Source organism: Apodemus sylvaticus, chromosome 17 (assembly GCF_947179515.1).
Source record: "Apodemus sylvaticus chromosome 17, mApoSyl1.1, whole genome shotgun sequence".
Taxonomy (NCBI): Eukaryota; Metazoa; Chordata; class Mammalia; order Rodentia; family Muridae; genus Apodemus; species Apodemus sylvaticus.
In genome coordinates, this window is record NC_067488.1 from 10917745 (window position 1) to 11061923 (window position 144179).

A 144179-nucleotide genomic window follows, 5' to 3' on the forward strand; every position below is an offset into this window, starting at 1 on the left:
TAGATTCTATTTTGTTAATAGAATGTTTGGTGGAAAATATAAATAGCCAATGGAAGAAATAATAGGCAATAATTTATGTAGTACTTGGTAATCTGCTATAGTGACCACACTTCATAAATGTATCACACAACTCTTAACTCAAGGTCTGTACTAGGATGTCCTGGTTTCTTCATGACATTGATTCCATGAAGTTCTGCAAATACCAAAACCTAAAGATGCTCTCAGAGAAACTGGTGTTATATATTCCCAAAAGTATGTGTACAAACGTCCTCATACACTAAAAATTATAGAAAATACCCAATATGTATAAGTGTTATGTTTAAATGTTTCTAAATACATTAAGTATGGGAAGGTCAAAAGCCATATATGGATGGGTGTAATGTTTTGTCAATATTTGTGATGCATAGTAGAGACCAACAGAACCTGTGGGTATGGAGAATTGTAGTACAGCCTCTAAAACATAACCCTATGTGTAGATAAGGACCCACAGAGATTAAGCAATTTGTCTCAGGTTTCTTAATCTAGATTGGAATGTGTAGAGCCTAGTTATGAAAATCCCACTTTCAACTATTCTGCAATAATATTTTACATAAATCAATATCATAAACATGGATATCAATATAATCTCCCATGGTTTTGATCACTCATTAATAGGCAGTAGTGTTGGTAAAGAATGCAATGCACTGTCCCTTAAGAGTAGTGTTAAAGCAAAAGAAAAACAGTCTGAAAAAACAATTTTTGAGTTTTTAATGCACAAAACAGCCCAGAAACATAACAAGCATTGACTTATTAACAATGAAGTATGATATTAAGGAGACCCCTACCCTTTTAGTAACTAGGAATAGAGTGTAAATAGACATGGAGAGAGGTGAACACTTTAGGATTAAGTTCAAGCACTAAAGTTGAATACAACATTCAGATATGGCTTATCTTGCATCAATACTTTTATAATGAAGCTTAAGTCATCTATACATATCTGCAAGATGTTTCTGAATCAACAGAAGTGCTAAAGAGGTAGTTTTGCCAATACAAGGCAAAGGAAAGACTTTGCCTTGCTTTGGATGTTTCCTCAAAACAATACGACTTATTTTGTTCTAACTTTCTCCTGGATCAGACAGGGAAATAATGCATTTATAACCTGCCAATTCATAAATCTAAGGACCAATTGACCCTAGGGGACAGAGATGTTTTTGAAACCATGTCCATGTGAGTCAACTAGAAAGTTTCCATCATGTTTCTGTTCTAATGTAGTTGATTCCGACTCAACAGAGAAATCAAAGATGTGGCTGTCACTTGGGGAAAGCCATCCTATTTTCTCCTTCATTTTCTTGGTGGTTTCATGAGACCTGTTTCCCCAGTGACCCCAAGAATATTTCCAGGTGATCTATTATTCAAAGTCCTGGGTTATTTTGAGTTTGAAAAAAAAACGTAATTGGAAATTGTATAATAAATACAAGTAACTGCAAACAAATCTTGTTGTCAACTGTATTTCATAAGTCATCAATTTTTGGACTCAAAAGGAGCTTGGCTTCTGATGGCCAGATGCTGCATGCTGCTTTCTCTCTCTGTGTATAGTGACATGAACTGAGGAATTTCTATCAGCATTCAAACTCTGACATCAGTCATTTGACTCTATATACAAACTAGCTTATCCTATACTTACAATTAGAAACAAGCCCACCCCACCCCCACCAAAAATAATAGTGACAAAAGAAAGCAAGAGGCAACAAAACACTTGTCAATTTTCAAAACTAGAACAGCCATGTACCAGACCATGGTTAAGAACCACTAGAAACAAAGTGATATCTTATCAGGTATAGCTTGTTATACACAGAAAGCATAAATATACAGTAAGGAGCTTTGAATGTAGCTCAGCAGAATCTGTACATGTCAGCACTAAGATGAAATGTAGCAGGAATTTCCACAGCATACCCCTAGCTAGAAGGCAGTCTCATTGTAGGACTGGTTGAAGGTCACCGAGGCTGAGAACACCATGCTTAGGTGACACTAAACATTTTTCCATGCTCATTTGTCTTTGACAATGAACACTGTGAGAAATAAAAGTCACAAGTGAACAGTGCTTGCTTGGCATGCCATCCATGAAAGTAGGCACAGGTGCATTCTGCAGTGGTGATCTTCAGCCTCCTGCAAGTCCACTGTGCCAGGGACAGGTTCCTATGACACACTGTGCTCATCACAAGAGTGCAGATGCGTCAGCTCCCACTGATTCAGCTCAACCAGCACCTGTCATCACAGGTGCCAGATTCTAATCAAAGCATAAATAACCCAGAGTCCATGCTAGGGTATCTCCCTTTGCCACATTACTGAAAATGGATAACTGTTTGAGGATCAGGAATGCTGTCCACCAGTGTGGATTGGAGAGTAGCTTTGTGCACTTTTGCAAAACAAAACAAAACAAAACCCAGAAAAACCTCAAAATGCCCCAGCTATTTCTTGTATTTTATTGGTTCACTCTGTCTGTAGCGAGGAAGACACTGTGCTGCTCTTGGGCCCTCTCAATCAGCTTCCGTCTCTTCTTCTTGTTTCTCTTCTCTTTTGCCTTTGGTGTTCTCTTTCCTAGGATAGATAAAAAAGAAGAAGGAAAATAGTGGATGTCAGAAAAGTCTCTTTTCTAAAAGAAAATAAATAAATAAAACAAAAAAAATACAAACCACTAAATATTTTGTACAAAGCCCATCTGGAAAACATCACCTATGGAAAAGGCAGCCTCAAAGGGAAAATTATTCACATTAATTTTGATGAAATAATAATAATTTTCTAAATTGGATATGTTGTCTAGAACAGAGACAGATCTTCCTGTTACAAGGAACTGGCATATTTAAAACCTTCCCAGAAGGCAGATCAGTTTTTCAAATATCATCCTGGCACAAAAACTTCATTTGTACTCTTACTTTTAACAATGCTACCTTTTACGAGCCATCTTTGCATCTTTATGCTTCTCCACATATCTGTTGGTGAAAAGAAAAGCAGCGTCTCTCTATAGTAAATATACCAGAGGTTTCAAACCTCCTTCTTCAGGGGGATGGGTCTTGCTTTTAACACCATTCCTATCAGGTTTTTTACAGATTAGTGAATGAAGCAATTAATGGTGTGCACTGATTATTTTTAAATTTTTCTATAAAAAACAAAACTCATGAGGGATCATGCATCATGTGCTTCATTAGTTCTTATGTAATTACCTGGGCTAGTCATTCTTATTAACACTGAGAAGAAGGCTTGGTTGTTCTAACAAATGGGTGATATATGTTTTCCTATCAGAAAATCATGCCAAGTTCTTCTATTCCGTCCTTTTCTTTAGCCACTAAAAATCTTGGACCACAAATAAATACTTGGGGTTTCTCTCCATCATAGATTATTTCATACAATTTCCCCTCTGCCTCTTCCATCTTTTACTTCTTCCATCTCCTGTATTTCACTTCAGAAGAGGTTAACATTTCTTCACACACACACACACACACACACACACACACACACACACGAGATTGTTCAGTGGTTAAAAGAACTTCACACCCTTGAAGAAGACCTCCATTTAGTTCCAATGGTGGTTCAAAACCATCTGAACATAACTCAAGTTCCAAGGGATCTGAGTTATGTATATACAAGATTATGGAAAGAGGGAACAAGAAACAGGAGGCACTTGGGTTTGGTTATTTTATATTACAAACATACAGACACAAGACAAGTTTAAAAGAAATGGAGTATCATAAATGTCCCGTTTTACAGAAAGTCAGCACAATACACCCTTAGCACAGAAAACCACTCTAGAAAATATTCTGGTTATCAACTACTCTTTTCTACCTTCTGTGCTCCCAGTTTTATGCAACATACATGTTCTACCCCCATAGGATTTAGCCATCAGTTACCAAAGCAATCAGCATGGAAGGGTCAAAAACACGAAGCTGACTATCCAACTGATACACTTCAATCTTCCTATACATATGAAATTCAGTGCCCTATCTCTTTGCAATACAACCTTGAAATGGAGAAGGTAACACACACACACACACACACACACACACACACACACACACGAGATTGTTCAGTGGTTAAGAGAACTTTCCACCCTTGAAGACGACCTCCATTTAGTTCCAATGGTGGTTCAAAACCATCTGAACATAACCCAAGTTCCAAGGGATCTGAGTCTTTTCTGACACCATGTAACCATATAATATGTATACAAACAAGAAAGCACTCATGCTCATAAAATAAATCTTTAAAAATTAAAGTAAGCAGGAGATGAATGTATATCTCTCAGAAAACCAAAGCAAAGACTTCTGTTTCCTATGTTAAAGAAAGTGTTTCCTATTTGTTCCCTTTCTGATTAGATGGCCACTGTTAGTGTTGAGGAAAGGAAATAGTCTTAAGCCTCAATGCCCCAGCAAAGTGACAGGAATATAGTCAACATTCAACGAATAGTGCCCGAGTAAAAACAAATATCACATAGAAGATGATAAACTTACTTTAATAGACTCTACATTAAAATAATGAGAATATGATCATACCCCCATATTAAATTATAAAGGTCCTTGAAGCTAACTTCTGGTTCTCATTAAATTTTGGCATTAATGTTATAATGGCATTCTGCCATCTTTAAATACAGTTAATCCTGCCCAATGAAACCCTAGTCCAAGCCATCATTAATCCAAACAGCTGTGAAGTTATAACTTTGTAGTCCATTATCTCTAATGATGACACGCTTGATGAGCACAAAGAAGTACTTAACAGAAAACAGCATGTTTAAAGAGAAGTGTCAGTTACAAAGTTTTACAAAGATTTCTCAGTTCTACACATTCCCTAACTAAACAAATACTCTAAGTTTGCAACCATCATTGTTGACTATAGGTTTAAAATCATTTGGTTTACAAGGACAACTCAAGAGGGGGGCACATGAATCTCCCTGGGAAGGGGAAACAGAGTAGAGTTTAACTGTGGACAGTGGTGAGGGTGGGGGATGGGATCAAGAGAGATCAGGTTGGGGAGGACAGGACAGTGTACTGAGAGAAACAACTGGAACTGGGGGCGCATTTCAGGTATTCCTAGTATAATGGAAACTCCCTAGAATCTATGAGGACGACCCTAGCTAAAATCCCTAGCAATGGAGGACATAAAGCCTGCACTGGCTATCCTGTAATCAGGCAAGGCTTTAAGTGTGGAGGGACTGGGATACCTACTCAGAAACAAAAATTTCAAACTATAATTTGTTCTACATAAAAGGTATTCTGGCGTAAAGGTGGCACAGAAATCGTTAGAGTCGCCAACAGATGAGTTGTCTAGCCTGAGACCCGTACCATGAGAGGAAGTCTATCCATGACACTGCTTGGAAAGAGCACAAACCAGAGATCTACAATAGAACCAAACACTACTAATTAGATAGATAGATGATGGATAGATAATTAGGTAGGTAGATACATAGATACGTACATAGATACATGATAGATATCTAGATATAGATAGATAGATAGATACATAGATATAATAAAAAGTCAGTAAAACAATTCCTAATAATATTTTGTTATACTCATAGATAGGAGTCTAACAAAACCGTCATCAGCGAGGCATCATCCAACAATTGAAGGAAACAAATGCAGAGGCCCACAGCCAAACATTAGGCATAGCTCAGAAATCCTGCAGAAGTGTGAAAGGAAGACAGATTCAGGTAATCAGAGCCCATTAGGGGCTCACACAGACAGAATCAGCAACCAGGGAGTCTACATGGGCCTGACCGAGTCTCTTTGCATATATGCTATAGTTGTGTAGCTTGATCTTCACTCTTAACAGTGGGAATGGTGGTTGTCTCTGACTCTTTTACCTGCTTTTGGGACTCTTTTTATCCTACTGTGTTGTCTCACCCAGCCTTAAGTTGATATGTCATACTTGTTTGGTATCCATGGGAGACCTCCCTTTTCTGAAGAGAAACAGAGGAGGTGTGGGTGATGGGGGGGGGGGGAGACTGGGAATAAGGAACATTGGTCAGAATGTACAGAATATACTGAATACATAAAATAAATATTAGGTTTTTCATTCCTTTATCTAAATCTTGGCATTTCTCTTGAAAGAAAGTACATTGAAATTAAGTGAATGGAAAATAAAGCTAAAACTTCTTGGTTAAACAAACCTATTCTACTAGATTGAAAATGTCAAAAAGAGTTCCTGGCACTCACCATTTCAAAATCTTCATGTGGGAAGGGTCACTAATATAAAATAAGCTATATGGGGCTGGAGAGTCAAGTGGTTAAGAGAACTTGCTGCTCATTCAGAGGACCTGGGTTTAATTCCCATGGTGGTTGATTTCCAAGATATCTGAGCTTGTGTTATGAATGCTTGTGAGCCCCTATGGGAAATGTATATTATTTTCACTAAGCTCTGATCTGTGCATAGTGACTCATACTTTTAAGGTAGCTAGATTTCTGTCAGTTATCTAATAACTATTCCAATGAAATTATCCATATCAGAGGGTCTTTGTCTTTGTAATGACAATATTTACTTGAAATACTTGGTATTGTGGGCTTATTCAGTGATGTTTCTTAAAATTATGAAATATTCTTTCAAACTGAATGGTTATTTATTTATTTATTTATTTATTTATTTATTTATTTGGTGACAAGTTCTAACAATCAATGATTTGGGGACCCAATGATGACCATAATGGTTTTCCTGTGAAAACTGTTTAATGTAAACTCTTGCCATTGTTTGGTTGATTGGTTGGTTGGTTTTGTTTTGGACCAGTACCATTTCTGATATTAAATATATTGCAAATACCAAAGAATTAAGATAGTAAGCCAAAATCTGACTGCAAACAGGAGTAAATTAAGTGAGAATATTTTGTGGTCCACACTAGATTGTTCTGACTTAATGCTCAACTTAAAATAATAAAACAACATTAAAAAAATAAATTATATAAATTCTACACACATTTTCTTCCAAATTTCAGACATTAGAAAATTAGGTTAATACTGAAAAATATATTTGACCTTGTCCTTGTCTACTTAATAATCTTTATTGCACATAAATATTCTAGCTTTTGTTCCCACTTAATTTCTTTAAGTATATCTAGATATGTTCATATATCTATGTGGGGGTTGGAGGATATTAAAATTGGAAAATGATGTCTGGGCTTTGTATTATTGCACATTCTCAACATATTATGCACATTTAAAGGCATGCATATGTGTTACTCTAAGAGAAAGCGAACAGATTTAGCTTTCTTACTCCTTTATTTCCAAAGGAAAGATTCAAAATCTTTACAAGGTAAGAAAAGGTTTGGGTTTATAAGTTTGGCACCCCCTGCAATATGCAACTCTACTAGCAAATTTTACACATTATTATTCCTCGTGCTTTGAGAACACATGATCTACTACTATAGCATGAATCTCCTCAGAGGACAACAGCACAACCTACAGAACAGATCTATCAAGAACCATTCTGTGCATGCAAGATGATGACCTGTCTATGCTACTGTCTTTAAGGAAATCAATGTGATTCAAAAGAAAAGATGCTCCCTTGATAAAGAGTCTGAACACTGTGATTAACATATGTGGCAAGACATTGTGAGTCATCTTCTACATCTATGGTCACTGTTAACCAAAAGTTTATGACATATTGCATGACAAAATTGTGTGTCTAAGATGAAAGGAAGATAAAATTATGAAAATAAACAAAACTAGAAAGGTATTAACAGGCTACATTGTAAAGCAACATAATCTTGTTGACTTATAAACATATGGAAATGGTACAAAAGGATATCTTATTCATTCTTCTACAGTGAAAGGTGGGGAAATGCTTGTGGAAATATTCCTAAGACTCAGCTGTAGATTGTTGCTATTACATTCACAATAAGGTATGTTATTGTGAAGCAAAATAGCAGGCAGACTCACAGATTACATGAAAATCTGAAAACAATGAATCTGCTGATTTCACTCTTCAATTCTTTCACAAACTCTCAAATCCTACAGTTTTCTTTTTTCATTTGACTTCAGAGAATATCTTTGCATCATAGTAGTAACGGTTTGTATACTTCTATCAGTATGGCATATTGGCTATCTAGGGTCTCCACACTGCCTACTGTTTGTCCTAAGAAAGACTTTCTAAGAGTAAAGGTAATAGAAGCAAACTGAAGCCAAAAAAAAAAAGTAGCTGTGATTATGAAATATAAAAGCTTATTTTGCCACATATATCCCTATACATACAGATGGGAATGAGAGAGAGCCACATATGGCAAGTATATGACTGTAGAATTAAGTATAATTACTGTTGCAGGCACAACTGTAACAAGAATAATCACCTATGTCCAAGATGTAAATTTTACAGTTTGTGCCACAGCAGAATTCTGTGAAGTCATAAAATCATTCAAGCAGCTAACACTGAAGGATGTGAGGTCACTTTAACAACTGTCCTATTGAATTCTGACCTATCTCACAAGGCAATCAGAAAGATTGATTCAACATTCAAAGTCTGGCTTGCAGACAATGAGTGGTAAATTGGTGATTTCTTTTTCTCATATGGGCACACTGAGTTTACAAAACACTGATTAGGAAAAGAAATTTATTTTTATAAAGAGTGTAGAGTGATTCTGTGAAAAAAATGCCAGTTCCTTTTAAAAATATTTAAGAGTTCACACAAAAATATACAAAAGACCTAAATACAACTCATTAAAAATTTAAAAATGGCTAGTAAATATATGTAACAATTAAAATGCCAATAAAATCAAGTGTTGATGAAGGACTCCTATGAGTAAAAATACCTAAATGTATTAAGAATATGAAGCAGCAGGCACCAGATGCAACCAAAAAACCGTAACACTGGTACACTCATTCTATGAATCCATGTGGTAAGATTTGTATCTTTTAACTGAGGCCTTGGAATCTACCCTAGAAAAATAATATAAACATGGGCAAAACTTTCTTCATAGAGATGTTTCCTATGATAGTTACAGAAGAGTTCATTCCCTAAGTGTCCTAGTATAATTTTTCAAGACCTCTTATTTTTACGATTACTGAAGCAATAAAATATCCTTGCAGCAGAATTGATGCTCTTTAGACCGTAAGGCTCTAGCAATTAAATCCATTTCTAAGATTACTACTATTACATGTCCCTAATATTTATCATTAATGGGTCTAAGAAAATTTCTTTAACATAAAATTGCTCTTATTATGATCATAAGACAATTCATTCATAGAGTGATCCCACATATTTGAATATAAAGTATATACGCTTAGGATTAACTAGCCTAAACCTTTTAGACATTGAAAATATTTTTTTATTCAAAGGGTGCTAGTTTTATAATTGTTTTGTCTAGAAAGATATGTTATGTGGGCAACTAAACTGAGCAAGCTTGGACCTACCAGAGTCTGTATTAAGAGTTTATCATAACCATTTTAAATGGCAAATGAAGATTGCCTTTGTTGTAATCATATAATGTTCTAATATATTTTTGTATTATATTGTATATTGTATATTGTAATATAATTTTGTAAAAGGACTAAATCAAATTAATGAACACATCTATTACCTCACATACTTATCCAGAGAGGGAACATTTAAAGTCTTTCTGGAACATTCCATCATACATATTCTTATTTATATGTGCTTGGGAATCATAGGTAGAGGGAAGGCCCAAGTAAAATGAATGCTAACACTCATTGTTTTATTTCAAGATTATCAATATATTAAAAATTAATAAGCCATCTATTAAGAGGTTATTTGCCATCTCAATTTCAAAGTATAGACCAAGCTGGGCGGTGGTGGCGCACGCCTGTAATCCCAGCACTCTGGGAAGCAGAGGCAGGCGGATTTCTGAGTTCGAGGCCAGTCTGGTTTATAGAGTGAGTTCCAGGACAGCCAGGGCTATACAGAGAAACCCTGTCTCAAAAAAACAAAAACAAAAACAAAACAAAAAACAAAAATGTATAGACCAAAAATTTCCAAGTAATCACTTAGTCACTTCAAAATTTACAAAAGAACAATGCTTTTTAAATTTGTGCAAAATACAGTAGAAAAAGAAAAGTATCTTCAATAAATAGTGCTGATCTACCTAGAAGTCTGTGTGTAAGAGAATGAAAATAGATCCATATTTATAACTCCGCACAAAGATCAAGTCCAAGAGGATCAATGACCTCAACATAAATCCAGATATATTGAATCTAATAGAAGAGAGAGTGGAAAAGTTCCTCAAACTCATTGGCATGCGAGAAAGAAATAATCATAGGAGGCAGAGGGAGAGAGACCTAGGTGGACAAGTGGGGAGGGGAAAAGGATCAAGTATTGGGGCAGGGCAGGAAAAAAGCCTAGAGGGCCAAGAGAAGAAGATAAGCCGCATTGGAGTAGGTGTAGGAGGACCTTCTAGAAAGTAACAGAGACCCAGGACATCAGATACTCTAAGGACTCAATTGGGGTGAGCTTAGCCAAAATGTACAATATTGGGGAGAGGGAACTGAAAGAGTCTATCTCCAGTAGATAGACAGGGCCTCAAGCAGAGGAACAGTGTTACTAATCCATAGTCAAAATTTCTGAACCAGAACTGTTCCTGTCTAAAAGAACTACAGGAACAAAAATAGAGAAGAGACTGGAGGAAAGGTGGTCCAATGACGCACCCAAATGGAAATCTACCTCATAGGGGTACAGGTGGGGGAACCAAGGTCTTACAATATTACTGATGCCATGATGTGCTTACAGATGGCAGCCTGACATTGCTGTCTTCTGCGAGGTCCTACCAGCAGCTGACTGAAACAGAAGAAGAAACTTACACCAAACCATTTAAATGAAGTTGAGGACCTCTGTAGTTGAAGAAGCTGAAAGGGAGAGCAGCCTCATAGCAGTCTCTACTTACCCAGACCCCAGGGAGATCCCAGAGACTGAGCCACTAACCAGGAGCATACAGGGACAAGTCTGAGGCCCCTGACACCAATATAGCAGAGGTCTGCCTAGTGAGGCCACAGTGGGAGAAGAGGCAATTAATCCTTGAGAGACTTGAGGCCCCAGGGAAGGGGGAGGCATAATGGGGTAGAAGCACCCTCTTGGAAGCAAGGGAGAAAGAATGGGATAAGGAACTGAAGGGGGGATAAAAAAGGGGGGGCAATGACTGCTATATAAATAAATAAAATAATAAAAATAACTTGTACATGTAACAACAAACAGTAGGCATCAACTTGAGAGAAAGTGAAGGGTATCACAGGACTGGATACAGGAAGGTTGAAGGAAGGAAAAAAGAGGAGAAAGTAATGCAATTATATCTTAATTATGAAGCACCAAGGCGGCAAGATTAAAAAGAAAAATATCCACAGCATCATATGGTTAAACACTAAGTATACAAAAAGTATACAGACAATTCCAGGAGGAGGAACCCCCCCACACACACACACATTATCACATATAAAGAAAAACCTATCAGAATAATACCTGGTTTCTCAATGGAAACTTTGGAGTCCAGAAGAGCCTAAAGCAATTCATTTCAAGTCCTAAAAGGCCATATGACCAATCTAAACCAATACACAGCAAAACTATCTGCCATAGTTGGGGAAAGAAAAACTTTCCATGATATTATCATCCTGAAGAAGAAGGAGGAGGAGGAGGAGGAAGAAGAAGAAGAAATAATAATAATAATAATAATAATAATAATAATAATAATAATAATAATAAAAGGTGGAGGAGAAGAAAATAACAGTAATAATCTTGGAACAAGAAAACACAACAAAAGCTCTGTGTCATATTGTAAACAGTCCAAGACAAATGTATAGTTCTAAATATCTTATAGTTCTAAGTATCTACATTGAAAATAAGGAAAAGCACAAATAAATGACTTAATGAAACATTTTAAAATTTGGAAAATTAAGAACAAACCAAATCCAAACCTAACAGAAAGCAAGAGATAATAAAAATCAGAGTAGAAACCAATTAAATAGAAACAAAGAAAAAAACAAAGACTCAACAGTCTTAAAGCTAGTTCTTTGAAAAGATGATCACTATTGATGAACACTTGGTCCAATTAACTAAAGGAAAGTGAGTACTCAAATTAAGAAAATCATAAATGAACAGCAGAACATCACAACAAACCCAAAGACATTCAGAATATTATAAGAGAATTCTGTAAAAACATGTACTTCATTAAGTTGGAAAAGACATGGATAAATTTATAGATGCAGTCAAACTGCCAAAATTAAATCAAGAGGAGAACATCCTAAACAGACCTATAACAAATGAGGAGACTGAAATAGTGATACAAATCTTTCCTATGAATTAAGTCCAAGGCCAGATGGATTCACGGCAGAATTCGACTAGACATTCAGAGAATACACAGCCCATCCTTCTTAAATTATTCAAAAACAGAAACAGGAGGAGCACTTCCAAACACCTTATATGAAGCCAGTCTCACTCCAATGTGAAAGTCAGGTAAAGACACAACCAAAAAGAAAACTACAAGCCAATTTCACTGATGGACATAGATTTAAAAAACGCTCATAAAATAATTATAGCAAAATGAAGGTATACACCAAAAAAAGGTTACCCAACCACAACTAAGTTGGATTTACTCTTGAAATTCAGAGGTGGCTCCAGATACTCAAATCAATAAATGTAATAAACTACCTACATGGATTTAAATACAAAAGACATGAAATCATAAGCCATAGTTGAAAAAAGGCCTTTGAGAACATCAAACTTGCATTCATGATAAAAGTCCCAGAGAGTGTAGAATTAGAGGAAACAAACCACAAGTCAATAAAGGCTGTATCTGAGAATCCACAACTAGCAGAACCCTCAGTGAGGAAAGAGAAGTACCATTAATAACAGCAAAACGATAAGCCATCCTACAGGAGTCAGGAATTGAGACAGCCCACCATCCCCAGTCCTTTTCAACATCTTCATTGAGGTACTAACTGGAGCAATAAGACAAGAGAAGAAAATTAAAGGAAACCCAATAGGAAAAGAAGAAGTTAAACAATTCCTCTTTGTAGATGACAAAATAGTATATACTGGAGATCCCAGAAATTGTAGTAAAAAAACTTCTAGACACTATCAACAAACTAAAAAATATAACAGGATATGGAGTCAAATCACGCAAGTCAATAGTACGAATCAACAGCAAGCATAGAGATAAAGAGAACATGGCTATACTTCTATACACCATAGCCTCAAGTGTGTGTGTGTGTGTGTGTGTGTGTGTGTGTGTATACACACATACATACATACATACATACACATACACCTAACCAAGGAAGTGAAGCAACTTTACAGTGAAAACATCAAACCTTTGGAGAAAGAGATAGTGGAAGACATTAGAAGATGAAAAAGATACTCTGTGCTATTGGATTGGTCAAATTAGTATTGTGAAACTGACCATTTCATTAAAAGCTTTTGCCAGATGGAAAAAAATACCAATAAAACCCCCTCATCTCATTCTTCCCAGAAATAGAAACAACTATCCTAAATTTAAACAGACGCACATAACACCCTGGATAGCTAAAATAGTCTGAGTAGAAAGGTAAGGCTAGCAGGATCGCTATCCCAGAAATCAAGATACAACACAGAGCCATAATCATGAAAACCAAGAGGGTACAGGAACAAAATGGACATGTAGACTTGTAGATTGATGGAATAAAACCAAACGTCCAAATATGAAGACACATAACTTTAGCCATTTAATGTTTGATAAGAATGCCAAAACCACATTCTGAAGAAAAGACATCTTCAACAAATGGTGCTGGGAAAACCAAATGTACACAGGCAGATAAATACCCTTTACCTCCACCAAAACTAATCTCAAATGGGTCGAAAACTGAAATGTGAAACCCAAAACATTGGAACAGATCAGTGTAGGAAAAATAGAACTCTGAACAGAACTCTAGTTGCACAGAGTTAAAGCCAACAAAGTGACTTCATAAAACTAAAACGTTCTGCACGACTAAGAAAACAATCAGGCAGGTGAGAAGGACGACCACACAATGGAAAAGGATCTGTCAGCCATGCAGCTGGCAGAAGCCTAGTATCCAGAACTCAAGAAAAGTCAAATCAAAGAAAAACCAACAAAAATCACCCTAACCCATTAAAAAAAAACAAAAAATGTCTGGAAGCCGAGCAATCTCTAAGGAAGAAAGAAAAACACAATGGTGACTAAGAAGCAGCTCAAAAATGTTCATAGTCCTCAGTAATTAGGGAAATGCATCACAAAATAATAATAACACTTCAGTGGGCATGGCAAAGATAACAAAACAGCCAACAATATGTGTAGAAGAGATGTAGGGGGAAGGAAAACCTTATCCAGCTGGTCAGATTGCAAACTGGCCTATCCACTCTGGAAATTAGTGTGCAGAATTCTCAAACTACTAAAAGTAAATCTATCATGTGGCCCAGGTATACCTTCCTGAGGTGCCCAAAGGGCTCAAAATCCTACTCCACAGATACCTGCTCAGTCAGATCATCGCTGCTCATTCACAACAGCTAGGAAAAGGAAACATCCTAAATATCCTACAGCCAACGAATGGATAAAGAAAATGTAGCGCATATACACTATGAAATATTTTCAACTAGAAAGAAAATGATGTCATGAAGTTTGCAGGTTAATGAATGGAACTAGAAAAGATAGTCTTGACTGAGGTAATGCAGACTCAGAAAGACAAATGTTTTCTGCTCTCTCTCAGCTCAGGCTCCTAGCTCCAAATATCCAGACGTGAATACATATACCAGAGTAACTGCAGAAAACAGGAAAACAAAAGCAATCATTTCCAGAGTAGGGGAGAAACAAAGAAAACAGCTGGGTGTGGGTGATCGGATCTGGGAAATAAGAAAAATGGAGGGGAGGTGTCTTCAGTTAGGGAGAACAAAAGAGAAGACTACAGAAGGGGATGAAAAGTAAGGGTCTGAAAGTCCGTAAAGAATCACAGTGTTGGGTTACCTCACTTAGGATGATGTTCTCCAGCTCCAACCATTTGTCTAAGACTTTCATGAATTCATTGTTCCTAATGGGTGAATAGTACTCCATTGTGTATATATACCACACTTTTTTGTATCCATTCTTCCATTCAGGGATACCTGGGTTCTTTCCAGCTTCTGGCTATTATAAATAGGGCTGCTATGAACATAGTGGAGCATGTATCCTTATTACAGAATCCTCTGGGCCTAGAAAATTGGAATACCCAAAACATAATCCACACCTCAAATGAGGTACAAGAAGAACGGAGGAGTGGCCCCTGGTTCTGGAAAGACTCAGTGTAGCAGTATAGGGCAAAACCAGTACAGGGAAGTGGGAAGGAGTGGATGGGGGAAAAGGGGGAGGGAAGAGGGCTTATGGGACTTTAGGGGAGTCGGGGGGCCCAGAAAAGGGGAAATCACCTGAAATGTAAATAAAAAATATATTAAATAAAAAAAGAAAGTTAAAAAAAAAGAATCACAGTATTGACAATCTACCCAAAATGCCAATAACACATGTATATTGGTGCATAAATTTACACACAATTTAAATAAAAGAAATTTCCATCTGGACTGACAATACTCCCTCCAAGAGTCAACAACTATCCAAATTCCAACATCAGGCACAAGAGACCCTCTTTCTAGTTGTTGTTCAGAGTTGTCGAAGAGACTCAAAACATTCCAAACTGCTGTCTTTGCTGTTGGTCACCCCATGAGAGGGGGAAGGTAATTCCCTACTGCTGGAGACACCACGAACTTCAGAGACATGGCGCAAGGGCTACTGAGTTGGCACTGATCTGAAAGCCTCCTCCCCGAGGACCAGCTTTTATGGTAGCAGAAAGCGCCACTCTAGCTTCCAAAGGAGAAGCAGGCAGCAGTCCTACCTATCCATGACTCCTATAAACCCCAACAATGACCTATGTGGCATACCCCAAGGGTTCGTATAGTAGTGGTAGAAAGAGTCTAACCCAGAGAAAAGAACATCAACTGGTTATATAATACCAAAGGGTCAACCCTGAGAAAAATACATATGAGTAGCATCATATGGACTGATCTGGGAAATAAGAAAAATGGAGGGGGAGGTGTCTTCAGTTAGGGAGAACAAAAGAGAAGACTACAGAAGGGGATGAAAAGTAAGGGTCTGAAAGTCCGTAAAGAATCACAGTGTTGGGTTACCTCACTTAGGATGATGTTCTCCACAAATAAGTTATATTTGTGTGTGTCTGTGTGTGTGTGTGTGTGTAAGAGAACAAGGAGAAGAATATGGGTGGGTGTAGAGGAAGAAAAAGGAAGGATAAGTAATATAACTATATTCTAATCTCAAAATAAAATTAATAAAAGGAAATGGATATAAAATTACTAAAATTCACTATATATGTATATGAAGCTGTCAAAGTAAAAATAGGAAAAATTCAGTTTTAAATCGATAAAAATATTAATTAAAAACTCTGTACACAGACCTCATATAACTTTTCAGTAGTTGTTCTTGCACTGTAACTGGTAGAGCAGGACAGTGACCCCCCCCCCCCAAACCCGGCAGAATAGATGACATGGAGTTCTCTAAGCATACGAACATGAAAGATTATTCAGAATATCAGAATCCAGAAATCTTACTCCCTATGAATGCCAAGCCATTGGTCCTGAAGGAGATGCTGCTGAGTGTGTGTCACTGTCTGTCTATCTGTCTGTCTGTCCTCTTAGCACGCATGGCTGTGTTCAAGTCTGTGGTTTGCGCTGCCAGGTTTTACCGGAATAAAGGTAATAGAAAATGGCATCTTTGGTCCTTTTCTTATGTATGTGGTCCATTACCCATTTGGCTTGCATTAAAGATCCTGTTTCATATTCAAAATGGTATCAAAAGAAAGCATTAAAATCCAAGAATTACTTGTACCTACATGAACTCGTATACTACCACTAAAGTTTTCTGTGTATGGTATTTCGAATGTCCCTGGTTTTACAGCCATAAAAAGTCACCCTTTGGCTGCGTGATATGAGTTGTATAGGACCATTTAGATAGTTCCAAGCCTTTATCAATGTACCTGATGCAATGAGGTTAAGAGCTAAGTGCTAGGGATGAAGCCTAGCTTGGTTCCCTACCACCTGTGTCACCCCTGCACAGCTTAAGTCCATAGACACAGCTCACACAGAGGGAAGGAAACGTTCACAGATGCCCTCCTCTTCACTTAATCATAGGAACGAATACGCAGGGAGAAATGGATAAAAATTCTTTCCATAAAAACTTTATGTTCATTGTAAAGGAAAAAAATTTCTGAGTGGGGGAAACCTAAAATAAATCTAGCTTTGTATTATGTTGGGGTGGGGGGAGGGAGGGTCAATACAATAATATTATTCCACCACAAGGGGGCAGTAATTCACTTTTACTGTAAGACTACTGGTGAAGTGTTTGGTTTTTTTGTTTTAATTGTTCAGGGAAACTTTACAGTTCTCATTTCTTAAATTAATTTAAACCTCACTTTAAGGCTTTATTTTTTTTCCAGAGATAAGTTCTGTAGAGGATTAAATAGTAACAAGGCCCGAATGCAGCTCAAGGAAAAATATAATTGCTGCCCTGTCAAAAAGATGTCTGTGGATGAGAGAAAAGAACATCTTGCTTTCCCATCTAGTTTACAACACTTAAAACTAACCACGGTCTTCAGCAGCGTCTCCTTCACACAGTGTACACGGGCTTAAGGTAGAGAATGAAAACTGAGCATTTACAATGGCTCCTGACAGAAGGCTCTAAGCAGGTTGGCCATGGTTAGTTAGCTTCGGTGCTGTAAGTCAAGAGGGCCACGAGTGACATTTCAGACATACTGCTCAAGTTCAGCTTTGTGAGAGACGTTGGATGCCAGACAAGTGCGGCACCAAATGTCTAGAATGACCTATCCACCTTCCTCTGCCTAATTAGGAGCAGGGCAGGCTGCAAGCAAGGGCTTTGATTTCACTGGTTCTTACACAGACTTAGAGCCTTAAGAAGTCATTATAGGCAGATTGTAGTTGTTGAGCCATTTTTCAATGAGAACAAAAAGCATTTTTAGACGACTAATATTCCCCTTAGCGAGTTCTCTGACAAATGTCCCTGCAGCACAAGCATGAAAACACTTTATTGTTACTTCTTTTGTGGGGTTTCTGTAATTCACTCTGAATCATAGCTTCTTCTTTACCTTTTGTAGATATTCAGTCCACAAAGTTTTCTCAGTACTGTTCGAGACTATAGACTGTATGATTACCACACATTTTAAGTGCTTTCTAGGTATTCTTATTTACTTGAACATGCAGGACAGTTAAGTACTCAAATCATGTTGCCAAAAAAACATTGTGTAGCAACACAGTATCAATTTACTCAAAGTAAACAGAACTGTCAGAACATGGTTAGACTCACTTGGCAATTTTATATCAAGTCCGAAAATGGCATCAGGATTGTCTTTTTTTCTTTTTTTTATTTTACCAGTCTACTTTGGTGTTAAAGGAAACCACACAAAGCAAAAAGTTTACAAGTGACACTAACACTTTAAATATAAAACAAATTATTTACAATAAAAATGCCACTGAATCTGAAATTTCCAAGGAGAGATTCCAAGTTGAAAATCCTATAAAGTCAATAAAAGATATAACCTGTCATGAGCGATTATACAGCAGCAAACTTTTCTGGATCTTAGCATGCTGTCTTAGGGGCCTGTGTTGGAATACACACTAAGGTCATGGAACTGAAGCAATTCTGTGACAAGAAAATAAATAACCTAATTTAAAACTGGGCAAAGGACTGGCAGAGAGACACTTCTCAAAGGAAGAACAGCATACCCCGGGAAGTCATAGAAAGGCAGCAGCTCTCTGGGGCTGGCAGAAATGTTAGTGGCTGCAACTATTAGCATGGGGTTTCTTCTAAACACACAGAATTACCACATTGCCCAGCAGTCCCAGTGTTGGCTATCTTTCCAAAGGAACTGAAATAGGTTATGTTAAGAGTGTCTGATGCCATCCTCATGCATTTCTACGTGGTCCATGACAGCTAAGATGTGGGAGCAACCTGAGGGCCTATCAATAGAATTATAAATAAAATAAATATGATACACAGTAGAAAACTCCATGTCCTTCAATAGAATAGCCTGTTATTAGTCACAGTATATGCAGAACTGTTTAAAAGTACAGTAAGCAAAGCAAGCCATTACAGAAAGTTAAAAAATACTGTGTGGTTTTACTTATATAAAACCTATGAAAATTGCTGTCATGGAAATAGAATATAAACATAGAAGGGAAAGGGAAGAGTAGAGAAAGAGAAGATGTTGATAAAAAAGGATTTGCTTTACAAATGATTAACTGCATTGCAGGTGATCATAATCAAAGATAATTATATATTTCAACATTCCAAAAGGCAAAATTTTCTTCCAGTGCTGAGGATCAGACCTTGTTCATGCCAGACAAACTTTTATCAGTATGCTGCACATAGTTCAATTAAAATAGTTTTATGTATGATTGCAGCAAGAAAAATGTGAGATTGTAAATATGCTAATTATCCAGATATAATCTTATATTATATATCTAATACATATAATATATAATAATGTATAATACATATAAATCATACATAGATCAAAGCCCAACACATTAAGATAGATTTTTTAAGAAAGTCCACACTTGAACAGTAAAAATAGGTGTTCATATGAATGCAGAGATTAGCACTGAGCATTTATTATGCTTAGACCCAGCATCATACTTGGCTTTCTTCTTTCAGGAATAATCAAGACATTGTGCCCCCAAGGGATTGTTGAACAAGTCAATTTAAACAGACTAGAGAATATACCATGTATATTTCAAGACTTGAGATGGCGAACAGTGAACAAAGAATTGGTCCCATTTAACTGAAAGTGGATTCTTCTCTCAGACAATAGTTCCCCCACACTCCATTCCTTCCTCTCTTCCCCACCTCCCCTCACCTGTAGTCCCACTCCACCTCCATTTCCCTTCAGAGAGAGCAGGCCTCCAAGAGACAACAATCAAACATGATGCGAGAAACAACAATACAAGGAAAAAGTAAAAAGTCCACATATCAAGGCTGGACAAGGCAACCCAATAGGAGGGAAAGAGTCCCAGGAGTGGGCAAAAGAGCCAGAGACACACCTGCTCCCACTGCTTGGGGGTCCCACAAAAACATTAAGTTAATAGTCATAACATACATACAGAGGACTTTTAGATCAGTCATGCTAGAATGATAGCTTATTCAAAAGTGGGGAAACAGTTTTCCCATATCATACATAACACAAAATTCAATTCCTAATTACAATATAACTTTAAATGTAAATGTCAAAAAAAAAAAAAACCTAAAACCCCTTCCTATAAAATCAGGATCAGGGAATTTGCTGTGAGGTTATATCTCCTAGTACTAGCACAAGTACACCTACAAGATCTAACCAACATGACTGCCTGAATGTAAGATGTACAAAGATAACACCAAGAGACATGCCAAGGTAGATGCAGAAAAGTCCATGTGATTTCAATAAAAGAACTCTAGACAACTGAGGAAAGCTGAGAGGTGGGGAGGTGGTCTTCCATAGGAAGAAAGCACACAAATTGGTTGTGCAGTGCAAACAGTGAACTCTGAAATGTACATACAAGTAACATGATATGGACTCTGTTGCTGTATCTCGGGATATATATGCATATTTATATATGCATGCAATAACAACAAAAGAAGAAGCTGTGAATTATAAGGAGACTGGAGAGAGATACTTGTGAGGGTTTGGAAGAAGAAACGAAGAAAGAAGTGATTATATTATAACTCCAAAAAGAAAAACCTAAAAGAAATATGGAAATCATATTTACATTAGATATATTTAGCAGAAGGTATAAATGAAGAAATATCCTTGAATCTCCACAAAATAGCAATGTATGTACATGTGTGTATATATATATATGTATGCATGTATGTATGTATGTATGTATGTATGTATATCCACCCCTCCAACAAGCACACACAAGAAAACTTTAATGGAGGAGAAAAACAAGACACAAACTATAAGTGTACATTTGAAACACACACTTAGTGAGGCTTTTAAACCAGAATGCTAATAATAAAAATATGAGGATAGTCAACCAATGTCTCAACAGCTAAACCACACAAAACCTGGCCCAGACATACCTGCTCAGGAGCTAGGCATGAAGCAAAGCAGCCTTGTGCATTCAACTGGCATGGCGGGTGAAATGCACACCAAACTCCCAAGGGACATATACAAAATGATGATAAAGCTGAATTCTAGCTGCTGTGTCTGAGAGGATTGCAACCCAGCACTGCACAACCAGAATGGAACCAAAGTGCTTGAAAAGACTGTTGAGGTGAAGAGCAACATCATTTTAGATTCATATTCTAAGTTTCTGTTGGTAAGCATATGTGAGCTTTTTATCATGCCTAATATTTTGCAAATATCAGAACATCAAGAACTCAGGTGTAAGAAAACATCAGTAATCTCCAGGTAGCTGCATGCCAGATTCCTAAATGCTTACATGCTACTGCACTGTCTTTTGATTGACTGGCACTGATTGATGACTGATTGACTGATGACTGACTATTTTGCTCCGTGGGGAGGTTTATGTAACTCATCTCAACCCTTAGCACACAGGCATGTTGGTTCCATTTTCTCATATGTGAGTTCTTCACCCAGAAAACCCAAGATATTTCTTGACTTGCATGTTTTTTATTATTACCCATTCTTTCTCCCACCATAATCTTCTAGAGTTTGTCTTTGACCTCTAAAATTTCATGTTCCCTAATTTTTCCTTCTTATCATTACACCCAAGTGGTCATTTCATACCTGACAAGCCCATATTTAAAAATAAATTGCTGGGTTTAGGTTCCTTTCAATTCCTTTCCTCACTTGACCTTCTTTTATCTTTGAACACACTACACTGTCCCTTAATCTCAGCCCAGTTACTTCAGTTACTTTTACTTTCTCACCTGGTTTATGAATGTCTTCCCTGCAGTCTATTGGGGACAGTTTCTTACATCTTTCAATTTTTTTTTCCCCAAGGTGAGTGTCAGAAGTCTGAGCTTTCCTAAATTCCGAGCTGATTTTACTCTTATTCTCAAATAATATTATATAATTTTACAATATAATTTGTAAATAATAAATGATATTATGTTTATATTGTTATTAAATATTATATTCTTAAATCTAATATTAAATATAATAAATGATATTATATAAGTTAATTCCTTTCCCCCCTTACCACCAAAAGTTAGCTCATATTTAGGGAATGAATTGAAGAGATTGTCTTGACTCATTAATCAAATGAGGATTAAATCCCACTTCCCAACAGGAAATTAGCAGTTCCTTAACCCTATAACCAACCTAATTCTTCATGCAAGTGGTTTTTTGTGTGTGACTAAGAAGCAAGCCTCCTACTTGTCGCCATCTTCAGTACACCAGACAAAAATAAGCTCATCTCTAACTGCCAGCTCTCCTCCCTGGGCTCTTTCTACTTCTGATTACAGAAAGCAAAGGAACAATACTGTCCAGAATGCAACGTGCTTCCTAGATTTTATGTCTTTTCTGGAAAACAGTAAATGTTTCCAATAGTTTACATTGTATGTCAAGGCAGTCATGACCCAAGGCCTCTTACCTTTGCCCCAACTTAACCTAAATATAATATTAAGTAAATAAAAACAAAATTTAGGTTTTTTATAGTAGAAATATGCCACCTTCTTTCCTTGCAGACAATGTATCAACTGTAATTTTGCTAGTGCCCCTCCAGAGCCACCCAGTGATCTTCCACTCTTTCACGACAGTAACACCAAACTCCCACAAAATCCTAGATCTGAGTATTGAAAAAAAAAAACATATACAGACAGACACACAAACACACACATACACACTCATACCCACAAAGGGACATGTGCCCACATACACGTAGACACAGGCACGCACATGTGCTACTCGCCCTCTTGGACACACCCACACCCACACACTCTATTTAGTTGTATCTTAATTTTTTTTCATATCTTCTCTTCCTCCTAAGCCCCATACTTAAAGTCTTATTCTTTAATTTCTGAGATGATAAAATAGTTACATTTCTCGCCTCTCTTTGCTCCCTCTAAGCCTCCCCCATATACAGCCCTCCTTGTTCTCCTTCCAAATTCATGCCCCTCCTTTCTTTACCAAAATATCTAAAACTGCTTCAGAAAACAGCCTCCCTCATCCTGAAATTCTGAAATGTTCTTCAGCGTCAAAGTTACAAATCCATATTTGGTACAAGTCAAGGCCCCTATTCTAAGCTCCTTGGGCCATCAAGGGTAGTAGTGGAGTGTTGTGTCACTGTCCCCACAGAACTGACAGAGTGGAGAATACAAGGCCAACCTGGAATACACACAGTGACACTGTCTCAAAAACAACACTAATCATTATAGCTATCCTGTAAGAAGACTCATTATCGCTATCCTATAAGAAGACTATTGCAGTAATTAAATAAATTAGCAGAGAGGGCATATAGCTAAAGAACTGACTGACTAACCAATCAGGGCTTCACTGGGTGAGGACAGGGCCCAGGTCAGAGGCTGCCTGGAGCTCTCACTCAGGCACTATCAGTAGCTGGAAGACAGAATACTTTTTCCATCTCAGCCCTTCCAGTTGCGGGAGCATCCTCCTATGATCTGCCAGTAGGTTTTCACTTACAGTGTTATCCATCCCATCACTCTAAGTGATTTAGGAAGAAATGTAGAGGGGTGTTGGCCAGGGCAAATCCATTCAAATACCATTTTAATCAGAAGCCAGAGATCATTAATACTAACCTCATTCAAATATTCATTACAAAGAAAACACAGAGCTAAACTTTATATAACTGAAAACAACTTACAAGTCCAACACCATTTTTTGTTTTTTACATGAACACAAGATGAAATTCTAACACTCCTACCTGAACAACAGGACAAGGACCTTAAGGCTCATCTCCTCCATCTATCTGCATTAAAATGCATTTACATCCATTTATCCCAGAAAGACCATTTTAAAGACCCAAGAGAATACTTAAGTATTCTTAATAACTTTAAGTACCAAGGAGCTGTTGACTCTTTGAACTCCAAACCTCTTTTTGTGGTTACTCAAGTACGATTTCTGAAAGTGAGAAAAAATAATTGGCCACCAGGTTCCATACCATCTGCCAGCTCTTTAAACCTTAATAGGTCACCCTTTACCCACACTGAAAGCATATAGTTAACAGATATACTACTTAGCTGACAAAGTTTGCAAAATTAATCAGCTTATATAAACACATACCGTACTCATTCATCTTTTGAAATGCCATGTTTATTTTAGAGACTCGGAATATATTCTTGCCAAAGTCTCCCAAAGTAGACTGCAAATCTTTCTGCAATGCCGTTCTTCTAGCTTAACCATCGGGTTTGTTTACTAAATGTACTTAGAGGAAATGAAAGTAACACAACCAGGCTCAATACCATTCTGATTCTTCTTCACGTGTGAAACATTTAGAAGTAGTGAAGTCTCAGAGTGGATGCTTTCTCGCATCCTCTTAGTTCGGAAGGGCAGTGCGGCACGGAGGTTGGGGAGCAAGTCTTCATTTACTTTGACCTCCCACTCTACGTTGACCCAAACCCTCACAGCGGGTATCTGCTTTAAGCCATGGCTATTTCTCTGTAGCACATGAATACGTGAGAACCTGTTAGGTAAAGGTTAATAGTAACCTGTTAGGTAAAGTGGCTGTTTGGATTAAGGGGAAAGCTGAGCTCTTCTCAGGGCGCGATATGAGCACTCCAAACACCTTAGTAGTGAAGGTGCCTGTCATTGCTTACGAAAGCAATAGATACCGTCAAAGAGCTCAAAGGAGCACAAACAGATCTTTACTTAAACCAACCACACTTCGTAATCTGAAGCAGAGAGAGACAACAGGAAAAGTTGTACCATGTGGCCTGAAACCATGACATTCAATATCATGTTCTGACTCAGTCACACCACAGATATTTGGTTGTTACACTGATATCAGAAAGGGCTTCTTCCTAAGGCTGTTGACAGGTTTCTACTGGTAGGAATAAGATTTACTGTATCTCCTATGTATCCTCTAACTTACACAGATTTGCCAAAGTAACTTTTCATTGTTTTGAGAGGTTAAGTAATGCTACAGAAGTTACTTGTGTCCAACAAAGTGAAGATCACACAGCCAAAGGAAAACAAATGTGTAGAGAAGATAAATTCACTTCATAATGGATGTTTACCAAAAAGAAATTACATCCACAATTCTCTCAGTTGGGGACCAATGGCAAGTTACATGCCCCCTGTTTAGCAGCTGAAAGCCAGCCAGATCCTGCGGCTTGGCTCCCTCACAAGCCTTAAATACACGCACTCCCAGAACTGCACCCAAGAAGACAAATAATATGTACACTGCTCTCAGCTGAGCAGCAAGGGAGGATGGAGTTCTACAACTACAAGCTTGAGGAGATTACACAGATAAATAACTTCAATGTCTGCTGAAGTACACGTATTCAATGAAGTCTTCAGAATCACTGAAGGACCTTTTAACTCACAACACCAGTCCCTCTTCTCAGACTGTGTTTTCAAACTATCTTTGTAGCAAGAATTTAGAGAAATTACGGCAGATATTAGTTTCAAAAGCTGCTTTTCCCTTTTATTTTTTTTCCACCTCTCCCCAACTAAATGCCACATGATGAAAGGGATGGAAAGCAATTACTTATATTTCTAATTCTCAGTTATTAAAGTTAGATGGTATAATGTCTAAAAAATGTTGCTAGGTAGAATTATTTAAGCCCAAGCCAGCTGTGGTAGTCATAGAAAGACTGCAGTCACCCATCCACAGGATTCCAGGTAATTCTGGTTGCTTCAGTGGTTTGAAAACCACTTTGCATGTCATTAAGATTGATTGTACCTATTATTTTTGGTATGGGCTGACATCAACAAGGGTTAATCTAGTTAACATTAATGTATGTGCACATACACATGTACAAGTATTATAAAAAGCATTATACTTATATTAGTGACCCACTAAGAACTCATTCCAATCTGCAAGAGAAGAATTCTTTTACAAATGGAGAGACTAAGATATGGTTGAAATTATTATTTAACTCTAGAGGTCGCCAGTCTACTCAGCAAATATCTGGAATATAGAGTCTAAAGCTTGGCAATATGCAGTATTCCCTGTTGTTGCAAATGCCTAGACAGTGAGAAGAAATGTAGCAGTGGGGTTTACAAGAGAAATGGATGTAAAAGAAGAGGAATCAAGCATCCCAGTCTCTAATGTTCAAACTATACTCTAATTCAAGGAGATAAAAAGGCTGCTTTAGGTACAAAGTAACTCCATTGTTAAAGGTCTCCTCTCCAACTAACCTAATGCATGTCCTTCACTGTACAAGAATTCTACCAGAGATTTCTCATGGTATGACATATTCTGAACCATAAATTTGGAAAACAAAATACCAACTGTGCTAAAATTATACAGTCTTGGTTTTGTAATGATTTTAAAGTATGTTACTTCATCTCTAAACAAGTCATCTAACTCATGATGGATACTCACTAAAGTCTTATTAAATAGATCACAACTATGATCTAACACTGAAGAAATAGGATTATTTTTCCAAAGCATCCCTGCACTCCCCAATACATATCCAGACCAGACCCAGGCACTGCGGTTGGCCTCGTCACCAGACACTTGGCTTGACCATTATGTGTCACTTCTCATCTCTTGACTGTATGATAAGGTTCAAACCCTTACTTAAACTAGTTGACATGCTAAAACTACCAAGCATGATTTTATAATCCAATTTGTTTCTCATCATTTAGGCAGATGCTTTAACCAAACTGCTAATTTGTTTCAGAGCATACGTACAATCCAACATTTCTCTACCCAGGCTGGAAAAATACTAGCATTTTGCCAGCATTAAAAAAAAAAAAATTACTCCCGTAGCATCTTGCGATGAAAAAAGAAAAAAACTACAAAATTTAAGATTTAAACTACTTAATTTACTAATCTTGCAATAAAAATTATATCAGCGATAAACAAGAGTTACTTTGTTTGAGCTAGATCTCTTTTGAATTAATGCTGTTTCCTACATTCTAAAAAGAGGATTGCTATAAAGTGTGTCTTTATTATTTACATATACTCCAAATCACAGATTTTTTCAGTCCTTCTGGCTCCAAGATAGCCTATGTCTAGCAATGCCCTTGGTAATTTGAGATCTGCAGTATACATTTAACACAGCCTCTTTTATTTTCCTTTACATGCCTTCAGAGCATGAATGTTATCACTCCACATGACTTTCTGTTTGAATGCTCGGTGCTCATAAAATAAACTGAATCATACATCTCTATCATGTCACTGAAACAAATATACTATAAAAATAAGAGGAGAAAAATAAAATATAGTCAGGTTTAAAAAAGTCCCAGAGATCTGGATAGGAACCAACAATAAACATGATACAAGCAACTCAAACACGCTTCAGGGAATTCACACCACTGCACACAGATAGCTACATTCCACAGAGAAGGAAAAAGCCTAGGGGATACTATGAAGGAAAAGGCATTTGCCCAGTTTTTGTTTTATCAGGACAGCAGGGAAAGCTCCACCCAGCCAGATATTATGTCTGAAGTACAACTTGAACATTCCTAAGTACTAAAGAGAGATAGTTACATATGCAAACATAAGCTATTTCTTTTATGTATATATGGGAGGAAGATAGTGTTTAAAAGAAATGGAATTTGGACTGGGAAAAGAAAAGAAAACCACGTAATGCCTTAGCAACAACATTTAGTCACCACATTGGTGTACCTCAGTAGCAAAATAATAAAAAAATTGGCTAAACATTAAAACAAAGTGACCACACAACACAAATTATAACATATGCTTTGAAAAATGCCTGCTATTTCTGAAGCAGCAAGAACAGGACCTACATAGTCTGCACTAGGCCCTCTGTGTGTATTCTAGTTATTAGCTTAGTATTTTTATGGGACTTCCTACTGTGAGAATGAGTGGGTCTCTGACTCTTGTGCCTACTCTTGGGATTCTTTTCCTACTGTTCTGTTGTCATGTCCAACTTCATATGCTAGTTTTAGTTTCTGCTTATTTCACTTTGTTATGTTTCATTGTTATCTCTTAAAATAACAATTGCTTTCTTGTGTGAGGCAGAAAAAGTGTTCATTATATATATATATATATTGCATGAAAAAAATCTATTTTTAATAAGAAGGAAAATGAAAATAAAAAGTTCAACTTCATTAGCCAGCAGTGGCTAATGTGCAAGGACTCAAGTGCACAGGAGAGTAGGTAGAGAATTTACTGAGTTTTAATGCCAGCATTGCAAAAGACAGAACAAAAGGGACAGTTATTTCTTACAAGAAATTACAAGTGGGTTCAGTATATGAAGATATACCAAGGGAGGGAAAAAAGGGGAAGAATTGACTTAGTTATCTATTATAAGGAGAAAACAGTGCGAAAATTCTGGAAAGACTCAGTGAAGCAGTATTCGGCAAAACCAGAACGGGGAAGTGGGAAGGGGTGGGTGGGAGGACAGGGGAAGAGAAGGGGGCTTGCGGGACTTTCGGGGAGTTGGGGGGCTAGAAAAGGGGAAATCATTTGAAATGTAAATAAAAAATTATATCGAATAAAAAAAACAAAAAACAAAAAACAAACAAACAAATATATAGATATCAATTTGTTTCTCTAATTTTGTAAAAAAACATACCACTTTCCTAAAGGTTTTCTATTTATTATAATTCACTTTGACAACTTTTTATTTGTAACTTTATACAAATTGTCCATAATTTTCACTTAATAGAGGCTTATTTTTTCAAGTAATAAAGTTCTTTCATGTGCAAAAAAAATAGCAAGCATATATATATTTTATATATATATATATATATAGAGAGAGAGAGAGAGAGAGCACACTTAGTACTCAGTTTGTTTTTCTTTAGTTCACATTGACAGCTTAAAGTGCATCATCTACTTCTCCTGAAAGCCAAGACTGCTTCCTATCACAGCAACAGAAAGGAAGACCTATGATATGTTTCATATGAGAAAGGCCCAATGAAGTCTTCACTTGTCCATTATACAGCTCTTTTACCAGATGGTAAATTTCCATCAACAATGTAACTCTTAAGAGAAAACACAAAAATTTGTGTTTCTAGTATTACAAATAGTTCCTATACACATAAATATGAAAATCATAATACTCAAATTATCAAATGAAAATGTCCAAGAAGATCATGATGTGTCACATAAAATATACATAGACTTAAATTATCCATTACTTTTATTTTTTATAACCCTAAAGATATTGGTCCTAAATGTATTATCCACTTAAAATATATATACACATAAGTGTAAAATAATATATGCCCACACACTTATGTAAAAGATGTTTTAAGAAATGCCACATTAACAATCTTTAAAACATGACAAAATCCATGAACTCATTTTTGAGAGAACATATGTGCCAAGTTTAACCTCTGAGAAATATTTCAAAATTCATTTTCATAAAGAAGCTGACATGTTCTTAATTCTACTTGCCTTAGCTGGCGCCACTCAAGAATTAGTAGAAAGTTTAGGAGACAAGAACTGAAGCTAAAACTATCATTGTACAATACAACAAGTTATAAATCCAACATTGCTGTGCAACTTTGGACTCATTTCAATCCATCTGAAAATTAAAGACTTTGTCTTTGGGCTTGACCATTTATTTATAATACTTGAACTATGAAAATTTCAAAACACTGCCCATGTAGAAGTCTTAGCATTGCATCTTAAAATGTAAAATTTCTGTTTTTTCCTCTCTTTTCTAAACCTTTTAAGGAATGTGGTTTGTATTATCAATATTCTTTTAAGTTGTAGTTTTCATTATTTTGTTGTTTAGATAAGAGAGGAGGGGAGAGGAGAGGAGATGAAGTTAGATTTGCCAGTACTTGGGAAAGGGTAAAGAATATGATTAAAAAATATTGTATAAAACAATTAAGAACAGTGACTGATGAAATAAAAATGGCCTTATTGTATTGTTAAATTTCTTAATTTATATTTTCCATCTTGGCCTTTAATTGAGAAATCTTAACAAAAGGAAACTACTTACCCAAAATACAGAAAAATAGTGTGTAATCAAATGTATCATTAAGACATGGTTAAAACATAAAATCATGGTTCTTACATGCAAAGTGTTTTCTCATCTCTATAGGAGAATTTGGTTGTATATATTATCTTTAGTATATATTTTACCCTGTGTTCAGACTTATGTATAGAAAATGTTTGGAAAGATGTTTAAAAATTATGTACTACCATTAATCTTTAGGCTCATAATTTTAAAACTTATTCCAGAAAACATGTTGATAATGCCAATGCTGTCTATCATAAATAAGGATCAAAACTGATATAATCTAAATATTTAGCTCAGATATTTTCAGTGTCATGTAATCCTGCCAAGTCCAGGATTTGTAAAAGACACTAATCCTCCTGGAAAAATTGTCCAAATTTCAGGAAAACATTTCCAGTCTCCAGACACAATGACTGGAGGATGCCGATCTAGCGCGTAGGGATAGGAAGCCAATCAAGAAGGAAGAAGGAAAAGGCACGCAGTGCAGTAGGAGGATGGCCACCAGACCCACAGATCATGATCGACCGAATGCCAGATCAATACCTTTCAAGGAATGTAAGACTGAGGTTTGCCTGGCTAGCAGACGAGCCTGGAATCAGGACAACACCACAACGTTCTAAAATTTCTGGTGTCCTTGTGAGCCACTTACAGCTGAAGGAACTGCTGTAAGCACACACTACTACTAAGCAGCCATATATAAGCCCTGTGGAGGTACACACTCGTTCTCACGGAACCTCTACGTAGGGCCATCAAACAGATTCTATTATTTGCTCTCGCTTCACAGAAAAGAAGACTTTTCAGCAATGTGTCTAGAGCAAGAATTAAGCAGCATGTGTTCTAAGGAGACCAAATCAGGATGTGTTCTCTTTCCCACTTGTTCTCTTTCCCACTTGTTCTTCTGCTTCTCGTTATTTATGTGAAGAAATACAGGGAACGAATGCAGTGAGCCAACAAAGAAACCCTGAGAAATGGTGTGGGGTTTGCACTGGCAGGAGATGCTATAGTATCAAGGAAGAGAACTTCAGACCAATTTCCCTTATGAATATCAATGCAAAAATACTCGATAAAATTCTCGCAAACCTTATCAATGAACTTAATTCTTATGAGAATACCTAAGCACCCCTGAGTATCAAAATAGTTACTTCTACATTTTTTGGCCCTGATAAAATGACTTTCAGCCTGATTTTTTTTTTTTTTTTTTGGTATTGGTTTTTTCAAGACAGGGTTTCTCTGTACAGCCCTGGCTGTCCTGGAGCTCAATCTGTAGACCAGGCTGGCCTCGAACTCAGAAATCCACAGAGAGCTGGGATTACAGGTGTGTGCCACCACTGCCCGGCTCAGCCTAATTTTACTAACTAGGTGCTCCACTGAATAGATAGATTCCAAAGGACCCTGTTATACTACTCCTGGGCATATACCCAGAGGATTCTCTGGCATGTAATAAGGACACATGCTCCACTATGTTCATAGCAGCCTTATTTATAATAGCCAGAAGCTGGAAAGAACCCAGATGTCCCTCAATGGAGGAATGGTTACAAAAAATGTGGTCTATTTACACAATGGAATACTACTCAGCAATTAAAAACAATGAATTCATGAAATTCTTAGGCAAATGGTTGGAACTGGAAAATATCATCCTAAGTGAAGTAACCTGGTCACAAAAGAATACACATGGAGTGCAGTCACTGATAGCTCTGAATACCCAGGACACAATCAACATATCAAATGACTCACAAGAAGGAAGGAAGGAAAGGGCCCTGGTCCTGGAAAAGCTTGATGCAGCATTGTAGGGGAGTAACAGGACAGAGAAGTGGGAGGGGGTTAATTGGAGAACAGGCAGAGGGATGAGGGCTTATGGGACTGATCGGGAGGAGGGAACCGGGAAAGGGAAAATCATATGGAATGTAAACAAAGAATATAGAAAATAATAATAAAAAAATCCTGATTTTGTATGTAAAGGCACTCTTTAAGTGAAACTGAAAAATAGTAGTATTTAACCAAGCAATATATAATAGATTAAATAATAGAATCTTACCACATTAACAACTTGTGTGTGTGTGTGTGTATAACAAAAATAAAGAAAAAGAACTCATAATATTGGGAGATATTAGGGGCACAGAAAGGGCTGGAGATGGGGGAAATTATATAAATACAATAGATATATGAAATTTCACTGTGAAAATCATAAAAATAAGGTTTTTGAAATTGTGGTAAATTTGTGATATTAAAAGTATTTTTTGAAGGATTTAAACAAAAGTAAATGATCAAAGAGTATTATATACATTACATGAAGTAGTACAATGATACCTACTGTGGTATATATTTAATGAATACTAATAAAAACAAAAGTAACAAAAGTCATCCAAAATAAATGTTAAAGAAATTGCCAAATTTATGATTTCCTAAATTTTTATATATTCAAATGCATTCATTTCACTTAAAGCCTTCTTGACTTATCTGCATTAAAAGATAGAGAAGAATTAGTTTCTGTCTCTAAATGTTCTTACTACCTACGTTTTTCCTAGACCAATGCTTCTAACCGTCATAAAAATGCATTTTCTTAAACTTCTCATTTATGCCTCCTGAAAAATTACTGAGTATATTGAAATAAAAGGTTTTCTTTTCAAAATATACACTTTCTCAGCCCACAACAATATTATCACAAAAGGTCATTTATTAAAGCTGTACTATCCCACCCACTTAGTGAAAATAAATAAATAGACTGAAACAGACGATACCTTGCCAGCCTCTCAACCAACTTAAGAATTGTGTGTTTCACCTGAGGTGGCTATTGGAATGTGGAAAGTATCTGGAAGCTAAATACAAAACACAGGTTCAGTCAAAACAAGTGTTTCCCCTCATCACCCTCAAGCATATAGCCTCTAAGGAGACAGGTGACAGATGTGCCCAGGGACCAAAATAAAATAAAGATCTGGCCAGCTAAGAGAAGAAGAAGTTTAAACACAACGAAACCTCATGTTAGCGCGTGTTGGGGTTAAATTTACTCTGCATGCTGAAGGAGGCAAGAATGTGCAGGAACTGAGGCAGAATATCCTAGAATTGAAATGGAAATCTTCTGTAAGGAAATCTTCTGTTCCATTTTATCAATAGGACAAAATGGCAACCAACAAATTGGGAAAAGATCTTTACCAATCTTGCATCCAATAGAAGGCTAATATCCAATACGTACAAAGAACTCAAGAAGTTACACTCCACAGAACCAAATAACCCTATTAAAAATGGGGTACAGAGCTAAACAAAGACTTCTTAACCAAGGAATATCAAATGGCGGAGAAGCACCTAAAGAAATGTTCAATATCCTTAGTCATCAGAGAAATGCAAATCAAAACAGCCCTGAGATTCCACCTTGCACCAATCGGAATCGCTAAAAACTCAGGTGACAGAAGATGCTGGCAAGGATGTAGAGAAAGAACACTCCTCCATTGTTGGTGGGATTGCAAGCTGGTACAATCACTCTGGAAATCAGTCTGGCAGTTCATCAGAAGAACTTGAGGACCCAGAACTCCTGGACATATACCCAGAAGATGCTCTAACATATAACAAGGACACATGCTTCACTATGTTCATAGCAGCCTTATTTATAATAGCCAAAAGCTGGAAAGAACCCAGATGTCCTTCGACAGAGGAATGGATACAGAAAACATTTATTTACACAATGGAGTATTACTCAGCTATTAAAAACAATGACTTCGTGAAATTCTTAGGCAAATGGATGGAACTAGAAAATATGCTAAGTGAAGTAACCCAGTCAAAAGGAACACACGTGGTATGTACTCACTGATAAGTGGATATTAGTCCAAAAGCTTAGAACACCCAAGATACAATTCACAGACCACATGAAGCTCAAGGGGGAAGGAAGACCAAAGTATGGATGCTTCAGTGCTTCTTAGAAGGGGAAACAAAATACTCAAGGGAGGAAATATGGAGACAAAATGTGGAGCAGAGAATGAATGAAAGGCCATCCAGAGACTGTTCCACCCAGGGATCCAGCCCATATACAGTCCCCAAACCTGACTATTATGGATGCCAACAAGTGCTTGCCAACAGGAGCCTGATAGAGATTTCTCCTGAGAGGCTCTGCCAGAGCCTGAAAAATACAGAGGTAGAGTTTGCAGCCAACCATTGAACTGAGCACCGGGTCCCCAATGGAGGAGTTAGAGAAACAACTGAAGGAGCTCAAGGGGTTTGTAACCCCATAGGAAGAACAACAATATCAACCAACCAGACCTCCCAGAGCTCCCAGGGACTAAACCACCAACCAAAGAGTACACACAGAGGGACCCATGGCTCCAGCCACAAATGTAGCAAAGGATGACTTTGTCAGGCATCAATGGGATGAGAGGCCCTTGGTCCTGTGAAGGCTGGATGCCCCAGTGTAGGGGAATGTCAGGATGGGCAGGAAGGAGTGGGTGGGTGGGCTAGGACCCTTATAGAAGCAGAGGGAAAGGGGGATGGGATAGCAGATTTCCGGAGGGGAAACCAGGAAAGCAGATAACATTTGAAATGTAAATAAATAAAATATCCAATAAAAAGTAAAAGATGAGATTATGGGGAAAATTCTAGAAATCTTCTAGACTTCTGAGACTACAGAGAGCAACGTGGTGGCACAACCACAGTATAGCCCAGGATGGTGAAGCAGCTACAGTACAGCCTATGGCAGAAAAGCAACTGCTGAACTGAGATCTTTCTAGTGTGTTGCAGTGTGTCTAATGAATGCCAACAGCTCAAACAAAGTCTTAAGTCAGCAGAAAAGACATTTTGAAAACTTCTCCAAGAACTGAGTTGGATATCAAACAGTCATAGAATATCTATAATGAGAGGAAAGGAATTGTGGAGAAAGAAAACATCTCTGTGAGCAACAACAAGGGTAATAATTCTTGCTTGTGATGAACTCAGGTCAAGCCCTAAACAAGCATTCTTTCCTTCCAGTTACCGAGTCACATGGCCACTGGCAGGAACTGTTATCACTTCATTTTCTGCAGAATGTTTCGGAAACTTGAAACCACCCCTGCATTCCCTGTGTGAATACTCCATAGTTAAACAACCGTGAAGTGTTTGCTTCGCAAACTGAGTGCCTCTGATGGCCTCTGTGGTGCGATCCATCACGCACTGTTTAGCAGAAAGCAAAAGGAAGAGAAGGATGGAAAGGTTACTAAACAAAAGGTGACGGGAGGTGTTACTGTGTGACACAGGACATCATTTGCGTTAACAGTAAGGCCACCTCTTGTGCTTTAGACTCTTGGTCCTGCAGTTTAGTCACGAAAACAGTAGAGCATCCAAAAGATAATAGGCTGTATTGTTGAGAGTGGTGACATTTAAAACTGTGACCAGATTGGGTCTTTTCTGCATTACTGGCCCTCACAAAGCATCCTGTCAATCTGTCCAAGGCAAACAATACTAAGGAGTTATCTGAAAATATATGGCCCATATTCTAACCTCATTTTAACAAAACCAATTTCTAGAACCAAAGTGAAGTATGTGCTACTGCTATAATAAATCTTTAATATTTGGAGTTATTTAAAATTAATGTCTATTTTAGGTAAGCTTTATAATTGCTTAATATCAACTTATTTTTACCCAGTTAAGGATGTCACTAATAATGCAGATCTCAACACAGGTCCCATCAGTCAACACAGCAGAACCTGTCTTCCTGAAAGGTACAGAAGATTAGCCAAACTTAGAACCTTCTGGCTTTGCCATTGCTACAGTATCTTCGATCTTACATACCAACAATTTAAAGAGAAGTGTGCCTTTTGCCACTAAACCAACAAAAGAACTTTGTTTCAATCAGGGTGGTTCTCACATTGCTTAGCCTCTTCTTGCACTGAAAGCTAATTTTCATAGGTAATCATAGCTCCTTAGCACACAAAAGATAGATTTTTGCCTAGAAGGAATTTGAAATGCAAACTACTCAGCTTTCTAACTTGGACAAAGTTAAGTATGTGTATTTTATAACAGACACTAGCCAGAAATGCAAATTATTTCCACAAAGTCCTAATCCTGTTCTCAATCCCTTGAGACATGACCCTTTACCCTTCATCCCCCCCCCCCCAATATGGTTCTACACTTTTATTGTATATTTTGAAAACAAAAAGTAGTAGGAAAGCTACTTTCAAATCCACTTTCAGAGTCCTTAGAGATGACACAGACATGCGGATAGGAGTAGTTTTCTAATTTAAAAGGCCTGAGGGTTTCTTTCTTTCAGGAAATAGAGAGCTCCCAGGATTCTTTGCTCACAGCTCCTTGGTCTAAGGATACTTAGTATCTGCTGTAACCAGCTTCTTTCTGAAACTGCAATTGACAAGCCAGACACATTCAGAGGTCAAGGAAATCTAGGAAATCCGAAGCACCCTTCCCTACATGACTCTGAGAACACACTTGTCACAAAAAGCTAGCTGCAACATTTGGTCAAGTGATGAATATGGAAAAATCAAACATACTGGCCTGCTTTAGCCGTCGATATGAGCTTGAGCTCTCCTGGTAACATTTAGAAAGGGCTAATGGATCTCTTTTATAGATTCCAGAAGCCATTGGTGTCAGCTTTTTTCTAAGATGTCTGTGTCCCCTGCCACTGGTATTTGGTCCTCGCTTCCATTTCACATAGTAGCTTTGGTTGCTTTTCAAATCTCAAGTCCTCTTATCAGCCAAACTTGTGGTTTGTACACTGTTTATTACGAAAAAAATCAAGTATCTTACTAGAAAAAGTACATACTTTACTTATTTCCTTCTAAGCTGTGATCAAGAGACACTTATACCACAGCAATTTTCTCCAGATTCTAGGCTAACCATTTGAGATTCAATTGAGAATCTGATGTAGACTACAGTCAGAAACCAAACTCAAGACTCAGCATCAAGATGTTAGCTGTCACTCCATTATCTTCCTGCTTTAAAAAATGTCAAATTTCCATTTATTTCATAATTTCATAGAATATTATATTTTAAAGTCAAAAAGTAGAGGTCTTCTTTTGCTCGTCATCTGAGAGTTATCTTTGACGGAAGACTCACTCTAAATCTACTGCAGGAAAGATAGCAATGTATGACTCTTAATATGATCTTTGAGTCTTGATCCAGGTTACAATTATACTGACAATTCTCTTATAAACATCTATAAAAACTTTAACAAATAGACTTTGAAATCACTTATATGAAGACAGTGTATATGCACCATCCCTTGTATGATAATTGTAGATCCTGTCTCAATTTTGTGAGCTAGGAAGCTTCCTATATTGACTTTAATATCTGTCAACAGATACTCCATTAACCACAAATAAAATCCACTACAAAGTATGAGAAGTGTGAAATGAAATTCTCATCTCTCTGCTGAATACCCGTTTTCTTGGCTATCAGCATTATTCAGATCATAATTAACACCTATAGAAAGTCAGCATTTTTCCCAGTGCCTTTCTGTTCATATAGAAATCTGCTGAGTTTGATGGTTAACAGAACTCACTAATGGTGCAATTTTGAAGTAATACTAGACTGAACAGTCTATAAACACTGCAGTTAAACTAGCAAATTATTTATAGTGATTAATAAATCACACTAAAGCTACTGAGAAACCTACCAAAGAAATGTCTGCAAAGAGGAAGGTAATTGAGCAAGGCTGTAAAGAGGCACAAGGTTTTGACAAAAGGCAACATATATATCACTTTCTCCCAGAAAACTCACAGAACTGTCTTCAATTAACTAATGACAATTATCTGGCTTTCATTAAATTGCCATCACCTGCAAGGGGATGTTATATACCAGGCTGTTGGAGGAGGATGTCAAATTCTGCAATAACTTCATGGAATAAATTCAAATAAGAAAGCCACAATCACTAGATTTCTCTGTGTGTCCAGGGAAGAGCCTGGTCTTAAGACCCCCAAAGTTGGATGAGCTGAGGACCGTTGTTCCAAACCTATAATCTCTCTTCCAGATTCCAACTTCAAGTTAAAACTCTTTCAGTTCAAATTAGATTTAGGAGCCTTAGGGATAGTAGAAACTGGCCAGCTGACCAGGTCAATGTCTTTTTTCAGACTGTGTGAACATTTTGAAAACACTATTTGCAGGGCTATAATCTAACACCCAAAGCTCTTTAATCATAACATTCTAGTGATCTCGGAGATAACAATCGTGCTGGCACACAAGTTCTGATTAACTTAATTTCCTCATAGTGTAAGTATCAAAAACAAAGGCTGAATTTTAAAATGTTTTAACTCTTTTGTAATACTGCTTTCTGAAGCAACACACAGATTTTTAAATTTATTTTTTTATCATAGTGTTATATAAAATTGTCTTATTTAAAATAATATTTTTGTCCTTCTTAGGGAAAAAAAAACAGGACTCCAAAATTATGTTTTGGCCAAAAAGAACTATGCAACTTCCTTTTTCTGGACAGAGGTGTTTTGGGCTAATCATTTGTTTTGGTTTTGTTATTGTTAGAAAGAACAGATGCTAAACATCTTTTAAACGTTTGAATGCATATACAAGGTATTTCTGAAACAAGAGTGTAAAATGATCTAAAAGTGTTCCTTTTTTATTTTAGCAACCTTTGTTTCTGTCTGGACTTCTATCTCCAGTAGCAGACGAATGCACTAATTTCCTGAATATGGAAAATACCAACATTGAAACTGAATAAAATTGAGTTTAAGATAATTACACTTGATTCCATCAAAGCAACTTGGCACACATCAAAATTCAATTCCAGTTAGCTGGTGAGATTTCATCAGACTGTTTAAGACACAAGAGAATAAACAAAGGGGAGAGATGCTGAAAACCGGTGTGATGACCATCAACCAAAATGCAGAGCACACCACCAAAAGTTTCCCTACAAACAACGTCCAAGCAACAAGGCCATTAAGTCTCTCTCACATGCTCATGTGTGTGCAAATGTGATACACTCCAAATTTTCAAATGCCCTGTATGGATTTTTCACATTACACTGACCGTGGAGCTCTTTGTTAGTAAACACTGCAGCTGCATAAGATGAGACCCACTTGAGCACTGTGTGATGAAAAATAAACCTTTTTAAAATGCCAATGCTTGGGAGGTCACTGTCCTTGTTTGACCTCCTTTAAGCAAATCCTTGATAAATGTCAGTGATTATAGAAGGAACGGTCCAAATTAGGCTACTACCATTGTTCAAGCTTTCAAGCTAGACATGTACACATGTCATCCACCTGGTGGAAAGACTTCGCGTAGCGGTTTTTTTTGAATATACAGCTCTTATGTTTCTGATAAAGTAAAGGCAAAATGGCAACACAGAACACACCGCTTCAAACGGTGCTACAGAAGCTGGCCAAATAGCTCTTAATTCAAAGCACATTTGATGACTGTATTAAGTCAATCTGTGCACATGAAGTTGACAATTATACCAAATGGAGGAAGTGCTGAAACGCAGCAGAAACTTGACATTTGAGATAGAAATTACGTTAAATTACTCAAGATAGCAATACCTCTCTCAACATGTAAAATCCATGTATAGATGCAAGACAGATGCATGCAGCTTCCTTCTCCAGGGTTTGACATGAGATGAAAAGAAGAGAAGGGAGGGGGATGGGAGCCTTTTTGAGATACATCTTACCTAAGTCGGTATTAAATTGCTTTTACCATGTCATTGTATCAGACATTCAAGAATGATATATAAGTACTTGGTATTTGGGAAAATAGACCCTTCAGACTAACCAGTCTGCTGTCAATTTCCTCAGTCCTCAGTGATAACACTATATATTACTAATTTGAGTTTCTACTTTTGGTTACTATCATTCTAATCACTAAAGTAAGAGTGTACCAATACTGAACAGAAAAGACATTAAGACCTGTGAGAAACATCTCTTAGGAAGAAGGCCTGAAAAACAATAAAAAGAATATTTTTTAAAGGCAACACAAAATAACATGAAGCTTTATGTGAGGCCTACTGTGTGCTTTTGTGTCCTCTACAATCATTTTAATTTCTTTTCCTAGTGCTGTAATAATACATGCTGACCAAAAATTAAAAATCAAGGAAGAAGTGGTTTATTGTGGTCACAGTTCTAGGATATAATTCGAAATATCAAAAGCGTAAACCAGCACATCCCTTCACGTGAAAAGGCAGGAGGCAGGAGGAGGCGGAGAAGGGTTAATGCATGACCTTGCTTGGTGCTCCTTCTCTGCTTTCACAGTTTAGGACCATGACAGGGAACAGCGCCACCCACAGGGAGCAGGTCTTTCAACCTCCACACAGACATGCACTTCCCGATGTGTACTTCTAGAGGCCTGCATGCCAGGATATTCCAGGTTCTGAAACACCACTAACCATCCTAATTCGGTTTAGTTATAAAACTGGCATAGTCCAATAAAAGACTATAAATATAAAGAATGCTTTTTTAAAATTATTTGTATAATTTTGCAAAGTCTTCCACAAATAGGAACATAGTTCAAGCTAAACTGCATACCACTACTCTGAGACGAAGCACTCTGAGAGTTAAAGGCTTATGTCTTTTTTATTATCATTAATCATTCCATTTGTTTACATCTCAAATGATGTCCCACTTCCTGGTTACCCCCTCCACCAACCCCCCATCCAACATCCACCCTCCTCCTCTCCTTTGACCGTATGAAGGTGCTCCCCTACCCACCCACACTCTCCCACCTCACTGCTCCAGCATCCCCCTACTCTGGGCCATCAAAACTCTGAGACCAAGGGCCACCCCTCCTGCTGCTGTCAGGCAAGGCCATCCTCTGCTACATATGTATCTGAAGGCATGGATCCCTCTAGGCACACTCCTGGGTTAGTGGTCTAGACTTGGGAGAACTGGGTAGTCAGGCCAGGCTATGTTGTTCTTCCTATATATTTCTATAGAAGATATATATATATATATATATATATATATATATATATATATATATATACACACATACATACATATATATGTATATATATACATACATACATATATATGTATATATATACATACACATACATATATACATGTATATTTTTCAGTATATATATATATATGTACTGTATATTTTTCAGTATATATATATATATACTGAAAAATATATATATATATACTGAATATATATATATACTGTATATATATATATATATACTATTTCAGTATATATATATATACTGAAAAATATGAGTTGCACAAGGATATCCCAGAGATTAGTGTGCACTGAATGATAAGAGACTATGTAGTCTAAAGAATGCTAGGTTTGGTGTCAAAGTAAAAATCAGGCTTTGACTTGAAGTAGCAGTAATTCACCTAGCCTCTGGGCTCCTTAGTTTTATAATGAAAAGGTCACATTTAACACATCTGAAAGCTTTGATAGGCGGCTAAGCTCGTCACCCTCTGCTTTTCCTCTGAAACAAAGCCCATGTATCCAGAACTTCCAGCGTGTGATAGAGAGAAAGGAAAGGATGAAATACCTGGGTCCTCCTGCCTGCTTGTCCTTCCCCAAAGCATGGAGAAGAATCCAATATAAAATGGACTGGAGGACTGACTCCCCAGAGCTAATGCACCATTATCTGTAGGCACAGAAGTGATAACATAATTACAGAATCAGTAATCAACTCTACCTACATTTCTAACTTTATGTTCATTACACTGCATTCATGGTGGCGCATGCTTTTAAGTTATTTTATACACATCACAACCATGCTTTAATGTCTTGTTTAGTGGATGTCCTATATACGCAGTCTTGAGCTCATCAATGGATCATACATTAGTGGCAGATACTTCATCTTCCATGTGATCATTGTCTAGCCAACTTCAAATTTCTCAGGCAATATTCTAACTGTGAGACCCAATTTGATAACTAACTCCTGCTGGTGATTTGACTCTCGCCTCCCTTCCTCCCTTCTCCTATCTCTACTCCTTTCAATCAAACCATTGGCTTTTTGCTCTATGCAACATGCATTGGTTTAGACAATTATCCCCATGTGTGTCCTCTAAGTTGTACACATGTCTTATTTTTCATACTATCTTCCCTTCTCAGCTCTGTTCATTTTTGCTGACACAGACATCTCATAACTGCAGGTCTGTACTCCACTGTGTAGTCTTAGCAACCATTGGCCTCTACTATTCACCTTGCAACTGCCATCCCTAGTGGGTAAAGTTGATTAAAAAAAAAAATCTGTAAATATGTACGACTGCTGTGTTCATTTCTAAAGGTAATGAGGTCAGGCTAATTCAGGTAAGGCTTGCGCAGGACAATACCATAGTAAGGATGCCCACTGGCTGCCTCCCCTAATGTTAAAACTTAGTGTCTCATTCACCACCCATCCCTACTAGTGAAGTGTAACCAAGACAGCTTTAAACACACTGACATACCAGATAGATGGCATGGAAATATAGACGCCTATATTTCCCAGTGATATAAAAAGACTTCAAGAACAAATAATAGAAAAAATGAGTGACCAATGGAGAATCAAGACTAGATAGGCAGTGGGTTGGGCAATGTAATTTATCTCTGTAGTAAAGCGCTATCCAAGCACATAGAAGATCCTGAATTTGATCTCTAGCATCATAATAAAAACATAAATTGGGAAAAGATCTTCACCAATCCTACATCAGATAGAGGGCTAATATCCAATATATATAAAGAACTCAAGAAGTTAGACTCCAGAAAACCAAACAACCCTATTAAAAAAATGGGGTACAGAGTTAAACAAAGAATTCTCACCTGAAGAACTTCGGATGGCGGAGAAGCATCTTAAAAAATGCTCAACTTCATTAGTCATTAGGGAAATGCAAATCAAAACAACCCTAAGATTTCATCTTACACCAGTCAGAATGGCTAAGATTAAAAATTCAGGAGACAGCAGGTGTTGGAGAGGGTGTGGAGAAAGAGGAACACTCCTCCACTGCTGGTGGGGTTGCAAATTGGTACAACCACTCTGGAAAGCAGTCTGGCGGTTCCTCCGAAAACTGGGCACCTCACTTCCAGAAGATCCTGCTATACCACTCCTGGGCATATACCCAGAAGACTCCCCACCATGTAATAAGGATACATGTTCTACTATGTTCATAGCAGCCCTATTTATAATTGCCAGATGCTGGAAAGAACCCAGGTATCCCTCAACAGAAGAGTGGATGCAAAAAATGTGGTATATCTACACAATGGAGTACTATTCAGCCATTAGAAACAATGAATTCATGAAATTCTTAGGCAAATGGATGGAGCTAGAGAATATCATACTAAGTGAGGTAACCCAGACTCAAAAGGTGAATCATGGTATGCACTCACTAATAAGTGGATATTAACCTAGAAAACTGGAATACCCAAAACATAATCCACACATCAAATGAGGTACAAGAAGAAAGGAGGAGTGGCCCCTGGTTCTGGAAAGACTCAGTGAAACAGTATTCGGCAAAACCAGAACGGGGAAGTGGGAAGGGGTGGGTGGGAGGACAGGGGAAGAGAAGGGGGCTTGCGGGACTTTCGGGGAGTGGGGGGGCTAGAAAAGGGAAATCATTTGAAACGTAAAAAAAAAAAAAAAAAAACACTGACTGCTCCTCCAGAGATCCTGAGTTCAATTCCCAGTAACCACATGGTGGCTCATAACCATCTGTAATGGCATCCGATGCCCTCTTCTGGGCAGTGTACTCACATACATAAAATAAATAAATAAATCTTATTTTTTTAAAAGATTAAAAAAAAAAAAAAAACATTATCCTTTACCGCATACAAAACAAGAAAATGGTATTATATATTCCTCATGACAATCTTAAATCACAGGCACTTGTAATTATCCCCATTACATAGATATTGACACTGAAGATGCTTTTCAAATTTGCTTGCATTTAGTGTTGACCAAATATTTTAGTCCTGGTCTGTCTGGGTATAAGGACTATATTAAGGGCTCCCAGTACTGGAATACTGTGAGACTTGTAAAAAGGATGCCCAACCCAATGGAAAGGAGATGTATGTTAGATATGAGCTATGGTAACTGGGTATACTGCAGCATATCTAGGGAGAAATGCCTACCAATGAGTGAACTGAGAGACTGGAGCACAGAAAGAAGCTAGTCCATATTAGATAAAGCTGTGAGATGGGCCAAAGGTGAGACTGTGAGCACCAAGGGTAGACTAGGTCACAGGAGGTAGTATTGGCAAATAACAGATGTGACACAAACCTTATCTGCTTCCATTCCTATTCCCCTTCTACTCAGTCATGCTGTGACATGTTAGCCTCATTCTACAGGTGCCTCAACGTTAGAAAATTAAGAAACTCAATGTTATTCAATCAAATTTGAAACTCTGTTAATTTCCTGTACTGTGCTTTTCAAGATACTCATTATGTCTGCCATCACTGAAGGTGCAGAATTGAAGCAAGGTAATGAGTTATCAAAGATGATCAAGTGTGTACTGGAAGATTGGAGGATGACAGCTGAAGAGGCCTGAGCAGACTGGGTTGTTGTAGGATAAGAACAACTAAAGAACAATTAAGCTGTACATTTACCCCTGCTCCATGTCACCAATGCAGCAAATTAGCTACTACATACTTTTCTCCTGAACCCAACACTTTACTCAGAATTCCTTTAAAACCCACGAACCAGGCACTAACATGTCAGATAAGATCATTTTAGACTATGCAGCTGAAATCGGGCCTTGTGGGAACATTTTCATCCTTGACTTGAATAATATTTATGTGCTTAAAGAAAATATACTGGAAAGGAAAATACATTAGGATGATAATATGACTGAGTAAAAAGAGAATGGAGAATAATCCTTTCAAGGATCTGGGTAGATGGCAAGTGAAAGGAGTAGGAAACAGATATAGTTCACTTGGGGTAAAAGCAAAATGTGCCTAGATTAAAAAAAGAAAAAGGAAAAAGCAGAGGAGGAAATGTTGCACAAATACTAACCAGGGAATGGCCTGGCTTAGTAAGTTGGCAGACAGGGATAGAGGGGTCACAGCAGACTGGAAGCCAAGACAAAATCCTACACTCATTAGAAAAGCAAGCAAACAGAAAACTGCATAAACATCAGGACTTCTGAGTATTTGCTGGTAATTCTACCATTAAAATCAGCCTCTGCTTAATGCCGGGCCCCAAAACCAGAACGGACAGTTTATCCTCACACCAACTGACACCTTCCCTAACGCAACATTCAGACGCTTAGATTTTTAGTTGGCTATCTGCAAGCATGCCTGCATTTTCAAATGTCTCCTGGCCTTTCCACACTGTACAGGGCAAAGTCCAAAGTCCTCCTTGCCACAGACATACTTCCCAGGCAGCAACTTAAAGGGCCTGCCATCCACTGTAGGTTTTGGCTTTCTCACACTGAGATTTCACCATCTCCATTTAAAAAAAAAATTAAAAAAAAAAAAAAAAGCCCAACACAGCATTATGAAAGAGAATCTCCAAAGACGCTGTTGAGTTCATTTTGTGTTGGATATCTATCTACTCCTGGGCATGAGGCCTACACTTAGTAAGAGGAGTTTGAATACCAAGTGAGACTCCTTGGACAAAACTAGTTCTACATTTGCAATTTGTTATCAACTGGAGCTACCTTCTGGCTTAAGGTGGGGGGTGGTGTCCTCTTCTCAGCTACAGAACGCCATGTGGTACAGACCTGGGCACACCCTGTTCTGTGACTTCATGCATATATCCATCTTGCTGTATTTAGGGGACCTTGTTTCCTTGGTGTCCCCATACCCTTCTGGGTCTTACAATCTTTCCACCTGCTCTACCACAGTTCTCTGAGAACTGATAGGAGAAATTTGACAGAGACATACCAATTAAGAATGGTGTGTTCTAAGATCTGTTATTCTCTGCTCATTGTCTAGTTGTGGGTCTCTGCATTTGTTCTCATCTGCTGCAGGAGAAAGCTTCTCTGCTTAATGCTCTGGTTACTGTTTTTTCTCCACTCAGTGACAGCAAGGTCATATCACTGAAGACAACTCAATGAACATAGACAAGTTAAACTGGTAACTAACGCCTTCACCCTTACTCACTCATAGCATTGTGACCTCACAGCATTGTGCCACTAACAACATCAGCATGACTAGCAGGCATGGTAGATAGAAGGATTTGTAAATGTGTTACTGTTTATATCTCTTCTTTGGTAGCAGACAGAGTACCTTCTAGTACTATGAGCACTAATTAGTCCCTACTGAAGACTCTAGGTAGTTACCAGTTTTACTTCTCCACTTTCATTGAGTTGTGTAGATGTTATCTTCAGTGACATGACCTTGCCATCAGTTTGTGGAGAGCAACTTGTTGGCAGTAACTTGAGTTATGTGGTGGTTCCCATGGAGACTTTCTGGTCACAGTTCAATGATATGAAAACCATTCCTGACTCTGGAAGCTTTACTTTTTGACAAGATATATCTATTTGAAAATCTATCTCCCCTGATATTTGACAGTCTTCATTTAGATGCGTATATGTATTATTTTAAGAAGTTTCTACTAGGTTTCTATGATCCCTCCGAGGGTCTTTTATTTGTCCATCCCTATATTCTATCCCTCACCCCTTCTGCCCTCCGCTTCCACATTTGGTCCTAATGATCCAACCTCCAACCCTTTTCCTTTATGTATATAGTATGAATTTTGATTGTGAGTTTTTCTAGGATTCCTATGTGTGCATGTGTGACTTTGTGTCTATCTGTGCTTCTCATACTTTTTCTTTGACCCTTTATCTTCTGTTCATTTGCTTTGTCCCATTTCAATTTGTTGGTTTTGTTCTATTTTATTTTTTATTATTTCTTAATGGCCTGTTTGTTTTTTACTGTGAGGGGAATAGATCCAAATGGGAAGAGAGTAAGGAGAAACTAGAAGAAGTTGGAAGAAGAAAAGCCATAATCAGGACATATTATATGAAAACAATATATTTTCAATTTAAAAAAATGAATAAAACAAGACTTCAAGACCTAGAGAGATGGTTTGATAGTTTAGAGCACAAGAACCAGGAGAAGAACTAGGTTCAACTCCCAGCACCAACATGGCAGCTCCAAGCCATCTAAAACATCAGTTCCAAGGGATCTGACCCCCTCTCTGGCCTCCTTGGGTAGAAATCATGCACATGGTGCACATCATATATGCATGCAGGCAAACACTCACAAAGTTAAAAAAAAAAAAAAAAACTTAATACAAGGCTTCTAGCCATCCCTGCTTTCCAGAGATCTTCCTTGGCTCTGATATCTAATAATCTCCCCTCCAACTAAATATAAGATCCTATTTTTTTTCACTTTTTTTTAATTTATTGATATATTTATTTACATTTCAAATGATTTCCCCTTTCCTGGACCCCTACTCCCCAAAAGTTCCATCAGTCCCCTTCCCTCCCCCTGTTTTCCCACCCAACCCTTCCCACTTCCCTGTTCTGATTTTCCTCTATACTGCTTCACTGAGTCTTTCCAGAACAAGGGGCCACTCCTCCGTTCTTCTTGTACCTCATTTGATGTGTGGATTATGTTTTGGGTATTCCAGTTTTCTAGGTTAATATCCACTTATTAGTGAGTGCATACCATGATTCATCTTTTGAGTCTGGGTTACCTCACTTAGTATGATGTTCTCCAGCTCCATCCATTTGCCTAAGAATTTCATGAATTCATTGTTTCTAATGGCTGAATAGTACTCCATTCACCCTCATTCGTAAAAGAAACTTTACTAAAGCTCAAAGCACACATTGCACCTAACACAATAATTGTGGGGGACTTCAACACTCCACTATCCTCAATGGACCGATCAGGAAAACAGAAACTAAACAGGGACACAGTAAAACTAATTGAAGCTTTGGACCAATTGGATTTGACTGATATTGATAGAACATTTCACCCTAAAGCAAAGGAATATACCTTTTTCTCAGCACCTCATGGTACCTTCTCCAAAATCGACCATATAATTGGTCAGAAGACAGACCTCAACAAATACAAGAAGATCGAACTAATCCCATGCCTCCTATCAGATCACTATGGTGTAAGAGTGGTTTTCAATAGCAACAAAAACAACAGAAAGCCCACATACACATGGAGGCTGAACAATACTCTACTCAATGACACCTTGGCCAAAGAAGAAATAAAGAAAGAAATCAGAGACTTTTTAGAATTTAATGAAAATGAAGGCACAACATACCCAAATCTTTGGGACACAATGAAAGCAGTGCTAAGAGGAAAACTCATAGCCCTGAGTGCCTCCAAAAAGAAAATGGAGAGAGCATATACTAGCAGCTTAATGACACACCTGAAAGCGCTGGAACAAAAAGAAGCTATTTCACCCAGGAGGAGTAGAAAACAGAAAATCATCAAACTCAGGGCTGAAATCAATCAAGTGGAAACAAAGAGAACCATACAAAGAATCAACGAGTCCAGGAGCTGGTTCTTTGAGAAAATCAACAAGATAGATAAACCCTTAGCCAGACTGACCAAAGGGCACAGAGAAAGTATCCAAATTAACAAAATTAGAAATACAAAGGGAGATATTACAACAGAAACTGAGGAAATCCAAAAAATCATCAGATCCTACTACAAAAGCCTATACTCAACACAACTTGAGAATCTGGAGGAAATGGACAATTTCCTTGACAGATACCAAATACCAAAATTAAATCAGGACCAAATAGATCATCTAAACAGTCCCATAACCCCTAAAGATCCTATTATAAGAGGTAGTTGACGTTTATGATATGGTTCTTTTGCTATCGGGTAATATCCATTTTCTTCTTCACTGACTTGATTATCATTCTTGTTTAAATAATTCCCTTCTCTCCATCTATTCATTTCTTCAGAACATGGGAAAACTATACAGACAGAGCAATCATAAAATCATGGATTACATAGAACAGCAGATCTTACAAAGCATCATCGATGGAAAGGTGCTCTACAACATATTTAGTAAAGTGAGTTCAACTCAGGAAGCATTTACTCAAGCTCCATGTGGTTTACTAATAACTAATAATTTTGATACAGATTAAAATCATCCAAGAACAGCTTTGGAAAAGAGACAAAAACCACATAGGGCTTCTTAAAATATTAGTGTAAGGAAGTCTCTTGAAAGATCCTCCTTACCATCTAATAAGTATACCATATTTACTGACAAGTTTCATCCCTAGGACAATAGAGCTGTGTCATATGTAGATATTCCAGATGACAAACTTTTACCTGCCCTGCAAAACCATTATTTACTGAAAGAATATTCTGGAATGATCCAAGTCAAGTAAAAATGATAATTCACAGAATTCTAGCTCCACCTGCCCCATGACTCTGTGGAGTCACATCATGGTCATACACCCCCTACTTTCCATGAAGGGATATGTGAAGCTGCCTTCTGGGAACTCAGATGTGACATACACAGTGTCTTGAGCCCACTTCCCACCACAGGGTCCCACTGCTCTGGATGTGTGACTCCCGTTTGACAAATGTATTTTATCTGACAGTAACCTCCTCAGAGTCTCTCAAGAAGTATCAACTTCCTCAACTTTATTTTATAATGTAAATCCTTCTCCTCCAACATCAATTAAATGCACATACTTCAACGTCTTCAGATTTCTCTTTGTCCTCATATTTTTACATTTGGGGATTTTTGTTTTACCATGCAGTGATGTACCTTTTTACACTATCACTAAATATGATGGGAATTTGGCAAAAAAGATATAAGAACATTGTGTTAATTATTAAATGTCTCTCGACCAGACAATTTTATATATCTTATTCCTAGTCTCCAAAGTCCTTAAATAAAGTACTAGAACTAAGACAAATTATGTCTGTGTGTCACAGAGATGCTGATTTGTACAGCAAAAACTTTCCATAGTTACATGTTAAGAGTGAAAATGTTTGTCAAACCTGTTATATAAAATAATTGTATCATCTTAACTACTTCTTTATGATGACAATATGAGTCATACTACAATTTTAGTAAAAACTGCCATTCTTTCCAACAAAATGTTCTTTTGTTGCCTCTGGCTCTGGAGAAAAATCACAAGTACAGCTGGAGTTCAGCCCAGTAGCTGCAGAGTTGACCCAGGAAACCCAAGTGAGTGCACCAACTTGCTCCTATTCTTTATCAACACCATGGAAAGGTCACAGGTATCAGTGGTGGAAAAATGATTTCTAAGAAGTATTAGGGGATTTTTTAGGCAAGTCTATCTTGTCTTCCGGGGGTAAGGTGATGTCTCTTATAAAGGGGAACAGTACATATCCAGCACCATTTGTGTCCTATTAAAGTTGTTTTTATTTTTGGAGAGTCATAAAAAAAAAGATTTTACATCGTTCACATTAAGATCAAACTAGCTTGCTTCTGAGTAAAATTCATAAAAGAACGGCTCCCTGGAATTTTCCTCTTTACTTGTTACACATTGGACTTCAGGCCTTCGGTGGCACATGTAGTTGAGAAATTCTTTTTATAAGTGCCCATAAAAGAAGCTGGAACATGGTGCCCCAGACTATGATTAACTAGGTCTGGTAGAGGTTCCAGATGGGAAGCGCTGAGTATGGCCCAAAGGTGTAGCTTCTTCCCCTTGCTCACTCATTGACTGTCCTCTCTGAGCAAGCAAGAATGCTATCTGGACTGTCTCTCAACAAAGCTGAGAAAGCAAATTCTAATTTCACTTGTTTGAATTCGATAAGAGCCCTGGACTTTTATTTCTCAAGCCCATACCCATGCTCATGTAGAGTTTTGCCTGGTTTTACTATCATTAAACTTTGTGTTTTCCATCCATCCTACAGGAAGATGCTTTGATACTCCACAATTCCACAGAACTTACACGTAGCTATGCAAGTGTCAATAAACCTAAAAAGAACATGATTTCTTAAAAACAGCAACAACAGGTGCATCATCACTTAAAACAATGGAACAAACCAGTCATCCCAACATTTGGGAAGTTGAACTCCAATGACGCTGGGCTTTCTAAGACACTCGTTTCAAGCGTTGTATATACAACACACACACCACTACCACTGACACCACCACTGACAACAACAGCAATGAAAATTCTACTACCACCACCAGCAGGGTACCAATGCTTATCCTCTGCTCATATTCTAAGAACCAGAAAAAAGAAAAAATGTAAAGCAGGGCATGATAGAAAGGCTCAGAAAAGGGCACTCCTTAAGATATCATTCAGCCCCCTAAAACAGGAGTTTTAGACACTCTACAGCCAGAATATTTTTGTGAACACATAAATCAGTTTTGTATAATAATAATGATAATAATTAACATTTACAAAGTGACAGCTATGGGTAACCAGGTTTACAATCACTTCAAATACTATATATGTATACATATTACCTAGAAGCAGTATGATTTGTGATTTGCTTAATTCAAAATCACTACAAACACAAACCAATGATTGCTCAAAGAAATTCAACAAAGTATTTAGCCGAACACAGGGAAATGCTAAAAAAAAATCTGCTTAGATACTTGAGATGAAAAAATGCATCAACAACACCTTTGACAATGTGTAAGTCTCAGAAGGAAGGTGTTTTGGTCTAATCTTTTCTTCTGAAGGCTGGAATGTACAAAACTGACCACATGAATTGCAACTGAAATGTAAACAAAATGTAGAGAAATAAAGAACACATGTCTAAAGCATATTTTCTTGACCCTATTCTACTGAAAATGTGCTTATTTCCTGTTCTTGGTTTATCCATCACAATCTACAAGCATCTTTAGTTCTATAATCTAATGCTTACTCTACATGGGACTGTCAATTTCTACACACACACACACACACACACACACACACACACACACAAAATAGAGATTAGTGAGGTCTTATTACTATCCCCTTTAAAAAGTAATTTATAGAACTTAAGATTCTAAGTTGCTAAATAATAGTTCCATTTGCTTCCTACTGACATAAGAACTACTTCTGAAAATAAAGCTAGTAGGCAAGAATCAGGTAATGTCCATAAGCAGGATTAGTTATTTTCAAATTGAAATAGTATATACAGTAGCAGGCTTCATATTTACCTTGTTGGCATATTGCTAAGAAAATGAGTGTGGCTGAAAGAATTACACTATGACGAACTAACAGTGAGCGGAAGTGATCACAACACCAAATACAGAAAGGCACTGAGCATCTGCCAGAGAATTACCTAAGATGCCGATTACTGAAATGCCTAAGAGAGAAACAAGGAAGGCCATGATGGGTTTCAGATCTGTCATATGTGGAATTGATGCTAAATGTGGCACACACCCACACATGCCAAGCAGCCTCATCCAGAAAGCTGACCCTGAAGCACTAAAAATGAAAGCACTGTCTTAAAGCCACACACCCCGGGGAAGTGAGGAGCAGAAGCATTAAAATTACAGGAGGGCAGGGTTTTCATAGAGTGTGACTCAAAGCACAGCTAGTGGAACCATGCTTTGGCACATAAGAAAGATGACCTCTGAATTTCACCTCACTTGTTTTTCTCCATAGCAAGATGTCGGGAAGGAAAGGAGGTAACATGAAGTTATGTTTCAACGTGCAAGTAAAGACATCAAATGATATTTCTGAATGGAGGGGTAGAGAGAGCTGAAAGCCGGGTTCCTCGTGATGCAAGACAGTCATGGCTTTTCCTTTAACCTTCTCTATGGGAACAAGGAAAGGCTGCAAGAAACTGAGCCTCCCTATGCATCAAGACGTTGGTCAAACTCTTTATGCTGCCACGAGGAGCAACTGTCTAAGGGTCAGTCAGAGCCTCCCAGGCACTCACTGGGACATCCTCCTTCCCCAAAATATTGTGGGAGAAACAAAAAATATTAAGAGAGTCATTGAGACAACTACAACACATGTATCCCTGATCTTCACAGGACCACCTTCCCTCAGATCCCTGATCAAACACCAGTCTCACCGCTCCCTAAATATCAAACACACACGAGTCAGCACATCTCAAGGGAAGCCCTCCTTGTCCTGCTTTTGTTTTCTATACAACTCATGCCTACATAGGAAATTATACAGGCCCATCCATTTACTTCATTGCTACACAGTTAGGATTTCTAAGAAAAACTCAAGAATTCTTTAAGCAATAGAACAATAAACACAAATAAACAATAAACCATCAAATCTCTAACAAAACTTGCTGTCAGAGCCAGAGAGCTACTTTGCTCGAGGAGCTGAGGAGCTGAAGAACCTTAACTTGCTCTCTGGAACAAGCAAGGGTAGGAGGAGAGAATTAACTCTACAGAGATCCCCACCCACCCCTAAGGCCTCTGTCTTTGCCTCTGTCTTTGTCTTCCATCAGCACCCTTTAACATCTTGTGGTTGTTTCCCCATTTATCATTCAAATATATAACAGCCCGCTTATCTTTGTCTCTTAAAATGCTGCCTAATATACAACTTAGACTCGAAATTCCTCCCATTCCGAGTCTTGGGCTATCACTAAACTTTGCTGTTCCCACCAGGATGGAATCTAACACTGGGGAGGTGGGAAGGGGTGGCTGTAACTGCAGCAAGAACAGCTTTGACTCCAGGGGTCCACTCTTCTTCCCACTTGTTTCCCAAACACACTGTCAGTTCATTGTCTTGTCTTTTTCTCCTCCCATGGTTTCTTATGCGCCCCACCCCCACCCCTGTCTTTTCTTTGTTCCTCCCTCAAGCGCCTCCTCTTTGGTAGCTAAGCCAGCAGTTAACACCTACATTTAAAACAACTCTCCTTTAGTCTTTGAGGGTTGAACACACAGAAGTCATTTGTTTTGGAGCAGAAGAATGAGAACCACCGGTTGCAGAGGGCTCAGCACATGCTCAGGGCAACGACCACCAGAAACAAGGTCGTCTTCACAGTCACTCCGTGTTCTTCTCCTCGTCTTCTATAGAGAAACCAAAGACCTCACCTGCTCCTTTCAGCAATTAGTCCTGCAATTGCTGGAGTTTAGAAGAAGTCTAAGTCTTAGAGATCTCCCCAATCAGTATTTTCAGTTTATAAATAAAGAAATAAGAGCCAAGAAGGGTTAAGTGACTCGTCAGGGGGGTCACAAAAGTTATGAGTTGACAGGATGTAGACACCCAGACCAGAAACCAAACCTCTGAGGACTGATAGGAAAGTCCAAGAAATCTTGCATGTTTCATCCATAGTCGAAGAAAAGGCAACTGATCAAAACCAAAAAGTTCACAAATAAAGAGGGCACGTTAGCACAAATAAATCTTAAGTTTCTATATTGTTTTCTCCTTTTGCCCCTCACAAGACAGATCAGCCTGTGATGGGTAAGGAACTAGATCACTACAACGAGATGTTTTCTTGTTATTTTTCACTTTTCTCGTTGTTCATTTTCTCCTATTCAATAGCTTGCAGTGTAACATCTTAGACACGCAGCAGCGATTCCACGATGCTGACCTCTAACTCCGGCCTTTCCATAATCGAAAGCAGCTGATTTTAATGCGCCTGTGCTCCAGTGTGAAGGAGGCGCAGGCTGCGTTTGAGTGCAATCAGGTTAAGATTGGCTCCAACAGGAGAAAAATCCATACATATGTTGAAAAGATCTGAAAAATGCCTGTATTTCCAACCTGATTACGACTTACATTTTTGCATGGTTTGTCAAAGCAGATCACCGAAATCAAATCAAGATGGAAAGGAGGATAACGTGGTTTTCTTCTCCATTCTTCCTGTAATCAGCGTGACCAGCTGAAGAAAGGGACTTTTCCCCAACTCTCACCTGAGGCAAGGTGACACTCTCCACTGGAGGCTATGCCAATTCTTAGCAACCACTGTTCACGCTCCACCATTAATTTCTTAGTTCTTATATCCTACATTTATAATTAGAAGTCATTTTATTACAGAGCCCCTAATTTCTACTAATTTAGTTTATTTGCCTTTAAATCAAACAATAAAACAAGTTCCAGCATAACTTCGAAACCCTGTTATAAAGACATGAGTGTTTGCCATTTGACATTTAGACAAAAAAAAAAAAAAAAAAAAAATCATGTTAGTAACCGAAAATTAGATAGCTACAGAGATTAGAGCAGTGCTTAATGGGAAAAATATGGTTAAAACCTAAATAAAGTTTAAGCTAGAATCTATCTCTGATTCATTTGTCTGAAGAAAAGCTAGCAAATCAGGCTTTAGCAATTTTTCGTGGCCTAATTTATCAGTAGAGTCGATCATATTCCATTAAGATGGTAATGTTGGTGGCACAAATAATTCAAATGGAATAAACATTATGGTTAAAGACTTATCGTTCTCTAGAAAATTCTTAATCATGACTAAGGACAGACAAATAAAAGGCTGCAAAGGGTAGAGGGGTATCGGGGTTCTTATTACACATAAGCATGTTTGTTACCAGAATATTTTTAGTTTAATTTTTGCTATTAGCGTGAACCACAATTGCAGGACCATGTTGCTTGAAAAGGAGTGGGGGGAGGGGATAGTTATATAAACAATATACAACAAAGAAAGTCTTTCTTTTCAATACCTGAATACATCAGGTTTGCTTTTAGGCAAAAGGTTGCAGGTTAAATGCTCTCAGCTATCCAAGACATGGCTTATTAGTTTTGTAAGAAAATATTTTCTTATATTTTGACTGAAAAATACCCACTTTAAGCGAACAAAACCATCCTTGTTAGTGAAAAGCAGACCCAAAAAAACTTTGTTTCAAAGGCCCAGTAAGGAAAAGCAAGACTAATTCAAGAGGAAAAGCTGGCTCCTCCACAGGAGCTTCTGAATCTGGATCTAATCGTCCTCTGAGGCCGCTGGAGTCTCCAGTCTTCAGTCTCGGCTTTCTCCATGGGTCACAGACACTCTCTCTGAGGCAGCAGCTTCGGATACAAACCCGCTTGAAGCAGCTTTGTGGACTCTCTGGGCTTGAGTTAAAAGGTTGTGAAGTTACACACCAACAGTGGGTGACAGGGGAAGAGGGCAAACGCACGCCTGGGTCATTTTAAAGGTACTTTTCCAAAAACAACTTTCCTTTTTGCCTTTTATTTATTATTTTTTGGTTTGTTTTTTTTTTAATTTGTGCACTTAAAAAACAAACAAACAAACCTTGGTTGCCATTTGTGGCAATATGGCTTTGGCCAGTGATATGGTAAGTGTCAACAAGTGAGTGTCAACTGCTCTACGAAGCACACTAACATTGTGGAAATTCCATATAAATACACAATAATATGCTTGCTGTACTATTATGAAGAGCAAAGTTCATAGACCCAGAATCTATGTAGAAGTCAGGTATGTCAGTAGCTCCAGCCGTGGGGAAGGTGCACAGAGACAGAGGACCCCAGGGCCTTGCTGGCCAAACTTTCTAGCCAAATTAGTGAGTTCCAGGTCAGTCTGGAGCCATGTCTTATAAAGGTTGAAAACAAAAAAGGTTGTCATCTGGACTCCACACGTGCACACATGTACACATACACAAACATGTCACAAACATACATGACTTCACAACCCACACACACAGAAACTCTAGAATTGTATTTTGAGCTCCTGGTTCTGTGCTGACCAACAGCTTGCTGGGTACTCCTCTCCTAATTTCCAAATGAGCCTAATCTGGCTATTATAGAATAATGACTGCAAATCAGTATAATTATTACAAAGAGTTAAGCACATACCTACCAGTAGCTGTTTTCTACAAATTATTATCAAAACAAAGAGAAAGGGCTAACTGTGGTAACAGTAAGGCAGGGTTTTTTCATCCTGGTGTTTGGGTAAGTTTATTTTAAGTTGTCGTCTTCAACTAGTAACGATGCAGATAATTTTACAGATTCTATAAACCTTCCTAATCTAAACTCTACTCAGCTGAAGGTCGGCCCCTTCTTCTGAGCAACATCTGCAAAGGCCAAGTTTCACAAGAACCCTTTATTATGGCACATTGGAAAAACACCACACACACACACACACAGAGACACACACACACACACAATGTACACTTTTAGAAATCGCATTTTCGAAAGCATATTGATACTCCCTCAAGCTATTTAAAAACTATTATAACAGCAAATGAAATGGTCACTGTATATAAATCACAACTTAAGCATTTGTTTCTTTAAAAAAAAAAAAGTAGAATTTTAACTCATCTCCAACGTTAGCATCAGGTCTCCATCGTGGACCAGTGGGACTGATTGGGAGAAGGTGGGAGGAAGGAAGCTTTCAGCACACCAGCATGGCTGTTCAGACCCACCTCCTGGACAGTGCCTCACGGCCATCTTGCATCTCCTGGACTCCGCAATGGTTGGACATGGTATTGTGTCTTTCGCTGGCTTTTTAACAATCTGCCGCGTTCTGGTTTCCAGACCCCATTTAAATCCACAGGTGCGGTTGTTTCTGCTACACGTCCCCCATTCGCTCCAATGACCGACTTCGCAACCTTCTGAGGAAGATTTAAGAGATACAAACACAGACAGCAGTTGGGTATCCACTTTTCGTTAGACTTCATCACCTCCACCACAAATATCAAATAGCAGGTTATGCAACCTGCACAACCTACTCTCATCTTTCTGGAGCTACAGTTGTTTAAGTCACAGAGTGCTGACAGCTAAGACAAACAAATTCCTCATAAGTAATTAAAGGCCTCTTGCTTTCCATCTGTCTTGTTTTAAAAAAAAAAATGCTGCTGGTCAGGGCTAGATGCAAAACTGTATCATCTCTAGAAGATGATCTCTAAACAGACAAAACCTAAACCAGAACAGGCTCTTTGAATGCTATGACAGAAGACAGAAGCTGACAGGCTAATTTCCTGTTCCCTACTCCAAATCCATAACTGTGTTTGTTTTAAGTACTAGGAGGCAGGCGAGAAGCTCTGTGTGTGTGTGTGTGTGTGTGTGCGCGCGCGCGCGCATTTCTGATTCTGCGTATTCTATATATTCACTAACAAGTATGCTTTCCACTGAAAAGCTACTCCTGTGAGTGCATGAGGACCCCAGCCTGGAGTCTACAACTTAACATACAACATTTTCAAACTCAGTAGGCACCAGGGCCCTATTCGAAGCCGTTTAACATTGTTAGATAGGCCAGTGCACATGATTCTGTCATGGAACATTATGTATGTTTCCATTCACAATCTGTAACCAGTGTGACTCTTATCAAAAGCTAAAACAACACCCAGAAGATATGTTTTAGTGGCTCTCTCATTTTTAATTGAGTGATAATCTGTAAGTACTAACACACGCATAAATACAATTATAACATGTTTCTTTCCAAATCACACCCTTCAGTAAATTTTCCTCCACAAGAGTTTGCAAAATGTTTCAGCAATATTTCTACAGGGAAAATTGTCAACTTCCATTTTAAAATCCCCCTTTTAAGAAATGGGAAGTATAGTTGATGAATGCTGCATATCAAAACAAATATATAAATCATCTAGTAAAATTTGAGGGAGATGGACATGAAATTATATTTTAGAATAAATCAATGTATTTGTCAAATTTACCTGTTTATCAGTGGCACGTGTACAGTATTTTATAAACATTAATCAAAGCAGTGGCCTCTATGCAAATAAAAGCCGACTTTGTACTTGGTACAAAAGCCTTTGCTAAAGCAAGACTTTATATGAATTCATATGAAACTTCTAAGATGTGATTATTTTTTCACACTATGTATATTAAAGTGTGCATTCTATAGATCTAAAACTCAGTTAACAGCAAATCCATTTTAATAAATTTTGTAAAATGTAGTCAGTCATTAAGAAAATAGATTTTGGCACAAAAGTATTCTTTCAACTTATTTTTTTCTTTTACACAAATGGCTTAGCAAGAAGGACCATGGTTCATTTACTTGCATGGCTAAGGCAATAACAACATGGCTGGCATGATACTACTGGGATGTTTTATTATTCTACTAAATAAAATGTTCTTCTCTAACAGTACTAAGAACTTAAGATAATAAGAAATGGATATATTACAGATGATAAACTTTACCAGCCCTTAAGTAGCCTAACTTGGCAAATTCATAACTAGCAAATTTTAAAACAAAGCTATCCATCATCATGCTGCCTAAAATATTCAGAATCAACAAACAAAAACCCTTTCAGCGCTAATGAACAACAGAACCCATTGACTTTTAGGTTGATTATATCCAACATGAGTATTCGCAGAGAGAGGCATGAAAATCTGCAATGAAATTTTGAATTTTGAAAGTTGAATTAAGAACTACTCACCAACACATTCCATGGTCTCATCTAATGGTGCAAAACCATCTGGACATTCATCAAGGCAGCGGCCTCTATGCAAATAAAAGCCTACTTTGCACTTGGTACAAAAGTCTTTGCTAAAGCAAGAATCACAGTTTTCTATTCTGCATCCTACAAACAATGTTAAAGAGAAAAAAATAGTTAAAGAATGTTATATACTTTTCAACTCACAGTTACACAAATGCATTGGGTACCTTAAGCAAAATACTAATGTTCAGATAAATAAATGCTTTTATTTATTTATGTCATAGCATTCTAATTCATCCCTAACAGCCATATTAATAAGCTATCAGGGTGCCAGCAAAGAGCTTGAGACAGCTGGAAACTCCAGAAATGTTTGTTAGTTCAAATGGGATTAAAGCAGGTGATTATAAAGAATATCCTCTGACTACAAATTACATCATTTTTAAGACATCATCTGCTCTGCCTTTCAAAGTCTCACAGTAGGAAACAGAATGGGAACTCTTGTCAGTATCTTCTGTTTTCAAATAGGAATGAAAGATTTCAATTTTCAAAGTATATTTAAATGCTTGGTATGTTACCTAAAGCACAAGCCAATGCTGTCTTCCTTTTTGTTCAGATAATGATGCGACATAGGCAAGGAAAAGATACATTTTGACAAATGGCATTAGGTTATTTTTGTGGAACCCTCACTGTGCAAAGGCCTTTATATACACTTCCTCTTACTCTTTCCCACTGAGTGGAACCTACAATTCTTAAATTAGGATCCTGGGCACTAAGAGACAGTAAATCACACAGAGAGTCATGGCTGCTTTGTTTCTGACTATACTTTCCCTAAACCCAGTCTCCTTTCTTGAATGACTACTAGTAACAGCTTGTGAAACAGAGACTACAGACCCAGCAGAACATGTTTGGAACACTAGGTTTGTCTCACGAGCTTTCTGGACTACTGCTTGCCTCTCCAGACCTTGGACATCCCCTCAGAGAGACCATCAGACCTTTCAAGATTATGGTAAAGATTTGCAAAAATGTATATTCCCCACCAACAAATAATACGAACATAGAAGTAAAGGAAAATTAGAACCATGTATTTTCAACCAAAGGACAGAATGCACCAACAAGGTGTTTAAAGAAAGCAATTAGTAGATTTGAATTCTAGATGAGATTGTCTGAATACTGAGCACAACATAGGTGTCAGGCACAGGTAGCATTGTGTATGCTTTCTGGAGAGAACAGGAGAGGGGTGGAAGGCTGGTTAACTGAAAGGCCAGGATTTCAACAGTCTGTAGTCAGTTGTTACTTGTAACAGATTTAACTGGTGGGGATCATCAGTATCCAAAGAATATGCAAATTCTTTTCCAAGAATGCTACCCCAGTACTATATTCATTGCATCAAAATTCTGCAAAGACTTAAATCAGACATTTCCTACATACCAAGAGATAATCAGAGTAGAAAATTTAACTGAAATAAATCACAATGTCCTTAAATTTTCAACCATGAAGAAAATAATTTCAGAAATTAGTAAGTAAGTAAGGCTAAAGTGCTGAATAAAATAGATTACATAGTGGTAATTGCGAAGCCAAAAAGACAAAATGCCTTTCCATTTTGATTCTATACATATCTGTACATTAAATGGTTACAAAGTACCTAACTAAACAAATGTGGAACCAGAACACCAAGTCTCTATGGGTCCACCATTAAATTGTGGCATTGCCTCTTTGCTGGGGGAAGAAAATAGTGAGTGTAGAAGTATAGCTTGTTACCCTATAAAAGATTTATTTGTAGCCTGAAATGCTGTAACTTTAATAAACAGAGGCCTACGGATGGTCAGAGCTCTCTCAGTCATGGTCAAATTACATGACCAGTATGTCCACAAATTGTTAGGTTTCTTGCTACAGTTTTTGAAAAGGCAAGAAGCCTTTACTGTTACAGAATTATTATCTAAGACATGATAAGCATTTCAAAATACAAAGTAGAACAGGGTGATGGGGCATATATAATTTTAAATATATACATTGTTTTAAAAGCAAGGGTTCCACATTTCATTCATCAGCCATTATCTATAAGGACTGATTTTGCTTTTAAATATGGTCTGCACCATTACACTTTTTGGCCAAAACATTATAGCAACAAGCATTGGCAATTACTTTTACAAGGTCTTTTACTGGTCTTTATTGCTACAGAAAGCTCCCCTTTCCAGTCCTTGCTTCTGATACCACTTCACAATGCAGAATTTCTCAAATGCCTGTCATTCTCAGTATGGTCCCTTGGGACTATTTCAGGCATAACTCCTGCTGTAGAAAGCTTAATTATGCACTCTCAGAATTTGATACATCTGATATATTGATAGTAGAATACCATAACCATTAAAAAGCACACTGGGAATTACAACCAAATGACTAAGAATAAGTGGGAATGGCCTATTGTGAACTGGAATAAAAAGGCAAGCTACAAGTTATATGTAACATGAGACAACAAAGATGTATGTACAAGGGTGTGCATGAATATGTGTATTCAAAGTACACAGGGAAGTTAATATGAGGGAAGGGCAGTAGAACTGTGAAGTCTCAAAAAGTGTTATATGTCCCTAAATTAAATGAAGCCTTTATAAGTGGAACTTACATATATAATGAAAATAACGAAAACAATTATTTAAATATACAGTCTAAAAAACTATCTGGATCTACAAAAAAGCTTCTATATTAACACTATGAAATAGCCCTTTTGCTATCAATAACAAAAAAAAAAAAACAAATCACATTTTAGATCACATGTCTTAGCCATTTTGAGATTTGGGAACACAAAGCTAGAGCTTTAATTTTACCAAACCTGCTTTAACCTTCAAACTCTATGCTCGTTTCTTCTTTCCTTGCCAGGTCCTGTCTTCTAATGTTCTATGAGCAACATTTACCCTTCTGCTATACAAAAGAACACCCTAAAATACTGTCTATGCAATAAAGTGTTCTTTAAATGCTATGACTGATATTGAATGCACATATCTATTTTGGCTTGCCCTCCAGAATTCTCTGGATTCACAGTTTACATCACACACTTAACATGTAGCTCTAAACCAACAGCCTTTTAAACTAGCAGTGTGCAATCCACTTTCCCCAGAAATTCCACCCTGATGTCCTTCACCACGTAAAAATATTTTTCAGCAGCCCCAGGTCTCCCCTCCCAACCTGGCCATGTCTCCAAGACATAATGCTTCTGAGTGGGAGAATAATCCCTTTGGGGGCCTCACAGACCTACATTCAGCCAAGAACCATTTCCCCCAAACCAAATAAATTTGTTACCCTCCTTTAAAAACTAAGTTTCATTAATTCTTTCTTTCCACACAAAAGTCATTCTAAATAAATTTTAAAACATTACTAAAACCTTTTAGGAACATACAGAAATTTTCTTTCTCCCCTAAAGGCATGCCAGGCTCACCATATCAGAAGGGTCAATGTTTCTTGTAGGTGTTTCAGGAAACCGCTTTGTAACATGTAAATGTAATGGGTTAAACACCATTTAAAGGCCAATGGGAAATACAGTAGTTGGTTTAACCTTTAAAAAATTTATACTATGTAATAGGTATATCAAAATTTACTAAGCATAGGCTTTTGCTGTAAAAGTATGTGTTTTAAGTCCTTGTTCAGAAATGTAAGAATCTCTGTTAGCCAACTTACATGTTTCTTCAGTACAGCGCTTCCTCAAAAATGCAATCCACTGGGTGAGGACTGCCAATATTGGTTTAAGTAAAATTACTGTCCAAGTGAAACTATGGCCAAATGGAGGCTGGCAGGGTTGTCACTTGGCCACAAGTGCTTATCCTAGCCAAGAAAGTGAAAAGCACACTGGGCACCCCCTCGCCTGTGCTCCCAACACCACACCATACAGTCTCTAAAGTAACATTTTCAAATTATACAGTAGTCTAGTTCATACCAAGCATTCCCCAAGAACTTAGTACGTGCCAAAGATGCTGCCAGACCCTAAAACCATGGTTCCGTGACACTCATTCCCCTATGCCAGGGATGCCAATGCCTAAGTGATGAGCCACAGCCACGTGGCACTAACACAGTATCAAACAATAGCAGAATACCTAGTAGAAAGGTGCATGTTGGCTACTATACAGACAGAGATCAAGGGTCCATTGCTCGTCAGCCTTTGAGCTTTTAGATGTTTCAATTTAGGAATTCTCCATATTAAGCACAGTGCTGGATATAGAGTGGAATTTTAGCTCTTGCCAAGTAAACAATCATGAATGCCATGTAAAAGCTTAATTTTTTAACTATCTGAATACTAAGTAGGAGATTGCTAGCATGCACTTTGTACAGAACTCTGATACGAAAGAAAAACCTAAACAAACCATCCTCACTAGCTATAGAGGCGTTAATAATACAGGAATAACTAGAAAAAAATACCTGAAAACAATTGAAATTGAGAGGGTGATATCACGGTAACACAGGTAATATATACTGTGGATGTTGGGCTGGTCTCGCCAAGTATATCATTTTTCTTTAAGGCACTTGATATTTATTTCATAAAAAGTCAACATGTGAATTACTGATAATCCACAAAACTTTTTTTTCTTTTATTGGATATTTTCTTTATTTACATTTCAAATGTTAGTGCCCTTTTCCGGTCTCCCTTCCAGAAACTCCTTATCCTAGAAACGTACAGCCTTGAAAACATGGAGTTGTGGAAGCAACAGAGGAAACGCAAGTGACCTGGGAGCAGCCTGTAAAGAGTGGTCTTACTGGGAACAGGTCAGCTGGGGATGCTGTGTTCAGAAGCTGTGGTTCAAGAGCACAAGTTATCCACATTTTACATGTCTTTCAAATACTTAACAATTAAAGTTATTAAGATAAAAATTGGGTTTAAGGTAAGGAACTTGAAGTGGCATAGTGTCTAGTATCCACAGATATATCCTTACCATTTGAGGATTGTACATATTCACTTAAATTTTCGCTGCATTAATGATCAACTATGTATTACTAAAAGTTATTTTTCTACATAAAGTATTTGGAACTTTTGGCTTTCCTTCCATCCATTGTCTTCTTCCAGTTAGCAAGTTCATTTGTTTCTTCCCTTCTTCTCCTCTCCCTCTCCCTCTGACATACAGTCTTCCTGTGAAGCCCAGTTTTCTCTTGAGCTCATCACAGTCAGTCTGTCTCAGCCTTGTCAGTACTGGAGTGACAAAAATGTTCTCCTAGTAAGAGAACATTTAGGGTCATTAAGGCAAAGAGAATCTTAATCTTACTAAGTTGTCCACAGTCCCGTAAGAGTCCTAAAGGATTTATCCTCAGGTCTTGCTTACCACAGTACAGCTGGAATAGCCAGTTTTCTCATCAGAGTCATAGCTGTGGCTCTGATCCAGGTGCCCTATTCTGTACTCGAGAGAACTGGATCACATTCATATTAATTGTGCTCACTAGTAAAGGGTGTTTTGACTTGAATTGATTCTATTGAGTTTTCCCAGACTTCAGCAGGGATGTCTATTAACTTAGTAGTGCTGTTTCTCTACATTGTCCTGCAAGTAGTTGAGCTCAAAACATGAAAGCTTGAGTACTGCCTCTTATTTTCTTTAGTCTGAAATGCACTAAAACCCCTGAGAAGCTAAACTCAATAGCAAATAAATAAATAAATAAATAAATAAATAAATAAATAAATAAATAAATAAAGTGAATTTTTGGTTGCAGTTTTTATCAATGCACATTGTGATGAAATTAATGTACTAACAGATTAGAAATAAGTATTTTTAGTAACTTAAATTTTTTACTAAGGGATATTTATAATCTATTGCCAGTTTGGAGAAGGATTGTTACACAGTGGCATTTGAAATTATTAGAAATGTCTAAAAATATGCAATTTTAAGACTCTTCAGTTTATGTTGCTGTCAATTGTTCCTAAGTGAAAAATTCCTGAAAGTCTAATTTTCCTGTTTTTAAAATAAGTCATCCCTTTAACTTCTATTCCCTTTTACCCTATAATGAGCAAAGAAATCTCTAGGGATTCCCGGGGACTGGGTGCTCTTTGGCTGACACAGCTGTGGCTTGGGGACTAGATGCCTTCAGAAAGGAACGCCTCTCTCCTCTGAAATGAGGTACTGGTGTGAAGTACTCAATGAGTAGTGATCAAGTACAGTCATCCCAGTGTGCAGCAGGAAAGACAAGGGCATTGAATATAAGGATAATCTCGAAAAGAGAAAAGGTAGCAGAGGGAGAGCAGGTAATGAGGGCGGATGGCTACTGTTCTTGGTCAGCATCAAGAATTAAGAGGGTCCTGATGATCTTCCTCTAAAGTTGTCTTACCAGAAGGTTAGCTTTCTGAAACTACATGCGCACCTAGTCACAAACACCCCCCCCCCACACACACACACACACATACACATAAACACCTTGGCAGAAAGTCATCCACTTAGAGTATTAGCTACCAGTACTCAAAGCAACTTAGAGATAAGTTGATAATAAATCTCTCTATCCCTACATTCTTCACTAGAGAGAAGGGGGACACCTAACTTAATTCTCTTATACTGTAAAGTCCTGACTTAGGTAAACTTTAATGTCAAAGTATAATCAGGTCAGGTAAATGAACTCATCCCAGAAACAGGTTCCTTTTGAGATAGGTATACAATTCTACCTTGTATCTGCCATAGTGCGTCTCTTTGACCCAGTCTCTTACTATGCCGCACAGGTTGATCTAACAGTCATCATCCTGACTCTACCTCTTGGTGTACAGTGAAAGGCATGCCCTCCCATGCCAGGCATACTTTGATTCCTAGAAATACATATGATGCCAGGTTTTTTTTTTTCACAGACTCATTTTTAAGTCTTTAAACTTTATTTTGTGTATGTAAGCACCAAATTCAAATTTGTGAATTACATTGGTAATATCGTCTCTACACTATTTTAAATCTGGTATCTTTTTCACTCACAAAATTAAAGAAACATTCAATCCGATATAAAACTAAGTAGTCAGATAAAGATATTGGCTTCTTCCCCCACATCTCGTGTTGCATATTTGAAATTGCATTGCAAACAGATGGAATGAAAGAACTTATCCTTTAGGAATGCAATGCCAGGCTCTAAAGGGATTCGTGTTTCCATTTAAGGAAGATGGGAGAAAGACAACAACCTCAAAGTCAAATTGACAAGAAGAGAATTTGAATTATAAGACAAATTAATATTTCATATCAGATTTTCAATTCTTGCCAGCAGCCAATCCGTCATCTTGGTCACTCCTTGTGCTTTTCCTAGTTTGGTAACTTGTCACCCCCTCATCTTAAGGTGAAACCAGAACAGTGTAATAAACTTCAGACCTGAGTTCCCACTGGAAAATGTCCCACTGGAATATTGGAAAGGGCAATTTTCTCTGCCCAGCTGAAAGGAAAATCCAAGTGTCTGCTAGTGCACATCTCACCCTCCCCTTGACCTCTGCCCAATGAAAACAAAAAGAATCTCTCAATTCTTTCACACTACACACAGGCTGACGTCAGGAGCATATAACTTGAGAGTAAATGTTAGAATATTGACCATAGGTCTCTGTTGAAACTATTCAACTCTAGTGGAACATGCAAGCAGCCACACTCACACATTACAAAACATAGCTGTTTTCCAATAAAACTTTATGAACACTTATGTTCCACAAGTACCTTGAAAACTAAAACATGGGACCAGACATAGTGATGTACACCTTTAATCCTAGCATTTGGGAGGTGGAGGCAGACAGATCTCTGAGTTTGAGGCCAGCCTGGTCAACAAAGTGAATTCTAAGACAGCCAGGGCTACCCAGAGAAATTCTCTCTGGAAAAAAAAACAAAACAAAACAAAACAAAACAAAAATGTGTCCAGCAAATGCTTTATTTTTCAAAGAAGCATAAGGTACAAGGTGGTATAAGCCTTTTAAAAGGAATGTTGCTGGGCCAGAGAGAATGCCCCAAGTTCAGTTGCCAACATTAGCATTGCAAGTATAAGCATACAGGTAAAGACACTTGAAGGAAATGGCTAATAAAAAGCTGTGATGATGGCATACCTATTGGCAAATATCTATAATGCCAGCAATCAGAAGGCTGAGGCAAGAGAACTACACAACTTGAGACCAGTTAGGGCTATGTGGAGAAATGCTGTCTCCAAACAAATGAACAAATTACAACAAACCCTGACACAGCCTGTTAAATTACTGATGCCTTACCCATCATGCTCCCATCACAATGACAAAGCTAATGTTGTTCAACCAAACCTAGTAGGAGGAATACCTTAATCTTTCAAGGCTAAACATTTTTTTCATATGACTTAATTACTTTAACCAATGATTGTTAATAACTCAAAACAGAAGAACAAGTTCCAGTTTCATTTGTAAGCTGGGATAAAATATTCAAACAATAGTTGTAGTGGGTTTGGCCTAACGTTCCTTGTATTCTTATGTTAATTTTGGTCCCTAAAATTGTTTACACATCTTCATGTAAGACACTGAGGGATCCTGCCTCCGGTTGGTTCTGATTGGTAAATGCCAGCAGCCAATGGCTGGGCAGTGCAGACAAAGGCAAAAGGCCTTGAGATTTTCCCATGTTTGGGAGCAAGGAAAGAGGAGGAGGAAGGAGATCAACCATGCTGGGAGGAGGAGGAGGAGGAGGAGGAGGAGGAGGAGGAGGAGGAGGAGAGGAAAGATGGTGTGCTTGAGAATTGTGGAGGGCAGGGAGGCATAACCAGCATGTGAAGGAGCTGGGAGTGTGCGAGCCAGTCAGGCAGCAGCGCTCTATGTCCAGGACAGCCAAGCTAGAATATAGAATTTTGTAAGTAATAGCTCAGGTTTATTGGTGGGAGGTGGATCAACCACACAGAGTTTAGAAAGTAGCCTGGCTATTATTCATTTAAGGTATATCAAAATATAAAGGCCGTGTGTATCTATCATTCAGGAATGTAAAGCATTGAGGTGGGTAGTCAACCCACCACAGGGATTTATATATAAAATATACTGCTACAAAAAGTAACTAAGATGAGAGCAAGCTTTATTTGGCTTACAATTCAAGGATACTGTCCATCCTGTGGGGAAGTTAAGGCAAGATTCAAGCAGAAAAATCACATGGCATCGGGAGTCAAGAATAGAGAGAAATAAATACACCAATGCTGTCTGCTAAGCTGTTTCTTCTCTCATATAGATTTGTTCTGCCTGATATAGGGAATGGTTATACTTTCTATGGGCTAGGTAGTTCCAGATTAATAAGCAATTAGGACAGTCCTCCACAGACATGCCCATGGGTGATATAAATAATTCCTCAATTGAGACTACCTTCCCAGGTAATTCTAGGTTGTGACAAGTTGGCATATAAAAGTAATAGCAAGCCAATAGTCAACATCAAACTAAATGGAGAGAAACTTAAAGAAATTCCACTAAATCCAAGGACAAAACTAGGCTCCTCACTCTCTTCCTATTTACTCAATATAGTACTTGGAATTCTAGCTAGACCAATAAGAAAACTAAAGGAGATCAAGAGGATCAAATAGGAAAGGAAGAATTCAAAATATCACTATTTGTGGATGATATGATAGTATACATAAGTGATCCTAAAATTACTACTAGAGAACTTCTACAGCTGATAAACACCTTCAGCAAAGTGGCTGGATACAAAATTATTTCAAAGAAATCTTAACCCTCCCTTTGTACAAATAATAAACTCCCAAGAAAGTACGTTGTGGAAAAAACACCCTTTAAAATAACCACAAATACTATAAAACATCTTGCTGTAACTCTGACCAAGAAAGTGAAAGACCTATAAGACAATAACTTCAACTCGCTAAAGAAATTACAGAAGATATCAGAAGATGGAAAGATCTCCCATGCTCATGGAACATGGTGAAAATGGTCATCTTACCAAAAGCAATCTATAGATTCAATGCAATTCCCATCAAAATTCCAATACAATTCTTTACAGACCTTGACAGGGAAATCCTCAAACTTCATATGGAAAAAATAAAAACTCAGGTTAGCAAAAACAATACTGAACAACAAAAGAACATCTGGATGTATCACTATCCTTGACCTCAATCTATACCACAAATTAACAGTAATAAAACTGCATAGTATTGATATAGGAACAGACAGATTAAGGGAATCAAAGTCCCAGAAATAAACCCACACACTTATGGGCACTTGATTTTTTTGACAAAGAAGGCAAAACCATTCAATGGGGGGAAAAAGCAACCTCAACAAATGGTGCTAGTCTAGCTGGATGTCTACATGTAGAAAAATTCAAACAGATCCATATCTATCACCCTGCACAAAACTCAAGTTTAAGTGGGTCAAAGACCTCAACATAAAACCGGATACACTAAATCTCAGAGAAGAGGAAGTGGAGAATGCCCTTGAACTCCTAGGTACAGGAGACAACTTCGCAAGCAGAATACCAACGGCTCAGGCTCTAATATCAACAATTGAAATTGAAATCAACAAATGAAACTGAAAAGCTTCTGTAAGGCAAAGAACACTGTCAATAGAACAAAATGACAGCCTACAGATTGGGAAAGGATCTTCACCAACCTTACATCTGACCTAGTGTTATTACCCAAGATTTATGAAAAACTCAAGAAGTTAGATATCGACAACCCAAATAATCCAATTTAAAAAGGAGGTACAGACCTAAATAGAATCCTCAACAGAGGAACCTCGAATGGCAGAGAAGCACTTAAATGTTTGAAGTCCTTAGTCATCAGGCAAATGCATTCCAAAACAACTCTGAGACTCCATCTTATACCAGTCAGAATGGCTAAGATCGAAATCTCAAGTGATAGCACCCTCTGAGAGGCAAAGGGGAAGGGAAATGTGATGAAGAATTGTGGGAGAGGGGACTAGGAGTCAGACAATGTAGATAAATAAAATTATTAATTAAAAAAAACTATACAGTGAGCTCCAGGCTAGCCTGGGCTACCTGGAAACCCTATCTAAAGCAATCCTGCCATAATATAGTCTCAATCAACCTACCCAGAATAACTTCTCATTAAATAGTAAACCTGTACCTAAACACTCACATTTTATTTATGACAGATAATAATGTCCTCATATTTTCATTTTGTAATACTCAATACAGAAAATACCTATAATATACTAGTTCCTTCATTGCAACACTCAACCCCTAAATTTTGGAAAGGGTATGTTAACCAGTTTAGGTAACTTTTCCAGCTAATATAAATATACATTCTTCTTGCACTGTATTTTAGACAATTGAGAAAAACGTGTAAAATAGAGATGTTGGCACAGACCAGAAGCCAAACACAACAAGCAGTGTTTCTGTGACATACAATAACCTTGATTATCTTTGGGTTTAACTACATGAGAAGTTTTAAACATCAATGCAGATGTGTGCTTATAAACTAGGATGGCAGTTAGGAAGAGGGACTGGAGAATAAGAAGCCTGTTAACAAGCTTCTTGAATCCCATGGTTGCATGCATCATTTCTCTTTGTGATATATCTGTGTGTTCACTACTCATCACCTTTATTTTGAATTTGATATTTCATTTTAATTTCTTCAAAAATTTTAAGACAATTTTGCAGGTAGAAGAAAGAAGGGAGTTTACATGTTCTGGAAAATATACTAAATGCCAGCCTTCATACCAAAAATAAATATATAGGTTCATTTGAAAAAAATATTAAAACCCAAATACTACTCTATGCTTTCTTTTCATTAACACCTAGGTAGGGACAAGGAAAAAATGTCTCCTGTTGGTTGAGATATGAACTCACACTTGTGTATACATTATATATACTCCCAGAAGCCCTGGGTAATATATACCTAAAGATTTTAAATTATGTACTATAATTAAAAGTACATGTTAAAGATGAATCAGACAAATATGCAAGATTATGTTTGTAAATGGAAAAAATAAGCATTTATAAATGAATACCCCTCAAAGTACTTGTAATTCTTAAAGTCTGAAAGTGAGTTTCTAATGTCTGATTAGTTAAATGTTGTATATCAGATGCAGAAACATATATACAGTGATGTGGAATAGCACAGACAGAGCCATAACTCATTAAGCTAAAATATGTCACAAATATGACATACATGTATGGAGAAAGAACAAAACCATGCAGAGAAACACATTCTTGAGGACTGAAGCCAAGATGTTAACTTTGAGTATCTTTGGGAAATGTTTTGCTTTTGGTCCTTGCATTTGCATTTTATTAAGATTCCTTTCTAGGCTTTCTAAATAGGGGAATATGCAACAATTTAAAAATGGAACTTCCATGTAAATGAATTTGCTTATAAGCGAGAAAGAGAAAATATGACAGAAACATGACCTAAAGAATCAGGGACAACAGAAATTTACATTATCTGTGAGTATGCTCACAGCATACTCCAATAGACTATACCAGTGCCTAATTTCATGAGCATCTATGAATTTTACTGTCATCACAGTGTACATCCCAGGGAGCCAACTTCCGTCAACTTGTAGAGCAACGTGCTCCTTTGGAAGATCACCACTTTATGCCTGCATCCTTATTATGTCACAAAACAGCATTATGGAAAGGCAAGTTTCATTTGCATTACATACTACTGTTGCTTAGAGTTTATTTACCTATGGTCAAGTAATAATCTCAGTGAAAAGTAGCTATAATCTACAATTCTCTATAACCAGTATTATAATTTAAATTATTGCCATCTTCTAGATATAAAACTTAATACAGGCAAAGACTGAAAACAAGACAATAATATGGAACAACTAGAATAACCTGATGTCATGAACAACAAATTATTTCTCTACTCTCAGTCTGTTTTGTAGAGTTTTGCTAATAAACATTTCCCACTTGAACCACATAAGTAATGGTTTCTAGTTCAGTAGTCTCCAGCATTGATTACGTTCACTTAAAATAAGTAAAACCATAGCAAGTCCCTTCTCAGCTGTAATTTTTTTCCAAAACCCAATAAACAATCATTACTCTCCATTTCTTAGGAAAAGGGTCAACTGCACCTGTCAATTCTTGTCTTCAGTTCTGAAGGCAAGTGCTGATACAGCAGGATCTCCTGCAGGGATAACTGCTCATACCAACTTGTGCAAGAATATCCTGAATTATGGCTCATACCCTCAAACAATTACTAAGAGCATTATTTTCACTAATATCCCAGTTGGGTAGGTTACTGTACCACCAGACTGTTGCTAATACACACAATTCATAGCACAATAGCACTAGAATTTAGAGTAAATGCTATAAGCTACCCACTTCTACCTTTATGACTTTGCACACTGAAAAGTGTGCAGGTAAAAAATGCACAGGATAATAAAACACTCATATTTCATTAGAGGTGATCTGAGCCAATAAGAACAGAAAATTGATTTGGGGTGGATTACTGTCCTATGAATGGTCAAATCCTAAGTCTTAAAGATGTAAGATATCCTTAGAAATTCAACCAAACTATTGATACTCATAAGTTATGACTCTCAAATGATGCAAACAATTTCATGAAATAAAGGTAAATCCAAACTTCATCTAAGCCTACTAGTTCTATCTTGACAACTGGTACAAACTATCCTGTTACTTGACAGGAATGCTTTGTCAAAACAAAACAAAAGGAAAACAAAAACCCCAAAACTTAAACACTTTAATTACACCTTTACCAGTAATGGTGTTTCTAATAAATTCAAATATATATTCATTAGTAAATCAAACAAAAGCAGAAAAGGAAATGAAAAAGAACTGCAAAACTAAGATTAAATCAAAGAAGATTTTCCATGCATATTAAAATCATTTAGAGGGGTTGGTTGGCTTGCAAGCCGTAATTTCTCCTTATAAAGTTCTATGGAGCAAATGTTTTAGATTATCATAATGAGGATCTAAATAACTGAAAGAATGTGTCTAACTTATGATATACCTATACAAAATACAAAATATTAAAGTTCTCTTATCTCACTATATTCATCTTTGAAAGCTTTAGAGTATATCCACAGATAGTTACATATATGCTTTTCCAAAAAAATCTTAGCAAATTATGTAAATTGCATATCCAATAAAACAGGATGGACAAAAGTCAAATACGTACTTGCACATCTGTTCATATCTGGGGCTCGGTGTCCATAGTACCCTGATGGGCAGGAATGCAGGCATTCTCCAAACTGGCGCATCCCTTCTCTTCGAAGGAAAAAGAACAACTTCTGTTGACATCGGCTGCACCCATTGTCCTTTGAACAAGACAAACAACCCTTGCAAATGGGATTTGATACATAACTAGCTGTAATAAAGAAACAGAAAATGAAAATATGTGAATATGAGTATGATTAGACATTTAGTCTATATACCATCATACAAAGAAAGACAGTTCATATTATAGACCCATGAAGAGAACCTGCTACTGCCCAGTTTCTAAACCAATATAATTTCTGTTTTCTAAATACTCATCTTTATTCCCACAGATACTTGTAGCTCTCACTGCTTATCAAAGAAGCTTCTTTTTGCAACAGCTCGAGACTATCACAGAGATATTCCCTGGGAAAAATATGGAGACTATGGGACTGTGGAGTGAGAAACTCAAGCTGATAAATGTGCAAAGTAACCCTATAGTTAAGGCTCAGGGAAGATCGTAAAAGAGGGGGAAGAAATATTCTGAAAGGCAGAGACCAAGGACGCCTGCTGCTGGATCATGTCCGCTAGATATACCAGAGAAAATGCACTGATGAACCTTCAACAATACTGTTGCCTTAGTAAGACCAGCAAAGTTACACCAGTTGACATACCAGTGCACACAGAGATTGCACATGGTCCAATCCCTAGATGAGAGGTGTAGGTCAATGGCTGATGAGAGGGAAAGAAAAAGTTGCCTCAATGGATGGAACTGGAAAAATATCATCCTAAGTGAGGTAACCCAATCACAAAAGAACACACATGGAATACAATCACTGATAAGTGGATATTAGCCCAGAAGCTCTGAAGACACAATTCACATATCAAATGATTCCCAAGAAGAAGGAAGAAGAGGGCCCTGATCCTGGAAAGGCTTAATGCAGCCTTGTAGGGGATTACCAGGACAGAAAAGTAGGAGGGGGTTGATTAGGGAATGGGCAGAGGGAAGAGGGATTATGGGACTTATGGGGACTGGGGAACCAGGAAAGGGGAAATCAAACAAAGAATGTAGAAAAATATATAAACAAAGAATGTAGAAAAAAGAAATGTAAACAAAGAATGTAGGAGAAAAAAAAAAAAGAAAAAGCTGCCTCCAGGAAAAAATATTCCACATAGGTTTGCTAATTCCAAGAGGCCAGCCCTAGACACACATATATATGAACAAAGCTAATTGACCCTATAGGTAATATACACATGGGTACAAATACACAAGTGAATATACGTGGAACAATAATAATTAAAGAAAATATCATGAACTGTGGAAAACAGACTCATGTGTAGAGTATAGAGCAGCAGGGAAAAGTGATTTAGATGCAGTGGTCATATATGAAGTTCTCAAAAAATATATTAAAAAAGAAGTTCCTGCTTTACTCACATAGAAATTATAAGCATATATCCTCACTCTAGAGAAGGAAACATTTAAACTTTAATGGCATGAGAATAATAAAACATTTTTTATCTCCAGAGCTTAAAAGTAAACATTTAAATTTAACATGAACATAAGACTTGAAGGGAAACTAAACTTTCCCTCCAAAACTAAACTTTCAAAGTTTCTTCATTACCAATTAGAAATGCCAATAAGTTAAATTATAAGTAAACAAGCACTTGCTATAACATTAAGATACTACTCCCAAGAGTATAGGGCAAAGTGGATAAACCAAGCAACAGAAAAGAATAAATGTATAAAATATTAGCTGGAATCAAGAAGCCAAGTGTCTATGAGTGGGATGGGCACACCGTGGGATGTTCACACTATGAATTTAACTAAAAAGTGAAAATAAAACCTTAGATAATTGTAGAAAAGGCAGGTGTGAGAAGACAGCAACAAGGGGATGAGAGTAAACAGAAGGTATTATATACATGCATAAAATCATCAAAGAAAATATTAAATAAAAACTGCAAGAAAGAAAGGATTTTAGGGCTGGAGAAATGGCTCAGCGGTTAAGAGTGCTGACTGCTCTACCAGAGGTCCTGAGTTCAATTCCCAGCAACCACATGGTAGCTCATAGCCATCCAGTGCCCTCTTTTTGTGTATCTGAAGACAGCAACTGTGTACTCGTATACATAAAATAAACAAACCTTTAAAAAAAAGAAAGGATTTTAGAACACAAAAATACTCAAAACACAACCACAAGAGGATCAAAATTAATATACTGTATCTCTGTCAAAGACTCAAGACAGAAAGGGAAAAGGAACGTTCTGGAAACCGAGCAAAGAAGCTCTATGGAGTAGAAAGGAGAAGATGGAGGTTGGGAGCAGACCTAGGAAGAGTTCTATGTGTAGCGCAAATTTTGATGAACTCCTGGAACAGATGTCACAGTGTGGTTGAAGTGACAGGAACCCATTGCACGGGTTGACTATCATGCCTCCAAGTGTCTGAGCAGAGCTCACTTCTTCTCAAGTAATCCTTTCTTCCTTCTTCCTGCTCTTGGTGGCCCCAGGTATTTCCTGGTCCAATAACTGCAGTCTCTTCGTATTCTCTTGGTTGGCTGCTCCAGTACCACCATGCCTAATTTTTTTTCCTGTCTCCTTTAAATATTCTAGGATCTAGATGTTCACCTGTATGATATTTTCACCTTTTCTTATTTTTTCTTTTTATTGACAATATCATTTCTTCTCACATGCCATATCCTGATTATGGTTTCCTGCCCTCTGCTCCTCCCAGTTCTACAGATGTTAAAACAAGATCTCATTATATAGCCCTGGCTGACCTGAACCTCACACGTTCACCTGCTTCTACCTCCCAAGTGCTAAGATTAAAAGGGTGTGTCACCGAGCACTGCTTCTCTTTGTTTAATAAACAATAGAAATACTCTATTTAGAAGATAGGGTAGGTGTAAGAATAAGATGTAGAAATATGACCTAAATTCAAGGAATCATCATTAAATGTGTTATTCCTAATTACAAATGGTAGTTTAAGATATAAAAGATTCTCTGTGTACATGCTATAAATTGGAAACTACACAAACTGGTATTGAATCTTTTACTTCTTTTTTAGTTATTTTATTTACATTTCAAATGTTATCACCCCTTCCTGTTTTCCCCTCTGCAAACCCTCTATCCCCTCCCTCTTCCCCTGCCTCTATGAGGGTGCTCCCCACTTACCCACCCCTACCTCACCACCCTAGCATTCCCCTATGCTGGGTTATTGAACCCCCACAAGACCAAGGGACTCCTCTCCCACTGATGCCAGATAAAACAATCCTCTGCTACCTATGTAGCTGAAGCCATGGGTCCGGTCCCTCCATGTGTACCCTGTGGTTGGTGTTTAGTCCCTGAGAGCTCTGGGGGTCTGATTGGTTGACATTGTTCCTGGGGATAGCCACTAAAAAGTCCCAAATGCCAGGACAGCAAGAAGCTCCTAGGACCCAACAGGAATGACATTAGCTGGAATACCCAACAAAGGGGAAAGAGAACCTGTAGAGACCAGATCCAGAGATAAGATAGGCATGGCCCATGGTTGAGGGATGGAGCCACACACCCGTCTCAAAAATATTAATCCAGAATTGTTGCTGTCTACAGGAAATTCAGAGACAAAGAGTGGAGCAGAAACTTAAGGAAAGGTCATCCAGAGACTGTCTCACCTAGGGATCCATCCCATCTGCTGACACCAAACCCACACACTATTGTTGATGCCAAGAAGTGACTGCTGACAGGAGTCTGATATAGCCAAACAGGAACCTATATCTGCCAGAGCCTTACCAACACAGATACGGGTGCTCACATCAGACTGAGCATGGGAACCCTAATGGACTGAAGGAATTGAATGGGTTTGTAAACCCCATAGGAAGAATCTTTTACTTTAAAAGGACATCCTTTTGCTGAACATGTAACCTTTACTGCAATACTAAGAAACATATGTCCATATGAGCAGATACACAACACAGTGCACTGTGCCCAGAGTACCATTCTTTTATTTATCATGATTCATATTCCAGGACATTGATAACTTTGGTTGATCTATATAGGTCTTAGCACTGTAAGATTCCCTCCTGTCCAGGACTCTCAGAGCTCTGTCCAATGGGAATTCTTTTTCTTACAAAACTATGGATTCCAAATAATTTTCAAGTCATTGACTTAATTTTGTAAACTTGGAATTGTAAGAAGCAAGCACAGACTGGCTGGAGATAATAAATAGGTCATCGTTTTAGACATAAGTAATACTGTTGGCTGAATGTTTTTCCAGGTGTTCCTCCACATTCATGTAGATACATACAATATATGATTCATAAGTTTTCATAAATATGATAACATAGCATACAACAGAGCATGATTTTCCACTATGCATTCCAAAGCAATGATCTAGATCAATGGCTGTAACCTGATTTACCTGCTGCCTCTGGTTTACCTTACTTTACCTGCTGCCTCTTCTTAGCCCAAACCACTCAGTTATCTAAGAGGACACTCTTTCTGAAGACTACAACCATTTCTGTCCTTCAACTTAAAACCTCCTTTTGCAATTTCTGAAATCTGATGGATTTAAACAATTAATAGAATTAAGGAATCCTCCTCTCAGTCCAGATCTTATATGTCTATATAACTCCAACCACACATTTCTCTCTCTCCTCTCTCCTCTCTCCTCTCTCTCTCTCTCTCTCTCTCTCTCTCTCTCTCTCTCTCTCTCTCTCTCTCTCTCACACACACACACACACACACACACACCTGCAGTAGCTTCGGTTGCTAAGGGAGTTTTCTTTCTATTGTTGTTTATTATTATTATTATTATTTCTTTGTATTTCAAAATAAAAACTGTATTTTTGCTTTTTTCCGGTTTTTGCTTTTGTACAACATTTCATAGTTATAATAACTTACACACAGATGGGATGACCCCTGCTCTCCTCCTGGGTCACTGCAAGTCCACATTTTCAGGCTATAGTCCCCAACACTATGTTCTCATCAATATGTTACCCCAGTTTGACCTAAATATAGATATACTGTATAATATTTATCTCTGAGAAAAATCAAATTTTAATATGCAAATGTTTATATAATGTAGCGGTGGAAAAGCTACCGTAGGCACACAACTTATAGCTCAGAGGTGTTGAGTTCTAGAGGCTCTCCTCATGTGAGTGATGTGCCTATAGCTCAGAGGCTCTCCTTGTATGAGAAATTTTGTGAGTGTTTTCCATGTCCAATGGAACCTAATTGTTTCTTTCTTTTAGTAACTTAATCTCTTGAGGGCTTCACCTATAAATCCACAGGTTGTCAGTAGACATGGACAGTGTTTGGTGTAAGGTAGACACAAGTGCACATATAACCAAAACCTTCTTGACTATTTTAAACCTTCACTCACACAAGGAGAGCCTCTAGAACTCATTGCCTCTGAGCTATAGGTACATCTCTCTCAAGGAGAACTTCTGAGCTATAGGTACATCATTCACATGAGGAGAGCCTCTAGAACTCATCACCTCTGAGCTATAGATACATTACTCCTTCTCATATTCTATGATAATCTTACAACATCTGCTACCTACTTGATTCCACTCTTTATTCTTCGGAGTTCTGCTAATCTCTTTACTAGGGACATTATTCTCTTTTGAACATTTATAGAGCTCGATTCTGGGCTCATTCACCCTGAATTACATTGTTAAGTGAATTTCCTCACTTACATAATCTCTATAGTATTTCTACTACATAGTAATCCTAGAAATTGTGATTTTTTTTAATAAAGCAGTTCCATACAGCTTTATTAACATTCCCAGTTACCTTCAGAAAAGGTTTTACTCTAATACTGTTGTTGGTTTCCTGGGCAAGTGTGAGTTTCAACAAACAAAACCAGCTGAATATCTCTGTCTAAGAAAGGGAAACCAGTAATCCTTACAGTAATAGAGCAAATGATAGAGTACAGAGCGATAGCTGGGGACTCCAGAAACAAAGGTGAAATGAGAAGCCACGATGGAGTAGAAAAGCTGACTGGGAACAGGCCAGCTCTCTCTTTCTCACAGTTGTCCACGAAGAGTGTCCACCTAAAGTCCCCTCCCTGTGGATTGGCATTTAGAACTCTTGTCTGACTAGAGCATGAACACGAGCTGCTGGCAGATGAGTTACTGGCAGATGCTACATGCGGAGCCCAGCATAGATCCCTCTGCACCCAGTGCTGCCTACCCTCTGCTCTTGGAGTTAATTACAGATTTGCAAAAGGTTATTCAAATTGCAAAGCTAGCTTTGAAGAGAGAGGAGAATTTGTAAGGTTTATACTCATGGAAGAATGTTTAAGGGGGTTTTCTATCCCACAGTGATCACAAACTCGAGGGAAGCTATACTTGCTTTGAGTTCAAAGGTCAAACCAAAAGCACTTTATCATCATAAACCATACTCCATAGTAAGAAGTACAGAGGAAAAGGAATTACAGAACCAAGGGAATCAACACAAATTAAAGGCTTTTTTTTGTTTTGCATTTATGTATCAAAAGACTACTTTAATCTTGACCACAAAGATTTCAGAGTCAACAAATTTTGCCCTCCACTTATTTTTTAAAAGGTATTCTTAAAACTGTTACAAAACATTGCTTAAGTTACTTGAACCTTGACAGACTTAAGCAATAAAAGTGAATTAGGGAATGACTGCCATAGTCTATATCTTCCCATCTGTATAACCGGACCCAGGAGGAATGCTTGTAAAGCAGAAGGGATGTGCCACACCCAAACCCACGTGATCTCCTAAGACTTCCTCCAAGCGCAGGTTTCCAGTACTGTTCAGTACTAAAGAACAAGAGCAAAATGAGTTTTGCCAGTTGAACCTCTTGCCCCAATTCTCCAGCAGACTTTTTCAGTTTAACTGACCTTCATTCCACGCCAATTATCTCCGCAGACTTCCCTGTATTGCAAATCAATAGTCCAAGCATAATTCAACCAGAATATTCCCATCTATTATGTATGGTAACTACCCTAACTCTGAATTGAAACACAGGCAAAACAGAAACTAAGAAATGACTATTCTCTCAAGGTCATAGGTCAAATGGTTCTGCCTATTTCTGTGAGATTTAATTCAAGTGTGCAGGTGGATAAACAGTTCTTAATTCTCAGCTTTGATGACCATGTTTATTAGTTTTTGTCCTGTAAGCTTCAACTTCTCCAACCTCAAAGCCTGCTGAGATCCAGAGCCTTCTACTTCCAACCAAAACATGGTCCCAAATCTAGACCCACCCAAGACTGGAAAGATGAACCTCCTCACATGAAACATGGAGAACACTAAAAAGGCCAGGGATGATTCTGCACGAGACCAGCCACATCTCCTGGATATGCCTGGATCAAGGAGCAACACCACATTGCCAGCACTTGTATCATGAGAAAAGGCAAGCATCCTTACAACTGGATCATAATTCTGTCTCTCCAATTGTGTTCCATTGAAATTGCAAACTAAGTCTGGCTTTTTTTTTAACTTAATCTGGATGTTTTAAGTTTGATTGTGTGTTAAATATATCCAGCTATTCATATTTTTATCTCATATGTTGACCAGCCATCTGTTTCCAATCTGTTCCTGACACTTTTTGAAAGTGCTCTCCCATTTCTAGAGTTAGCCCCTACCAAAGTAGACGAGCACTAAGTTCCTTTTAGGTTCAGGCATCTATTTTTTACAAAGGGACGGAAGTCTATTTCTAAAAATAGGGGGTCTCAACAATAGGCTGCTGATTTGCTGATTAAATACTATTCTATTGTAAGTTATACAGATTTTTAAACTAAAATGTCAGTGTCACTTTATTACTGGAGCTGATCATAAAATTTCTAATGTGCATATTCATACAAAAGTCCAATTGTTTACGTAAAAATAACTAAATTTGTGGCACCAACAATTTGAATGGAATCCAATACAACTTAACTTGGGCCCAGATGCTTTCCATAAGGCCTTGACAGCACCGCTATAAGAATCCAACAATTCAGTATATCAACACACTCAATGAAGCAACCAAGGCCATCAATTAGTGAGCTAAATAACATTTGCTTAAAATCCTTAACTCCTGTCTGGATACTTTTCTGGCTTGCATGAAACTAATAGTTCCACAAAAGATCACCATAAATCATGGAATGCAATTAATATGAAAACAAATTTTAATACTGTATGTTCATGAATCATCACAGACAAGATCTAAAAATTGTTGAAATTTGAAACATTATTAAAATGTAGATATACATTACTAAATGTCATCCATTATAGCTTTAGGAGAGAAAATAAACATGAATTTAATATAGAAAAATTTAACATAATAATCAAGGGTAAATTTTGTGCAAAAAAATTCAAGGTTTTTGAACTTCTAGAGTTAAATGATAATCTCAGGATTTCTGATCATTTCTCATCACAAGTTCTTCAACAATATTTTTCCAAATAAGACTTACACAAGATAGTGTCTAAGTGCTGCAAGGGAAAGTGGGCATAAAGCTTCATCTCTAACCCAGCATCTATCTCCAACTGATAACTACTAGCCAAGGAAAAATTAAGTTTCTTCCACAGAGTCTTACTGGGTATACAGACCACAGGTTTAAGGGCAGGCCTCATGCTCAGCAGTAGATTGTCAATACAAAAGGAACTCAGTGGGTTTTTTAACCTTACAAGTCTTTTATTTATATATTATAGCTTCCATTGTTGTGTATTTATGGGATTCCTGTGTGTGTAAATTTGTGTCTTTGCATCGATGTGTTTCTTGCGGTTTTCTTTGGCTGCTTTTTTTGTTTGCTTGCTTTGTCCTATTCTGATTTGTTTTATTATTATCTTTTAGATGCCCACTTGTTTTCTAATAAGAGAGTAAAAGAAAGATGTGAGTTTTGGGCAGTTGTGGAAGTGGAAAGGTCTGGGAGAAGTTGCAGGGAGGGAACATTATACCCAGTAAAAACTATAAGAAAAAAAACATTTTTAATAAAATGAGTAAATGAATGAAAAACAGACAACAAAAAATGAAATAAAATAAGGCTTAGTAAGCTGTGACTTCATACTCATGCAGTTCCTTTGAGAACTATCCAGTGCTTAGCTAGAAATGCTATTATTTAACAATTCTATTTTATATTCCTGAATTATGTTAGTAATAAAAACTTAGATATCTGCTTATATCTAAAAGTATTCATTAGGAAAATAATATTTCTAAAATATATACACTCCCAAAATATCGAACATTTTTATAGAAATGAATGTTTTCTTTTTCTAATTTTTTTTTGTTTTGATTTTGGGAGCATCAAGCTATGGAGCCCAAAACAAACACCTGACTTGAACCACTAAGAACGAAGTCACTCACATTTTGGCTAAAGTCATCCGCATTGGGTCCTGGGAACCTCTCACTTCCCTGGTATCTGGGACCTTCCGCGAAAGGGAGATAGAGCCTGTAGAGACCACCTCTAGAAGGTAGGCACAGCCCCCAGTCGAGGGATGGGACTACCCACCCATCTCAAAGGTTTTAACCCAGAAATGTTCTGTCCAAAGGAATGGAGCAGAGACTGGAGGAAGGGCCATCCAGGGACCATCCCACCTGGGGATCCATCCTGTCTCCAGACACCAAACGCTACAGTGTTGCTGTTGCCAAGGTGCTTGCTGACAGGAATCTGGTGTGGCTATTCCTTGGGAGGTTCTGCCGGCAATGGACCAATGCAAATATGGATGCTTAGAGCCAACCATCAGACTGTGTGTAGGGACCTCGGTGGAGGAACTGGCAGAAGAACTGAAGGATCAGAGAGGTATTGCCACCCCATTGGAAGAACAATATCAACTGGCTGGACCATCCAGTGTACAGGGAGGGATCCATGGCTCCAGATACATATGTAGCAGAGGATGACCTTGTCTGACATCAATGGGAGGGGAGGCCATTGTTCCTGTGGTGGTTTGATGGCCCTGCTTAGGGGGATGCTGGAGCAGTGGGGAGGAAGACAGTGGGAGGGCACTCTCATAGAGGCAAAGGGGAGGGGGAGGAGGGCAGATGTGCAAGGGGCTTGTGGAGGTAATGGAAAGGGGGGTATTACTGGAAATGAAAACAAATGGAATGATTAATAAAAAATAAAAAGAAAATTTTAAAAAAAGAACAAGCCACAGGAAAATGCTACCATACCCTGCTCTGAAATCAATACTCTGAATTAAAGGCCTTTAAGTGTAACATTTTGCTTCTAACAAAATATATGTCATTGTAGAAAAGTTTAACATTAGCAGAATGTAGACTTTAAATTATGAGTTAAGAGTCACAAATCTATTTAAACACATGAAATGCTAATATCTTCCCAAACATAAAGTATTACAGTTCTAAGTTCCTAATTACTCTCCAGAGCCAGCACTACTTCAGCTATAAGCTTCATAAACTAGCACTGTGGGAAAACATTTATAGCCACGATTAATTACAGCCACAGGATGGTTCACTGCCTGGAATTTTTTAAAATACAGTTCAGGGAAAACGACAGTCTGCAGGAAGCATATGCCACTAATGCTTAGTGCAAGTCAGCTAAGATGTCCCAAGAAGCTCAGAACACTCAGTAACTGCGGGTCTACAAAAGACAGAGGGGCAAAGATAGTGTTGCTTATGGGCAGAGCAACCTGGGCAGAATGTGATTAAACACATTAGCTTTCTAACATAACAACTAACAGACTTCATTAATATTCACGACAAGCTGCAAGACTGGAAGAGATGGAACAACTATACCAATGGTTGTAAAAGCAAAAATAACTTTGGTAAACTCATTCCACTTAAGAAAGTGCAGCACCCTTTCAATATGTATCTCACCAAAAACTGAAGCAAAGGAGAGTTGTATGCATTGTTGTTAGGAGCCACAGAAACTTGAAGGAGCATCCAAAAAGCACAGAGTTCACAATGCAAAGCACAATATATACACATATACATTCACGATAATTAGCTTTAATTGTCAACTTGACATAACTTAGAATCACCTGGGAAGATCCAGTCAATGTGACATTGTCTCCGTTGGGCATTTCCACTTAAGAGTGTCTTATTTTAGATATCTATAAAGACCCTGCTCACTGTGGGCAGCGTCCTTCCCTAGACAGGTATGAACTCTAAGGGAGGGAAAACGAAGCAGAGCACATAGAAGCCAGCAATTGAACATGTGCGGATTCATTGTTCTCTGCTCTCGGCTGTGGATGTGAGGAGACAAGCTACTTAGCATTCCTGCCTTTACTTCCCCATAATGACAGATTGGGACCTAGAACTAGAAGCTGAACTAACCCCTTTCTCTGTTCTCTCCTAAGTTGCCTTTCATTGGAATATTTTATCACAGCAACAGAAATGAAATTGAAAAAGACAGATAGATGGGAGAGGAGGGAGGGGGGAGGGAGAGAGAAAGACAGAGAGACAGAGAGCAAGGGAGTGAGAGAGGAAGAGAGGAGAAGAGAAGAGATGAGAAGAGAGAAGAGAGAAGAGAGGAGGGAGAAGAGAGGAGAGAGGAAGGAGAAGAGAGGAGAGAGGAACAACCAGTCACCAACAAAGTAGGATCTTCAGCTTCAAGTACCCATAGCATTAATTATTATGCAAAGAAACATAATGGCTTAGTTGGTACTGCTCTTTTTTTCCCCCCAACAAAAAGGTCTGGAAAATGGTCCTTCTTTTCAAAACAAAGGAAGAATCCTATCATATGCTCTATAAAACAAGCCACCTGCTGGGATCCACACAAACATAATTTACTCCATGAAACTGTTCTAATGCCAAAAGAAAATCTTAAAGCTAGAATGCGTGAGACCCTCTAAGCCATGGTTAGAAAGTGCTGTGCTATACAAATTACTCATGCTTAAACTTGGCTTAAGCTTTAACAACATATTTAAAAGACCCATGACAAAATATAGGCATAATGCCGTGCTCATGGTAACTCCACCACAAGCAGATCTAAATATATACATTCGTGAAGATTGTGAAACCACCACTTTCACATGGTTCTGTGTTTATACAAGGAGATAATCTATTTACTTAAATAGAAAATAAATGCTCACAAACCCAAATTTGTGTTCCATAAAACATTTAAATGCTTCTCACTCTAACACTATCTGAAAAGAGTTTTGCATTCTTATTAAGTACTGCAACATATGATTCAGTGTCTGGTCCATGTAACTGCCACTACACAAAAGCTTCCTTTCTACCTAGGCCAAGATTCAACTAATTTAAAAGGAAGGGGTGTCATAGTATATTCAACAACAGTACATAGGCCACCTACTTTCTAGAAAACCACATAGTTGTTAACTCATGCTTATATCATCTTAACTTTTAGAGCAAAAAATGGAAAACAAACAGAATTGCCTACTTCATGTCAAACATAAAATACACAAAAAGAAATCAACTATGGAGTTCCTGTGATCTAGAGGAAGAAACTTCCATGGTGCTCAACACTGGGTTTTTGAAGTAAGAATGAACACACCCTTGTTAGCTCTATTTTGTTTGAAGACAATAAAATGGTTTAACTTTATGGAAAAACACTAACACTTAAGTTTAGAAAAGATTATCATGTAATGGTAATGATAGTTATGGCTTTCACTTTTATATGATAGTGTATTCCTGCGCATATCCAATGTGGGCCATCATTTGTGCCGCAAATGTGGACCTGTGCACACAAGAATCAAATTCATATAATTCACTATAATAACTCCTGACTTACAAAGATTTGGTTCTCAATTTTCAAACCAACGTCCTTCCTACATTACCTATTTATGAGAGCATTTTAATGTGCTTTAATTGGTAGATATGCTAACTTCACATTAATCCACACCTGATGCCCCTAATGAAATTTATTCTAAGATGATTTTGTAAATGCAGATGAAGAAAAAGAAGGATGTCAAACAGAACAGAAATGCAAAGGAAAAGACTTTCCACTAGAGAACATGCTGCATGACAGAGGAGCAACATGTCTTTTATTTCTTGAGAACATACTTATCATTCAGAATCTCCAGGTATACACATGAATAAACAAATTAAGAAAGCTTTCTGAGATCATACAGCTTTAATCTGGCCCTCACCTTTTACTTCAAAAGAAGCCATGTTTTTTGTTTCCCCACTAAGCAAAACATATACAGCATCTAGAATGAAAAGGCATTAAAACCGTGAAAATTGTTAAAACATCTCCAACCAACACTTCCAAATAAAATTGCTGTTACATCAAAGAGGATAATGGGGGAAACTGAGTTACAGGTTTTTTCTGGCAAAAGTTAAAGAGAAGTCTCCAAAACTATAAATGAAAGTTTTTAACTGTTTGGTCAGATAGAAAAGGCCAGGACTTTTTAAACAGGGAGCTCTACTTGACAAGTTCAAAGAAAACAAAAATCACCCTCGAACCATGCAATTTCCTGCAAATGGGCCACTCTCTTCACTGTCTTTGAAGACAGAGCCCATTCTAGCGAAGGGGCCTTTGAAGTCACTCAGAAGGCATACCTATGTAATTAAAAGGCCTTAGAACCCATTCAAATGACCCAAACTGGACTTTAAGGATCCACCAAAGAGAGAAGTGTGGACAGATTTGGGAGTAAGCTGCTCCCTAGTCTGACTCTGCCCTACTTCCTCCCTTGAACATTGGAAGTAAAAAGTATATATATGTTTGTATATGCATTAATTGAAAACTGTGAATAGTATCTGATGACACTCAAAAAGGAATCTTATACATGAATTTGAATAGGTACATCAAACAATATACACACAAGACAGCAAAATGTATATTTAAATATTTATATATGATATTCTGAATCATATGTAAATTTTCAAACATTAGGTCCTTTAACTCAAGTTTTCAGGATTCAATAAATATTTTCAAAAACATTTGTCTTTCAGACTTATCATTTTCTAATCTACTGTTTGCATCAATTATTCTAATACTGTCCTTTAGTCATTGATAACATTTTTTTCTAGTTAGAATCTCACCCTACGTTGCACATCACATCAGGCTCTTTAAATTTCTAATCTGAAACAGTCCTTCCATGAATATCATGCTTTTTTCTTTTTATTGTATTTTTTATTATTTAAAACATTTTTTAAATTTAAATATAGTTTGATATTTCCCCATCCACCAAATCCTTCCAGATCCTATTCCCCTCCCTACCAATACAACAAAACCAAGAAAACAAAATAAAACAATACCCTAAAAGGAAAGAAAAAACACCAAAAAACAAAAACAAAACCAAACTCTAACCAAATAAATGCAAAAGGCCACGCGTGCACGCGCGCGCGCGCGCGCGCGCGCACACACACACACACACACACACACTCGCAGCCCTTCAGAGACTGTCATATGTTGGTCAACTACTCCTGGGCATGAGTCCTGCCCTGGAGTGACTGACATATTCAGCATAATTCCACCAGAGAAAATTGAGTTATGAACTATGACTGTAAAGTTCAGGAAGTCAGTTTTGTATTTACAGCTAAAGTTTCCAAACTAGAGAAAGAATTAGAATATTTACAAAATAAGAAACATAAGGGAAGAAATTAATGATGTTCTAGATAATTCAACATAGTTAGTACAAAGCTCACTGATAAAGCCAAACATTTAAATAAACAAATGTAAAAAGATATATTTAATAGGAGAAAAAAATAGTAAAATAATCCTGAAACAAATGTAGGCCAAAGGGCATGTTTCCTGAGCTGTATGAGAACTTTTATGGTAAAGTTATTAAAAATAAAAGGTTAAACCTACCTAGTAGGATGTAATGTGGTACTTGGAAAAACACAAAAATATTGTAGTTTATCAATTTTCTAAAAATAAATAGCTTCAAAATGCAATGAAAATAAAAATCAGATCACTTCTGACAGTAAGGATATAGTCTTCTGTAGCCACAGTATTATTGTTAGACCCCAGACATGTAACATGGATGAAATGCTAAAACTTTTGTCTGCTTCTACATATGCTCAGTTATCTCTGAAACGCCATGTTCCACCTATCCAGAAACAAGTTAAGGAGTACATATTGCCATGAGTTGTTTATTTTTATTTAATATAAAATAAACCATTTACTATTCATTGTATTGTTGCTAGTTTTATAATCTAAGCCAGTTGTATTACAGAATGCCTTAAAATCTGATAGTGATAGAGCAATTACTATTTTGTGGTCATTAACCAAAATATCTTACTAATGTAATACTGACAGATGAAGGTGTGTGTGTCTGTGTGTGTTTGTGTGCATATGTATGTGTGTGTGTGAAGTTACCCAAGAGACCATCTAATAATTCTAATGAACTAAGCTGCCATTACAGCAAAGTGATTTGACCAAACCCACATTAACTAAGTAATCAAACTTAAGCATCATCAAAAACTGGAACAAACTGCATTGGGCACTCCCCTCTCAGTGTAATGGGATTAGGTGTCCAACTCTAGACAGATGTTTTGTCAATAGACACTTACAAATATTTTGTCATACAGTCTCCAACTGCATTTTCAGAGATAAAGAATTTGGCATCATGGAAACCATGTTTCTACTCTTTATTGTTTACATTCTCACTAACAGTGCCCTGCCGATAACGTATTTCCAAAAGGGGTGCAGCAAACAGGGGAAAACCAAAGTCAGTTCACACTAACTATAAGGAGATTGGTTTCTGTCCAATACAAGACAGAAACCTTACACTGATCCACAGAGACAAGTGTGGCTGCAACGCACATGCACGTGCACTCGCACACACACTCACAGGGCAATAAGTAGAATTACCTGCTTTCTGGGGAAATTGGTTCCTTTCATGTTGCACGCAGTTGAGCAACCACAACATCTCATTTTTGTTCTACTTGTACCATATGGCACCAGATGTACCATACAGTCACCAAAAATTCTCAGCTTCTTGTTCATTCTCGAAAAGGAATGTGACATGCCCACATTCTGGCTTAAGTCATCAGCTATAGCAGAGTGGCAGTGACTTGTATTCAAATCCATGTATTTAACACAGAGTCTATCTCTGTTATGGGTGTAGCAAACCTCATTCACAGAACTAAGCAGCTGTCTGCCTCTAGGAAGCACCATCCATATTTGAGCAACACACCAAGGTTCATGCGGTCTTCAAGCACCTTTCACCAACATCCGATTCAGTCCTCACAGTAATCCTTGAGTCATCTTATAAACCATTGCAAATGTCCTCAGTGTAAATTAATTGTTAATACATAACATGATGGTTTTTTAACTGGAACTTAGTAGAACTGGCATAAAAAGAACAGATGTTATCATATATAAATAGTATTAATAAAAACCAAATTAGATTCGCATATGAAACTATTATAAACACATGTAAATGTTTCTTAATTTTATAGCCATGTCAAACAAATACACTATGCACAATGCTTGCAATTTTTTTAAATCTATATTCATAGAGTAAAATTTTTCTAGTAGGATATGTGACAAAGTCATAAATCTGGAAAGAAAGGTAAAGCCATAAAAAGAAAAGCAACAAATTGGAAATGTTGTATCATACAACAAGTAACAATTTTTTTATTGAGAATAAAGAAACAAATACACTGTTGAAAAGATACACATGGAGATGGACTGAGCCTGACTAGCAACAAAGTAAATCAAAACAGGAAGTCATCCCCATCCTATGTTGAGCTTAGAATATTGATTCTTTGAGAAATAGTTTTGGCACTGAGACCAGAGAATCACAAGTTCTGGGTCAGACTGGACAACATAATGAGACCCTATCTTATTTTTTAAGTGAACATTTAACCTGTCTTCCATTGTCCCTCTTTAACCATGGATGGAAGGGCAGAATAGGTAGCAATATGGGCAGGGATATCTAAAACTAAAGGCCTTCTGAATAAGCTAAATGGAAACCTATTATGTAGAAGCTTCCTAAACTTTTGGTCCCCAATGGAGGAACTAGAGAAAGGACTGAAGGAGCCAAAGAGGTTTGCAACCCCATAAGAAAAACAGCAATATCAACCAACCGGATCCCCCAGAGCTCTCAGGGATTAAACCACCAACCAAAGAGTTCACATGGTGCAACCCGTGGCTCCAGCTGCATATGTAGCAGAGGATGGCCTTGTTGAACATCAATCGGAGGAGAGGCCCTTGGTTCTGTGAAGGCTCAATGCCCCAGTGTAGAGGAATGCCAAGGTGGGCAGGAGGGAGTAGGTGGGTGGTAGAGCACCCTCATAGAAGGAGGGGGAGGGAGGAATGGGATAGAGGGTTTCCAGAGGGGAAACCAGGAAAGGGGATAATATTTGAAATATAAATAAATAAAATATCAAAAAATAGGAAAGGGAAAAAAGAGAAATAATAGGTAAAAGACTTAGATAAATCTTTGTATTTTAAATTACACATACATTTCTCCGTATATCTCACTATTAGTTTGTATGGAATATAAATTAGTGTTCAGAATGGTATCTAATACATGAGTGATAACTCTACAAAGCATTACTGAATAAAAAGTTGAATAGACAATATAGCCACCAACATGATTTTTATATCTTTATGATCAAGAGGGTTTAACCATAGAACCCACCCAAGAGAGATGTAAAATGTTTATTTCAAACACAGTTAGTGCACTGAAGAAAAAAAAAAAAGAAATTGTTCCAAATAGTCTAAGTGTTCTTTTCTGGCTGTGTGCATGGTTTGGTTAAAGAATGACTACATTAAGTTCTCCAGGAAGGACCTACATTGTTCCAAAGCTGATTTTCCTGGACATAATTCCTCTGCATGCTGTTCAGTGGGTGTAACTAGGGAAAAAGAACATAGAAGAAGGGTAGAAGTACTCCTGAACTCACTGTTTGTGAGTTTGTGTTCTATCTCTGTCATACTGTAATCATTAGAATATATAATGAGGGCAGGAGAGATGGCTCAGTGGTTAAGAGCATTGACTGCTCATCGAAGGCCTAGAGTTCAAATCCCAGCAACAACATGGTGGCTCACAACCATCTGTACAGCTACAGTGCACTCATATACATAAAATAAATAAATAAATATTTAAATAATACATACATATATATAATGAAGTTGTGGAGAATTGTATAAAAACTAATCAATTAAAGGGAGAGATATATTAGAATTAAACAAAACATTACAATTGGCTAAAAAAGAAGCTTCATTAAATATATACATATAATATATATTATATGTATACATATTAGTTTAATGAAATAGCCTACAGTGATGGCATTATCCCCCCAAATATCTGCCTGACAAGATAGTCCCACTGGCACAATAGTGGCATGAATGTTACAGAAGTAACCAACCACTTTATGATTGGATATAAGGCTCACTCCATTAGATAAACCTTTCACTGTTAATAAAGCCAAGAATCTGTGGGTAGATGGGTAGTAAGAGAGCCTAGTATTATTATTCTGCTAAAGGAATATAGAATGAAAATCACTGCTGATGAGTTATTGCTATACCCACATATTTATCTCTCAGCCCCCATCAGAGAGGCTTCAGCTTACAGTAGATATCAATTAACACATGGACCATCGACTGGCCAATATGGAGAGAATTAAGACACTATGGAGATATCAACCATGCATGGGAGAGTCATATCACATGGCTCCCCACAAAGCTCTAGTATCTTCAAAAAAGAGTCAGTAGAAAGACTGTAAGAGCCAGAAGTGAATAAATTTAACAATGTTTTCAAACAGGGCAAGAAAGTGGCACATATGAACTCATAACAATCTTAACAAAATGCACAAAGCCTGTATAAGATAAAGCCAGACAAAATCCCAGCATGAGAAGGTGGCGGAGGGAGGGGTTGATGCTCATGAAACCACACCACTAGCTGAGGAGCTATTGGCATCTGATAGCTTCCTGAAGAGGGAGAGTCGGTTTTCTTTACTTGTGTGACCTGTAATATGACCATTACAGCAAGGGCCCCACTGTCAAAGAGTATCTGGGCAACACAGCTAGAATAAACTGGAAACAAAGTAAGTAAGTAAATAAATAAATAAATAACTCAAGTTGGATACATAAGTGAGAATGGAGTTGACTCCAGTAGTCAGAGGATGAATATGCTTACAAGATACTGTAAATTCTCAAAAACTAAAATAATATTAAAAAAAATAAAGTAAACTTATGAACTGGGCCCTCTGAAAGCACAACAGAGCATCAGTAATAAACAGTGTCAGGGTTTGGTGCCTGGACCCAGAGGGGAAGCAAAATTTGAGATGTAAATAAAGTAATTAGTTAATTGTTTAAGGAGGAAAAAGGGAAATGGGCTTTCAAATATCTATCCTGGTAATATAAATCTTCTAGAAAAGCACTTCAGAATATTGAATTTTCTGCCTAACCCAATAATATCACTGCCAAGAATCTAGCTAAAAAAATAATTAATTGGGTAAATGCATAAATTCAACTTAGATTATAGAATTTGTTTAACAGTCAGCTAACTACATACTATGCATCTACAAAGTACTTTTTACCTAATAACTATTGATACTGACTGCAAATAACCACTGACTGATTATGTATAACAGTGTTAATATGTGTAGAACGCTCTTCATCTAAAAGATTTAGAAGACAGATTATAAAATAGTATATATTCCTATTTTCTCTATTTAAAAAATTAGATACATCATGTATGATATGATATTTTGAAATATTAACTGAGAGGTGTTTTTTTTTCTTTTACTTCATTCAGCCCTTGGTCTTTTTTATGCTCAAATATACAAGTGGAATTCACTGGCTCAGGGAAGATTGCTCAAAGAAAGAAAGACAGATGCACATATTTTGAATTTCCAAACAGAATTTTAAAATCTTGGAACAGGCAAAGCTCTGTTCTTTCCTTTAATTTTACTGCATTGTAAGATACTTGGCTTTGAGTAGTAAAACCAGAAACCCAACAATAAATGTTCTCATAGGTAACATGGAATGGTTATCCATCAGAACAAATTACCTGCTTTGGCAGTATAAAGATGTTGAGGAAAAGAACTGGAAAATGAGGTTGAATAGGTCCTTCTGAGCAGACAGTTTCTCACCTTACAGAAATGGTAAAATTGTAATCTATATCCTGCTGATGAGTTAAAGAATCTGAAAACAAAAGACACACCTTAGTAGCACTCACCAGGAGTACTCCTCCTGAGATTCAAATGGACAGTTCAGGAGAGAAGGTAGGGAGACCTCCAGACAAAGAGGACTTGAGGTGGCCTCTCTAGCCGGAAGCAGTACAGGAGACCATCAAAAATGTGTCTATAATGAACTGAGAGAGCACAGGCTAGAGACAACCACAGAGTCAGGACAGAAGTGCAGAATCCGCAAGGTGAGCAAAGCCCCCACTCACATAGGTGATGCTATGCAATGACACGCACTGGGCAAAGAAGAGGACAGATGTGCAATGACGCCCAGCAGGAAGAGCAGCATCACAGGACTCTGCCTCTCGATGGCTTCCCCTCCCCAAACATGATGGAATCCTTGGTGTCAAAGCGGGAGGGAGAGAGCAAAGATCAAACTCACCCAGAAATCAGATAGAAAAACAGTTAATTGGGACAATTTATTACAATTAATTTCCCACAAAGAAAATATTCTCCAATTCTTGAGATAGAAACCAACTTCATGTATGGGAAAATAAAGTGACTATTTGTACCCCTCAACAAGGACATTAGAAAAGATCTGCCTTTTACACATATACAGAGAAATACCATACAATGGGGTCAATAATGTTACTGCAAGTTGTTGTTTTTGTTGTTGTTGTTGTTGTTGTGATGGTGGTGGGTGGTGGTGGTAGTAGTAGTGGTAACATTTTGCAGGGACCCACATTACTTTTGGTTAATAAAACTAGTTCCCATGTTCAAAAAGAAGTCAATAATTATTCTATCAAATAAAAAAAAACTCAGGAATAATTATATTACCAAAATAATTTTGATAACAAAGTACTCATCATGACTCTCCACTCCTTTGTCCTTGGCTTTAAGTTGTCCAGAGTTTCAAACGCAGGATTAATTTAAAACAAAGCAGACAAATATTCACCTAATCAGAGATTTCCCTGAGAGAACAAAGCAGGGCATGTGTACTTTAACCGGCATGTGCTGGCTTCACCACACCTACTGAGCACAGCAAGGAAATAGCTGTGAACAGTTACTGTCTCTTTAAAGAAGACATAAAATCCTAATTTGCTTAAAATACACAGGAACCCAAAGACCTTAATAGCCTTAATTACAACTCCCTCCAAGTAGAACATTCATAAGCCCTAAATCCCTTTGCTCATTTTTACTGCCAGCAATTAGGCAAAGTACACAGAGCTGGAATCCTGTGTGTTTGAGTTTAACGGTATCTAGAAACATTTGTGTCACTTAAGCCTGTGTTTGCTCATTGCTTTCGATACATATATAGAGAAAGAGGTGGGCAGGAGTGAGAGGGAGAGAAAGATTGAGAATCAGAATAGGTAGAAATTTATAAACTAATTCAATATTCAAAAAACAATACTTAGCTCTTGTTCATATAATTTACCTTAATTATTCCTCTGCTCTTCCAAAATATGGAGTAGGAACTCTGAAACCAAGATTGATTGTATAAACTGTGGTACTATAGTAACAGGGATGCTTTAAAGTCTTGCTATGCAAAGTGGTCCTCCGCCCTGCATCATCAACATTCTGCAAAAGCTGCATCTTGGGCCTATTTTTCACGCAACTAAGGAAGATCCCAACTAGATTCCAACATACCGCCTCACATTCCAAAGAAATAACAGGTAAGACAAGGCATTGTTCCTGAGAAGCCTAAAATTATCCTTGTGATTTCCTATATATGTAAAACGTGTATCACAAAATAAATAAATAAATAAATAAAAAAAACGTGTATCACAAAAATCAAGCCATAATAACTGAAGAAGAGATTTTCTAATGCATAATTGGAAAATGGAAATTGAAGTTACGTACAAGAGAAATTGAAAGCTCTGCTTCTAGAGATAATAAATAGACCCTGTCCAACCTCCAAGGCAAGAAACACCCAGATAGGTAAATACTATTTTACTCAAATATGGTCTATATATCTTTTTCCCAAAAACTTGATAAAAATGAGTTTGGAAGGTATCCTATCTAAAGGAGAACTAACAAAGAAAAAGAAATATAAAAGTTAATTTCCTCTGGTTTTTATCCATCAAAACTTAGAACTCTCATATTGGGATTGACTCTAAATTTACAATGTGTGCATGTCTGGCTCCTGTATGAGCCTAATGGTCGATCTACAATAGGTCAAACTTCCCAAGTGTTCCCATCTTGGATTCTGATGATGTCTCTGAGGCACATGCTATAGGGAACAGGGCTTTTGTTTGTTTGTTTGTTTGTATTACTATCAACCTCAAAGGTTGTGAGAATGCCCAAATATTCATCTTTATAATATTCCATCATGAGTCTTCCCATAGCTACATCATTTTTGAAGTTATTTGTATTTTTTACCCCTACTTCCTCTTAAGTAACCAGCTCTGTAAGTTTATGACCTTTGGGGAAGGTGATGATTTTTAATCTAGGGCTGGCTCACCTTGGACTATACTGTGTGTATCACTCGTTGCATCAAACGGTCAAAATGAAATGATCACATATCTCCACAGCGCCCTCTACAAAGGTCTCTTGCTCCTACTTTTTACTCCTTGGACAGACACCTTTTATCCTGACCATTTTAAAATCCTCCTTTTATGTTTCTTACTGGCATTCTATATCTTTCTTGGGAATTACCACCAGTCCATTATGCATATCTTTATTTGTTCAAATATAATAGAAATATTCTGTATTAAATTTAAAGAATCATTTCCAGGGCCTCATAATCCTAAGAGTCAATAATATCAGAATACTAGAAACCTAACCAAGCTAAACTTGTATTGGTTTTTTTGGCTTTCTGCTTTCACTGGCTTAGTTTTTTGCTTTCACACATATAACTGTTCTCCATGATTAACATAAATGCGTCTGTCTCTCAGACTTGAGGAAGGGCCAACAATTTTCCCCCACTGGGCTAGACCTCTACTTTTTGCCAGAGTTTATTAGTATTTATAGCTAACAGTACAACCTGTATATACTCCAATCATAGTAAATTAATTTAAGGCTAATTCATCCTTTTAAATGTGCCAAGATTCCTCTACCTTTCCTCTGAAAAAAATTATGCAACCTGTCAGTCTTGAGACAGAGTTTGTCAGCCAAAACTGAAACAGCATAATGCATCTTACAATTCCATAGGAACAATTTTGTTTTAAATATAAAAATTCTATCATATTTTGTCATATAAATACATAACTATATTTGATTAGTCAGATGGTTAAAACAACTAGGCATGACTAGACTTATGAGGCAATTCTATAATAACATTATTCTCCCTCATAATTTTTATACAGTTTTCCTTGTGTGTATTAATGTTACACAGTTTTAGGTTTCATGTAGACAATGCCTTTCAAGTGCATTGTGTACATTCACCATATCATCCTTTCCTTTCATCTCCATTTAGTCTCGTCACACCACATCCTTTCTCCATTCTTTTCTTCTCCTTCCCTTCTTGATGCTTTCATGTCATATACGTGCGTGTGTGTGTGTGTGTGTGTGTGTGTGTGTGTGTGTGTGTGTTTACATAGCTTTGAAGAATTCTAGGACCTATCAAAGACTAAACAGTGCAATTAATATGCAATATTTGTCATATTTATTCAATTAGTACTATCTTTTGTTTAAAATTCTCAGTATGTGTTACATACATATAAAAATAACAATATTCTTCATAAATATAAGGACTACGTTGATGTTTTTGCTAATATTTGGCTCCATGTAATAATAGTTCCAAGAACCCGAGCCCTGATAAAAGCTTTCTCCTTGACCAAACTTTCATCAAATTCCTCTGAGCCCTCTTCTTTCACAGTCCTTAAATATGGTCCATTGCTGGGCACGGTTAATGTGAATACTGACTAAGCAAGTTGAGAGGGAATAGTCTGTCTGGATGGCTATGGAATCCCTCACTTCTGGACATCTGGTTACCCTTGTAAAGTCAGGGAGAGTTTAGTCTTTTCAGAATCCCCTCTACTCATGTCTTCTCTGAGTGATTTCCTATATACTTCCATCTCTACTTGCCTTCTCTCATGATGCTCCTTGACAATATGTCCCAGATTTTATTTCTTGTACCCAAGAGTTAGCCCAGCTACACTAAAGTCTTTTTTTATGTTTTGTATTTTCTTTTTTTTTTAATCTTTGATTTATTTACTTATTTCATCCCAGTCCACCCTCCCTGAGATCTCTCAGACATTGGACCACCAACTAGGCAGCATACACTGAGGTGTTTTAATTTCTACTGTAAAACTTTGTGAAAAAAATGCTTTTGAAATTTTAATGTCCAGTCTTACTTCACCAAACGAAAATAAGATATTAGTTATAAACAACCCTCACCACTTTAAAAGATAAAAGAAATTGCTAGAAAGAATGATAGCTTTCAAGAGAAGCATCAGTTTCTAAATTACATGCACTGTACTTAAATTCTTGGAAAAAGGCTGGAAATGTTGGTATTTAGCTCTGTGATAAAGCACTTGCCTAACAAACACAAGACCCTGGGTTCCATTACCAGTACTGAGTGAGACAGACAATAAGAAAGAGATATACATTATGTAGTAGTAACGTCCATCCTGAGGCTGCTACCTAAGAGTGAAGAGATCTAATAATTACTAATATCACCCAAAACAGTCGTGTATGGCCTTAAGATAGTATGATGCATATATCTTTTCTCAATGAGCTACTGTTGGGTATGTCTTATAAAAGCAGGGGAATAAAGATAAGAGAATTCAGGAAGCAGGATATCCAACGCAATTGAGAAGCTGGGGAAATCCTCAAGGTGATTCTTGAGCAAAATCCCAAGAAAAAGGTAAAGCAGGCTTCATAGTTGACAGCAGTGCAGCTGATTACATATCAGAGACTATGAACAAGGATTCCTTTACTCAAAAGGATAAAATAGTTAAAGTATTCTAACATACTAAGCCCAGATTCAGCCAAACTGAAGAGTTTTTAGTTTACTTGGAGGGTACATTAAGAGAAGAAATACCATTTCAGAGAAAATGACTCATAGAATAAGAAAAGTAAGACACACAAGGGGATGAGGGTGTGATATAGCTCAGTCAGTAGAGTGCTTGCCTAGCAAGCAAAGCCCTGGCATATGTATCCCAGTAACACATAACCAAGCAGGGATGCATGGCTGTAATCTCAGCATTCAGAGGGTGATCAGAAATTCAAGGTCACGTTCTACTATACACTTAGTCCAAGACCACGCCGTGATATAGGAGATGCTGGGAAGGACAGAAGAGATGGAGGGAGCGAGGAAGACACAGAACAACTCATTTTAAGGGGGGCCATTGGGAAAGAGAGATCTCATTTACCTACAGGATCCAAGTATTTTTCACATTTTCTTAAATAAAAAATTGGACTTCCAAAGGAAGAGTGCCTATACTAACGATATATGACATTTGTAATAAATCATTTCACACTATGGTATTTCACTGATATTTCCCAAACCTCTGTTAGGTCAACAGGGAGACCTCAAACTGACAAAAAGTTTAACCAGAACCACACTGAATAAAACTAGGCCAGACAGAAGTACTTTTCTACATGAGACAAGGCCATACATGTATGATTTCAAAATCCATGCTGTCCCAGTATTGGTTAAAGTTTATGTGTTGCTAGACTCAGCAAAAATAAAGTCATCATTCAAGCCTAAGGAATTTTGTATTTAGTTAGAGTTAAATCTCTTTGTTCGTATTTGCCAAATGTCTGTGTTTAATAGGACAGAAAGGAGGTATGGATATGATTGAAAACCCAGACAAAGCATTAAAACTAAATGCATATATCACCAAGTGCTAAAATTTCGTCTGTAAAAGACCCAAAATCTGAAAGTGCCAATACTCTAAATTCCATGCCTTCATCTTTTAGTAATTTTGGCCTTTATATGCAATGATTCATATATTAAAATGGATTTCATGCCAACTCAAGAACTGTATCTGTTACTGCATGCGTGTTTATAATAGTTCTAAAACTCGGCTTATGGTATATTTAAATTTAGCCAATTTATTTATTCTAGAATATATCAATCTTCATAACTTGATGCTCTAAACCTTCATATCTTCTTAATGTCTTTTCCAGGAAAATATCAAAAAGCCTTATTTAGAAACAAAATCTACTTATCTCACTTTAAGATCCATTATGGTTTTTCTCCCACCTCCCAAATAATGTTAAATAGCATTCTGACTTAGGACCGCTATACAGAGCATGAAATATAAACCTCGAATTCCTACTTCTGTTTTTCATCAGCTCCAAACCATCATGGCCTTATTCTGAGTTATTATTCAAATTCATGCGCCATATAGTCTCCATTTTCTTCATTTGTCTACTAACAAACTTTTTTTGTTATTTACTGTATCTTGGGATGGACCAATGATAAACTAATAAACAATTACAATAAACAATAAACAATTACCTCTTTTTTTTATACAATATATCTTGATTAGAGTTTTCCCTCTCTCTCCCAGTCTCTCCCCTGCACATACTCTTTTTACTTGCTACCTTAGAAACTAAATTAAGGCTCCATGTCATTAGGAACATGCAGTCTAACAATATATGCCTACATGATATGCCAAATTTAATAGAATGTTAGGTGGCAAAAGGAAAGATATCTCTAAGCCTTTTTCACAACCATTATAAACATCGTAAGATGTTGTATAGCTCATCTGCCTAAAGGATAATTAATTGTATCTCTTTGCCAAATAAATTGTTAACTTACTAAAATACTTTGATTCAACAGGCTATATAAATAAATTACGTCTTTTTATTAAAGGTTCCCTTTCTTCAGTTACCCCAAGTGTCATTTTCTAGTTGGATATCACTTCTGTATTACAGAACACAGATTCCATAAGTAAAAACAAATAAAGATATACTATAGATTTTACATATGAAAAAAAACATTTCTTTTCATTTTAAGGTGCTTTTAAACATAAAACTGCTCCCATAATCCCCTTCCCATAATACAGGTAGAAACTGCTTTTGTTCTCACAAACTTGGAGAACATTAGTGTTGGAGGGATATAATTTCCCCAGCATGCTTGGAGGGAGCAGTGGTGTCTACCTTTGAAAGGGCATGGATTAGCCTTCACTTTGTTTGCCCTTTAGGGTCCCATGGTTCAGTGGGCCCAGAAAGCAATAGAAAGATGGCTTGCCCAACCTTCATTATCTAAAGGAACTCTGTCTGGCAAGTGCTATACCCACCTCAGTTCTCTAAGCCTTAGCAGCCCATTAAAGAAAGTCTCATCTCATTCTTTGTGCTTTAGAGAGCAAGCATATACCTCACAAAGTCTCCCTCCTCTTCTTGAGATAAGTGAAAGCAGCAGCCAGGACAGGAGATCAGGCTTGAGAAAAGGAGAATGCGCATGTCTACACGGGCATCCAAGAGTGGAAGAAGTGACTTTCTGTCCTTTCTATTGCTACCATTGAAATGTAGGGGATTTTATGTCCTCACCCCTGGGTGTCGCTCTGGGGAGAAATAGCACGTCTTCTCTAGCTCCAGGCCTAAACATATATGAGTTTATGTGGAATGAAGACTAGGCTAGCTAATACACATAGGAACAAACAGAAATTGATCATGTTAGGTGCTCCTAACACAGATAATTATGGGAAATGAGGATCATGCACATTTGTTTGACTATAGCAGTGGCTCTCAACCTGTGTGGGTCATAACCTACTTGGGGCTTCAACAGCTTTTTATAGGGGTCGCATAGCAAATGCCCTGCATCTAAGATATTTACACTACAATTTATAATACTAGCAAAATCACAGACATAAAGTAGCAACAAAAATAAATGTATGGTTGGAGGTGTCATCTCATCAGGAGGAACTATATTAAAGGGTTGCAGCATTAGGAAGGCTGAGAATCACAGGTCTCCAGTAATCATCCATGTTGGATATCTTCAATACACACAACAAAATGTAAGTCTAAACTACAATTGTATTGAAGGAAAAACAATAAAAGTATCTTGGGAAACATGCCTTTACTCTCCCCCTCTATATAATAAAGATATATTTGTATATTACATATACAGAAAAAGGAGAATGTGAAGAAAGGGATGGAGAAAAAGACAGGGAGACAGGGAAATAGATTCCTTATAAAAAATCTCTTAATAATTAGTTTAAATTAACTCCTACAGTTCGTTTATATTCATACATAGTCAATAATTTACTCTTTAGAATCAGTAAAGATAACCCCCTTCATCATTACCTTGAGACAACAAAATTGTATACCTTTAATGAAATGCTCTGAACTCAAGAGTTGGGAAAGTTTTCACCATCCTGGAAGAGCATGCCAGTCCGCCCCCAGAGTACATCGGAAGGCACCGCTTAGAAACCCCCAGCCTCTGGTTAAAATAAAGCCGCCCAGAAACAACAGGGCCTTTGTGGAGGAAGCTGGAGGATCAGATAACGTGCAGCACATGGCATCTGAACTCAAATGATATGCTTTGAGTTGTAGGTTAAGAGCCAAACAGCCAGCAGTATTTGAACACTCAGGAGAATGGATATACAAGTAAAAATGAGACAGGCTTCCTCATAGGTGGACAACCAGACAGAAAATGGGAAGAGTGAATGTGTGGTGAGTGCCCTGCCCACCTCTATTTTAAAGCTACAGTAGATATGACTGCATTTAATTGGATATTTTGTTTTGATTTTGGATAATAGATACTTGATAACCACACTTAGAAAATACATCTCAAAGAAATACTGATCATGAAAGAACAGCTCTTACTCAGGCAATACACATGGCCAAGCTCATGGTCTATAAGGCTTCTGTCCTTTTCAAGGGAAGGAAGCAGTGGATGGAAGGAGTTATGCAGAGTTGTGTCTCAATTACCGCTCTAAAACCAGCTACCCAAATTCTTTTAGAACTTCTTGTTTGAAGCTCCTCAGATTACCTAAGATAATAGAAAGCCAGGAAGCATAAGGGTTCTTTTGACCACACATTAAACATGAATTGAATTACTGAAATTTCATGGTGTAGAGTCCCAATATAGTATGTTTCTATGTTTAAAAGAAGCTAACAAATTCATACATTGAGGGTGCTTTTAAAGAAAACACTTTAACAAATGTAACTCAGAGGTCTCCTTTACCAAAGACACCTTTTAAAAAGCTGGAATGCTTAAGTGAAGTAAAATTAGTAACAATAAAATATATTTGTATATTATTTTTTCAGCAAAATTCTATACAACTTATGTCTGTAAAATACTGTAGAAAACATAAATAGCCATATACAGGAGAGTAGTTGAACAAATTATGGTACATCAATGTAGTGGAGTATAATACACTCATCATTAAAAATAATAATTCTTGGACTTGAGAAGCAGAAGCAGAAGCAGGCAGATAGATCTCTGGAGTTCAAGGCCAGCCTTAGCTACGATGGAAACTCCAGGACAGCCAGAGCTACAGACTGAGACCTTGTCTCAGGAAAAAGAAATTAGGAAGATTCCTGATAAGGACTTATATACTGATAGGCAATATATAAAAGAGTTTTAATGCTAAAGAATATCATATACACTATTATATGCTATCTTTTGATTCTAAAACAAAAGGTGAATGTCAAAGTCTACATAAGGGCTTCTTTGTACAAAAACAACCATAATATGGATTAAAACAGAAACGAGAGTGACTGGGTACCTCCTGCAAGCAGGAGAAAACGAACGGAAAAGAAAGGGGAGTGTGAATGGTATTAGCATAGCGGTCTGCTGGAAATTCCAACACCTCTTTCTATATTGTTTCACCTTTGTGAATTAGGTTACTGTGCACCATATTGAAATCAAGAAGAATCACAAGGATTTGGGAAAAGGAACCCAAAATGGATAAAAACAGATAAATGTCTACGTGGATTTATATAGAGGTACAAAGGCACATGGCCTCCTTCTGGCCTCCAATTGCTTCAAAGGCCCCAAAGCAAAGGTTTTACCCAGCATACAGATATTATTTTCTGAGTTCACTTTGTCAACCAAAGGACTCTTGGAGAAACGCTGACTCAAAGACTGGGTCAATAAAAGTACAAAATCTGCTGGAGACATCTGGTTCCAGAGAGCAGCACAGTGTTCCCAGAATGCTAAGAATGTGCTGTAGCGACCAGAGAGACTCATGCCTAATCAGAGATTATTTGAGCAAGATAAATGGCAGATTATAACCAATCCATCACAGAAAAGATCAACTCATGAGTCAGTAGTGTCTACGTAGATATACAAACACACAAAGCAGGAAGGAGAGAAAGTTATTCCATACTATAAAATTCCATTCAACAACTATGAAATAAACAAGGAACTGGAAGGGTGTTTGCTAGAAATCTCCAGTCTTAGTTTCTTACTCTAGCTAAAAGCATTTAATGAATTTGTGATAAGAAATAAACATCAGGCCAGCAAGATGGCTCAGCACTTGCCAGCAAAAGCAGATGACCTGAGTTTGGGCCCCAGGATCTCCAAGATAGAAGGAAGTACAGAAGCCAACACAGCACCAACAAGGTGTCCTCTAACCTTTACATACATGCCTTTGCATTCATATGCCATCAAATATACACACACAGTGAAGGGGGCTTAAAAAGAGAGAATTGGGGGTTAAGGGAGTGTGGCATAGCGGTGTGGGGAAAGGGGGTGCCCAGGCGGGCCCTTGCCCCAGCACTTCTTCCCCCTGAGGGACCACAGGCACACCACACAGACATGGTATAGAATAGAGTTTATTCAGGGGTAGAAGTTGGGAGTTAGTGATAGAGAAAAGCAGAGAGAGGAGAGGGAGAGGGAGGGGGAGAGGGAGGGGAGAGGGAGGGGAGAGAGAGGGGAAGAGGGAGGGGAAGAGGGAGGGAGAAGGAGAGAGTAGGATGAGGGAGAGGGAGAGTAGGATGAGGGAGAGCGAGAGGGAGAGGGAGAGGGAGAGGGAGAGCGAGAGGGAGAGGGAGAGGGAGAGAGTAGGATGAGGGAGAGCGGGGAGAGAGAGAGAGGAGGGGCAAGGTGCCCCTTTTATAGTGGGCCAGATCTATGGGGCGGGGCATACCTGGCTGTTGCCAGGTAAGTGTGGGGTGGAGCTTAGACAGAATACCAACACAGAAATAAAGAGAGAAACAATTTTAGAATTCAACAGAGAAATAATTTTAGAATTTAAAACAATACATTTTTATGTTTTGAACTTATGATATCGTTCCATTTCTTCTTTTACTCCCTTTAAATCAGTGATTCTCAACCTTCCTAATGCTGTGATCTTTTAACAGTTCCTTATGTTGTGGTGACTCCAACCATAAAATTATTTTCGTTGCTACTTCCTGTGATTTTGTTTCTGTAATTTTGCTACTGTTATGAATCATAGTGTAAATATCTGTGTTTTTCAATGGCTTTAGGTGATCCCTATGAAAGGGTCATTGGCACCCCCTAAGGGGTTGTGAGCAATAGGTTGAGAACTACTGCTTTCAACATTCCCACATACCTCCTCCCTTTTAAAGAAGCAATATTCAATATGGCATCAAAGTGTCTTACATAAGATACTTGGTAATATCAAAGAGAAACTAGGGACTATACAACTAAACTGTAATGCAGTGATGAGACCTAATATTACCAGAATTGGATCAACAAAGAAACAGATGCTTCCTGATATAGTACACTGAGGGAAAATATTCCTATTATATCCCAGACAGAAATGAAATGCTTCAGTCCAATCACAGTGAAGCGCGAGAAAAGTGCAAACAATAGACTGATATGCAGACCAACATTCTCTAGAATAGATAGTTGTGGATCAGGGAGTGTCTTAGTTAGAGTTACTATTGCTGTGATGAAACTCCATGACCAAACCAACTTGGGGAGGAAATTGTTTTCCTTATATTTCCATATCACTGTTCATCATCAAATGAAGTTAGGGCAGGAATTCCATTGGGGCAGGAGCTGATGAAGAGGCCACAGAGAGGTGCCGTTTACTGACTTGCCTACAGTTCAATCTTACAGAGGCATTTTCTCAATTAAGGCTCCCCCTTTTCAGATATTTCTAGCTTATGTCACATTGACATAAAACTCCCTATCACAGTGAGGAAGGCGTAGGAGGATCAAATGAGGCAGGGGTTAAGGTGGAGAATACAGGATCACTGGAGGGGACTACAAGAGTGGAGAGGACAGCTAAAACTAGGGGTCATTTAAAAGGTCATTAGAATCTTAATGTAGTAGAAGCTTCCCAACATATATTCATGTATGATGGCATAAGTAAAATTGCCAAATAACAAGGGAGATGGAGCCCAAACAGGACATCTCTCATCGCCAAAGGAAGCTTGCAATCATGGGAGTGGGTTACATCTAATCAAGTTGTAGGCTTCCTCATGGAAGCTTGCAAATCACCAAGGCTTTTGCCAAGTCTGCTGATTGCTCTCCACAAACTGATAGTAAGACTCTACTGCTGAAGACAACACATACAATCCATTGAACATGGGAAAGTCAAGCTAGTGCCTACATAGAGCCTCTGAACTACATGTTCTACTAGGGTTCGCGGTACTAGAAAGTGGTCTACATACTACCAAATGAGAACTGTAAACATCAACCCAGGTTCAAGCCCATCCATCCACAATGGAAATGCCTGCAAAATATGCAACAGTGATGCTAAGCCTGGGGAAGTAACCAACCAATATCCAATTGGGTTTAATATCCCCATCAAGAAATGGAACCCATTCCCAACACTGGCTATGTGAACATGAACCTGAGACTAGATAGGCCAGGGACCTAGGGCAAAACCAAACACTACTGTTCTGATAAAGGAAGGTAGCCTTAGCATGACTCTTGATGGCATATTGCTATATTTATAGATCTGTGCCTTGTTTGGCTATTATCAGAGTAGCTTCTTCCTGCAGCAGATGGAAAAATTAGAGACGTATACCTGGGAAATGTGCAAAGATTGAAAAACTGTAGAATATTAAATGGGATGTCTCCAATCAAATCCCTCCCCTAATGGCTCAGGGAGCTTTGTGAAGGAGGAGGCAGAAAGAGTGTAGGAGCCAACAAGGCCTTCCCGATACAGCAGATCCATATGGACTCGGACACTGGCAGTGTCCACAGGGCCTGCACAGGTCTACACCAGTTGGTCCCAGGGTTGAAAGGAGAAGTGGACACAGGCCTCCATATCCCTAACTCAGAAGCTATCTCCAATTGAAAAACAGCTGCAAATGAAAAATTAGTTCTCTCCAATGGAGTCTCATTAAGGATTCAAACCACTCTTATGAGCAATCCCCAGACCCAACAATACTTGACAAACACAGGAAACTTTGGAAGATCTTTGTCTTATGCTTTGTCAAGGTGAGTGTGTCTGTGTGTCTGTCTGTCTGTCTATGTGTGTCTGTCTATGTGCATGTTTAACACAGGTTCTTTACATATATATTATAGCTTCCACTTTAATATTTTGATGGGACTCCTATGTGTACATGTGTGGCTCTGCATCTCTGTGTTTCTTGTGTGATTTTTCTTTGGTTCTTTTTTTCTGTTTTGTCCTGTTCTGGTTTTCATGATTTTCTGTTTTATTATTATCAAGGGGAAACCATATTCAAAATATACTCTATAAATGCCATCTATTCTCAGTAAAAGAAAAATTAAAAAAAAAAAATAAATTAAAAAAAATAACATTGTCAAGATCCAGAAAGCCAAGGACCCAGCTGTGAATCCTGAGAACTGTATTAGTGGCTGGCCAGGAAAGCTAAACCCACTCATGCCAATAGTAGCATTAATGCTGTGGGATTGACTTATCACTTCTGAGCAGATTTAACGTGTACTTTCCAAGATGAAGCTCATCCCTGGTATTGTTGAGTGGGAAAGAACAAACAAAACAAAGCAAAACAAAAACATGGCTTCCTAGGTCATTGGCCCTAAGGGAGACCCTAACACCATTATGCTGCCAAATGCACAGATTATCACCCCCTATGTTCTACCTGTATAATGTGGATTCATGCCTATTTCAACCTTCACCAGAGAAACTTCTTCATGCAACAGATAGTGATTAATAGAGACTAACATTAAGTGAATACTCAGAGAAGACCATGAAAGGCTCAGCCCTAAATGTGACAGACTTCTGTACCACACCCCTCCCCCAAGGCTCAGGGATCACCATGGGAGATGGGGCAGAAAGATTCTAAGAGCCAGAGGGAGTGGATGCCTGTAGTGAAATACTATTTGCCACACTTGACAGATCAATCTCATACGCAAACTCTCAAGGGCTGGGAATAAATGGGCAAGGCTTACACAAAATGAAGCATTTAAAATGAAAGTATTGACAGGGAAGATAAGTCACATGGCCCACCCCTAGTTGTAGAGCTACTGGCAGCTGATGGCTACAAATGACAAGTCAGTTTTCCTCTGGGTGTCATAGTGTTCCCTGTGAGGTGCCCTGTGCTCCAGTTGACAGTCCCACATTCAATACACATACAAAAAAACAGATACAGTGGCATCAAATGTGAAGGAGGGAGCCGGGGTAGATCCCAGACATTACTCTGAGTTAGTCACTCCCACAGTTTGGTTTTGCTTTGTTCCGATTGTGACTGTGCCCTGGTTCTTCCCTCTTGAAGTAAGAAAGCATTTAATCTATTTTTTATATTACAGGAGCCCACAGTTGAGATACTATAATTAAAGATATTGGGATTTTACAAAGAATTTCGATTTTTAAAGAAATTGGATATTTTTAAAGAGATATCTTTTAAAGTGCTTGAATTTGTAAGGCTGTTAAGACGGTTAAGGTTGGTAAATAGTTTATATTTTGACCTCTTTATTAATGTGTAATCTTGGAGATGAACAAGAAAGAAAAATTTGTGGCTTAACAATGATGTGTTTGGGTGTTTAGCTGATGAGGGGTCAATTGAGTTGGAGAGTTTTATCTCAACTTGACAAAAACCTGAGTTATATGTAAAGAGGAAACCTCAATTGCAAAAATGCCTCCTTATGATCCAGCTGTGGGGCATTTTCTTAATTGGTGATTTACGAGGGATACCCAGCCCATTGACAGTGGTGAATCACTAGGATGAACAAGTCAGTGAGCAGCACCCCTCCATGGCCTCTGCATCAGCTCCTGCCTCCAGATTCCTGCCCTGTTTGAGTTCCTGTCCTGGCTTCCTTTGATGATGAACAGCACTGTGGAAGCATAAACTGAGTAAGTCCTTTACGCCACATCTTGCTTTTTGGTCATGGTGTTTTGTTGCAGCAATATAAACCATAAATCAGACAGTGGGTCACTTGATGTTACAAAGGAAAGTGAGATTAAGGGATTCAGGAGGGTAGGAAGGGGGTAAATAGGGGATGGATTGACTCCAAATAAATTATATGCATACATGAGGAGTACATATTTTTAAAATCTCAGGAGACATCAAAAAATTAAACCATGCAATCCAACTATAGGCAAGCATTAAATCTTGTTGCACTCTTCATACCCTTCAAAATATCTTAGGTCACTCCCAGGTCTGTTGATAGTCCAGACTAGTGGCTCCACTAGGAGATAACTGTATTACAAAGAGTTCCATGTCTGGTAATTTTGACTAGCCATTCTATGGATTATTCAATAAACAGTGTTTCAAAGTTCTCACCTGGAAATATTGTTTAAACAATGTCATTCCAGCCTCTCCTTCCTATTACTCTTCCACAAGAAGGAAGAGAGTTCTCTGATTAGAGAATTTGGAACAGTAAGCTATGCAATGTGGACCAACCACTGCCAGCATCATTTCTTCTTTGAAACAAGGCTATCTCTGAGTAGACCAGACTGTCTGCATCCAGTATAAATTAGAAAAGTTATTTTCAGGTATTCAAAGCTACTTTATCAGCTCTCATCAATAATAAAGATATTAGTTTGTCCTTTAAAAATCTTGATATAGAACTGTTAAAGTATTTGTTGGTTATCTCATCAACTAAATTGTAGAATCCTATAGTAGTATCTCACCATGCACAGATGCACACACTTTTGATAGATGGTAGATGGTAGATGACAATGATGATAGATATATAGAGGATAGATGGATATAAATATAAATGATAGATACATGATTGATATATGATACATGATAAAGAGATAATAGATGATAGACAGATAGACAGACAGACAGATAGGCAGGCAACAGACTATAGATATAGATAACTTGAATCATTATATCTTAAGAGTCAGTTCAAATCCTGATACTTATTTATTAGAATAATGTGCTTTGAGGGTACAACTGTCAATATCAGCTTTCATTTTTATCTGTTGCTACCCCACTGTTTGAAAAAGACATCCTATATAGCGGACATCAGCAAACTAAGGCCCAGAAGCCAAATCTAGTCCATGACAAGTTTCATTTTTAAGTTTTTACACTAGAACTATGTAAACTCCTTTACATATCTTATGTAACTTTGTAATGTCACGGTAGGAACTTGACATTAGCCAAGGACAAGGAATCAGGATTTGACTCTCTTAGAGACATTAGGGCATAATAGGGAAGTAAGTTACAGCAGGAATTTTTATCCTAGGGTGGAATGCTAAGAGTGTACTGGACATTGGTCAAGGTGAACTTCTCCCAGCCTACATTGAGCATGGATTCCCCTGCTAGTCAGGATTCTGCTCCACCTAGGGTGGAGAAGCTCAGAGTGAAGGTTAAGTTCATTGTTCCTCCAGGTCTATGGATTCCTGAATTAAGCAGATGACCCACCCAGCTGCCTGAGCAGTAGAGCCAAGGACCCACCTGAAGACTTCCCCAGAACTCAGCCCAGAGTCTAGGGGGAGGGGCTTGCCCAAACTGTTAAAATGTATGACCTTGATTAAAGTTGGGGTCTTGATTGAAACTATCTTCCTGGCCTCGTTCTTTTCACCCATTCACCATCGTAGTAGCTGCAGACAGCTACAGAATACAACATTCTGGAAGCAGAACTAGAGAGTTTCTATAGAAATATAACCCATAAGACCTAAAATATTTACATTTTGAACCTTTATTAAATATTGTGTAAGGATTGTTGTAAGACTGAATAAAATGCTATCAATTTCTGGCATCTAGCTTTTAAGTATTTATTATCAAATATAGTAATATTCAAAGTAATATTTTAACAGAAAAAATTCCTGAAAATATATATTTACCAAGAAACATCATATGGACTGATAAAATTTTTATCTACATACTTGGAAAGCAAACTTAACAACTTTTTTAAAAAGCCATGGATTTGAAAGAGAACAGGGGAATTATGTGTGAGGATTTTGAAGGATGAAAAAGGAGAAATGATGTAATTATAATCTCAATTTTTATAATCTCAATTTTTAAATAACTTAAACAATAAATACAAAACAAATTTCTATGGCCAAGCAAAATGCTATACTCAAATATTTCACACATCAAGATATTAAGAAAATGCAGCCTATAAAAATCATTTGTAATTTTCAACAAATCTGAAGGTTCAGGAAGCATTACTCACAGACCCTTACATTGAGAAGCAAGACATTTATCACTCTGTTCCCAAGAGCAATGATGACTCAAAGGAAGGAGAAGAGAAGCCAAACATTTTTTTCCACCAAAAGAAATATCAAACCAGAACTCAAAAGGTGTATTTACAAATTGAATATTCTTAATGGGTGGAAAGAGGATAAAACGTTGCTCTCATTTGAAACTATTTGAGGGTCCCATTGCTACATCTGACTGAGACATTTCAATGATTTCTTCTTCAAGGTAACATTGTGTTGAGTATACTTAGACAAGTCAAAGATAAAGACAGTCTTTGTCTTTGTAGTAAGGACTAGTAAGGAACTGGTAAGGAAAACAAGCATGCATTTAACAAGACTCCAAGTCTTACTAGCTATTCTTCATATACTTTTCATAGAAAGGAGAATTTTCCCTTTTCAACAACTCTATGCTAGTTTGAAAACAGATTGACAGGATGTGCTTTGCAAGGTAGGGTCTTAAGACGGTAAAGAAAAGACAACTGGCATACTAATTTCTTTTTCTTTTTTTATAAAAAAATCTAATCTGACGAAAGCAACATTACAGAAGATGAAGGTTTACTTAACTTACAATCACAGGTCACAGTCTATCATTACAGAGAAGTCAGGGCAGAATTTGAAACAGCTAGTCACAGCCACAATCAAAGCACAGAATAAAAGGCTATAAGTATATATATCCCCAGCTCAACTTCTCCACTTTCTTACAACCAAAGAGTGGTGTCACCCACTTTTAGGCTACATTCTCTCATACAAATTAGCATAATGAAGACACCCTTTTAAGAGCTGCCCACAGACCAACAATCTAGACAATCGCACACTGAGACTCTAGGTGGTATAAAACTGACAAAACCAACCGTGACAATCCCACGCTTTGCCAACTTGATACGTAAACTTATCATTTTAAGCATAACTTTCCATCCCTTGTCCCCAATATCTCATATTTATCTCAAGTAAAATGCAAGCCCAACTTCAATAAAAAAAATATCTACACTCTTAAAATCCCAAGACTTTAAAGGTCCGGTCTCTTGAACACAATGAAAACAAAAGCAAATTACAAACCTATAGCATCTAATAGAAAAAAAGAGTAAACATTATTGCTTCAAATTGAGAAATCAGACACCTTCAGGCAAAGCAAACATCAAATTCTGTAGTTCCATATATCCCACCTGAGGCTTATGATGCCATCAGCAGAACTCCAGAAGACTTAAGCAGCTACACTCCCTAGCCCTGCTATACACAGCACACACAGCTACTCTCTTAGGTTTACATGAGCTCTAATCCATGCTTTTGGCTCTCCTCTGCAGATATCACATGGTCCAAAAGCCTGAGGTCACCATCACAATGGAGGCTTCAAGCAATTATCTCTCCAGGCCTCTCTGCACAGGCTCTGTCTGACCCAGCCCCCTGGACCATTGATGTATCAACTCCTGTTTGCTCAGGCTGAGGAAATATTCTTGTCCCAGTGTAATGTACGAGGCTTCTCTCCAATGATGCTCATCTAGCATTTGCAGCTGCTTCTTTGGCACCTGTTGTAGATGGCTCTGTGTTGCTTGCTCTCCCAGGAGAGGCTGTCTAGAATGAGGAATGAGTCACTTTACAAGTCACCTCCTGTGAACCAATCCCCTAATGAATAAAGGAGCCAATCACTGGGCGAGTAGGCTGGACTTCCCGGTTGGAGGGAGGAAGAGAGGAAGTAGGAGGAAGTTAGACCCTTTTGGAGCCAGGACAGCAGAGGGGTAAGATATAGCTGCTACAGTCTCTTTGAATCATGGAGGGATCAGATTTTAGTAAGGCTTACAAGATTAGGTTTTAGTTGTTGTGCCCACAGATTGAGTTACCATTGTTTCTGAACTAAGTTTGTGTTGTTTTCCTTCACGTGGTGGCTCATCTGGGTTCAAGAGAGAACGGTAAGCATGGGTTCGTCTGAGGTGCTTCATAAAGGCCAAGGGGGGTTCTCACCAGTGGAAACCTAACAAGCTGGGTAGAGAGATTGTGAAGTTCAGAGTCAGAATCTCCAAGAGATAAAAACAGGTAAGTCATTGCCTGCAAATGCATGGCCAGCCAGCCTCTGGGGCGGAGAGTTAGCAGCACAAGCACGGGAACCTGCCGGTTCTACTTTTTTAATATCTCCCTGCAACAGGCACCTGCCTGAATAACATCTTTCCTTGACATTTCCTCTGACAAGCAAATCAGTTCATTACCTTCAAATTCAGCTTCACTTAAGTTCCTTGGACACAAGTTAAATGAAGCTAAATTCTTGGCCAAAATATCACAGGAATGGCCTCTCTATTACCATGTCAATCTTCCTTCGAACACCAGCTCTAAACAGGCTCCTTAGAACCTGAGAAAGATCTTACATCACTAATGGATCTTAATTATAAGGTGCAGGAGACTTACGAAGAAGAAGAGTAAACAGATGCAGCCCATCACAAGCTTCCTTTCTTCTGTCATAACTAAATGGCCATATTAACATCATCAAATTAAAAGTAAATTTTAATACTACTAATAATTAATGGTGCTGTATTTCACAACTGCTTTGAAAATTTAACAGAATATTAATCCATTTTTCAAAAAGGTTAAACTTTCATGATGGTAAAAGAATCATTCAATATAAGATGAATTTGCATATTGACACCTTGATATGAAGAGTAAAGGCTGAAATTCTAAATATCTTTATATATTGAAAAGCCAAGATATAAGGTGAATGAAAATGTGAGGATAAATTCGCTGGCACTGGGAATATGGATGGTTGGGTATTTGGTTAGAATTTCTTTTGTTGCTTCCTGTGAATGAACAGAGGGGGTCAAGAAATGTGCCTTTGTATCAGGAAAGACATCAGCTTGCTGTATTCAGCTGAAGTCTTGAGGCACCAACTCACTTTCTCCATTTTCTAGTGCAAGTCCTGAAAGATAAGGCAATAGACTAGAAGAAGGTTGACATTTCATCACATCTGCAGTACAAGTGACTCATCAACTCTAGCAATGGCTAACCCAGCAAGAAACAAAGGAAAGTACAAAACAGAGAGCTGTAATCAAGGCACAGCTTGTATAGGTGAGGGCTTTAATCCGAGCCCTGACTAGACCCCAGGCATGAGCAAAAGGGCAATTACTGACTCGATTGTGCCTCTGAAACCAAAATCTTCAATCTCTTTGTCCAATTCAAAACTTAAGCGTATTCTAAAGATGACAAAAATAGGACAGCAAGACAAGAAAGTGAGAGAAAAGCACCTGTGGTGTCTACCAATGTTTGGCTTTACCATTCTTGACCAGAATTTAAAAACCTACTCATTGTCCCTGTGTTACACGTCCTCTCTGAAGTCACACATTCCACTTCCTTCCTGAAAATGACAAACTTGTTAAGAGTAGACACACATCAGTGTTGCCATCCTCCTGAGGACAGTTTCTGGCTTTTGAGGACAATACAGTTTTATAAGTAAGTAAACATAGTCCTCTTTTGATTCACTAATTTTTAGGTATTTTTTTCTTGACTTCGTGATTAAAATAAGGAAATAAAAATTAACTTCTATCAGTTTTCCTGGCTATCTTTGGAAGAAAAAAAAATATTTCCTGAAAAGTACTGCAACATAAATTGTTGATGACCACATTCTTTTGTCTCAAAAGAATATATTATGTACCCAAGTTGTATCATAACTTCTCTAGCATCTCATGACAGCCATTGCCTTATTACTATAAGGGATATATTAGTTATAGAATTCAGAGGCTGGAGAGTTGGCTCTGTAGTTAAGAGCACTGGATGCTCTTCCAGAGGTCCTGAGTTCAATTCCCAGCAATCACGTGGTGGCTCGACATCACCTGTAATGGGATCAGATGCCCTCTTCTGCATGCAGCATATATACACAAAGAATACACATACATAGATAAATAAAAATAGAATTCTGCTTGGTTCTAGTCCCTCCACATCACTCATCCTTCTCATCCTTCAGGCAACAGACATCTTAAGGCCTCCCTAAGTCAGGTTCCAAGTTCCTGAGTACTTCTTCACGTATTCACCATGAAAATATGGAAGGTACCACACATAGGCACCAATTAATGTTCAAAATTAAGCTTCTTTGGAATCACACTTTTCTCTTAAGAAATAAATTCTGAAAACAGAGAGATGGATCAAGTGCTTGTCACCTAAGCCTGAGAACTTTGATCCCCGGAATCCACATAAACCGGCTGTAATCTCAGCTCACCTGTGGTGAGGTGTGCCATGGAGACAAGAATCAGCTGGATTCTTCCTCCCTGTGCACCTCAGCATCAGAAACAAGACAGCTGGCTCAAAAATAAAGTAGGTAGAGAAAAATCAAAGGTTATCCTCTGACCTACACACACACACACACACACACACACACACACACACTTGCACAAAGTAAATCTTTAGACAAGAAAACATATATCCTTGTAGGTCTTTGTGAGTATATGTTTACTGCTTATTAAACATGGAGTGAGAATAAACCTGAGTCAGCAATAATAATCAAGGCTCCGGGTTCCATTCCCAGCACTTCATAAAACCCGCTGCAGTAGTGCACACCTGTAACCCCAGAACTCAAGACATGGTGGGGCAACAGGATCCGAAGCTCAGGATAAGCATTAGTTATACAAGTCATACTCGGCCAAGGGAGACCTTGTCAAGAAGAGGAGGCAGCAGATGTAGATATTTGCAACTCACATGTACACAATCACTGTTTTAAGAAGAAAATAAAATATCAACAACAAATGAAGACAAGATTGCAGTCTGTGCTTCAGTGCTGTGCTGGGAACATGAGGAAGGCACTGGCATGGATCCATCTTGTTTTGAAAGGGCAACACCAAGTATCCATTCTTTATGCTATTCTGTCCTCTCTGGAAAGCTAAAGATTCCAACCCACTGACAGCACATTTTGCTGAGTCACTATGTGCTTTGGGTGCTTTTTTTTCTAAGAGCAATCAACACAGTAACTACAAGACTAACTTTAGAACATGAAATCATGACATCTGTGCTGATGCCAAATGCAATGTGAAAAGCAATCAGTCCTAAAACTAGAAGCTATGGGTTATAGTCCTGCACTGCTGGTGGGGCTGGAAGATGGTGCAACCACTATGGAAATCAGTCTGGCGGTTCCTCAGAAAACTGGACATGACACTTCTGGAGGACCCTGCTATACCTCTCCTGGGTGTATACCCAGAAGATTCCCCAGCATGCAGTAAGAACACATGTTCCACTATGTTCATAGTAGCCTTATCTATAATAGCCACAAGCTGGAAAGAACCCAGATGTCCCTCAATGGAGGAATGGATACAGAAAATGTGGTATATTTACACAATGGAATACTACTCAGCAATTAGAAACAATGAATTCATGAAATTCTTAGGCAAATGGGTGGAACTGGAAAATATCATCCTAAGTGAGGTAACCAGATCACAAAAGAATACACATGGAATGCAATCTCTGATAAGTGGATATTAATTAGCCCAGAAGCCCTGAATAACCAAGGAACAATTAGCATAACAAATGACTCCCATGAAGAAATAAGGAGAGGGCTCTGATCCTGGAAAGGCTTGATCTAGCATTGTAGGGGAGTATCAGGACAGAGAAAAAGGAGGGAGGTGAGTGGGGAATGGATGGAGAGAAGAAGGCTTATGGGACATATGGGGAGGGGGGAACTGGGAAAGGGGAAATCATTTGGAATGTAAACAAAGAATATAGAAAAGAAAAAAAAGTGCTTCAGATGGCTCCTTCTCCAGGAGGGGGTGGGATAGCTCATAGTGCCCAGTAAAGAGCAAAGAAAGTATTAGTTCCTTCCACCAAATTTAGTGAGGATGTTTTGTGTTTCTCCCTCTCCGATTCCCTCCTCACATCCTATAACTATATCAAAATTAAAATGTTCTTTAATAGTCTCTAAGGCACTCTTTTCCCAATCAGATGTTGATTCAATTAAACAAAATATGACCACAGTATTTTTGAGATAATCTTAGGAATTGGGCAATGAAGTATTCAATGATACTGAGCAGTTATTACTTTTGATAAATGTGACAATGCATTGCTAAAAAAATGAACACTTCATAAATGAATAATTCAGGGTGCTATGATAAATACATATTAGATTTGCTCTAAAATATTTATGGTGGTTTCTGGGGAAGAGAGACATATTTATCCCGTAGTGTAACCATTGGTATGGAGGTCACGCATTTATAAATAATCCTCTACACAAAATATCATAAGAAACCCTAAAAAATTACAATGAGAGCTCACACCACACACACACACACACACACACACACACACACACACACGATACTAGAAAGTTAACTAGCTGGAAAAGGAACAGGATCTAGAGAAATGGCAGAGGAGATAGGAGAGATGGGATGAAGATAAAAACACAAAAACCCACTATATCCACGTATGAAAATGTTAAAATGAGTTTTCTGTATAATTGATATAGATTAGTAAAAATGAAAATAACAAAAGCTTGTAGCAGAGATGAAAGAAAAGACAGAGGAAGTCCATTCAGGATAATCTTAAAATGTTGTATCTTTGTATAGATTTAGGGGTTATTCCTCATTTGTACTTTGATTATAATTTTAAGTGGACGATTGTAGTATCTGCTTTCTCTTCTTTGAGACTTGGAACAGTGACTATAGGCCCAATCACAGGATGGGGTCACAGCGGCAATAATAAAACAGAAGACTATTGCAATGCACCGATTGTGGTTAGGCCTATGGTCAGATTGGGATGTTCGCTCACTGGCCAGCGGGCCTGGCCCAATCAGTGAGCTTGAAGTTTGATAGAAACCCTGACTCAGAAACAGAAACAACAGAAGATTCTTGGCATCAGCCTGGAGCCTCTACAAACACAGGCAATTACAGGGCTCCACAGACCAGCACCCCTGCACAAACACACACCAAATCTGACATGAAAATACACTGTCAAGGTTGATAAAGATACACACACATGCACAGGTCGCTAAAACATGCCATAGCTTCCTAAGACCAGAATCCTTCACAGGAGATAAATTTTATTTTCTTCGTGTTTTGACTGAAATTACCAACCCCCCCAACCCGTGCTCTGAGTACTGTTTTACTTATTCACCATGCACAACACAAATATGTAAATCATGCTGAAAATTGTCCGCAGCACCACCTGTGTTCTAAGTTTTGATAGTTGCTTATTAGAAAGGAAAGGAGGAAAAAACACCTGTGAGACAAGAGAGGAGAGGAAAACAGGAGGAAGGAAGGGGAGGGAGGAGAGGGAGAAGGAGAGAGAGGAGAGGGAGGAGAAGAGGGAAAGGGGGAGGGAGGGGGCAGAGGGAAGAGAGGGAAGGGAGGGAGGAGAAAAAGGAGGGGAGGGAGGAGAAGAGAGAAGGGAGAGACACAGAAAGAGAATGAACGAATCACCGTTTGTCTAGCAGTTACAGTATTGGTTTGGAAAAACACAGCTATATACACTGTGGATCTAGCTCAGTGGTAGAGCATTTGCCCCGCCTGTACACTCATTAAACCCTGAAAGGCAGGAAGGTGCCTGGAGTCAGTACAGAAACTGAACCAATGTGTTGCTCAGGTGGCTTTCGGCAGACGCCCAGGGGCGGAGTGGAAGGAGAAGCAGAAGGGTTGGTCAGTGGAGTAGGTGAGGACAAGCTTTCTGACCTGCCAACAGCGATCAAGGGCAGAGGAAGGCCCCAGGCCGAGCTGCAGCATCACAGAACTGAGGAATTGCTGGTTTCCATGCAGGACAGCTGGAGAAACCTGCTTTCTCACATGCCGGATCCCCTCCCAGCCCCGTGGCGTAAGCTTCGTCATCCACAACTATATCGGGCTGCTACTAAGTGTAAATCCAACAAGCACAAAGCTGAAACACAGCACATATAAACAACAACAACAACAACAAACTCAAAGAGGAACAGGAGTTCTCATTGCCCAAAGGGAAGGGGCCCTGGGTGGGAATGATCCTGGCTACAGGCTGTTGAAGGTGAAAACAGCCTGGGGCAGCCAGTCAGGAGGAAGAGCCCAGTAAGAGCAATTAAGGAACAGCCAAACGGAGCTTTTTAACCTTAGGGCTAAGTATACTCAATTTGTAGCTGGAAGTTTGTTTTGATTAAAATGCTTCCTCTGTTTACATGTAAGGTTAATGTTTTGCCACTTAAAAATCTGCCTTCTTTTTGGTGAAAGCTTTAGAGAGATAAAAAGCCTTGCGTGAAAGAAATAACAGTGTGCCGAAAAGGATAGACTTCCACGGAGGGCTCTACAGCCTTGCCTGGTGAAGGTGACTTTCCGCTGCTGTCTGCAGAACACTGCCTAACAAGGACTATTTGCCTCATCCTGAGAAACAACACAAAAACTGGTTTCTGATATTGCATCTAATATTTTAGATTGCTCTCTTGGTAAACTGCTACAGGAGGATGGTTGTCTTTGGCTAGACTTTACTAATATATTTTGAGGAGGAAAATTACACATCTTGGAAAAGACCCAAAACATAGTCTTAGCACCTCTGCTTCTGAAGCACGCCAACATTCTCTCATTCCATGTTTAATTTGAAAGAAAATTAAAGAGATACCCGTGACAACTTGGCTGAACTTTATTACTGTGATAGCCAGGCAAGAAGCTATGGAATGTGGACGCTCTACAGCCTGGTGACAGCTATTCCAGCCAGGGACTGGGAAGGAAAGATGTCCCTGTGGGGCAAAAAAAAACTCAAGGGAAAGTGAAATGAAGAAGTCATTTGTGCAAAACATTGTGTTAACTGCCAGGAATTTTAAAGGAACAAAAGAAAGAAAAGCACCTCATTTTCCACTTTTAAAAAAAATAAACAAAAGAAATATGTTTACTGATTTACAAAGAATAATTACTCTCAGCAATTCTGATACCCAGGGGGTACTCAAGAGCTCTCTCTTCTGTGAATACAAGTCCCACAAGAAGCTGACCTGTCCCAAGACATGTTACACAGAAAATTGAGCTGGGTGCATGAGCGATCATAAGAAACCACTCATCCTTCAGCCCAAAGAAAAAGCGAGATGTATTTAGGAATTGACCAAGGGAGATTCTGATTCTAGAAGACATAACACTAATATTTTGGTTGCAAAGCCCATGTGTTAGAAATGGGCTCAAAATCTAAACAAACAGAAATTCCTTTCTCCCTTTATTATATAACTCGATATATTTAAGATCATCAAGACATTTTATTCACTCTATAAATACCAAGACATACAAGTAATACAATTTCAGGTTGAAATAGTCTGACCCATATGTAACTGCAATGCAAAGTTATCTGAATTATGTTATTCATTTATTGCAGACATCAAAAGCTAGCCATTGTGTCTGTATACATAGTCCTGACATATAGTCCTAAATACTAAAATTTTTTTGCTCCATTGTCATAAGAAAATTGCAGGGGAAACATGAACAATTTGCTAACTACTCACTGCATCCAGACGGTCACACAGTCAAACTCCAGGATATATATATATATCCAATATATGGTTGGAATTAAACTGTGTAATATAAAACACAGTTACACACATCATCTCTCCCTTCACTGCACCAGTGGAGAAAATGAAGATTCATTGTGCCAGATCAATGTAAGTAAATATGTAACAAAACATGAAACACCTCTTATCTCCTAAGGGCCAAAGAAAAGAAAAGGTATGGTTCAATATAAAAGTCCCAGCTCTATACCAGAAAATGCAAATCAAGGCAGTTTCTGCCCAAAAAAGACTTGCCCACACATGGTTCAGAGTATGGAAACCATTTGTTAATGAGCAGCCATAATTTAGGCCTATGGCTCTATGAAAAGAAAACGTTTATACATTTGTAGAGCACCATAATAAGAGTTCACAAATGCAAAGATAAAATGTGCTACCATTATCTTGGATTATCAAATCTTGGGATTTGATTGCCTTGTAAAACATCCACGTCGAGAACAATTATAGATTTTTCTCATACCACATACATACACCATCAAACACTTAGCAAGTACCTCCTTAACACTCTTCAGTCAGAAGATTAGAAGGGAAGAAAATCTGTCTCTTCAGAGCAGAGGAAACACAAGATGTGAGCATGGCTTGGGGCACGGTGGGAATAAAGCGCTAAGACTTACAGTCAGAATAGTCAGTGGCCAGTTCTTAAACCAAACATTTTGGAAAGGAACAACCATATCCTGATTAGTGTTCAGGTTAAAATTGGGCACCGTGAGCCGCAAGCACTGTGTGCAAACACTACTCTCCACCGCTGAGTCTGAGCAAGGCATATATATGTCAAGACCATAATTTATTCAAGTAACAGGCAGCATACTGACACAATTCTGTCAAAATACACATAAAACGTATAAGAACTAAATATTTACTCCATGAAAATTTTCTCCCAGTGACTGTTAAGGACAATCTACCATATATTCCTATAAATAGATAGATAGATAGATAGATAGATAGATAGATAGCAATTCTGATTCAATTTGTCCAACTGTTCAATTTGCATGAAATACTAACCCTTTACCTACCCACCAAAAGAAATCTTAATTGTTTCCAAAGAAACAATACTTGTTGACTCCAAGTATCTGGAGAAAATATAATTAAGCTCAAAGAGAGTAGAAGGGCAAAGACAGAGATCACGGCTACTGTGATTCACAAGCACCTAGGGGCACCATGCGACAAGAAGTGGTCAGTAGGCCTTAGCGGCCACAGTCAATACCTCCTCAGCAGTTGCCCCAGAGAAATGTAGTAGGATTTGTCACCATCACCTCCCTGTTCTTCCACTGTACTTCAGGTAACTCATGGGCATTATCCGGGACTGTGAAGTGTTAGAGAGAGGTGTGGCTTTACCATTCCAGGCTCACAATCATATTTCAAATATTTCATTGCAATTCCCAATTGCTCTTACGTCAGAGTCCACGTCAAGAATACTGAAGGGAACTCTGGGAAATGGGTGTTACCAGCAAAGGGTCTCTCTTGTCTGACAGTGAAGAAAGTGTGATCACACCTGAAGATGCTCTTCACAATCCATTCTTTCTTATCTCACACTATTTTATCATTCTTTCTTATCCAACTGTAATGGAAAAAGAAAGAAGAGGCTCAAGGGTAGTGCTTGATTCCACTTAGGAGTTATACTGGTCATTCCAGGTCATGGGAAAAGATAAGAGACTAGCACATTACGATTTTTTCTTTTATTTTTTTTTAAGGCAAGAGATCCTTATTTGTCAGATTCTCAATTTTGCAAAATATCTGAAACAAAACATACCATGTGCCTGTTATCAGGTACCACATTAGGTACTCTTGAAATAGTACTATCTAGTCCTTATGATTACCCTAAGTGGATAGGTACTATTAGCATCTATTTAACAGGGAAAACTAAGACCTAGAGAATGGGGCAACTTTCTGAGGACATGCAGCTTCTGCCTAGAATACTATCCATTGCTAATCTTGCTTCTCATGATATACTTCATACAATTTTGTGAAGAAAATCACAAAAAACCTTACGAAAGCAAATTCCAGCAAAATTGGCATGGGGGAGTGAGCAGAGGGAACCTGTCTATGCCTGCTCACTCTGTATTACACAAAGCAGACAAAACCACAAAAACTCTAGCTAGAAATAAGAGAAAGTGACAAAGTCTCAGCAAAGTTACAGAAAAAGCCTATGCCAGAAAAAGAAATGTGTTAAAAATTATGTGTTTCTCAAATTTCCAACATTTACAATATTCGTTTTCATTTACCTGGAATCTTGGCCTTCCAGAATGAAATGCTTTTGTGACAAGTAACTTAGGCATTACTGTCCCTGATTAAAACCCCAAAATTTAGGAGGAACACAAAGGTCTTCCCATCCTCCCATCCCAAGCTCAGAATTACTTTAAATCATTGTTCCTATTATATACATAGCTGTATAGTCTCTGTGGATAGAAAAGACATTAGAAAACTCACTGCTCTGTTTCCACTGGAGTGAGTCAATACTGGGACATATTTAACATCCTCCATCACTTCTTTTATGTATCTGTTTTGTATCTGTTGCATTTTCAAATACTCTTTTTATAGCCTCAAAAGAGCTTTCTGGGGAAAATGAGATGCTTTTCAGTTGCAAGTCCATAGATATTGCAATATTTGCTGTCATAAGATTTCAAACTTGATGGGGTTAATAATGGTGGGTTATAATAAAAATCACCTGTAAAGGCATTTATGTGAGAATGCAATACATCCCCCATTGGAAGATTATCTTTTTTCAAAAGATAACTCTACACACCTGTAAATTTACATAATAAATGCTCAATCAATAGATATAGGTTGATGGAGCAAAAGTGGCAAGAGGTTAATCATTTATTCTAGGCTACATATATGTGGGTATATTTTTTCCAATTTATGCCAATGGATATTTGTAGTTCAACAAAAATTTAATACAAAGGGGATTTCTTCTTTCGTAACTGAAAGATACAAGGCAGTATTAATAAAAACTCCATTTGTAATGAAGAAAGCAAAGCAGTTGCATTGCAAACATATATATCCCTAAGCCAAAGGGAAGCAGGACCTGAGATCTGGCTATACCTGACAATCTGGCTGCATCTCATCACCCATCTCAGTACTGAGCAGAGAACAGGGCATCATTTACTCTAGGACCAGAAAGGTTATCTATGTTCACCCAGAGCGAGAAATCCTGGATTCCCTAAAATTGGATTGAACCTTTAGATTTCTTCCTGGAAGAGTAGTTATAGTCATGGCAACAGCAACATGCCTCAAATACATCAGAAGTAAAAAATTAAAACAATCCTATAAAATACAACTCTCTGGTAAGGACATGCACAAGAGCTGTACAGAGCTGCCTAAGCCATAAGCAAGGTCTTCTCAGTCCCCCAATATCTCCTTCCACCACCAATACATTTAACAAAGAAAGAGAAAAAGAATTGAAAATTTAAACAGGTCAATGAAAGGTCATGTGAATGTTAAAATGGGAGTCCATGGGGCAGGAGAGATGGCTCAGCAGATAAGAGCACTGGCTACTCTTCCAAAGGATCCAGGTTCAATTTCCAGCACCTACATGGCAGCTCACAATTGTCTGTAACCCCAGTTGCATGGGATCTGACATCACACAAATGCACATAAAATAAAAAGCTAAGTAAAAATTGTGAGTGCTAAACAAACAAAAAAGGATTCCATCTCTATACGACAATCTAAACAGCATGCCATTGGAGGTCACCATGTCGAATTGGTAAACGGAATTGGAAGGAATAGTGTGGTGTCTAAATCAAGAGTACAAATTTAGCAAAATTAAAATGGGCATGTGTGCCTCCATCAGCAGGAGGGGGTTCTGGCACAAAGACAATGATTCTTCATCAAAGTTGGCTGCTTCTTCCTGTGGGTCCTAACAGATGTTAAATGATTCAGAGAAAATAAATAAAACAGGCTCTTTTCCAAAGGTTTCATCAATTAAATTAGGAATGCATGAGAAAAAATTAACAAATGGATTGAAGACATGGTCAAAGACTTGGTACAAGACCTGAGGTCAGAAAGATCTTGTTAAAGCTATAATATAAGACATAGGGTAGAACTGCTTAGAAAGGAGAGATGGCTCAGGGAATAAATCACATGCTACACAAGCATGGGGACCAGAGTTTAGATCCCGGGCATCCACATGAAAAGCCACGCAAGTGTAGATGTGATAGCCCCACATACAATTCCAGTACATGGGAGGCAGAGACCAAAACAAGTGGGCTAAAAAAACTTGGACTTATTTTGTTAATTGTTGTTGTGATTCACATTTAGCTAATCTTAAATATTGACTTTGTGTTTCTTAAATTCCCTTTTTTAACTAGGATTTAAACGCCGTGTTGAACAAAAGAAGGGTTCCAGCCTCAATAAATTGAAGAGGGATACAGCATCATGAGTGGCTCCTGAAAAGGACTTACTAGGGACACACATGTGGGAGTATAATACATCATTTCACAAATCAAAATCTGTGTACCACTCCAAAGGATGCTGGGAAACACTCTCTAGTAATGGAACAAAAGGAAAAATGAAGTCAATGAATCCATGGTGTTGCGTATTACAGGAACATAGAGAAAATTCTGGAATGGTTGAGAAATAAACAGCTGACTCAACACAATGGATCTGAAAGTAGAGGAAGAGAAGTGAGACTCTCAGGATATAATGTCAAAAGAGTCCTCATTGCCAGCATGGAAAAGCACATACATTTCAGTTTGTGCCTTGTTCTGGCCATGAGAGTTTATTACAGAAAACAGAAAGAAGAAAAAAAAAATGATGTTTTCAATCCTTTCCGGTTACCAAGAAAGAAAACTTGTCTCAACAGTTCACAGGGCAACAACGGTCATGACACAAAAACACAATTTAAGTGTCTGAGAACAGAAGGAAGGGCCTGACTGAGATAACAAAAGAGAGGTGGAAGGCAGATAGGGCTCAGGTCACTCTGCCTTCCAGATTTGGCAAGGAGATTGAGATTTATTTGGGGCATAATAGACACAAGGCATTGAAACACTTAAGTTTCAGAATCAAATACTCAGACTTGTTTTATAACCGTCACTCTGAATGAACAATGGAGAAGAGAATACAAGATGAGTTGGAAGGCTGCTGGTATGGGTCAGGAAGTAGATGGCTGTCAGGTGACCTACAGCTGGCAGAAGATCTAGAGAAAAATAACATGTTGATACTAGAGAAAAGTATATGCATTAATGAAAAAATTAAGGAGTACGAGTGTCTTCAATAGTGTTGTACTGTTGTGAACAGACACCATGAACAAGGCAATTCTTATAAGGACATTTAAGAGGGGCTGGCTTACAGGTTCAGAGGTTCAGTCCATTATCATCAAAGCGGGAACATGGTGGCATTCAGGCAGGCATGATACAGGTGGAGCTGAGAGACCTACATCTTCATCTGAAGGCAACTAGGGTGAAGGTCTTATAACCTAAACTCACAATGACATACCTTCTCAAAGAGCCATACTTTCTAATAGTGCCATTCCCTGGGCCGAGCATATATAAACCATCGCAATGAGTTAAGCCATGGAATTAACATATTTGGAGTCACAGGAAGGAGGAGAGAGAAAGTCTTGTCTTCCTATTTAAATATGATACTTGAGGCTGAGGGAGATAGAAGACTTTGTTTTCAATGGGAATAGATTTAAGCAAGACGTTTATTAAAAACAAAACAAAAACAAAAATAAAACATTATCAAAGGCCCAAAGCAATACATCTATCATTCTCACCTAAAGGATTACAAAGAGTACAATGTTCTAGAAACCCAGTGGCAGTAAAAGCAATAGCCTCACTTCTCCAGCTTGGTGGTAAAGGCCATAGCTGGATCCCTAGACTGAATGTCTAGTCGGCTATTTCCAACTCTGACTAGGAATACCGTCCACTCATTGGTGCTTCTGGTGCTTCATCTACAAAATGAGAGATGATAAAGCCTGTCAAGAGGGTTTTGGATGACTAAATAAAATAAGACCTTAAGAACTATGTTTCGTTTGCTCTCTTGCTTTCTCTTCCCCCTCCCCATTTCCTTCTCTCTCTCTCCACATGCTCATGGCCAGCCTCTATTCATCTACTCCTCTACCTCTCCTCCCCGGGCCCCCCCCCCCCCCGTATTGTGTGTGTGTGTGTGGGGGGGGGGTGTGGGTGGCTTTATCTGCCTCTATTACCATCTTAACTCCACATTCGATGCCCTTAATAAACTCTATTCTACACCAAGAAGAGAAGGAGGAGGAAGAGGAGGAGGAAGAAGAGGAAGAAAAGGAGAACAACTACTACTACTACTACTACTACTACTACTACTACTACTACTACTACTACTACTACGTTTCAAGGAGCTGAAGAATAGGTGGTGGAGAACTTGCCTCCTATACCTGAGTTCAATAGCAGCATGACAAACCCGAGTGCAAGAAGAAAGTATGTTAGGTACACATAAAGCAGTCAATAAATGTAATCATTGTAATATATCCATTCTGTCAATGATATGTAAGAAAAAACTGTGAAAATGCATAGGATATTCACTCATTACAGCAGCATTTTAAATAAACCCTTTGGTGTTTTAAAGTTTTCAGTATTAGAGCTAGAAATGTTTAAGACTTAACAGCTCGATGTTTAAGACTGCGTCTTGAGGTGCCACAAAACCAGACTTGGGTGTCTAGCCCATCGGGCCACGCATGGGGTCTTACGGCTCCCCTTACTGCTGCTCTGGGGGATCCGATGCTTCTGGCTTCTTCAGGCACCTGGACTCACATACACAGTCACACACAGAATTAAAAATAAATTCAGAAATGGCAATTTAACTATCTAACAGGAAACAGATTTTAAATTTTTATCATGAAGGTTTTATGGTGCAGACATTACAAATTGTTAGAATAGTTAAGAACACATGCCTATAACTTGTTTTTTCTGAAACTTATGCTATGCCAGAGAAGAAAAAATACAAAATGTTAACAGTGGCCAATCACTGCTTGGTGGAAAGATTACTGACAGTTTGGCTTTCTTGTGGTAGTAGCATCTATTTGCCTCATAATAATTAATTAATTTGGGAGTCATATTCATTTTATAAACTACATCTGTAAAAGCCAACTCATTACATAAATGCAAGAATAAAATCCTCTCATTTTGTGCAAAGACCAAACACCTACACATCCTTGACAAAGTAGAAAGTTTATTGCAAAAACATCTTTCAGAAACAAAATTTTTTCAAGGTTCATACATTTATGTCTTCATACTCAATTATGAATAATTTATGTCTTTATTCTCACATATCTGTTTATGTACTGCAACAATTCTGTACAGAAAAAGAATTTATTCTTTCTTTTATTAATATAAGAGCCTTTATGCATTCCTAATTCTAATTTTTTTGAAGTAGCACACAGCCTAGAATGTGGCTTGGAGATGCAGAGTGTCTCTGGAACCTAAGACTCTGGGTTCAATCCCCAGTAACCTTTTTCAAAACACACCATGAAGGTGCTTTATGAACAAGGAAATCCTCCCAGCAGTGTTGTATTTCTCTGGAGACAGGGTTCTTATGATCTCTACAGAGTATAATTTTCATTATATATATCATAACTAATAAAAAGTTCCTTTACTTCATCTCTCAATACGAAAAAATATGAATATAACTCTTCCGTAGAAAAACTATTAATTCTATACCAACGTTAACTTGGGTAACAGTTCAATTTTTAACTAGATAAGAGTTCTATCAGGAAGAACTAGCTGCAACCATAAACTACGAAAGGGTTGTTGTTGTTGTTGCTACTGCTGCTGTTTGTTTGTAGGGGTGTTTATTTACAACTTATCTATCAACCACTAAAGATAAATTGATTAAGCACTTTTCACTCTAAGTCTACAGGATGAACATATCTAACAGAACATAGGCCATGGATGGACTACTGGCACAGTTTCCAAGTGGCTGCCTTGTGAGTCAAGCGTTGAGGAAACTAACTCCTCTCAGGTGACATTATTTGTATTCTAAACATACAATTAATCTCAAAGATGTCCCTTCTCCTTCTCTCTAAACTTTCCACAGGATGCTAAAATTGTACCACCCACTGCTTGGGGAGGGGGAATTGTCTGTTTACTTTCTTATATTTGTTTGGGGGATTGTTTTGTTTTGGGGTTTGTTTATTTATTTATTTATTTATTTATTGAACCTCTGAGTACACTAGGCTGAAGCCGCAGCCTGCTCACTCAGTAGCTTCTCTGAAAGCTGTTAACAGGTCCCGAGAAGATGGCTAACGGAATTCAGGTTTGCGAAAACCTAGCGATTACCTCCTGTTGGCACTATCTAAAACAATTTTTTTTTTGATGCTCTTCTACACACTGTTCCAGGAGACAGAAGCTGCTGAAAGTGTGACCTGCCCCATCTGACAAGCAGTAGTCTGACACAAACAAAAGCATTTGATTTTCCTTTAGTGAAAGAAATCAACTCATTGTCTTGGGTCACAAAGATCAACTCTTCACTGTGAAATTCTAGTAGGTAATGGAGAACTAGGGGTTTTTTGTTTGTTTTACTTTGGGTTTGGATTTGTGTGTCTGTCCTGCTTACTTTTGCTATGGGACCTGTGTTTCACAACAAAATATCTATGGTTGAAAAAAAAAGTTGTTAATAGAATTTCAGCTAATAAACGTAGACAGAATTTTTTAAGCCACACTATTTTGCAACATCTAATGAAACTGATGACTCAGAGAAAGACCATCAATAGAAGTAAGCAGTAGATGAAAGGCTAACGGGAAGCTGACGAAGGAAGGGGTCTAGCCAGCTGGTACCACAAGAACCCATTTCTTAGTCTTAGTATCACAAGATGTGTGTGCTGTGCCCTCTGGTGTAAAGCACCATGAAGCCCACAGAGACCCTTGTGAAGTATCCTAGCCAGAGGAGTGAACCTGAATCTAATCAAGGCTTCCAGAAAAAATTCTCCATTGGCAAAAATCGTGGAAGATAAAGGAAGAAGTTAAATGAACCACACAAAGGAGCAAGGGACCAACTCAAAGGTTAAACATCCCATGTAAAACTGATCTTTATAAAGAATCAACCCAATGGCACAAACACACAGAGGGGGAGAGGGGAGGGGAAAGGGAAGCAGGAGGGAGGGGGAGGGGAGAGAAGCAAAGAGGGAGGGGTGGGGGAGGGGAGAGTGGGAAGTTGGAGAGGAGTAGAAAGAGGAAGAGGGAGGGAAAGAGAGGGAGGGAAGAAGGAGGGAGAGAGAGAAGGAGGGAGGGAGAGGGAAGGAGGAGGAGAGAGGGAGAAGGAAGGAGGAGGAGAGAGGGAGAAGGAAGGAGGAGGGAAGAAGAAGGAAGAAGGAGGGAGAGGTGGGAAGGCAGGCAAAAGAATGCAATTTTTGTCTCAGTGGCAAAGAATCGGGAAATCTTGAAAAAGTGTGACATAAATGTGAAAATGTCACAGGAAAAATGGATTAAAGTGAATTATAATGGTCTAGTTTGCTTTTTGTGGCTATGGGAAATATCAATTCCGGAAAGCAGTTTAGTGGGAAAGTGATTGATTTTATCTTACAACTACCACATCACAGTATACCACTGAGGGAATTCAGGAAAGGAACTTCCAAGAAGGAACTGTAGCAGAGACCACCAAGGAGGACTGCTAATTTAACTGCTCCTTCTGGCTGGCTCAAATAGCATTTTTACATGCTCGGGCAAACCTGCCTGCCTAGACAGACATACTGCCCATGGTGAGCTAGAGCCTCCTACATCAAATGACAATAAAAAAAAATGACTCCCCATATGCCCTAATCTAATGGCGATAGCTCAACCTCTCAGGTATGTCAAGTTGACACTCAAGATTAACCTTTACAATTGATCGGCATTAAAATCCTAATTATTTAAGAGAATCTTTAAGGGCATTCAACCAAATGAATGGGTGAGTAGTAGATTTTCTTTAATGTTGATTTATGCATGCCAGCTATGCAAGAGAACCAAGATAATTGTAGAAATATAATATATTTGGTTGATAATTGATATTGCCAAGGAATAATTGTTAGATATCTGAATGACATTACTACTTGGCAAAAACTTGCCCATGTTTATAAGAAATGCATTCAAAAATATATAGCATGAGGCAGCATGAACCTGGTATTTGCTTTATGCCATCTTAAACAGAAGCAAAATGACCCAACATTAAGTATAGGTGATTCTTGATGGATTAATTTTCATGATAGACATAAAGAGTTATGTGCTACTCTACCCCTCTACCTTTCTATGAACTTTAAAAAGTTTACTGAATCTTTAAAAGAACAAGACCTACCCAGTGCCACCACCAGTTGGCACACTAATATAGATGTGGGAAGTCTCAAAAGGCCTGTCTTAGTCAGTGTTTTTATTCCTGCACAAACATAATGACCAAGAAGCAAGTTGGGGAGGAAAGGGTTTATTGAGCTTACACTTCCATGTTGCAGTTCATCACTAAAGGAAATCAGGACTGGAACTCAAGCAGGTCAGGAAGCAGGAGCTGATGCAGAGGCCATGGAGGGATGTTTCTTACTGACTTACTTCCCCTGGCTTGCTCAGCCTGCTTTCTTATAGAACCCAAGAGCACCAGCCCAGGGATGGCACCACCCACAAGGGGCCCTCCCCCCTTGATCACTAATTGAGAAAATGCCCCACAGCTGGATCTCATGGAGGCACTTCCCCAACTGAAACTCCTTTCTCTGTGATAACTCCAGCCTGTGTCAAGTTGACACACGAAACCAGCCAGTACAGGCCCTACCTGGAGAAAAAGAGCCCCAAGGAAATTAATGGCTGCCAGAAGAGGGAGAATTAGTCTTCTTCAGGATGAACTCTCCTGATTGATTATTGCATCCCAAGTGGTCTGCCTAGCCTAGACAAACACGCATGCGGGCAAGGCTAAATAAACTCACCAGGTTGTATTTATATATGTACATGCACGCACATATATGCAACAATAATAGGAGAGAGAGGTCAGGAATTGAAGCAAGAGTGAAGATGACAAAGAAGTTGTAGAGAGAAAGGGAGGGGTAGAAATAATGTAAATAGAGTACTCATGTATAAAATTCTCAAACAATTAGATAGTCTCTCAAGAACTTTATAGAGAGAATACAAATACGAGTAGCCCATGTCCTTCCAAATGCCGGTGTAAGATACTGCTCACGATCACAGGGCCAAAAAGATGACTTGACACTAGAAGCCACGACAGAAGGCAGACTTGAGGTTGCTATATGTTTCCTAAATCATGCTTCCAGCTTATAGGGCAGTAAGTTTTGGGGGAAGCTGAGCCCCATGTTCAGCTTCAGAAAATAAGCTAAATAAGCAAAATCAATGTGTGGATTGATTCTATTAAAAAAATGAATGAGTGACTTTTTAGATTCATGATTTTAAAGTAGAACTGCATAAGCAGAGAGGAACTGGAGATTATATACTCCAAACATTAACAAGCATATAATATTTCCAAAGCATCATACCTCCAAGGTTACTGTATCCCCAAGTCTGTGGGTTGCCATTAGGATAATTCTTGATTTATGTGAACTCTGCCTGACTTCTATCACCACTTCTGTTCCACATAACTTTATCACCACATAATAGTATCCATTCTATAAGGCTGTGTTGAAATAAACAGTTTAAGGACTGTAGGCATTTATGCAGTCAGTATGTTATACACAATACTATGTATTCCAAAAATATACTTTATCCCCAGAACCTGTTTGGAAACATGGTTTTTATAGTTGTAAACAAAATACCAGTAAGTTGAATGTTAATGCAGTATAACTGGTATTCTTTATCTGCCATTATTTTGTTTTAAGGCAAAGTTTCACCATGCATTCCAGACTGGCCTTGAATTCCTGATCCTCTCTCTTCCTCAGCCTCACAAATGCATCAATTAATAGGTCTGTACCAGTCCTAGCATAACTATTGTTCTAATTAGAAAAGAGAGGCACACACAGAGCAAAGTGAGCATATGAAGGAGGGGATGGGCTAGAGTCATCCTTCCAGCTGTCCTAGGGATATGTGTCTACCAGAAGCAGGCAAAGACAAGAGATTACCCTCTAGAGTCTCAGCAGATGATTAAGCTTGCTGACTTGCTATTGTCTTCATGTTGGGCATGCAGCTTCCAAACCTGTAGGAAAGTAAGTCTTCGGTGCTTTCATTCAACCAAATGTGGCACTCAGTCACAGCAGCACTAGGAAATCCTACAGTATCATAATGTGTGCTTCCGCTCTCCCCCTGAATGCAACAACACCCAGAAGAGTACAGAGGACTGTCATAGACTGGCGGCTTCATCTGCTTCACTATTGAGTCAAGATAAGGATGTCTCTTTTTATTTTGTCACATCACAATATTTTTTTAAATTTATTTATTTTATGTATGTGAGTACACTATAACTGTCCTCAGACACACCAGAAAAGGCCTCAGTTTCCATTACAGATGATTATGAGCCACCATGTAGTTGCTAGAAATTGAACTCAGGACATTCTGGAAGAGCAATCAGTGCTCTTAACCGCTGATCCATCTCTCCAGCCCAAACATCATAATTTAAGAGAAGTCAAAAATCAATACTATAACTCCAATGTGGTAACACACACACCTATTATCTGAGCACTACCGGGACTGAGCCAGGAGAATCTGGAATTTGAGATCAAAAGAGCTACAGAGAACAACCTTATCTGAAAACAAAACAAAACAAACAAAACAACTAATATCCATCATCTCCAATCAGTTCAAACAATTAGTTCTTCACCCTTAAAAAGTAAAGGCTCTGTGTTATGTGCTTTAGATTTCATCAGAAAATTCATCCTATCATTTCCAGTCTCTGCTTGTTTCTATGATCATTCACACAACATATTCATGTCCTATTCTGCTTCACACTCTACAAAAAAAAAAAATGGCTTGCATACAATTTGTCTTCAATCGAATCTCTAAGAAAATATTGCTTCCAGTAAGACTAAAGACAGAGGCCTCCATTATGCCAGAAGATCCTCTCCACTGAATGCAAATCACCAAATATAGTAAACAATTGCAGTAAATACATTCACTGCTTTATCTGAGAAGCTTCTTTGTTTTGGGGATTATTGTCTTGTTTGAGTAATTTGTCGTCTTCTTTTGGGCCACTTCAGAACTTTAAACTCCTCTTCAACATATGCATAGATACAAAGGAAGCAACTCGTTAAGGAAGCCAATATCTATGCTGTTGGGCACTGTTTCTTTATGAAACCTTCTCTCTATTAACCCTCATTTTTAAGCCATAAAGGAAACATTCACTCTACAATTTCTAATTAGACAAAGCAAGGACAAAATAAATCTCATTACTTGTCACAGATAGCAATCTAAATGTCAAACAGCTTCTTAAACCCATTATGCTATTTTAAGATGTAGTTGCTAATCAATATTTGTCAAGTACTTATCTTCTATTCTAGTTACCTCATTAGAGAAAACAGTATTTATATGGTACCAGCTCCTGCTGGTTATAGCCGTAATTCTTCAAATTGACATCAATGGTATATAAGAACTAATAAACATGCCTTCTCTTTTAGGAATTCTGACATACATCTAAATGCATTACTTATGACTGAAGGCCGCACTGATGATGTGGGCAGTTGGAAATATTAATGAAGCAATTTTGTTTTATGTCCTCTGATTGGAAAGAGTCTCTTCATCTGTGTACAAACAGTTCTTAGCAAAGGCTCATATTCAAGTAGCAACTAGGTGTCACATGAATTCAGTTGGCCACATTGTTACTCATCCTTCATGAATGGTGGGTCCTTGAACATCTAGTCCTTGAACATCGCCCATTTGGCAATTACCTACTCAACACATTCCCATAAGGGTCCCTGTTGCTTGGCAAGAGCAAATTCTACAGTCAGCATGTGTAAGTGTCTCTTTAATTAATGGATAATTTTCTAAATATCAACATTCATCTTCCTCCTTATGCCTAATGTAACTTTAATGTTACATTAACTCAAAAGAGTAGAAGAATTTGAATTCTCTTACCACTTGATGAGCCTCAGGCAATTAGAAATGATCATCTTGACTCCTGCTCTTCTTTTTTCCTAGGACTAATTATCCCCTTCATTACTTCAAACTTTTCCCTCCGGTTTTAAGCAAATTTGAGAGCTTGGTGCACAGGTAGAGATGTAGCCATAGAGGACAAATGCTCTGATTTTATATAAAGGAGCAAGTAGATCACGCTGAAGTCCAATCTACAAGGAGTCATTTTCAAGCTGTCTATCAATTTTCAGATAATGTATCTTAAAGGAAAGGAAAATGTCATTCATAATTGGCAGGATTCCGTCAAGAGTCATATTGACTATGGCATGACTTGCCATCAAGAGTAGTCAAACATTCCTTCCCAAACCCACAATAAACTAACATCAACCAACCCACTAAGAGTGATTTGGGAAACTATCAAATGTTCACTTTACAGACATCAGTGGGGTGTTGTTGTTGTTTTGTTTCATTTTTCCTAGTTGTGGTCTCCTGACCCAAGCAGTTTCTCCACCATGCTAAGCAGGAGAAAGTGGATAGGAATAGACATCAAGTGAAAGAAAAGCTACAGGAGGAATAATACTACCCTCTTCTCCATCACTAGGTAGGTATCAAAAGAGAAAATTTGAACAAATTTATTCATTCCATTCATCTAACTTGAGCTATTTTCTACCATCTTCTCCTATCATAGTCCAGAACTAGCAGTAAAAGCCCCCTCACAGTACCGGAAAAGCTTGACCCTTAAGCATGCGTGCACATGCAAAGAGAGGGGATAGATACATGTATAAGAGAGAAAGCACCTTTAAAACAAAGAAAAATGTGCCAAAAATTAGCTTTAATTTTTTCACAAATTATTTATCTATAACACACATTACACACACACACACACACACGCATCAAAGAGAAAGACTTCTTCATCACACACACACACACACACATCAAAGAATCAAAGAGCAAGACTACTTCATTTTAGGGCCTCCTTGGTTATGAGGAGTGGGACCCTTGCCTGAAATCCTTCGCAGTTAACTGTACCTTCAGCAAGTATGTCTGAGACAGAGCAGGGCATTCAATGACCATCAATGCCCATGGGAATAGCTGAGAATAACAAACCTAGTTATCTCAAAGGGATCTATCTTGGGGGGGGGGGTGTATATGGGATGTGTCATTTGATCACAGGATATATACTGCACTGTGATTCAATTAATCCTTATGGAAAGAGCAGATTTGACATCCCAGTGGGACAAAGCAGAGTTGGGCTTGAAAGCCTTGTAGAAAAAGGAGGTGGGGGTAGCTATAGAGCAAGTTAACACTGACATAGCATAAATCCTAGTGCATTACCGGCCAGCTTTGAGTACCAGAAAGGTGTTAGAATATATGTGAGGAGAAGAAGAATGAAGTAATAGATTTTAAACTCTGAGTTACATTTTATTACAAGAGATGTGGAAATACACCTTGTGAAAAAGGTAAATTTTATATTTTCATGTAAAATTACATGACCATTTGAAAGCACTAATATATGAAGGGTAATTGTGCATGTGTGATAGATCCATCTATAAAGATTAAAAGAGAATTGTGCATTCAGAGTCCTTTAGGCAACTCCAAACTTTATCTACAGCTTACACCTTTAAGCACACACTTTAATGGAAAACATTTAAATAATAATTTTTAAATTAACATTTCTCTAAGAGGGTATAGAAGCCGGTGTTTAACTGCAAACCAGGACAAATTCCAACTTTAATATCCATGTCACTGGCATTAAAATTGTAAGGTTGGTTTCTGGAGAGAAGATGGAGAACCCAAGCCAAAAGTGCTTGGGAATAGTTAAAGCTTTAACTTTAAGTACTCACTGCTTTTGTTCCTCTCTCTAATGGCATCAAGATAATCACATTATCATTGGGGAGAGCAGAGCAGAGCTGCCAAGGAAGCAAATAGATACAAATCCTGCAGAACCTTAGGAAGCAAGCAGGAAAAGAATGCAGAGTGTGCCCTCTATTGGTCTATACATCTTCATTGCTGAGGTGGTTGAGTGACAAGTTGTGTTTTCTCAGCAATAGGTAGGGGGCAAAAGCTACTGTGATACAAAAATCATTTAGTGGGCTGATGCAGAAGTTGGGATACACTTATCAGCACACCATCCCAGAATGCACGAGTAACAAACCCTGGCTCTCAGCATTCTACAGACTGAGAGTTTGATGCCTCTGCTCATACTGTCGTCATATCTGATGCTCCAAATCGCTGGCTGAAAATTATAACAGAATTTTATATCACTATAACTATCGCACTGTAGAAAGGATGGATGGATGGACAGACAGATGGATGGATGGACACACAGACAGACCTTGTTACTGAGATGAAATTAGACCATTTGAGGTTTTAACAAATTCTCTTATATTTAGTATATTTTATAAGCTCTCTAGATATATGTAGAATCATCAATTATCATTTTTAAATCCAAGTGTGTTAACTGTGCCGGTTTCAATGCTGCTTCCTCAGGAATGAATAGCCTTCTTTAAACCTTGCTTTTTGTATAGCAGAAGCTGACACAAGACAGTCCGGCAACCGACACACAAATTAACATGTGTGCATAACTGAAGACTTTGGTAATTTGACGGCATCATGGACATCTCATAACTATGAAATAGGAACTGGTTTTTTTTCTATGAGGAACTGTTTCTTGTCTTTATGTAAATGGGTGAAAGGGTGTTTTGGAAGAGGCGTATTCTCTAAAGGAGGTCTTTGCTACTAGAAAGGTGAACTATTAAAGGATTATGGCCAGGTAATTATTTTCTGTGGCTTCTGATGTGGCCTTATGGTAGATGTGTCCTAGAGAATGACTGAAACACCACACAGGAATAAAAGCTTTTAGAAAACAAAATTTGCATCGCTTTGAAGCAGCAATTAGAGACCGTGTTCATTAAGGTTTCTCCTTGATTCGATTAACCAACATTTCTTAAACTATTGAAGGAAAGGATTGAAGCATTTACCACTTGGACAGTTTAGGGAAAGGTCTAGATCTAGATTGCCTTCCCTCCCCCCAAAGGAAACAAGTTTTGTTTTTCATTTCAGGAAGTAAACAAAAGCTGTTGCCTGTCTCCTGAACCCCAAATTTATCACTTCTGCTCAATGGAAATCTGCTGAGCAGGGAAAAGTCCCCTTGACAAATGTTCCTTTTATCCACTATCATTAAAATAGAGTGACTTCATGTAAATTATAAATGTTTTCCTCAGGTGACAAAGTAAGAAAAGCTATCGTTAATTTGTTCCACTACATTTTAGAATAAAGAAGTAAAAATATTTTAATAGGTTTCTCTGTTCTTTATTGATTATTGTGATTATAATGTGTGCATATCCATAAATAAATGCCACTAGAAATCTATGTGTAAAGACAAATGCAAACACAAGTATATACATATGATGTTCATGTCACACGTTCTAGATCTTAGAGCATTAGAAATAAGTTGCTATAACTCATATATTAGATTGATGAAAACATACAAATTATACAAGTTTTTACTACAATATATTTATGGTCCCTTAATTACTCCAACCTTTACTTCCAGGTATTTAATCTCTATTCTTTATTAGTATAATTATGAGGTATAAGACCTTTTGAGACTAATAACAGTCTGTAGTATCCAAACCTTCTGGATCAAAATTAAAATTTATTTCTATTTTTTGCAAATATTTATATAACAAAAATTCTGATTAATTCAGAAGTGTTGGCATCTCATTATACCCATGCAGTTCTTACCAAATCACTTTAAAATTCTCATATTATCAAGCAAGACCCACCTCCACGCAGCAATGGAATGCCAGGATTCTAAAAGGAACTATGCAATCACAGGCCACATAGCCTCTTCATCTCTATGAAGTAATTTGACTTCATATATACATGAGCATACCCGTGTCTCTCTGAGCTATGATTTTATGAACATATTATATCAAACTCACAAGTATCAAAATAAGGATTAAATTTTCTTGTACTAATTTATCTAGTGTATTAGTATGAATGCCTTTTAAGAAAGTGTGTATCTTTCAAATACTTTCTCCTCAATAATTTCTTCATTCACATGAATAAAGTAACCAGGGTGGACAAGTCCATTGTTGCCCTTTTCTCTAAAGATGTGTTTTTGTTTTTTTTTTAATATAGTCATGCCTGCCCCAGGAGTTTACCTACCCTGTCCTAAGTCAAAAGCCACTTAAGGAACGATCAAACTATCATTTAAATGACAGGTAGGCACTTGGATTCATATGCACTTGCTGACGCACTGAGAATTTCAGACTCAGTGTGTGCTGGCTGGGGATACTTAGACATCCACAGTAAACAATGAGGCTGTAATTGGCAGTTAAGCATTCAAACTTGAAATATGTGTAAAACACTGTAAATCTTAAGTCACCAAAATTTCCTAGGGACAGACAATGAATCAATTTGATATCTATTTGTTGTGTAGGGAAGACTCTGTTGGGAACAAGGATTGTCAGGATTGTCAAGGTATTGCTTATCTACAGAAGTTCAAGATAGGACAACACACACTGCAAGAGAACCAGAATATAGGAGAAAATAAGATCCATTGAGGAGTATCATGAAGAGCTAAGAAATTATATAGGTATAATGTCACTGGGCCTTAGAAGAGATGAGCAGGTACTTCCAGGAAGGCCACCCAGAAGCAATGGTATTGTAACTGGCTAACCCAGCACTGTCAATAAAGCAAGGGAAGTACCCTGATGAAGTTTAACTATGCGATGCTTTAGGAGTCTGAGAGGAGGATAGGAGCATAATTCAATCAGAAGGTGAGAACGCTGACTACCACATAAGAGATGCTGATATTGACTTTGTGGATAGGATGGAGGCTGGAGGGTCTGGGGTTTGTGAGCGAATACTATGCGTAGATCTGTGGCTGCAAATGGTACACAGGAGAGTGTTCTAAAGGGCTGGAGTATGGCAAGCATCATGCTGTTAGATAAGGAGGCTGTGAGGTCCAAGATAGGAAATATGCTTGGAAATGGAAAAGATACACCCATGAAACACAAATATATCTTAGGCATATTCCACAATAAAGGATAGCTTCAGCTGCAATGAAGTGACAGATTTTTAGACAGCAAAGGAATTGTCAAACCAAGAGCAAAGCTCAGAGTATTAACACGCAGAAACACCATGGCTGGAAACCAGGGGCACAAGCAGAAGCACATATCCAGGGAAAGCCATGAGGAGGAAATAAGTCGCCAAGCCCAAGTTTACATAAAACATCTATCCAAATATCAGTAGTTGCTGAGAAATAGGATGTGCTATAATCTGAAGCCTACAATAAAAAGCAGAGAACTCGAGTTAAGACTGCTTATGGAATAAGAGTTGAAGAAAAGCTATCAAGGAAGATAAAGAGAATAAAGGTAAATAAATAAGAGATATCATCTATTGTCAATAAGAACCAACAAATAGGAATGTATAGAAAACTGGAACCAAAACTTGGTATCACTGGATAGAGGATGAAGCCTACACTGGAAAATAGGTTATGTCCTGAGGAATGAGTAATGGAGGATCAAAGTGATATCACCAGGAAAATACAGAGCACAAATGGCCATCAAGGAAACTTTTTTCAGAATGGTGAGATAACTCAGTGGTTAAGAATACTGGCTGCTTGTCCAGAGGACCAGGGTTCAATTCCCAGCACCCACATTACAGCTCACAACTGTAACCCAGTCTCAAGGGATCTGTGTTCCTGGTCACCAGGTCCTAGATACTAGTTACATATGTAGTACGCAAACACACATGTAAACAAAACACCCATACATACACATAAAATTAAATTATAACATTATTTGTTTAGTTGGTTTGTTTGTTTGTGGTTGGATGTTTGGCTGGGTTTTGTTGTTGTTGTTGTTGTTGTTGTTGTTGTTTTGCTTTGTGTTTTTGAGACAGGGTTTCTTTATATAGGCCCGGCTATCCTTGAACTAGGTCTGCAGACCAGGTTGTCCTTGAATTCACAGACATCAACTACCTAGGCCTCTGGAGTGCTGGGATTAAAGGTGTTCATCACCACTGCCTGGCCTATTATAAAATCATTTTTAAAAGGTAACTTCTTCATCAACCAACCTCTGTTTTGCTATTAAGTAAAACTACTGTAAAAGCTAAGACCAATAATCTTGGATAGAAAATCCTCTCAGAAAAAGGATGGAATTAGAAGCCAACCAGCTGTAAAGTGACTGATGTCCCCAAAATGACCAAGCACAGCAAGCAGGAGAAGGAAATGGAAGGGGAGAAGATTGTACAGTAATTATGACAAGAGAGGTGACTCAACAAGAGAAGGCAAAGCAACACCTGTGACAGAGCCAGAGTGGCCACTTATGAGAAAAAGTCAGTGGCAGGAAGACAGAACATGAAGGGAAAGGCCAGTGAGAGAGATTCAAGATGAACAAATTATAACAACATATGTGTAGAATGGCGAGAACAAAGCCTTTTATTGTGTATGTTAACTAAAAAGCAATTCAAAGCAAATCTTTGAGTTAGTCACGCTGCAGAATACCTAAAAAAGTCCGATGGGAAGGAAGGTCCCAGGGGAGAGAAGAGAGGCAACACAGGCCTTGGCAAGAAATAACACCCTCATCTCATCACCCTACCATGGTCCTGATCTTTACATCCTAAGAGAAAAACAAAAGGAAGTGAAAGACAAGGGGTAAAATGAGTAAAGAAAATCATTTTAGTTCTAAAAAGTTAAATCTCCATTATAAATATTTTCTACTGTATTCTCTTTGCATACATGAAAATATGCATTTATAGATACCTTCATTATGGTATGTGTATATAGGTGTGTGTGTGTGTGTATGTGTGTATTATCTATGCATTTGAAGACTGTGATTATCATCTGGTACATTTGTTTCAACTGATACCATAATTTGGCCCTCCCCTCCTGATTAGCCCTTGATTTGCTCTGGGCAAGGAGAGGGAGCAATAATGACCCTAAAGACATTCTGAATAGTAACAAAAATTTAAAACTTCATCATCATCCCAAAGCTTAGCACTTCTTTTCAGCAGAGATTAACAGATCAAGCATTACAGCAAAAGATTTGTCTGTCATCTATTTCCTGGACTTGGGGGAATAAGAGTGGCTATATCCTAAAGAAAGAAAAGAGATTTCAAGGCAGTCAGTTGGAATAAAAGAAATAAAATAAGTAGCCTGGATAATCTATGAACTGGCCAGTTCCTGAATAAATCAAGAGGTAGGTTTGCATTAAGTAATGAGAAGTGTCACGTCCAACTCGTGACTGCTACAATATTGGATGCTACTCAGGCTTTGTTTGAAGAGCAGATAAAGTAAGCCAGAATTAAATGGAAGGTTAGGAGAACGTCACCTATTCTGACTACCTTCCAAATGTCAGTGGCAAATAAGATGTTGGTCTGAGCTCTGCAATCTCCTGACCTCCTTGTACTGGTTGAAACACTGGCCAGAAAAACTGATGCAATTATGCTGGGAGCAAAAGCAGGCAATGGGGCTAGGGGGTTGGGGAGAGAAGAAAAGAAAGAACGTGTTTATTTTGAAAGTTAAACATCACATCAACTTTTCTGAACTACTTTGGAACTTAAAAAAAAAAAGCAAGCATACATACAAAATGTATTTTGAAACTTTTAAGTGTAGGTTAATATGTTCCATGTGCTAGTTTGTACTTTTGAAAGGATACTGGGAGAAAGAAGCCATTATTAAAAAGTACTTACAGAAAACAAATACTTTTGAATCTCTTCATTAAACTATAAATGACAAATTAATTTAGCTCTATGCAGTTAAAGAGAAACTGTTTGTCTTTTCCTACAACCTCAGCTTCCAGAAACAAACCACACTGCTTGTGATAAACAATTCCGTCTTTGTTGAAGAAGCCAAAAGTAATTTTGTGAGCACAAGAGGTTATGGATGGAGGAGTGCTGGAATCTTCTGAGAGAAAAGGTTACAAGCAACAAGCACTTGCAGTGCCACGCCCACCAGCCTCACCAGTTACAGGTCCCTAAACCTGGCTGCTTTCAAGAGCTTCCTCAAGAAGTCTCTTCTCTCTGTGCATCCTGACTCTGCCATGACCACCATAGCCCACACCTGGGAAATTCTAGGAGAGCATAATGAAGTTATATATACATTTTCCATAATTCAGCTCAAAAGTGTGGCTCATAATAAAGTAAGTAACTGTAGCTTTAAAAAATAAACATTAAGAATGCAGTTATATCACAAGAACCTTAGACAGAGATAATGGTGGTTAACAATTGTTAGTAGGGACTACTTAGTGAAGAGGAAAGGGCTAACAATTGTAAGCAGTTACTATGTAGACAAAACCTGAGTTGCCAATCAGCCTCCCCAAATATCAGCATGTGTGTCCCTTCTACAAGGATATGCATTCTTAGCACTGTGTTTGTGCCTAATTAATAAAATTGTTTCAGCTGGGCCCCATTAGTGACCACTAAATGCACTTTTATGAAATAAAGGGAGAAAACTCAGTCACAGCCTATGACAGTCTTCATAAGATAGTTTTGCCCCAAAGTTGACAAGGTTGAAATTTTATTTTCTCAATCCTCTGGCTATCTTTGGAATTAAAAACATGGGGCTAAAGGATACATTTGCTCTCTATTTCAGACTGGATGCAATTGATTTTAACTGACTAAATGATCTGATCTCTGCCAAGGATTTTATTTCATTAAGAAAATGATATTAAGGAGCATCTGAGATCATGGAGCAGACTAAATATAATGCCAAGGGAGTTCTGAGAATATGCCACGGTGAAGGTTTGATTATTTGCAGATGGAATACAAAAAACGAAAAAAAGAAAATCAGGTCCCCGGGCAAGCCTAACCAATCCTGGTACCATTGCTCCCTGCCTGCATCAGAGCACAATGCCAAGGAAATAACTCATCTTTTATGCGAAGACACCTTTTTTTTTAAAGTAGTAATCACTTTTTTCATAGAAGGTAATATTTAACTGCCACTATGCAAAACAAAGGAGCAAGGGGAAATGTTGGTACCACAATAGACTCTAGCATGTCAACTGTCAGTATTGACACGATTTGGCTGGTAGACAGGCATTCACCCCCCCCCCCAAAAAAACTTAATTTAAATCAATCTCCTTTGGAAAAGCCAATTGTTTGCTATGCACAACAATTGGTGTAGGATCAGTCACTAGACATGAGATCAATTAAAAGCAGCTTAAGTTTGTGAGGAGAGACAATTCACACAACTTGAGTTAGATCTCCATTCATTTCAATATGCTCACAATACAGTCCCTTAAGCTTCCTCACAGGGCAGAAAAGTTACTATGACCCTGTGCTGTCTAGCCAGTCCTTTAAGTAGTTCCACTTTTAATTAAAAACACAGTGCACCCTTTGTTGGCACAGATAGTATGGTCACTTTAAAAACTGTAGTTATTTCAAGAACAAACTTGGGATTCAGGAAGAGACATCTGTTGAGGGAGAGAAAGCCAGAAACATACTTTGATAGACATTTTTTGAAACAGCCATGCCAATCGACATGTACATGAAAGCCTTCAAACTTCAGGAAGTGACAAGGTTGCTTTGGCACACGTTACTGCTGCACACTTTCTAAGTGGGTTTTTAAATGTCAGAGCTTGGGACTGTGGATGGCAATTGCTACAAGAGATTTTAGGAAAGCAAGCTCTGAAACAAAATAGGATGTGATTCAGATACCCACGAAGAAAAGCAGAGGCAGAGAGCCTGGGAGATGGCCCTACAGGAGAGATAAATGCTTGCAGTATCACCCCTGGCCGCAAGAGTGCTGTGATACCACTTTCCACCCAGCAGCATCTCCGAATCTCAGACAATGCCCCTAATTCTCCACTCAAGCCCAGGGGCCAGCAATACGAATCAGACCTCCACCACCGAATCAGTGAGTCATGTAATCGTCAAGAATGTGCTCAGGGGTTTCAGGGACTTCTCTATTTTGCAAACTTTATGTGCTTTGGTATTTTCAACAAAATTGATTACAAACAATTCCAGTTTTTAGAAGTAGACATAGCTTCTCCAAACACTGTGGACCACAATATAATAATAATAATAATAATAATAATAATAATAATAAATATTGCCTTGTCTGCCAAGCAGCAACAGCTGAAAATATAATAATGGCATGGAGACAGGACCCTGTTGGAAGAGGTGAGATGAGATGGAGAGTCACTTTTCAAAGTTGGGTAGTGGCGTGAAACTCTCCCGGTTTTTGGAGAGGAGTTTCTCCACGATGTTTTATATGCAGTAATCTCTGAAAAAAAAATTCCTCAAATGTCAGAAATGACCCAGAAAAAAAGACTAAGGGTGGATATACGTGTTCTTTATAAAAAGCCACAGATATATAGCAAAAATAAATAAATAAAAAATACTGGTTTTTCAAAAGTCGCACATCATGGGTGACCTGAAGTTTTGCTCTGGAATAGGCCAAGCTCAGGAGAAAAGCTTAATGCCC

General features: G+C 38.0%; 1 protein-coding gene across 1 annotated transcript; it reads right to left on the bottom strand.

Annotated features, from left to right (window-relative positions):
* Positions 1–1646: 1646 nt before the first annotated feature.
* Positions 1647–73200, bottom strand: Rspo2 (R-spondin 2). Its single transcript, XM_052160975.1, has 4 exons — positions 73017–73200; positions 59004–59147; positions 57030–57218; positions 1647–2577 (listed from the first exon to the last, which is right to left on the bottom strand). Exons 1-4 carry the CDS (start codon positions 73096–73098, stop codon positions 2462–2464), a joined length of 531 nt encoding a protein of 176 aa, XP_052016935.1. The 5' UTR covers positions 73099–73200; the 3' UTR covers positions 1647–2461.
* Positions 73201–144179: the final 70979 nt, after the last annotated feature.

Excerpts from the sequence above, each read along its gene's own strand:
- Rspo2 (XM_052160975.1), bottom strand. The coding sequence starts at position 73,098 with ATGCGCCAGTTTGGAGAATGCCTGCATTCCTGCCCATCAGGGTACTAT. Across the intron at positions 59,148-73,016 it reads AGATATGAACAGATGTGCAA|GATGCAGAATAGAAAACTGT; the intron begins GTACGTATTTGA and ends CATTGTTTGTAG. Across the intron at positions 2,578-57,029 it reads CGTGAGGCACTGTCCAGGAG|GAAAGAGAACACCAAAGGCA; the intron begins GTGGGTCTGAAC and ends TATCTATCCTAG.